Raw genomic sequence first — 144,179 nt, 5'->3', positions numbered from 1 at the left:
TATATAGTCCTCTGCAGGTTAAAGTTAAGGTAAAGTCCAGAGAAGCCATTGAATATTGTGAAATTAGCATAGAAGCCTATGGGAAGTGGAATTAGTGGTTTTTAGCCTTAAATGACCATAGGAGAAGTTGCAGGGTTTGGAAAAGAATACCCATATCTTCCACTCAATCCTTCTTAACGCGTATATACTGTACAAACAGAACACATCAGACAATATTCAGTTGTCTAAGTTCATAAAATCTGTAACTGAAAGTTTAGCTTTCGGTCTTCTAGAAGCCAGACAAAAATGAATTGCAAAAAAGTATAAGTGAATTTCATATGTTAATTAAACGGACAGTTTAATGTCCTCATAGGAAACGTAGACATCGTCGTCGGGCACCAACCGAATGTTCACGGTACCGAAAAGGACTACACGATAAATACAGGATGAGGCATGAATATTAAAGATATTTCAATTGCTAAAAACTGTTTTTTTTTACTTCCATCAAGTTTTATTATTTGATATACATTGTACATGTATCGTAAATAAAACACATGTATGTTAAAAAAAAACTCATATTATTAACAAAAACAAATATTAAAATGATTGCCCCATAAGGTAGCTACCGCCAATGATTTTGAGATCAAAATACTACAGACCCTCTGAGTCAGCCTCATATCTTGACCTGCACTAAGAGATCGATACAATTGACTAAACAATACGAAAAACGCGATGACTTTTCATTGGGGACTTTCCTTTTATTTGCGGCAAACTCCCTTCAGCACCTTCTTATGGAGATTTCATATCACAACTCAAACGTTATGCCAGAGCTTGCCAGAACTTTTTGTACTGCGCTAGACTTCTTAAATTAGGCTTCTGGAACAGGGTTTTTTTTGCTACAATATTGAAGTCATTACAACAGACGTTTCATGGTCGTCATCAAGAACTCGTGGATCGGTACGATGTATTCGTCTGCAACATGAGAAGCGAATCGTTCAATGCGTCATAGAGATTTCCTTTCCTCTTTCGTCTACCCGATATCGACTTTTAAAGAGCAACTCGGCATGCGTTTTTTGAAAAGCAGAGGACGCTTACCTTACTGGTACACCTGGTCTATGCTCCCAGTTTTTAGTGGAGTCCAAGTTGCTCATGAACTTTTGTTTTTTAAGTATTATTTTGGTTATTTTATGTTCTTTGTTGTGTGCGTCTATTTTCCTGGTCTAATCTTTGTCCCTGGATTGCATTTTTTTAATTTCCGCTAGAACCTTGGTTATTTTTCCAACCCATTTTCAATTATTGTAAACATATTACATTTTGTGGGTTTGAGGATATAACGTACCAGGGATAGCAAGGCGATATAGTTGGATTGATTTTGTTACTTCTTCTGCAAGGTTCTCCATCCATCGACTTAAATCACTAATTACTCTATCACCTAATTTGCTCACATCGAGGCATTCTTCGATTCCCTGAAAAAAATTAAAACTGAAGAATAAATATGGCAGAAGTAGAAAGATGAAGTATTTTCTTAGTTTTTTTTTCAGAGTAGAAAAGCTTGCTGTTCAATAGATATAGTGTTAAAATCTTACAAATTGTAAGTACCTACCGTACATCTTTTCACATAGAATAGATGAATAGGCAGCAGCGAAAAGCCACAGTCCATTTCCTCTGGGTGAGGAGGGGCCTTGAATTTTTTGTTTATGTGAGAAAATTCCTGTTTGAAACAGGCGTTGGAGTGCTCAATAAGGAGATAGGATCGCATATTCAAGAGGATTTTGATCTTAACAAACGGTTCCTGTTTCTTTTTCTGTTCTATCTTTTTTAGCTCTCATATTCATAACATTTTTAATTTATTTGCCCTTCGTCTCAGCGAATGACTATATAATTAAGCGTCCTACTCTGAATTTGATTTGGAGCCCGTCTGCACCGAGTTGATTTATGCCATAGAGTAGAGTTAGAAGCTATTTATGAGGATTTTAAATATTTTTAAATAGAGTATACAGACAGTTTAACGGAGTTTTACTTATCTCATTTTAGAAATGTTCTGAGTTTCAGAATTTTTTCTTGATCCTTCTGTAACGAGTTGTCTGAAATCAACAATATAATGTTGAAGTAGGAACCCTGCTATTTTGCGTGACCCTAACCCCTTCACCGACTATCTCCATCAACAAAACAAAAACAATGTCAAAATACTCTTTTTTAAGATTTGGTGTATTTAAATATGTTAACAAAGCAAATTAATAGATTAGTTTCAGACATGAGGTGATTCATTCATGTTAAAATCCACCAAATTAACTTTTATTTCATATTCATAAACGGTAACTGTCTTTGTGACCCATCTTGGCTTTTCATTGGGCCTTTGCACTTTCGAGATAAAATCATATACATGTATGAACATGTATTAGATTGTACATGAAATTGATCCTTTTCAAGAGTTATCGTTTTTGGTTTGGTGGATTCCAGTAGAACATGAATGTATGGTTTTCTCAAAATACAGATCTGTATGCCGAAAGAATACAGGAAATTTGTTCGGTGAGTTTTTCTACACATGTATCATCTGTATTCCGTTATTAAACTAAATTTCATAAACTTTCGGTTGGTAAGCTTAAAGCTCATATTCAATTTCTGAGTGTCTTCTCTTTTTTAGTATGTAACATTTCAACATCGTGATAACGAATTGGAATTGAAGGTAAACTATTTCATAATTTTTGGTGAAAATATGAATAATCATATGTACAAAATTTGTTTTTAAAATGCCATAATCATCTCTGATTCCACAAACTCAATCAAAAAAGGGATATTTTCATAAATTTATCAATTTCTGTTTTGTAAACAGACCGTTATTTACCAAAAGTCAACCATCGAACAATAAAACTTCTACATGTCACCACACGGTCTTCAATTATGGGCGGACTACATGTAGCAAGTTGTGAAAGTACCCCCCCCCCCCAAACACACAAAACAAAGAACAAAACAAAACAAAACAAAAAGCAAAAAAAAAAAAAAAAAAAAAATGAAGTGAAACCATTCATAAAAGACGAAAATGTCGCTTGGCCTAGGTGTTAAAAACCAATAAAGATTCAGAACAATGACTGATTACAACAGCCACATCGCGAAATATTCCAACCTCGAAAAAGTATAAGTGTTTGTAAGAATCAGGCATAATGCATGTCAAAACCCCACCGATCTGACAATGTAATTTCACTCAAGGATACTTTCTCTATTTGAAAAGACCATTATTTGACCTCTACATCACTTGCTTTGCACAGAAATTTTTCAACAGAATCTTAGAAAAATGAAGTTTTTGACAGGGTTATCTGCCCTTGAAATGTTCATTTTCAATGCATTGCAATATTGTAACTCAATGATCCACCATAATATGGAAAATCTTGAATGTCTGTTTTCCTTGATTCTATTGATGCGAATAGTCAAACAACACTATCAAAATGATGGGGTTTTTCTTACCATTTTTCACCGACTGCCTGCTTCGTACTGGGACTCCCACTTAAGCAAAAAGGGAAACAACTTTTGTCTCTATCAAATGAGATTTCAAAACTCAGCTCGGAATGTATTATTGAGGAGCTTGTCATTTGATATACCATGCTTTACTTCTACTACATGAAGTTTAAGCAAATTCGTTTTGGTAATCATCACGAATTGTCAACAGATTTACATGCACGCTTGATGTGTTTATCACAACTCGAAGAAAATTGATTTCGTTCCTCGTTTTGTATAATATCATATCTTGTTGGAGTTTTTCTTTTTTTAATAGGAAATATCGGCAATAATACTAAAGCATTAAATCTGACTCTATTGGTTTTTTTAAAGTTTTTTTTTGTGTGTGTGTCATCAGTTTCTGTGTTCTGGAACACGAGTTTGTCCACGTATCTTTCCTCTTGATGTGCCCCCTTTTTATTTGGCACTTCAGTATTGTAGCTTGCTTTTCCTTAAACCCTGCAAATTCTTCGAATTTAACTTAAACAGCTATATACAAAATCTCATTGGCGTTCAATGCCTCTATATACAATGATATTGTGTCCTAATATGACTTCAAAACATGTCAACATCTCAACTTATACGAAAAAAAATACGAGATTAACAACCATTGACCTACATATAATATACAAACAAAACACAAATAAAAAATGTCAACAGTATTCAGGAAACTCAAAACTTTTGCACTTATTAACCGCGAAAAAAGGAACTGCAAAATATAATTGCTATTTGCATATATTCATTTAAATATCACTCAAGATATATGTTTTACGCCTCAAATAAATAATTAATATAAATGTAGTTACCTCAGCTAAACTACTATTATATCAACACATTTGTATGATACAAAAGAATCACAAGGAATTAAAAAAATAAATATGTCGGCGCATATTAGCATTAACTTATTTAGGATTGCTTTATGCAATATGTCGAAGAAAAGAGAGGTCAGTAGAATGATGGATTACTTGCATAGTTTGGTCAAGTCGATGTTAACATATATATGATTTTCTGCTTCCAATGATTTTTTTCTGGTTTTGCAAAATTTAATTATTAGTTTGAATCACCTGACGGTTATTTAAGGCCACACCGAACTATGAAACAAAATACATTCTTCAAATACCATTTGTATAAATATACATTAGCAAATATTGCTTGCATGAAATATATGCGAATCGACATTTACGTGAATATTGGTGCAGATGGTTTCTGCAGACGGTGTACGTCGAATGCACCGTGGTAATTCAGGGGTTCAATCGTTTCAGTTCCGGTAACACCGTTTTTTTTATTTGGTGGCATTCGGGGTAGGGGTAAAAAATTCAAGATGTCGGTAAAGTAGTATGTCACAGCAAAGGGCAACTTTACAATGCATCTTATTCCTTAAGGCCCTCAAATATATGCAACATATGGTCTCTAAGCAGTGCAGAAGATCATTTTGCCCTATAACACTGAATTTTAAACTTAGACTTTATTTTAAATATTAGACTTACGCCGATACGGTCGTTTCTAAGGCGCGTTCGGTTTATACCGTTCACGCGGTCGGTCGGTGAATACCAATCGGAAAAGAAACGATTCGACCTATTGACAAAATTACCGAAGCATCTAACCATGTTGATATGACATTTACTTAAAAAGTTGATATGAAATTCCCGTGAACTCTTCTAAATTGTATTTACTTAGTCTAGGTGAAAGACGTGTGAGTTATCGCGAAAATCAGTGAAATAATTTTGCCTGCATATATGCTGACCCAATTTATAAAACTACTTTGAATTTTATACGTTTATACGTTTATGATTTTATGATACATTTATAGAAAGACGGTTAATTAAAAAAAAAGGATTTTCAGTTATATTTCCACTATATTTTTTTCATTGTCTTCTATATATTTATACATTGTGATAAATGTTAAATAAAATATCCGAAAAACCTTTCTACCACAGTTGAAAATTTAGTTCTCTTGATCTCTAACGTTTGACTACGTGTATAGATATTCACATAATATTCACAATGTTGAGCACAAATCTTTCCACTAATAATGTAAAAATGGCTCTTTGAAAAAATACTTTAAAATATGAATCAATAAAGGAGGTGAAATTTTCCCGACCTACCTTATAGGAAAGGACGTTCCAGATAACAAGCTGTAACACAAAAAACACGACGACATTGCCGAGTATTTACACCTCAAACTGTGGAAACAATTTCCATATTTCAAACTATACATGTCCTTTTGGTTTATATATTTATGGCCAACGATATCGACTGCCTATGCTATATCAGACAGCTCGAGATAGAGTCTACGAGCTATCGAATTGTTCGTCTATATATATATATATATTGTAAACAATCTCACATTATAACTACCAACCGCCCTTTGACCTGATATTCACGCATGCCTACTGCATAACTGCCGTAAGACTGGGCCAGAGAGCAAAAATCTCAACATAGCATCAATTTGGATACCGACACCCATGCTATACATTCGCTTGGTACATACACTGCGTACGTACAGGGTACACATTGAAAACTGAACCCTTACAAGATATTCTAATATGCGGTCTGTATTGTGGAAAAGAAGTGAAAATTAGTTTCACGCGATTCAGAAGGCTTTGGGTCGGGCCACAAGTAAGTTATGATTCAGTACTTTATGTAACTTAATTCTCATAAACGATAATTTCTCGATATTTCGACGGGAACTGATTATAAATGCAAACTGTTAATTTTTACTTGTTTTGTTTTAAAGGGGTATGTTTAGAAACTAGCTTTTATGGCCCTGTCATATACGAAAAATAAAGTTTGAAAACAATGCATTTTTTCTGTTTATATAGCTGGATAAATACCCCGCCCCTTTACGAATCGGGCAATTTCAGATTCTATGTTAGCATGTAATGGTAAAATAATAACAGTCAAAGCCGGGTTTTGACAAAAATAGTAGTTTCCGGGTTAATTGTTAACCTATTTCCCTAGAATTACCTCCCGCGCACAACCTCGCCAGAATTTTTCCGCTGAAATATGTTTGTAAATATTAAAGTAAATTATTACAGCTTTGATTTCCGTTGGCGAAGGGGTGAGCGGGTACGAAATAGTAAAAAACAAATGAAATTTCCTTAAGAAGATGTTTAGAAAATGCTGGAATTTTTAATCGACAACAAATTTGTCCAGTGTGGTGGACGTGTTTTCAACAAACGGTCGGCATTCCAATGGGAACAAATCGTGCTCCTTTACTTGCTGACCCTTTCCTTCACTCTTATGAGGCTGACTTTATAGCTGATCTGATCCGAAAGAAAGAATATCGTTTGGCTAGATCCTTTAATCTCAGTTTCCGCTGTATAGATGACGTATTATCTTCAAACAATCCTAAAACCGGGGATTTGATACATCACATCTACCCTAAAGAACTTGAGCTAAAGGATACTACAGACACTGTGAAGTCAGCCTCATATCTTGACCTACACATAGAAATCCATGGTAAAGGAAAACTATTGACCAAACTTTACGACAAACGTGATGACTTTTCATTCAAAATTGTCAACTTTCCTTTCTTCTGTGGCAACATCCCTTCAGCACCTGTGTATGGAGTGTTCATATCACAACTTAAACGTTATGCCAGAGCTTGCCGAAACTACAGACTTTTTGTGTCGCGCTAGAACTCTAACAAAAAGGCATCTGGAACAGGGTTATGTTGCTACAAGATTAAAGTCATCACTACAGAAGTTTTATGGTGGTCATCATGAACTCGTGGGTCGTTATGGTGTATCCATATGCACCATGAAAACTGATTTATTCAACAGGTCATAGTTTTCTTTTCCTATTTTGTCTACCCCGGACTTGACTTTTTATGAGCAACTCGGCGGGTGTTTCTAGAAAAGCAGAGGACGCTTACTCTACCGGTGCACCTGGTCCATGCTCCCAGTTTTTAGTGGAGTCCGAGTTGCTCATTTGCTTTTGTTACTTTGTATGTATGATTTTAGTTACTTTATGTTCCTTGTTGTGTATGTCTGTTTTCCATGTCTGGTCTTTATCCCTGGATAACATTCTTTTGATTACCGCTATAACCTTGATTCCCTTGATTACTCTTGAAGTATGAACATGCACATAGAACAGTTTAAGAGTTGAATTATCGTGTATCACATGATTTCTATTGACTAATGTTGATTTTTATGCTCATATTAATGTCCTTACGTGCGTAGAAATGGTTTAAAATCGAAATATCGAAATAATTTGGATTTTAAGACCGGTGTCGGTTTCAACATTGCTGACTTTACTACCTCAACCCTACTGAAAGAGAAATAAACATCACATTTTTGGTCAACAGACCGAACGTTTTCAATACAGGTCAAAACCACTATTGTTTATCTTTTTTTTTAATAGTAAATCTGCAATAGAAATAAAGAAATCGCAGCATAATGAGTTAATATGATATCAATTCTACGATTGAAACTGTCGTCTGCTGGCATTATGTGCAGATGTGTCAGCTGTTAGATGAAAACTAATCAATCCATTTTAATTTTTAATTGCTGTTTTTTATTAAAAAAAAATGTCAAACCATAAAGCCATGCTTACGTGGATTATCATTTGTTGTCACAAGCAGACGGGGATCAAATGAATAAAATCATATTTCAGCCTTAAAAAGAGGGGGGACCTTAGGATCAATCCTTGGGCAACATTTACTAAAAGTGAAAAGGATTCATTTTCAAATAGAATGATTATCAAAAATCCTTCAAACAACCAACTTCTGAATGATGAATGCAGTATATTAATCATTTCACTAATGCAGTCATGGTACATATAAGTTGAATCAGTACCTGTATAGCCTAGAAGTTAGCCAGGGGCTGTATTCTGCATGAAACATAAAGACTAACCTCAAATCAGACTTCAAACAATAAGAATTTTCATTGTACGTTCTCCTTTCCATCCAAATAAAGTTTTGTCTGCCATCTAGTATATCGTACATACCATACAGGTTTGCCCCCCCCCCAAAAAAAAAAAATAAAAATAAAATAAAAATAAAATAAAGGGTTTTTTTCAGAAGATGTGAAATGGTGCATTCTAAACAGGAAGAAGTTGGCAGAAACTGAACAGATATGTTGATGTATGGTGAAAAATATTCCGATAAAAAAAATTAACTGATGCACATTCGTGGCGCATTCCTTTCTATATTGATACCCTCTTACGTGATCAGTTACTTAGCAGGTATTTGGTCTATAATAATTTGTGTCAATAGTATTTAACCCTTAGAAAACTAAAAGCATTTGCGAACATTCGGCCATTTAAAAGGAGTTATTTCGAATTTCGCTGAGTAGTTACTAATAAATGTACGAAAATCTCAACCGATAGTTTGTTTCTCCACCCCCTCTCTTTCTTCTCGAACAACAACAACCCCCTATACTCGGCGTCACATGAATAAGATGCTGTTAAAATTTGAATAAAAATATTTTCTACGACTTTATTGACACCTACCGTCGTTTAAAGTCTTACATGACTTGCTCATTCGTTTAGCCAAACAGCTTCTCCCTTAACATTGAATCGTTAAATTCAGGAGAGATTTTAATTCTCCCAATATTTACATTGTCAAAAGTCGGCAATGTTTACAGTGATCGGGTTGCTAGGAGATGTAGTTTACGTTTAAATGGTTTGTCAAAAAAAAAGAACCCAGAATGCATTTCGGCGTTAGTTCGGGTATTTCGGATTTATTCTATGTCAACAAAGTACAATACCGAGAAGTTTATCAAGCAGACGAATGTCACCGGACTTGACTTTTTATGAGCAACTCGGCGGGTGTTTCTAGAAAAGCAGAGGACGCTTACTCTACCGGTGCAACTCGGCGGGTGTTTCTAGAAAAGCAGAGGACGCTTACTCTACCGGTGCACCTGGTCCATGCTCCCAGTTTTTAGTGGAGTCCAAGTTGCTCATTTGCTTTTGTTACTTTGTATGTATGATTTTAGTTACTTTATGTTCTTTGTTGTGTATGTCTGTTTTCCATGTCTGGTCTTTATCCCTGGATAACATTCTTTTGATTACCGCTATAACCTTGATTCCCTTGATTACTCTTTCGACGGGAATTTACGGACTTCGTTTGTAAACAAATCGTTCCGTAGAAACCAATATGACGGATATTAGTATTGGATTTTCCGGAAGGATTTGTTACGCACAATTTAAGCCAATAAGCAACTCGTTGGTACTAACACGTCATACATCTATACGAACTAAATCAGAATAAATAAAAGAGAGACAACTCTAGCGGTAAGTCCCGACAGTTTAAAAAATAGAGCTTCAATTCGAAAATGTGCTGTATGCGACGCCGAGTATAGATACAAATGTCCGACAATTATGTGCTGAAAAGAGGGCAGCTAATGATGATGACTAATCAATATTTAATTTGAGTGTAAAACAGGTCTACCATGGTTATATATTCCACTTTGTTTTTAATTTTAATAATTTAAACAGTAACTTAGTTGAGTTAAAGTAAAAGAAAACAAATTTATTTTGTGGATATCACATCTTTTAAATATGTCACATTATAAAGAAATGGAAATACTCGTGTCCAAAGAAAAGGGTAGTGAGATGGCGGGTGTTTCTAGAAAAGCAGAGGACGCTTACCCTACCGGTGCACCTGGTCCATGCTCCCAGTTTTTAGTGGAGTCCGAGTTGCTCATTTGCTTTTGTTACTTTGTATGTATGATTTTAGTTACTTTATTTCCTTTGTTGTGTCTGTTTTCCATGTCTGGTCTTTGTCCCTGGATTGCATTCTTTTGATTACCGCTATAACCTTGGTTCCCTTGATTACTCTTTGACATAGGTTCTCCATTCTAATATACGTTTGAAGACTTCCCCAAGTATTCTGTTTACATTGCAGATGCTATTGATTGGAACCTGGTGATTATACGAAGCATGTTTCTCTATTATTTGCTTTGAAATCTGTTAATCAATGAAGAAAACATAGTTTGAGGATATTTTTGAAAATTCATGATTGCTCATTTGATGAGGAATTCCATAAAACCGGAAAATATCATGTACCTAATGGTAAATCTTGATTTTTTTTGCTGATAACTATAAAAAAATATGGTAAAAACTTTTAATAAAGGAGTTGAGTTACATTTACATGTATACTTCTACGAATCAGTCATGCTGAATCGGAAAACATAATTTTATCGTTAAAATTTATCTCAAATGACTGAAGACATATGTAATGTTATACCATAATATATTTGTATGTATTATATTTTGTCATTTAAGATTATTGTTAGAAGAAATAATCATTTTGGCAACATGACAAAGAAATTAAATTGCTTCGTTGAAAAATTTTAAAATCTGAAAATTGCCTATTTTTCAGGTTTTGTGGCCCCAAATACCTTTTTTAAAAGGAATTAAACATTTTTGTTCTTCAAACTTTGTGTTAGACCGAATCAAAATCAAACATTTTTGGTCACTTTTAGCATCTTAGCCAAGTAAATCAAACTGTTTGGTCTCTAATGGGCAATCTTTAAGAGGGTGAGTGAAATTTGGAATATTTTTTCCATTTTTCAAAAGATGAGCATCTTTTTACTCTCGTATTGAAGAAGAATGCCTTAGCTTTCTTTAGATGCCATCTGTATATGCAAAACAGTATTTGTTTACTAGAAAAGAGGCAAAATGTTTCAAAGTCGAATTCCTAATAATGACCTCTTGGCCTACATTTAAACCCTGGTTTCCATGACAATGACAACCTTTTTTTGGCTAACAGGCAGATTTATGTTTCTAATTTTAGTTATAGTTACTTGTTTTAAATCGTTCACTTTGAGGCTTTATCCTTGTATTGCACATTGTAGAACTTCTCGGTGATGGATTTGGCATCCTATTTCGATAGTTTGGGTTTTGAGTACTTCTTTATAGGTTCTATAATTTGTCCTACCTTTAGAATTTTATTTAGATATTTATAACTTTTTTTTATAGTTAACCACTTTTAAGCAGTTTTTTTTTTCAATTTTACAAACATGTTAGCTAAATGCATTATATCTGATTTTTTTATTTGTTGCAGCTATAAACGGAAGAGAACATTTTACACTCAATTATATTCTGACTAGTTCCAGTGGCGCATTCGCAGCCTTTTTTTCCTGAGCAGTTACCGTAAGTTCCTTCATGAGGTAAATGCATCACTTACCTATAAAAATTCTAACTGTGTTCAACAAAACTGTTTTAGGGAAAAGTTGTATATATTTTTTTGGAAATACTGAGTGTTGAGTGGTGATGCTAAAGAAATAGCACAAATAGATCTATCTTATGTCCCATATGCCTATAGAAGGCTTAAAAAATCCTTTATTTGTAACAGTGATTAAAAAAACACATCACCTAACCATCAGAACCTAAAATCTTTACAGTTATTAAATCAAATGGGTCCGACTCATCTCCTGACGATTCAATCTCCTTATCTATATCTTGAATTTCAAGAGCTGTGTCTGATTCTGCTTGATTTTGATCCGACTTTTCAAAGAGTAATCAAGGGAACCAAGGTTATAACGGTAATCAAAAGAATGTAATCCAGGGACAAAGACCAGACATGGAAAACAGACATACACAACAAAGAACATGAAGTAACTAAAATCATACATACAAAGTATTAAGTTTTGGAATTTAATTTTTATTGTAAGAATTCTTTAACATCTCAACTGCTTCTGCTTAAAAAATCAGAACCAGAGAGTTTTTGAATAACTTGTGAGATTCATTTGGTTAATTAAAATGTGTCTTTTAGTGTTTACTTACCTTATCTTTATTAAATGAAACATTTGAGAACTTTTGAATCTTCAAGCATATCCTACATATCATGTGTGTCAAAGGTAAGTGTTATGCATGTTTAATATAGGGGGTCACATTTTTTTAATGTTTTTAAGGGAGGCATAAAAAAATAGTGAAATATCATTGGGGATCAAGAAAATTTTATATGTTTGATTTCAAAATGACCAGTTCACCCCCTTCCCAGGTAAATAATGATAAGTCCCTCATAGCGTCAATTGCCTTGTGATATTTCATTTGCTGAAGCATGCTTACTTTTGTGGTTAAAGAAAATAATACAAAAGTTTGTTGAACAATTAAATGTTGAAAAAGTATGGAAGGGCAAATGATATACCTTTTGGCTAAGATTTCTTGTCAAGCCTACTATTTTTACATTGAATTTCATGTTTTGCACATTTTTTATACAAAACAAAACCGCTGCTATATTAGATATATTCTTTTGATTGGTTGTATTTTGATAAAAATCACTAATATTAATCTTTCTCTATATCTGGGGATTCACCCACATAATTATGCGTCATCATTTCATAAATCAAATTCATAAATCATTACCAAACATAACAATATCGATCCGCATTCAAGATTTTCATCTCGATATACTATATATACTTACATATACTTACCAAAGCAATTCTTATAGAAATTATATAAGGTTACAAAGACTATATAGGTTTTGGTCATTATTTTATAATTTTATTTTGGTCTTTCCAACGTAATGAACAGATGGCGTAGTTTATTAATACAATAAACCTAAGTGTACCAGGTGTTTTTTATGATGTCCTCATGACTAAAGAAGTTTTGAACGGGTTTTAATTCGAATTGAAAAACGGTAATTCTTTGTTTTTCTAAAGAAAACTATTCTGTTTTATTTTGAATGAATGTCATCATTCTTGATGAATACGGGAATGTGATTTTACTACTTTTGTTGTCGACGTCTTTCAGAGCTTACTCAAAAGTGTGTTTATACATGTTGAAGACCTTTGGGTGATCTCTGAAAGTATTTGCTCGTGTATATTAATGTTAAACGCTAGTTCCTAGTTCAGTTGCTGCGTCATATCCGTTCTTTTTTCTAACGTTTAAGCGTGTGGTTTAATAAGGCTGTAGAAGGTATGTGCACCGATAGGGTAAGTGTACTCTGCTTTTCTACAAAGACCCACTGTGTTGCGCTTAAAATATCACGTTCGGGGTTTACGAAAGTGGAGAGGGAACATACAAGAAACAACTGCCCATTCAACCAATATCAAATAACGAATGAGCATTTTGGTTTTAATCTAGAAATATGACATTCAAAACCAAAACAAAAACAAAAACAAAAAAAAAAACGGTAAAAGTACAGACATATTGAGGTATATATACAAGTATATGTAACTGGTGCTATCAAAATATAAAGCCTATTAATCATAATGTTTTAAATTTAAGTGTGAAATAGTTCAGGTTACAACATGGGATAGAGTTGGTATTACCTTGATTAAGTGACTTGTCAGACCATTACCTGATGAAATAACTTGGGTAGTTTACTGAACTATCGAAAAAGATGTGTTCATGTTTTTCCACCATTTCTTATATACACTTAAACAGCATTCAAATTAGGTTAGGAATTGTGAGGCCCTCAAGGGGATTGATTTCACGAACCACCTCTGTGATGGACCTCTCGATGCTCGCCAGTAACTGAACGTAGTTAGTCTGAAGTGCAAAAAAAAGAGCTGTTGGACAAATGTGAATAAACCTTGATGAGAAGATTTAAACATTATGTTGCTCCACATATGATAAGGAGATTTAAACATTCTGTTACTCCACATGTGTTTAAATCTATGCCTAATAGAAAGTTGAAATCTCCTTGTCAATTGGTCAATCAACTACATAAGGCAGGTTGCCAAAACTAAATTTCTTTGTCAATTGGTCAGTCAACTGCATAAGACAAGTTACCAGGATTAAATTTTCCTGACAATTGGTCAGGATATTTTCATTAAATAAAGAGACGACCAACTCTTTCCCCTGAAGTTAACTATTTTACTTGCTGTAACAAAAGGACAAACATGAAACCTCAAATAAAACAAGGTCATAAATAATAGTGACTGTATACAATACAGATGTTCATGGTTTGTCAGTTGATAAAATTAAATGTAACTCATGTTCTTTGTTGTGTTTGTCTGTTTTCCATGTTTGGTCTTTGTCCCTGGATTACATCCTTTTGATTCCCGCGAGAATCTTGGTACCCTTGATTACTCTTGCAGTAATGCAGACTAGGTCAATTCACAATTTACTTAGTCATTGCTTTTATGTTGCATATAGGGGTTAGAGTGATGGATAGTCAAAAGTTTTTTGTCACGTAAATGACGTATTTGTATAATTTGCATATGTATTCTAATTGGTCAAGATTCACTAAATATTTGTTTGATTCTGGTTTTACGTCCTAAGGCAGATATTTCATGCATTTTAGGACGACAGCGTTTCACTAAAGGAAAAGATCCTGCTTTTAAATAGATCTAGTCGTTTTAGTAATGTGCCAGTTCATAATTATTAAACTCAAGACACACTCTGACTTCAAGCCAACTATCCGTCACTAAATCGTCAATGATTCGTACTTGTTGGAAAAACAAAGACTTTAATTTGTAAGTCTTTGGTATTACCCAACCGATTGTCGAACGCACCACCTCACAAACAGTTATAGAATAGTTGCATTATTTACCATTCGTTTGGCGTATGATTTAAAGATTTATTTGTAAGATTTGAAGGTACAATGTATCAATTATTTATATCACTCTATAAAGAAACTGATTAAACAAGACATGACAACAAGAATAAGAAGATTATCGTGATAAAATTTGCTGTAATAATTTTTTTAATAGACCTTAATCAAATAGTTGCCCCTTAAACTATATATAACGTCTACTGGTAGGCATGGTAACTATATATAAAATACAAAACTAAAAACGACTACAAAAAGTAACAACGTAAATATCTAAAATAAAAATACTGTGCATGATATTTATGTCGTTAAATCATGTATGACTATCTATAATTATGATGGAAAAAATGTTGTACCTGAAAAAAAAAAGCGAATGTCACGATGTACACACTTAAACCGTCGTATTATTAAATTAATCATTACTTGTCTTTGTAAATATGTCTTTATCTATCAAGCCAATGTGTATCCATTTGACTTCGATTCATTGTGTCCGACCACGAGGTCGGGTATTATTTGACTGAGAGTTATGACCGAGTCATCATGTCGAGGGCGGTTTATCTGAAGACATGGTGTACTGTCCTTTTCGGGGGTAAACGAAGGGTTAATAGTTCCATTGTTAAATGTACTTTTGCTATTTGAATTGGAATCCTTTCTTGCTTTATGTGACATCGCATATATAAGGCGATCTGTAAAAATGGAATCGTCTTTGCGAATATAAGTGAAAGTCTTAAGACAACGTTTCAAATCGGAGGGCAGCTCCTCCTCTGGAATATGTTCCATTAACACAACAATCATGTGACGTTTACGTTCTATTATGCTTTGTTGGAACGCTTCGTGAAACTCATACATACAGTAATGGCTTTGTAGAAAGTGCTTTGATAGTATGATCACTGTGTGCCTACTTGATTCAACGCTGTCAATTACATTGTCAAAAATAGTTTTCCCGGGGATAAAATCCCGATGATGGAGACAAAACCTGAACTGGTGAAAGTTATCTGAACTTGTCGATGATTCTAAATCTTTGAATGTTTTAGAAACCCATTCTTCGTCGTGGTTGCTGTAGGAAACAAAAGCGTCATATTTCTTGTTGTCTGTAATGTCTGCTGGTTGGCATGGTAAAATGATATGAAATCTTGTGTATGTAAGAATAAAAATTTCTTTTCTGAACTTGGTTAATACTATGATAATAATAATCAATATCACAATAAACCCGCTTAATATTATGATAGGAACAACCGATGAAGCCTCAAAAATAGGACATAATAAATCAGATTCGTCGATTTCTATGAGTTGCTTTCCTTTTAAATCATTTGGCGTCGCGCAGGTCATTTCTCTGATGTAATCATACCGTTGAAGTCCCATCGCTTCCCATTTCTCGTCGTCTTTTATTATTTCTAAAGCACCTTGCATCCGTCTTGAGCAAACACAGTTGATAGGGTTTTTGTGTATATCAACAAATACATTAGGAATACTTGCAATAAGTTCTAAATCAGCAGGGCTCAATACTGTTATACTATTGTTCGTTAAATTTATAGTCATTCTATAATTTTCCCATACATTTGCTGTGGGGTCTAAATCGATTGCAGATATAAAGTTATTAGATAAATCCAATGTCTCGAGTTTGGGGAAGAACCTCCACCATGTTTTGAATTCTTTAGCGATGTCTGTCATTCCTGTGTTCGACAAGTTAAATGTTTGAAGTTTTGGGAAGGAAGAAAGTTCAGTCTGAATTGATAAGAAATATCTAGATTTAGTTTTACTTAGGCTCTGGTCCATTAGTTCAAGATTACCAAACTTGCATCTGTGGTCAATTGCTCGCGTGTTTGCTATCATATTATTTCCAGAAGATAACACCTCATCTTCAGTTACATCCATACCTTCAAATATATATGTTATATTTTTTAAAACAAGCCGTTTTAATGTTGTGTCGCTCCCACAGTTGTATTCTTCAGTAATATTCATAAAGTCGGACATAATTGACAAAACATCCGTGATCCTAGTCAACACAATTGAGTTTTTAATTTCCAAAACTTCCAGGTAATCCGGAATTTTGTCGATCATTTTGTTCCCATAATCTAAGAAAAATCCCCCAACAGTGCATTCTTGAACTGTAACGTGTTTAATGTTTCTGGCTTTGACTGGCCATCGTAAACCTATTTCAGCATCTTCCAAACATCTGATATCAAATAAATAGTCGAAATGTGATAATTCTATCCATCTGCGTATTTTGTCAAAATCCCAAAACTTTGAATGATTTGTGTCAATAATACAATCAAAATGGTATGTCTTAGTAGTTTCGACCAATATTTTACACGAATCGTTTAGGTTTGGGGGCAATAAACTGTTTCCATCCACAACAAAAGTTTCTGTTGTTTGTTCCAACGTTTCATTTTTCAGAAGTTCCAACAAAAGCGAAGGGTCAAACTCAGGCAATACATCAGTGTCCGAATTCTGTTGCGCGTGTACAATATTGAATATGCACAAAACAAAAGAAAGAAACAGAATCTCACCTTTAGTCGTCATTTTCTACTGTCTATTTCGGGACAAAGTTATGCTAGTAATAATTTGTAATACTAATGAAAACACAAATTACTATTATTCACAAGAAAATGAAATTTTCAAATATGATTCATTCCATAAATCAAAATTAATTTCACGTTCACTTATTCTTGAATATATTTGTTTATCTCCATTGAAGTATAGATCCCGTAAAATCTGGAAGTGAACCATGATATTCCAAGAGCGAGGTTTCAATATCTAAAACAATATAAAAACTATAACGTCGGCAGTGTTAAAATACATTCACATTCTTTCTCCTTAGATATGGCGACTGTTTACAAAATAGGAGACAATTATTTTCTTGTGTCGTCACGTATTAAATGTTTTACCGTATTTTGGTCTTTTGAGTGACAATGTTGTAATACACAATCTTGCCTCAGGTGATATATGTCATGTATCATGTTCTAAAATGTACTATGACAAATGATTGTCTTACGTGGGATTACAAATCAGGTTTTTAGTTTTCCCTGTTTGAAAGTAAAAGTCGGAAAAACATTCAAACGGATACAATATATTTAATCCAAAGCCAGAATTAAGAAGAGATCATTTCAATCAATCTGTACTTATGTTTTGGAATTAAAAGAATTCTTCTATTAAACGAAATAACAAAGTTTTGAAATATAAACGTTGTTTAGGGCACAAAATAATACATACAAAGAAACAAAAGTAAATAAGCAACATGGACTCCACTAAGAACATGGACCAGGTGCGCCGGTAGGGACTATTACATGTATTTGATTGGTAGGTAAACATATTTTTTATTCCCGAATTCCATCTAAATGGAATCAATTGTTTAAAGTGCTTTTAATGTGGAAATTCAGGTTATGAACATACTTAAAACATGATTTTATTGTACTTTTGGTTTAGATGGAATATGAATGTACCGGCTTCATTTAACAAACTAACATGGAAAACTTGTCGAATAACGGACTTTTGGGTCTCTGAACTTAATGATTGATAGCAATGCCTCAGGTTTATGTTCAAGACATGTTGTTGCATTTTTAACACGATTAGGTCGAATGTCGTTAACTGTTAACACTAAAAAATGGTTAACCATGATAATGTTTTTGTACATATGTTTATATTTAACTTCGTCATCTTTTTGTTATTAAACACCGACCGATGCATCTGAACGTTTATTTTCTGTTGAAAACGTACATGTTATTTAGATTTTTAGAGTGGAATTCATGCTAAGCTATTGCGATCTTACGACCACCTTATGGGCTAAGCACGGATTGCAACAGAAAATTAAGAAGATGAAAGCAAAGCTTTTTGTCCAAATACGAAGTAAAAATATTTTTTTAAAAATTGAAAATAAAACGAAAAAGTATTTTTTTTACATTGCTGGCGACTAATTCTTTTTCTCATCAATATTTGGAAACAACTTTAAAAAAAAAATAATGCCCCCCTTTCCGAAAATTTAATGGTTGCCGCCGTCCATGTACACTTTAAGGTGTGATTTGTGACACATACTTTGCACACGTGATACTAATATTCCAAAAGGGATAAAACATCTAATTTGAAAGTCAAATATAGGTTTTGATAATATATAAGACTTAACTATCCACAAAAGGTACGGAATTATTTGCTACATGAAAAGGAAAGAAGCTAACAAATGAAATATGAAAAGTGTCTATTTCATCTTATAAAATGAAAAATATGTATCTTGCTCTTGAACTACTTATTCAGTAATTCGTTTGAAATATTTACATTTGTACATAATTAGTTTTCCCCTCATAAAATATTCTTATGTTAAGAGAAGACATCAAGCATGCAGCTTTTTGCTATTTATCAAACGATGAAAATAACATTAACACAGTGAGGGTGTTTAAATTTTAATAAATACTACAACTGTTCTTTTTGGGCAACTAAAATGCATTTGGCAGTGTATCAATTGTCTCTGCAAAAAATACCGACGCGTCAGCACTTTGATAATTCAAATACATCAAAATTCTAAAACATGAGCTGCACGTGAACACAGGAAACAAAGAAGATCTACATATACATGAAGCAAACAGAATAAAAAACGTCATATGTTACAACCTTAATACATATGGCATGATTTTTACAAGCATACATATATTGACTTTCGTCATCTATTAACTGTATGTTAAAAAGAGTACAATGAATATCAAGCATTGTCAAGGATTAGTAAACCATTGCTAGCCTTTTTATTTGTGGTTTGAAATTCGTTCATATGACACTGCTACTTCTTACGAAGAAAGATAACTCCATTTATTATCTTATGCAGATAGAAATATGTATCTTGCTTTTTAGTACATTTTCTGTCATTTGCTGGGAGTATTCATGTTTATTCTTAATTTCTTTTTTTTATGCCATAGCTTGCCGTAACCAGTTTTTTTTTCGTTATGCCAGAGCTTGTCGTAACTAGTTTTTTCCGTCATGCCAGAGCTTGTCGTAACTAGTTTTTTCGTTATGCCAGAGCTTGCCGAAATTACAAAGACTTTTTGTATCGCTAGACTTCTTACAATTAGGATTCTGGAACAGGGCTATGTTGCTACAGGATTAAAGTCATCACTACAGAAATTTTATGGTCGTCATCATGAACTCGAGGATCGTTACCGTGTATCCATCTGCACCATGAAAACTGATTTATTCAACGGGTCATAATTTTCCTTTCCTCGTTTGTCTACCCCGGACTTGACTTTTTATGGGCAACTCGGCGGGTGTTTCTAGAAAAGCAGAGGACGCTTACCCTACCGGTGCACCTGGTCCATGCTCCCAGTTTTTAGTGGCGTCCGAGTTGCTCATTTGCTTTTGTTACTTTGTATGTATGATTTTAGTTGCTGTATTTCTTTGTTGTGTATGTCTGTTTTCCATGTCTGGTCTTTGTCCCTGGATTACATTCTTTTGATTACCGATATAACCTTGGTTCCCTTGATTACTCTTTCAAACGAAATGGTGGGTTAAATCTTGGTTTTTCAGCGCGATAAACCTCCCTCTTCCATTGCGGCCTGATTATACCAGTGGTGATTAAAAAGAATTTGCATGCTATTGTCATAAATGGTAAATCAGGATTTATAAGGTTTTACGCGTATTCTTGCTGTATTCGAAACATCAAACCTTGAGAGAATTGAATTTCGTGGTTTGTTATTTCTTTTTTGCTTCTTCATTCTTATTCATTTCGTGTTTATCTATTCTTATTTTTTTTTCACTTTTGGTTGAAACGTTTTAACAACTGTTTAAATATTCTAAAGGATATGTAAGGTATAGAAAGAGTGACAGCCCGCTTTGACTGTTAGACGGTACCAAACTGTTATTTGTTTCTGTAAAGCATTGTATAGATAACATGTAGATATCTTATGGACATTTCATCTTGATCATCCCATAATAGACATTCAACCATGAACATCCGGACTTACATCTTCCCAAATACCAATTATGCGTGGTAACTTTTTTTAGTAGCTTTGTCTATCGGTGCACCTGGTCCATGTTCCCAGTTTTAGTGGAATCCGAGTTACTCATTAACTTTTTATACTTTGTATGTATTATTTTGGATATTTTGATATATTCCTTTGTTGTGTGTGCCTGTTTTCCGGTTCCGGCTTTTGTCCCTGGATTACATTTTTTTTATTTCCGCTAGAATCTAGGTTCCCTCGAATACTCTTAACAGTGGTTGAAGTAGCTTCATTATTTATTTTTAAAATGGTCGTGAAGGTTCATTTGAATAATTTAAAGTATACATACTATTTGTAAAAAAAAAACGAAACTGGTTTTGCAATGCATTCAAAATAATTTATTGGTATGGCCAGTCGAACAATATGGAAATAACTAAATTTTATAAAAACAACATATTGATCGAACAAGTATGTCTAGATAGAACGTTTACCAAAGTACGCATGCACAATGATATTGAATCCATCAGTTAATGACAGCTTCATCGACTATTGAATTTACTTATTGAATGAGGCCAGGATTTGCCTGCTCATTTGGACTTCCATCCATTTATTACAATGTACGTTTACCTATATCAAATGTATTTCTGTTATTTACAGTTTGTTGTACTATTTGCACTCGTTCGTTTTATTGCTTGTGCTTATGTTTATCCGATCTGAGGCCAGGATTTGCCTGCTCAGTGACCTTTCAAGTTTGGATTCATTTATTCACTTTCATGTAAATATAGCACATCTTATTGCCTTAACAGATAGGAGGTCAGGATTTGCCTGTTCCTTATATGATTTTAACATTATATGTACATTGTGCACGTATGTTATTGTTTTTCATGTGACATGGCATTAAAGCACATTGATAGATATGGTTGTATGTACATATAATTCCCTCCTGTTAACAAGTGGGTACATGTCTTGGGACAGATTTGATTGCTTAGTTGTAACTATGTTTAGTATGGGTGACAAAGTTGTCACCAGCCCTAGCTGATGGCTCATGTTTCATTTCCGACATAATATTTCTTGTACCATATATACATGTAGGTATCTGTTAAATTGTATGTACTGTTGGTCAGCATGTGGCTGCTTCAGTAAATGTACTATTTATTTATATTATTTGCCTCATCTCTGACAGTGACGCTCCAATTTAATGTACATATGTTACTTATTTTTACTGTTTGATTTTCGTCATTTAATAAATGACATTTATGGGATATTTTTTTTATTAATGTCCTTACCAAAAAAACTTAGTGGAGTAGCTTGCACAGTTGTTGTCCTCTTTTTCTCTAAAGGAATAACTTGGGAATTGGTGCAATGTAAAATAACATTTTATTGAAAATAAAATGATTTATGTGGCCAAATTCCCCCCTTTTTGACCTTCACTCTGTTATCTAATGTAGCCAATATCACCAGCTGCATTTAATTTATGCATACCAATGCAGATCATCCAATCAAATTAGCGCGATTGATCACATGTTCACTCTTTAAACTTGATCAAGAAAGCTTGTTGTGATTTTTTTAGTTGATTACCCACCCCCTCCCCTTACTACTTCCGATATCGTTTTCAATATTGGCTTTGGCCGTTTTTTTTTAGGCCATACCTTTTTTGTTGTAAGAAATTTTGTATACTTTTAAGGAGTGTCAACTGTATTATCAATTTTGTATTACTTGCCTCATCTGTGACAGTGACGCTCCAATTTAATGTACATATGTTACTTATTTTTACTGTTTGATTTTCGTCATTTGATAAATGACATTTATGGGATATTTTGTTTTATTTATGTCCTTACCAAAAAACTTAGTGGAGTAGCTTGCACAGTTGTTGTCCTCTTTTTCTCTGAAGGAAAAACTTGGGAATTGGTGCAATATAAACGACAGTTTCATCTACTACGTACATTTTAGTTTTATTTTGATGGACTAAAGAAAAAAAAGAATTACTACCCATGGTTGGTATCTAGTAGATAAGCTGCAACATTCTTCCCACGTTTAAACTGCTTAATTAAAACACTATGTAAAGATCAATATGCGTCATGGAATATTTCAATCAGAAGAGTTATCCTCTTTTATTTCACTTTCACCATCCCAACTAATAAAATCTCACTTCAGATTATCCCTACGTATGCCATGCGACACTGTGTTAAACCTTTTTCTTGTTATATTTATTCAATGTACTTTAAACTAGAAACAGCATTTGAAGTATTCGAATACACATATATTTTTATCATTTCGTTGGTAAATACATTTTAAGGAGACGACTTTATGAAAATAGCATCAAATTAAGCACGTATGGGTCTAAAAATGCTGTCTATAAATAGCCAATACTATCATAAAAAAACTCATGTTATAATACTACAGTTCATCAACACATTAATCAACAAATCATTTTATATTGTTGCAATTTATATTTTTAATTTAATAACTGTTCACAGTAATTTAAATAATGGCTTTCTAATTAATAAACAGTATTCTCGTTGACGGTAAAGATTAAGACGGGTTGGACTATCTTTACTAATGACTTTTAGAATGAGTATTAATACCGCAATTAAAAAAGTCAAAGCTTTAAACTGCCGAACAAAAAACTCTAAATTTGTTTAAATATACAATGTACATGTAGAATCGTGACAGTGACTAGAAATAATTATTAACATCAATATGTGCAACTATTTTGCTGTGCCTGTGTATAATGTTGTTTTAGGACCATTTGCAGTCTGTCCTGTAGCGTAAGGGTTTCCCCATCGTTCATTGAAGACCAATTGACGTTGATCGAGGACATTATTGTATCGGTAGTATGTATGATTGCAATGGGTTACTTCGATTTATATTTTATCTAATAAGCCAATTTGATTTTATTCGACTAAGATTCTTTCCATTAAGTGACGTTTACGTCCGATAATGCTTTGCTTGAATGTTTCGTGAAACACATTGCATTGTAGAAAGTGCATTGACAGTGTGCACACGTTGGGTCAACTTGATTCAGTGCTATCAATAATGTTGTCAAAAAAAGTATAATCCCGATGATGGAGACAAACCTGAACTGTAATCTGAACTTGTCGAAAATTATAAATCTTTGAATGTTTCATAAACTTATTTTTCGTCGTAGCTGCTATAGGAAACAAAAGCATCATATTTCTTTCAGTGTATAACTTCTGTTGGTTGGCATGGTAACATGGCGTGGAATCTAGTGTACGTAAGAATACAAATTTCCAACTTGAATTTGGTTAATACTACGATAATTACAATCAATATTACTATAAAACCGTTTAATATTATATAAGGGACAATAGATGAAGCCTCGAAAATAGGGCACAGTAAGTCCGATTCGTTGATTTCTATGAGTTGCTTCCCTTCAAAAGCATAAGGCGTTGTGCACGTCATTTCTCTAATGTAATCGTACCGATGAGGCCCCATCGCCTTCCATTTCTTGTCGTTTTTTTATAATTTCTAGGACATCTCGCATCTGTCTTGAGCAAATACAGTTGATAGGATTGTTCTTGATGTCAACAAAAACATTAGGAATTCTGGCTAGAAGTTCTAAATCAACAGAACTTAAAGCTGTAATAGTATTGTTCGTTAGATTTATTGCCATTCTATCATTCTGCCACAGATTTGTAGTGGGGTCTAGATCGATTGAGGATATAAAGTTATTAGATAAATCCAATGTCTCGAGTTTGGCGATGTCTGTCATTCCTGTGTTCGACAAGTTAAATGTTTGTAGTTTTGGAAAAGACGAAATTTCAGTCTGAATAGATAAGAAATATCTAGATTTAGTTTTCCTGACACTGTGATCCATAAGTTCAAGATTGTTAAACTTGCATCGGTGGCCAATTTCTTTTATGTTTGTTATCATATTATTTTCAGAAGACAACATCTCATTTTCTTTAGCATTCATATTTTAAAATTTATATGTTATATTTTTTAAAACAAGCCTTTTTAATGTAGTGTCGCTCCCACAGTTGTATTCTTCAGTAATTTTCATAAAGTCGGACATAATTGACAAAACATTGGGGATCCTAATCAACACAATTACTTCCAAGTAATCCGGAATTTCGTCGAAAATTTTGTTCCCATAATCTAAGAAAAATCCACCAACAGTGCATTGTTGAACTGTAACGTGTTTAATGTTTCTAGCCTTGACTGGCCATCGTAAACCTATTTCAGCATCTTCCAAACATATGATATCAAATAAAAAGTTGAAATGTGATAATTCTATCCATCTGCGTATTTTGTCAAAATTCCAAAACTTTGAATGATTGGCGTCCATCACACAGTCAAAGTGGTACGTGCTATTGGTCTGAATCAGTAATTCACACGACTTAATTGTTCAGATTTGGGGGTAATACACTGTTATCTTTCAAAATGAAGGTCTCACTTGTTTGTGCCATTACTTGATTTTGAAAGAATGTGAACAAATCGGAGACAAAAAGACTTCTGTTCGAGCTCAGATGCGCGTGTGCATTTTGAAATATACGCACTCCGAAAATAAGCAACACGATAAAATAAATAAGTGCCATTTTGAATTTTATCTTCGTCTAGCAAATACGAATATAATTCACTGTTAAATAATCATGCAAAAACTACAACGATACAAATTGACCAATGCAAATTAACAACGTTCACGATTTTTTAAATAAAGCGGAAGAGTTGAAAAATATGAAATAAAAAAGTGTTAAGATAGTCCACATACACTTCCGATGAACAATTTTGTTTAAAACAAAATATTAACATAAAAACCAGGAAAAGTCGACAAGTATAAGAAGCAGCTCACGAGAGCGACGTTATTAAATAAATCCTCAACAGTTCTAAAATTAAAACAACAGCTTTAACAATATTAAAAGATTTCAACATTTTACCCCTTATATATGTTGACTGCTTAATACAAGTTTGTAGAAACATTTTTAATTGTGGTTCTTCATATATACTAAATTGTTCACCTTGTATGTCATGTAAAGCAAAAACACTTAAAGTAACTTACTATGTATCATAATCAGGTCGAAAAGTGTATACATAGAAAAAAGAACGGGTATGGTGAAACGCATCAAATGCACCACAAAATAACCTAAAGACAAAATAGTATATACCGGTACTTTCAAAGAAGGTCTTCTTCAACAAATGTAAAAACACGCATTAGTAAGCTCATAAAGTCTCGACGACAAAAGTAATAAAATCCACTGTAACAGAACGTTGCTCGTCTGGAGTCATGCACCGAACGTAGTTTGGGAAGAACTTGCCGGATTGTGCACCCTACAGTCCTGTAGTCAATGGCGGATTTAACGAGGGAGCTAAAGGGGCTTTAGCACCCTCCCCCTACACACACACACACACCCTGCATCTATTAAAAATAATTATCATCACTATAAAACTTAGCTGCAAGTGTCATATTACTAAGGTATATCTTGTACAACTGTGGGTGAAACCATTTAATACCCAGCATGCAATATGTACCAGTTGATTTATTCGCGTCATATGTTACATCCCCTATTATTTGGAAAACAGAAGGACGTGTTTCAATAAGTTTTTTTGTAAAGGATTATTGAAAAACTAACGGCACTATATAGCGACTCATAAGTTATGTAACTTAATATCAGCAGAATTATCATGTATATAAAATGACAATAGCTTGGACCAGAATGTGAACTGGAAAATGAAGCACCGCTTTTACATCAAGCCTATTAATTTCTACGAAACCCAAGACTTATGGTTCAACTAGACGCTCTGAGTTTTGACGTCGGCGCGTACTTGATTTGCATAGTTTAATTCACAAGATCAGTTCCATCTCCTAACTATATAAGTTGCCCCTTTAAAATATCCTTTCGGGTCTGGCATGCACGGACATCGTGTTTTAAATTAAGCAGTTGAAGATTCAGAAGGGGCGGAGATGACGTTCTCACCCCGTTTTATTGGAAAAATGGATATTTTAGCACAAAATCTTGATTTTCCATATAGCTAGTTCACCCAAAAAAAAAACCTTAACATCGCTCCACTCGGCAATTACTTTTAGGCTCCGTGACCTGAATTATTTGCTCTCCCCTTGTTGAAAGGTAAAAAAAGTTCAGAAAAAAATCTTAAATTTGGTCATCTCCCCTAGCTGACCAAGGTTTGGGTTCGCCACTGTGTAGTTTATGAGTAAGCCTGTCAGAAATATTAACCCAGTAGTTCGTAATAGAAATTGTCTGCTTGTCCATCTAATGGAGTTGCGTAGTTGGTGCTTCTGAACATTTAACTTTTAAATGCAATGAGATTCTGAAAAAAAAAATGTGGAAAATTACCAACTTTTAAGCATATTTTTAAAACTCTAACATTTTGAAATTCAACCTAATTCACAATGTTTTCTAAACTTATGAGAAGTTCAATATATTGTATGTATAAAATTAGTGTCGACTAAGGGATTTTCCCTCCTAAAAAGTTAAGTAATTTATAAGCAAATCTTGTGTTAGGTAGTCCCAGATTCAAACCCGGATTTTCCTTGTCATGAGAAGAATGATAAAGTAGTTATAAAAAATCATAAAATAAGTAAAAAGATGGTATAGTTTAAACTTACCTGAATATTTAGGCGTATGGATTACCCGGGATAGTCCGTGTGTCGCTGTAATTTATGATCAAGGTCTGTGTCAGGTCAGAAATGTGAAACTGGCACATAGCAATCTCGTGAATTTGAATCAGTTCCATGCAAGTGTCGATATTATTTTTCAAAGACAGGTATTTATAACCATGGTACACCACTGGAATTGCAGGGATAGATTAAAATTAACCTACTGCATATAGAGCTTTTCTATATCATTTTAGATCATTTGCAGTATCCTTTGCAAAAAAAAATGGCTTGTGTAGCTTCGTTGATTGTTTTTTTTTATGTTTGTCTTTTTGGTTTTTTTTTGTTTTTTGTTGTTTTGTTTTTGTTTGTTTGTTTTGTTTTGTTTTTGTTTTTGTTTGTTTTTTTTTTGTTTGCTTTGTTTTTTGTTGTTTTTTTTTTGACAATTTGGGTATTTTAGTATCTACCCTTGGTGCATTTGCATTAATTTAATCTAGATTTTTCGGTGATGCATCAGGTACGAAGCGGTCTTACATCTTGTCAGATATAACAATTTATAACTTCATACAATGTAGGTGCACTTATTATTCTTTGCTATATATGTGCATTATTGTGGAAATCAGAATTATGATTTGCAACCTTTTTTATTTTACCATCCAATAATTAAGAAAACTATCGTTACAGGGTTACTGATATTCATAAAAACATAATTTTTGTACTCTGAAACAGGTTGGGAGATACTCTCGGGAAGAAGAAACCGTAGAAAACTGCATTTATTTTATAACATCGTCAATAAAAATGCAGACAACTATCTCAATTACCTTGTACCCCTTGATGTTCGAAGTTTAACTTCGTATCCCTTGCGAAACGGCAAGGATTTAATACATCCATTTTGTAGGCTGTCTTTAACATCCTAATCATATATTCATTTTGTAATTAAAGCATGGAACAAAGTCAACCCATCCGTTCGCGATCTAGGCTCTCTTTCAAAATTCAAGGCAGCACTAAAAAATAAATCTTCAAAAACAACTGCGCGCTCATATTATTCTTATGACCCACGACAACTTAACATAATACTCTCGCAACTCCGTTGTTCGGCTTCGTTTCTTAATGGAGATCTTGCTAAAACTAATATGGTTTTCTAGTTCAGCGTGTAATTGTGGTACTAAAACGGAGGATGTAAATCATCTCTTCATGTAGGTCCTTTTTACAATGTTATCCGAAATGACCTTATTCATTAACTGAATCGGCGACCCACAGAAATAGAAAGTAGTATTCTCTTAAGAGGGCATCTAGATCTTATAAACGAAATGAATGTAGCAATCACAGAAGAAGTGCGAACATTTATCAAGAAATCGAAGCGTTTCCTCGTCGTTAAAAATACTTGGAGGCGTCGGGTCCACATGCAAACTATATGTATTTATTTAGTCTCTGTTTTGTTATTTCATTCACTTAATTGGTATTAGTTGTGTTTTTTTTATTTTTTTATTTTTATTTTTTTTTTTCATGTCATTACGGTATAGCCTTGTATAGTATGCTTTGTGTTATGTTGTAAAAAATGTTATTCGTGGGAGAAGACTTCAAAAGTTTGACTAACTTGTGTCCTATCCCATTTGTTCTAGTTGAGCAAATAAAATTGTTATAAACTATATGTCATTGCCATATATGTTACCAAAACCATGTATAAATTATTTACTCTATTGATCAAACTGATACTGTTCACTGGTGAAAGATCTAAACTGTCAATGTCTGTTTATTATATAATATTCGCTATTGTATTTTGCAGTGTGTACTTTTATTTAAAATTGTAATTGTATTGGCTTTGTCCCTCGAGGGCCCTAATTTGGTCTAATGAATATTGTATTCTATTCTGTTCTTCAATTCGCTCCTATGATTATTCATTTACAAATATGCTCAAATAAAATTGCTCTGGGAGAATCAATTTAGTTTTTTCAAACACCTTAAATTTCCTCATCTCAAAATGAAATGGTGACATGTCCACTAATTGAAGAATTAGCTTTATTATCTATCAATATTCTAACATATCTTTCTTTTTTTCATATTTTATTTATAAGTCGGTTGTCTTCCTATTTCAAATTTTATTCGTTCGGTATTAAACCAAATCAGAAATTCTTGTACTAAACGCACCTTCAGTATAGAAAGTTCATAGATGCGGAAGAGTTTTAGTTGATTTAAACAAGGAGTTAAATAAATTTAACTCTTTGATGTAAATTTATGGCAATTCCCCAGTCTTCTGTACATAATTTTGAAATAACAGAGCCAACAGTCTTAGTCGGGAATCTATCTGGTCATTTGAAGTGCCCTGTGTGCGAGAAATTGTATTCAGAACCTGTTATAAGTGTTAAGTGTGGTCATACGTTTTGTAAAAGGTGTGCGTACACGATAACAACTTGCCCTGTTGATGGTAATCAATGTGACACCACGCAACTTGTTGTCAATAGGTTAGTATTGCATTTTTTTTTCTTTTAGCATATTATTAGTAGTTCTTTGCCTTGCTTTGGAGTATTGACATAATTTTGGACGTGTTGTCTGTTGAAGCAGGAGTTCGAGAAAAAGACGACTTCCAAATTCTCAACTTCTCCATCTACATCAACTGTATACTTCAAAACAACAATATGTTGATGAAACTAGAAGACGCATGTCAGGGCCAAGGAATTTGAATTTTAACATATAATATATACACAAATGTTACATTTTTATACATATGTATGTTTTTATATATAGGATAAAAACGGACTATCATTTACATTGCCACCTGATATGGTAGGGAATTCCAAACCTTTATTGAACAGGGGAAAATTAGTTTGAATGGTTATTTGTGGGAGAGAATGGCTGTAAAAAAATTATATTCTCGTGTTGGTACTAAATAGTTTGGTGGTACCATGTCCATGATATTTACAAATTGGTGTGTGATTTTATAAATCATGATGACAGATGTTAGGTCACATCTTTGCTGTAGTGTTAGCCATTTCAGTTGTGTAAGCATGGCACTTACGCTACTTTGATAGTCGTACTGATGTAAAGTGTACCTTGCAGCTCTTCTTTGTATCATTTCTAATTTTTGGGTAAGTTAGTTTTGCCATGGGTTCCAAATAATGCTGCAATATTTAAGTTTTGGTCTTATGTAAGTTTTGTATGCTGTTTCCTTTGTTTTTATGCTGTTAATTCTGATATTAGGTTTAATGAAGCCTAAAGTGGAGTTTGCCTTATTTGAGATTGTGTTAATATGACTGTTCCAAGTGAGATCTTTTTTTAATGTTACACCCAAATATTTTGCTTTTTCAGTTGTTTTTAGGATGTTATTGTGAAGAGTGTAGTTTAAAATGACTGGTTTTTGCTTTCTTGTGATTCTTATAATTTCACATTTGTCTTGCTAAAAAGACATGAGCCATTCATTCTCCCACTGTTCCAGTTTTTGAAGGTTGGACTGGAGGGTATTGCGATCGGCTATGGTTGATATGGTCAGATAAACAATTGTGTTATCTGCAAAGAGGAGTACATTGCTTTTGAGGGTGTCTGGCATGTCATTTATGTAAATTAAAAATAGACAGGGGCCAAGAACAGCGCCTTGTGGTACGCCTGACAGTACCAGACAGCTGTTTTAGGTCTGACCATCAACTACCACTTTCTGTTAGTGGTTTAAAAGCCATGCATGGACCCAGTCAGCCATTTTGTTATTTATTCCCATGCGTTTAAGCTTTAAAGTGAGTCTCTGATGGTCAACCTTATCAAACACTTTGCTGAAGTCCATTTCTGCAACATCTGTTTGTTTGCCATTGGCCATTTCATCAAATATTTGTTGTGTAAATGCAAGGAGTTAGGTTTCACAGCTGACTTTTGATCTAAAACCATGTTGCAGTGGATATAAGAGGCATTTTTGTCAAGGTGTTTCATAATTGATGATACTATTATGTGTTCGAGTACTTTACTTAAGATGCAGGTTGAGGAGATTGGTCAGTAGTTCTCTGGTTTTGATTTTGGTCCTTCCTTAAAGACTGGTGTTACTCGTGCTTCTAGTCAATCGTTTGGTACTTGAAGACTGGTGTTACTAGTGCTTCTAGCCAATCGTTTGGTACTTGAAGACTGGTGTTACTAGTGCTTCTAGCCAGTCGTTTGGTACTTGAAGACTGGTGTTACTAGTGCTTCTAGCCAGTCGTTTGGTACTTGAAGACTGGTGTTACTAGTGCTTCTAGCCAGTCGTTTGGTACTTAAAGACTGGTGTTACTAGTGCTTCTAGCCAGTCGTTTGGTACTTAAAGACCGGTGTTACTAGTGCTTCTAGCCAATCGTTTGGTACTTAAAGACCGGTGTTACAAGTGCTTCTAGCCAATCCTTTGGTACTTGAAGACCGGTGTTACAAGTGCTTCTAGCCAATCCTTTGGTACTTGAAGACCGGTGTTACAAGTTCTTCTAGCCAATCGTGTGGTACTTGAAGACTGGTGTTACTAGTGCTTCTAGCCAATCGTTTGGTACTTGACCTGTGTTAAGAGAAGAGTTGAATAGGTCTGTTATAATTGGTGCGATTTCATTGCATACCTCTTTTAGGAAATGTGGTGATATATTGTCTGGGCCAATGGCTTTTGAGGGATTTAGGTTTTTTAGCAATTTTGATGTACCCTCTGGTGTTATAGTGATCTCATCCATCTCATGTTGGTGTTGGTGTGACCTGAGGTTTTGAAGTTCACAGATGTTGTTTAATTTTAGTGGTTTAGGCATTGTAAATGCAGAATGGAATTGGTGGTTGAGTGCTTCAGCTTGTTCTATTGGTGTTGTTTTTGTTATACCATTTACTTTGAGTGAGGCAACTCCAATATTTTCACTCTTCTGGTTTTTCACAAATGACCAAAACTTTTTTCCTGGTTTTGTGTCTCCTGTTTTGCTATCCTCTGTTCCCAATATGACTGTCTGAGTTTTTGTTGTACTTGGTGTTTGATGGATTTGTATTTTTACTCAAGTACTGTCTTTTTCTCATGTTTGCATGTTTTTTTTAATCTTTTGTGAGTGTGGTCTCTCTTGCATATTAACCTCTTTGTTTCTAAGTTAAGCCATGAAATATCTTACTTTGATCTGAATGTCTTATGTGGAATGTGATTTTTTCATTATGCTTTCTATATTGGTTTTGGTGGTAGTCCATCTGTCCTCAGTAGTTTTTGATGGTATTTGATTTGCAAAATATGTTTCTTTAAATTTTGTTACTTCAGATCTTATTTTTTGCCAGTCTGCTTTTTTGTACTGGTGTATTGTTCATGGTGTTTTGTGCTTTCTTCCTATTGGGATATTGAGCTTTTGGAATACAATATCATGGTCTTATGTTACCAGGCTTGGAAGTTTTTTTTATATTTTGAACCATTGATGACTGGTAAAAAATAAGTTCAGGATGTTTTCTTGTCTAGTTGGAATTTTGACCACTTGTTCTAAGTTATGATCTTTTATAATGTCCAGAAAATTATGATAGGTGTTGACATAGTTACAATTGGGTTTAATTTCTTCCTTATCCCAGTCATATTTGGTGTAGGTTGAAATCACCAAGTAACCAGATGTGGCTATTTGTTGGAATATTCTGTAGCAATTTTCTCAGTTCGTTTATGCTCTCAATGTCATTTTCTTGTGGTTTGTAGTAAGCCCCAATGTAGATGGAGTTCATGCCTTTTATATCAAGTTTTTGACCAGATTATTTCCCAATTTGAGTCCAGAATTTACAGAGAACTTACAAATGTACATGGCTGGTGGAAACTGGGTTTTGGTTTGTCGCTAGACAAAGAAAGGATATCAGATTTGAAGTAGTAATTGTGTGGAAATTTTATTTATGATGTATATTTATTCTTAGTGTGACTGAATGTTGGTTAGGCGAAAGAAACACTTCCAAGTCGTCTAGGGATCTGATATTTTATTACCCAATAATAAAGACACTGAAAATAAAATATTACAATAGTTTTAGAAAAAAAGTATTCTCAGTTCATATCACAGTTACATGTATATACATGTATCGTTAACAATTAAACTGAGTAAAATCTTTGGACTCCTGTTTAAATACAGTAATTAATTGAGTATACTTGATTACATATTGAATAGCTCTATTAATTCATGAATACTCATAAGTAGTACTAGAATTTTCAGAAAACAAACATCTAAAGTGTTACTCTTTATTTATATTTTATGGTTATAATGTAGTATTATTACATATATATATGGAAATAAGATATAAATAACAGAAATAAATCACTGTGCTACATTAGTAGTAATATATTGAAGTTTCTGTTCTGTTGGCACCCAGTGTAATGTCTATCATCTGTTGGCACCCAGTGTAATGTATATCATCTGTTGGCACCCAGTGTAATGTCTATGATCTGTTCTGTTGGCACCCAGTGTAATGTCTATGATCTGTTGGCACCCAGTGTAATGTCTATGATCTATTGACACCCAGTGTAATGTCTATGATCTATTGACACCCAGTGTAATGTCTATGATCTATTGACACCCAGTGTAATGTATATGATCTGTTCTGTTGACACCCAGTGTAATGTCTATGATCTATTGACACCCAGTGTAATGTCTATGATCTATTGACACCCAGTGTAATGTCTATGATCTATTGACACCCAGTGTAATGTCTATGATCTATTGACACCCAGTGTAATGTCTATGATCTGTTCTGTTGACACCCAGTGTAATGTCTATGATCTATTGGCACCCAGTGTAATGTCTATGATCTGTTCTGTTGACACCCAGTGTAATGTCTATGATCTATTGACACCCAGTGTAATGTCTATGATCTATTGACACCCAGTGTAATGTCTATGATCTGTTCTGTTGACACCCAGTGTAATGTCTATGATCTATTGGCACCCAGTGTAATGTCTATGATCTGTTCTGTTGACACCCAGTGTAATGTCTATGATCTATTGACACCCAGTGTAATGTCTATGATCTGTTGACACCCAGTGTAATGTCTATGATCTGTTCTGTTGGCACCCAGTGTAATGTCTATGATCTATTGACACCCAGTGTAATGTCTATGATCTATTGACACCCAGTGTAATGTCTATGATCTATTGACACCCAGTGTAATGTCTATGATCTATTGACACCCAGTGTAATGTCTATGATCTATTGACACCCAGTGTAATGTCTATGATCTATTGACACCCAGTGTAATGTCTATCATCTGTTGGCACCCAGTGTAATGTCTATGATCTGTTGACACCCAGTGTAATGTCTATGATCTATTGACACCCAGTGTAATGTCTATGATCTATTGACACCCAGTGTAATGTCTATGATCTGTTCTGTTGACACCCAGTGTAATGTCTATGATCTATTGACACCCAGTGTAATGTCTATGATCTATTGACACCCAGTGTAATGTCTATGATCTATTGACACCCAGTGTAATGTCTATGATCTATTGACACCCAGTGTAATGTCTATGATCTATTGACACCCAGTGTAATGTCTATGATCTGTTCTGTTGACACCCAGTGTAATGTCTATGATCTATTGACACCCAGTGTAATGTCTATGATCTGTTCTGTTGACACCCAGTGTAATGTCTATGATCTATTGGCACCCAGTGTAATGTCTATGATCTGTTCTGTTGACACCCAGTGTAATGTCTATGATCTATTGACACCCAGTGTAATGTCTATGATCTATTGACACCCAGTGTAATGTCTATGATCTGTTCTGTTGACACCCAGTGTAATGTCTATGATCTATTGGCACCCAGTGTAATGTCTATGATCTGTTCTGTTGACACCCAGTGTAATGTCTATGATCTATTGACACCCAGTGTAATGTCTATGATCTGTTGACACCCAGTGTAATGTCTATGATCTGTTCTGTTGGCACCCAGTGTAATGTCTATGATCTATTGACACCCAGTGTAATGTCTATGATCTATTGACACCCAGTGTAATGTCTATGATCTATTGACACCCAGTGTAATGTCTATGATCTATTGACACCCAGTGTAATGTCTATGATCTATTGACACCCAGTGTAATGTCTATCATCTGTTGGCACCCAGTGTAATGTCTATGATCTGTTGACACCCAGTGTAATGTCTATGATCTATTGACACCCAGTGTAATGTCTATGATCTATTGACACCCAGTGTAATGTCTATGATCTGTTCTGTTGACACCCAGTGTAATGTCTATGATCTATTGACACCCAGTGTAATGTCTATGATCTATTGACACCCAGTGTAATGTCTATGATCTATTGACACCCAGTGTAATGTCTATGATCTATTGACACCCAGTGTAATGTCTATGATCTGTTGACACCCAGTGTAATGTCTATGATCTGTTGGCACCCAGTGTAATGTCTATGATCTATTGACACCCAGTGTAATGTCTATGATCTATTGACACCCAGTGTAATGTCTATGATCTATTGACACCCAGTGTAATGTCTATGATCTATTGACACCCAGTGTAATGTCTATGATCTGTTGACACCCAGTGTAATGTCTATGATCTGTTCTGTTGACACCCAGTGTAATGTCTATGATCTATTGACACCCAGTGTAATGTCTATGATCTGTTGACACCCAGTGTAATGTCTATGATCTGTTGACACCCAGTGTAATGTCTATGATCTGTTGACACCCAGTGTAATGTCTATGATCTGTTCTGTTGGCACCCAGTGTAATGTCTATGATCTATTGACACCCAGTGTAATGTCTATGATCTATTGACACCCAGTGTAATGTCTATGATCTGTTGACACCCAGTGTAATGTCTATGATCTGTTCTGTTGACACCCAGTGTAATGTCTATGATCTATTGACACCCAGTGTAATGTATATCATCTGTTGGCACCCAGTGTAATGTCTATGATCTGTTCTGTTGGCACCCAGTGTAATGTCTATGATCTATTGACACCCAGTGTAATGTCTATGATCTATTGACACCCAGTGTAATGTCTATGATCTGTTGACACCCAGTGTAATGTCTATGATCTGTTGACACCCAGTGTAATGTCTATGATCTGTTGACACCCAGTGTAATGTCTATGATCTATTGACACCCAGTGTAATGTCTATGATCTGTTGACACCCAGTGTAATGTCTATGATCTGTTCTGTTGGCACCCAGTGTAATGTCTATGATCTGTTGACACCCAGTGTAATGTCTATGATCTATTGACACCCAGTGTAATGTCTATGATCTGTTGACACCCAGTGTAATGTCTATGATCTGTTCTGTTGGCACCCAGTGTAATGTCTATGATCTGTTGACACCCAGTGTAATGTCTATGATCTATTGACACCCAGTGTAATGTCTATGATCTGTTGACACCCAGTGTAATGTCTATGATCTATTGACACCCAGTGTAATGTCTATGATCTGTTGACACCCAGTGTAATGTCTATGATCTGTTGACACCCAGTGTAATGTCTATGATCTATTGACACCCAGTGTAATGTCTATGATCTGTTGACACCCAGTGTAATGTCTATGATCTATTGACACCCAGTGTAATGTCTATGATCTGTTGACACCCAGTGTAATGTCTATGATCTGTTGACACCCAGTGTAATGTCTATGATCTATTGACACCCAGTGTAATGTCTATGATCTGTTGACACCCAGTGTAATGTCTATGATCTGTTGACACCCAGTGTAATGTCTATGATCTATTGACACCCAGTGTAATGTCTATGATCTATTAACACCCAGTGTAATGTCTATGATCTGTTGACACCCAGTGTAATGTCTATGATCTATTGACACCCAGTGTAATGTCTATGATCTGTTGACACCCAGTGTAATGTCTATGATCTGTTGACACCCAGTGTAATGTCTATGATCTGTTGACACCCAGTGTAATGTCTATGATCTATTGACACCCAGTGTAATGTCTATGATCTATTGACACCCAGTGTAATGTCTATGATCTGTTGACACCCAGTGTAATGTCTATGATCTGTTCTGTTGACACCCAGTGTAATGTCTATGATCTATTGACACCCAGTGTAATGTATATCATCTGTTGGCACCCAGTGTAATGTCTATGATCTGTTCTGTTGGCACCCAGTGTAATGTCTATGATCTATTGACACCCAGTGTAATGTCTATGATCTATTGACACCCAGTGTAATGTCTATGATCTGTTGACACCCAGTGTAATGTCTATGATCTGTTGACACCCAGTGTAATGTCTATGATCTGTTGACACCCAGTGTAATGTCTATGATCTATTGACACCCAGTGTAATGTCTATGATCTGTTGACACCCAGTGTAATGTCTATGATCTGTTGACCTTCAGTGTAATGTCTATGATCTGTTGACACCCAGTGTAATGTCTATGATCTGTTGACCTTCAGTGTAATGTCTATGATCTGTTGACCTTCAGTGTAATGTCTATGATCTGTTGACACCCAGTGTAATGTCTATGATCTGTTGACCTTGATATGAACTTTTATGGAACAGAATGTTGTCTATTAGCTATAATGATGTTAGAACAAAAAAGAAAATCTCAATTTTTACAAAAATGAAAATAATTTGAAATTGATTTAATTATTTTCACAATAACCTATCACAACTTATTTGTTTTTAAAGATAATTAAATAAAATCTTCAGTTTCCCATTTTTAGGTCTTTAGGGAATCTCGTTATCCACCACATGATAATTTTATCTATAAACTGGGTAATTAACAAGTTTCTTATCTCATTAATTATACAAAATTTATACTCTGATGCACTGTATTTTTCCAGTAAAATAAAGATTAGTAAACCATGATGTGCATACATTAGTTACTTTTCATGTAAATCATATTGATGATTTAATGGATGATTTGATGGGTATACTATTTTGTAGGAGATAACTGATACATGTACATGTAAATAATATAAACATGTATATTACATTTTAACCAGTTCTTAGACCCTTAAGCTTATAATATTACTACATGAATCAACATTACACCTTTACCATTTACCAACATTTATATTTGTGGATGATGCTTTCTCTAACTTATAAAATGTTGTGCAAAGGGGGGTAACTCAATTTATGTTTATATTAGTACTGTAACATGTGATCATGTATTTTAGGAAAGTTGAAGTACATGTATTATACAATGTAATTTTTTTGTACATGTATGTATACTTCACTTGATAACTCATAGCACATTTATTTATAAGTTCAACATGTTATTTACAAACTAAATATAAAATACACATGTTCATATTTTGTTTCAGACTGGTAGTTGGGCAGATAGAAGATTTAACAATCTATTGTCAGTATGGGTTAAGGATCCAGAATGGTGATTATGTTCCTGACCCCAGTGGTTGTCAAGAAAAAATTCAAATAGGCAAGTTATATATATGTACTGTATCATAGTGGGTAATTTTTATATGTGTCCAATATCATGATTTATTCTATGGGGAAACATTTTGTTTCTAATTTAAATAGTCAAAAATCTTCATGCGATGAAACTAAGTAAAATATGTTATCTTCTTTAGTAAAGTACGACTTTGAGCTTTTATCTTTGCCCCTCTGAATATTGCCAAAATTAGAACTTGACAAATATTACACTTGTCACCTGCTATACAGTATATTTATCATAAAAGCCGTATATACATGGTATGCATCTCAAAGATCCTAAAATGTTAAAAAAAAAACAGATGTAGCTACTACTGCAGATTGAAACTTATGATTTCTGAAAAAAAGTACAGTGAAACTTGTCTTAACTAAATCCTGAAAAAATCCCTGTCCATCTGTCCATACCTGTCACTTTAATAAAAATCCTAAAACCTGTCCATCTGTCCATACCTGTCACTTTAATAACAATCCCTGAACCTGTCCATCTGTCCATACCTGTCACTTAAATAAAAATCCCTAAACCTGTCCATCTGTCCATACCTGTCACTTTAACAAAAATCCCAAAACCTATCCATCTGTCCATACCTGTCACTTAAATAAAAATCCCTAAACCTGTCCATCTGTCCATACCTGTCACTTTAATAAAAATCCCTAAACCTGTCCATCTGTCCATACCTGTCACTTTAATAAAAATCCCTAAACCTGTCCATCTGTCCATACCTGTCACTTTAATAAAAATCCCAAAACCTGTCCAACTGTCCATACCTGTCACTTTAACAAAAATCCCAAAACCTGTCCATCTGTCCATACCTGTCACTTTAATAAGTCCTCTTATATCAATTGAAATGTATTTTGATCCTTTGGAAACCCAACACATATCTTAATGGAACCAGTAGTAAAGTCCAAAAAGGATTTGGTTCAGACTGTTTTCACTGTATTAATAAATAGATTAAAGGATGTATCAACAGAAGAAACTTAAGAAATAAATCACAGGAACTCCATTTTATCATTATTTTACTGTGGGCTGACCATTTATGCCACATTATTTAACCCAGATTGATAGTGAGGGGTAAAATATTGGCATAAATGATAAGCCAGTGGTAAAACAATGATAAAATGGAGTTTCCATGCTTTATTTTGATTCTAATAGGACAATTACAGTACTTTTTAACATTTTTGTGACTTATTACGGGAACCTTAGACCAGCCATATTTGTCCATAATTGACTGTACACTTGACGCTATGACAGTTGAAATGGCTGGTAGTAAAACTTTGCTTTGTATTATGATCTATAATAATAGAAAGGGTGAACTAAGTAGAATGATGTTGGATATGGCACAGTTCATGTTTGCATTATAAGGTCACACATGGACAGGTACGACGCCTGGACTGTAATATTTCATTCATTGACAGTTGTTATGGTTTGTTTTCATACATGATGGCACACATGGCGAGTGCTACCATGTACATGTATGTATGTAAGTGTTTTTACAGAATATAAATAATTTTTCTAAATGTCTAATGTCTAATATTTTTATCAAGTATGAAATTAATGTTCATTCACACTACTGAAATGATTGAAAACAGCTGATACTCATCAGAATGTTACATGTGTTTGTTTACATGATTTATGGTGGGCAGTAATTTACACACATAAAAGCCATGCCCAATAAGTCACATGCTTCTCATATAGCAGCTGAAAATCGACACAGTTGTGGTCTCGATGCCTTTTAATGATGTCATATTAGAGTAATTGATATTTTATTTCTGGAAGATTATAATTAACAAGAAGAAGACTTTCTTCGTTAAGTAAATTTAAATACCAATTAAATGTTATGTAACTGAAGTTTTAAGTGGGAAAAAAGAAAACTTGGGTATACAGTTTTCACTTGACCCTTAATGGATTGGGTATACAGTTTTCAAACATTTATTCAAATACATGTAACAGTAAATGATATACATGCATTTGTAGGAAAAAGGAAAGATCATGAGTCTCAGTGTTCATTCGCTCCTATTCCATGCCCCCATAGTGAAGAGAGATGTGGGAAATTCCGGAAAGCTGAATTAGAATCACATTTGGAAGTGTGTGCATATATGTCATGTAACCACAAGTTAAAAGGTATGATAAAGAAAGAAAGAATAGATATGGTGAAACACAACAAATGCTTATAACCTAAATACAAAATAGTAAATACTTTCAGAGATCATCAAAAGGTCTTTAACAAGTGTAAACACACCTTTAAAATAAGCTCTGTAAGACCACAACAACATTAGTAATAAAATTCAAGGTAACAGAACAATGACACTTCTTCAAAATCGAGGTAAAAAGTAAAATAATGACATAAAGATCATTTGAAGCAACTGTTCGATCATAAGTACAATTATCTTTGTAAATGTTTTAAATTCACTTTTTATCATCACTTACAAAACGTACATGCATTTTTTTATATTCAAGCAGAACTTCAAAAAAAAAAAAAATACATCCATCCAGCAAAAAAAATTGTGCACCAAAGACTAGTCAATATTCTAGTTTTGAAAGAAACAGAAAAAATATGAGATATGGTTTAATACCTATTAGACAATGAGAAGATAGCCAAATCTTGAAATGAAGATATCAGCCTGTTATAAATGGGATGAAAATTATTCAAGGTAACCAAGGTTTGAGTGGTAATCAAAAGATAGAGACTAGACATGGAAAACACACATACAACAAAGAACATAAAAGAACCAAAATAACACAGAGAAACAAAAGTAAATGAGCAACTCGTAACCTCACAGTGTATGACCTTATTGGTCCCATGGTAAAAAGAAAACAAGGCTCCTGGCTTCAAGAAATATAATAAATGCACAATATCATTTGGTCATGAAAAAAAATCTCATTCTGTTTTCTTGTTTACATTTGAAACATTATACACAAGTATAAATTTGGACTTGTCATGTTTTTTGTTGTTTCATCTACATGTTTTATAAATACTTATTTAGGATGTGAGTTTGCTGGTACCAAGGACCAAATGATAGAACATTTAGAAATCTGTGGTTACAGAGGTCTACAGAACAGTGTTACTATTCAAGATTTTAATCTCCAGGTATTGATACAAGCTTATTATACATACTGTGTAAAATATTGTTTCCAAGGTATTTTAGTGTTTATGTAAAGCCAAAAAAATAATATTAGTCTTGCTTCCTGCTACAAGTGAAAAAATAGGGTTGATAGATAGGGAAATTATTTTATTTTTCAAAAATTGATTGATTCAATAGGGAAACAATTTAAACTTGACCCGAAAAGGCCATAAAATGTTTTGGGTAGGCACAAAATAATCAGGTAACTAGAGTAGCAGGAAACAGACATATTTGGTGTTTTTATGCCTTTAATCAATTCTTCCAATTGTCTTAAGTCATACATAAATAACAATTGATTTATGAGTTTTTTCAGTTTGTATTTAGTGTCAATCTCTGTAAGAATCAGGCAGTGGGTGAAACATGGTATGAAAAACCCACCACATAAAATGACTATTTGCACCATCAGAATCAAGGAACAGAGACCAGATTTTCCATATCATTTTGGTAAACTGATTTATAATTTCATTGAAATGCACTGAAAATGAAGATTTCAAGGGCAGATAACTGTGTTTAAAACCTCATTTGTTGAACATTGTATTGGAAAATTTCAGAACAAGTCCAGTGATGCAGGGATCAAAAAATGAAACTATCCTTGATTGAAATTATATTCTGTCAGATAGGTGGTTTTTTTACATGAATGTTTCTGATTTTTTCCCATTTTGCCTGATTCTTACAAAGACTTACACTTTAGGTTTGTACTACATTGCTTTTACTTTTTAGTAGCATTAAGAACATAGAAGTTGAATTTAACCACATTGTTAGCAGGGTCTTTTTAAACACCAATTATACATGTATTTACTTTAAATCTGTATCATGTAATAATCTTACTGAAAAAAAAAAAACAATTCAGTGTTATCAATGTACAAAAATGTAGTAATAATGTGATGTTTCCTCATCTTAAACTGTAGCAATGCCTCATATCTTGATGAATACTTGAGGTTGTCAAATAATTGTATGTACGTAATTTTTATGAGATACAAATTTATTTTCTTACGGCAGGACGCACCTTGCCATCGAAGTTCAACAGGCTAACCATTACTACACCTATTTGGGGATGACTAGTTGTATAATGGTTAGCGTGTTGGACTTTTGTGGCTAGAGATGTGGTAAGGAGATGAGTTCATATGTCATAAATATAACATATTATATTTACTGTGAAAAGCTGAAAAAAAAATGAAAAATGTGGTGTATAGCTAATTTACAGTAGAAAATTCCCTGTATAACGATTAATTTTTAAACATTATTATATTATATGAACTATTTTTAGACAAGACTGTTAGAAGAGAACAATAAGGAATTGAAGGATCGTATTGAGTTACTAGAGAACAGAGTAAACAAGTTGGAAGGTGGTAAATCAACACTTCAAAGTCAACTTGATACATGTATTAGGTACAGTTTTGTATGCTGACTATGTATGTTCACTTAATCTGAACCAAATAATACCTAAGCTTGAGAATATTTTTAACTATTTGTGAAGTCATGACATTTGTAATATTTGTATGTTTGCTTTAAAAGTTAACTATTCTGAATTATGCAAGGGCTTAAATGATAGGCCCTCTGCTGGTCCGATGCAATGCTGCAGGAGCACTAAGCTTGTTGTAAAAGACGTTTTAATAGCACACAGAACCCTGTCCACAGAGCAACTGGGTTGCATGCTGGGGTCGTCAGTCCATAATTTGGAAAACCTGACTGCAAACCATATTAGTGCACCATGTTGGGGAAAATGCCATGTTCCTTACACGTAAGAGTACTTCTATTAACAATATAAAAAGCACCCTATTCATTGTTTAGGCAACAAATACTGCCTCCTTCTCTCATTTATTTTATAAAAATTGGCCTGGTAACCAAGAAATAAACTTTGAATGGCCATAAGATGCATGACTTGTCTTGTATTTTTTTTTAGAGAAATGCAGTCCTTACAGTCTAAGTATGATCTTCTACAGTCGACTCTTGAGCAGCTGATGACAAATAGAAACAGAAGATCTTTTGGATCACCAGGGGGCGCTGACAGTTCAGGGATTAGGTCAAGGTCAAATAGCTCAAGCAACTTGAGTAAGTATTCTGTTTGATGAGAATAAGAATTTATTGTGAAGGATATCAACCTACTTACTGTACTAATTAAAATTTCATCATTCAGATTAGAAGGGTTATGTTAAATTTTTTGGAAGTTTTTTATGTGTACCTTATTGATCTTATTTGAAATATAAACCAACTTTGAGTAGAGTGATTACTACCTTGGTGGTCTCCTGCTGGCCTGGATTACAGGTGTTTGAAACCTTTAACTTTCACTGGAGTGTTTACTACCTTGGTGGTCTCCTGCTGGTCTGGATTGCAGGTGTTTGAAACCTTTAACTTTCACTAGAGTGTTTACTACCTTGGTGGTCTCCTGCTGGTCTGGATTACAGGTGTTTGAAACCTTTAACTTTCACTAGAGTGTTTACTACCTTGGTGGTCTCCTGCTGGTCTGGATTGCAGGTGTTTGAAACCTTTAACTTTCACTAGAGTGTTTACTACCTTGGTGGTCTCCTGCTGGTCTGGATTGCAGGTGTTTGAAACCTTTAACTTTCACTGGAGTGTTTACTACCTTGGTGGTCTCCTGCTGGTCTGGATTGCAGGTGTTTGAAACCTTTAACTTTCACTAGAGTGTTTACTACCTTGGTGATCTCCAGCTGACCTGGATTACAGGTGCTTGAAACCTTTAACTTTCACTAGAGTGTTTACTACTTTGATGGTCTCCTGCTAGCCTGGATTACAGGTGTTTGAAACCTTTTAACTTTCACTAGAGTGTTTACTTCCTTGGTGGTCCCTTGCTGGCCTGGATTACAGGTGTTTGAAACCTTTAACTTTGAATAGAGTGTTTACTACCTTGGTGGTCTCCTGCTGGCTGGGATTGCAGGTGTTTGAAACCTTTAACTTTCACTAGAGTGTTAAATACCTTGGTGGTCCCTTGCTGACCTGGATTACAGGTGTTTGAAACCTTTTAACTTTCACTAGAGTGTTAACTACCTTGGTGGTCACCTGCTGACCTGGATTACAGGTGTTTGGAACCTTTTAACTTTCATTAGAGTGTTAAATACCTTGATGGTCTCCTGCTGACCTGGATTACAGGTATTTGAAACCTTTAACTTTCACTAGAGTGTTTACTACCTTGGTGGTCTCCTGGTGACCTGGACTACAGGTATTTGAAACCTTTTAACTTTCACCAGAATGTTTACTACCTTTGTGGTCTCCTGCTGGCCTGGATTACAGGTATTTGAAACCTTTTAACTTTCACTAGAGTGTTTACTACCTTGGTGGTCTCCTGCTGGCCGGGATTACAGGTATTTGAAACCTTTTAACTTTCACTAGAGTGTTTACTACTTTGGTGGTCCCATGTTCGCCTGGATTACAGGTGCTTAAAACCTTTTATCTTTCACTAGAGTGTTAACTACCTTGGTGGTCCCTTGCTGGCCTGGATTACAGGTGTTTATGGGGTTGATCCCAGCCTGATTCACATCAAAGACTTTTAAATTGGTAGTCACTGCTTCTCTATCAACTTTTGCATATAAGGAATAGAATAATTGGCTGGTTTGGAGTCAGAATTATATGTCCAAGTTGAATGACAAACTGTGACATGCCTACATGGGGCCTATTGGCTCTTGTTTCTTTGAGGTAGCACATTAAATATTTAGCTCAGCATGCCCAAATAGTACAAAGTGTGTTTTATTGATTAAACATGTTGGTCCTTAAATACATTATATAACTGCCATTGGACATGAAATTTAAACAATTTAGTAAAATATTGAAGTGTTTAAGTACCTAATTGCTGTCCTGTTTTACTGTAAAACTGATCAGTATTAATGAATGAATTAAGAGTTATTCCCCTTATTTTATGTTCAAAGTGTAATAACTCTGGATCAGCAGAATAGTTTCTAAATTGTACTTAAATTACATACATGTATACTTAGTTATAGATATTGAAGCATAAGTCTGAAAGATTCAGTTATCATTATTTTTTATATCGCCACTTGCTAGAGCTATATAGTAATCATGGTGTCTGTTCGTCTGTTTGTCCATTCATCCATTTGTCCATCCACAATTATCTCTTCAGCTACTTAACACAGCAACTTGAAATTTTTAATGAAGCTTTATATAGGTATGTCATATGGTTGGATTAATATTCAGACAAAAACAACATCATCTTCTTGTTTTACAACTTATATTATAACTCAGATTATATACTGACCATATTATGGTTACTGCATTGGGGAGCATGTTTATTTAATTTCTATATAAAATTGGAGCATATAAGATACATGTTCTTTATCAAAACATTTAGACATTTTGTAATTTTATTTTCAACAGTTAAATATTATGGTAACATATTTAATAAAACATGTTATTTTCTGTACTTTTTTCTTTCATCTTATTCGTAATGAAAATGCAACTTGCAAATTACCAAATATTCTGCCTTATGAGCATTTATACAATTACAATACACTTGTATCTTTTTTAACTGTTCTCTTGTCATCTGCAAGTTGAATCTTTTTTGTATTTTATTTTTTGGATCAGTTTATTTACTAGTCTTTGAAGTCAAAACAAAACATACATAACCACTCAACAAGTGTGTGTTAAAATGTAAATTGTACACGTACCTTGTCCGTCAAATTTTGTCATCATTATCTTAACTCCCAATGAATGGATTGATTTCAAATTTGGTGTATGGCTTAATATATATATGCCGTATGTTGTTAGTGATTTTGGTTGCTGTTTGATTACAACCTCCTGTACAAATAGGGGTATTCCTAGCACAACAACATGTGGAGCTCCATTTTTTATCATGTAATACATTCAGTTGAGGCCAGATCTTCAGGAAAGACGTAACATTTTTATCATGTAATACATTCAGTTGAGGCCAGATCTTCAGGAAAGACGTAACATTTTTATCATGTAATACATTCAGTTGAGGCCAGATCTTCAGGAAAGACGTAACATTTTATCATGTAATACATTCAGTTGAGGCCAGATCTTCAGGAAAGACGTAACATTTTATCATGTAATACATTCAGTTGAGGCCAGATCTTCAGGAAAGACGTAACATTTTATCATGTAATACATTCAGTTGAGGCCAGATCTTCAGGAAAGACGTAACATTTTATCATGTAATATATTCAGTTCAGGCCAGATCTTCAGGAAAGACGTATCATTTTTATCATGTAATACATTCAGTTGAGGCCAGATCTTCAGGAAAGACGTAACATTTTTATCATGTAATACATTCAGTTCAGGCCAGATCTTCAGGAAAGACGTAACATTTTTATCATGTAATACATTCAGTTCAGGCCAGATCTTCAGGAAAGACGTAACATTTTTATCATGTAATACATTCAGTTGAGGCCAGATCTTCAGGAAAGACGTAACATTTTTATCATGTAATACATTCAGTTGAGGCCAGATCTTCAGGAAAGACGTAACATTTTATCATGTAATACATTCAGTTGAGGCCAGATCTTCAGGAAAGACGTAACATTTTATCATGTAATACATTCAGTTGAGGCCAGATCTTCAGGAAAGACGTAACATTTTATCATGTAATATATTCAGTTCAGGCCAGATCTTCAGGAAAGACGTATCATTTTTATCATGTAATACATTCAGTTGAGGCCAGATCTTCAGGAAAGACGTAACATTTTTATCATGTAATACATTCAGTTGAGGCCAGATCTTCAGGAAAGACGTAACATTTTTATCATGTAATACATTCAGTTGAGGCCAGATCTTCAGGAAAGACGTAACATTTTTATCATGTAATACGTTCAGTTGAGGCCAGATCTTCAGGAAAGACGTAACATTTTATCATGTAATACGTTCAGTTGAGGCCAGATCTTCAGGAAAGACGTAACATTTTATCATGTAATACGTTCAGTTGAGGCCAGATCTTCAGGAAAGACGTAACATTTTTATCATGTAATACATTCAGTTGAGGCCAGATCTTCAGGAAAGACGTAACATTTTTATCATGTAATATATTCAGTTGAGGCCAGATCTTCAGGAAAGACGTAACATTTTTATCATGTAATACATTCAGTTGAGGCCAGATCTTCAGGAAAGACGTAACATTTTATCATGTAATACATTCAGTTCAGGCCAGATCTTCAGGAAAGACGTAACATTTTTATCATGTAATACATTCAGTTGAGGCCAGATCTTCAGGAAAGACGTAACATTTTTATCATGTAATACATTCAGTTGAGGCCAGATCTTCAGGAAAGACGTAACATTTTATCATGTAATACATTCAGTTCAGGCCAGATCTTCAGACGTAACATTTTTATCTGAAATCAATATATTCTTCAACTAAGAGGGAAAAATTGTAGCAATTAAGAAGAATTGTGACGTCTGTTTATTTCTATACTGAAACTATTTTGAATATTTGAACTCATTACTTGGGCCTTTTAGGAATTTATGTGCTTTATAATCTATGACTATGGTGCTTTACTTTTAAAATATCTATCAGGAACGCTTAGAAATGATTAAAATAGAAGGGGGATTCTAAACTCAGAAAAGTAAAGCATACTGCTAATGTCATCTCCTTGCTGAACTTTGACCCTGCCTTAGACCTTGATGAACTTTGCCCCTGCCTTAAACTTTGTTGAACTTTGCCCCTGCCTTAAACTTTGTTGCACAGCAAAGGAATTAACTAATTAGAACATGATATTCTGTCCATCTGATAGTTAACAGGCGTATCCCTGGATCTACATGTATATAGGGGATGATGTTGATTAAAACAATTTTTTTTATAAAGAAACATTATTTTAACATGTTAATGCTTATCTTGCTGCTTTCTTGTTTTGAGTTATCCTGTTCTTAACTTAAAATGTGTGTATGTAATGTATTAATACATGTTGTTTCCCCATTTGTATCTCTTAATATGGTACTGAATTATAGGTATCAGTACAAGTCAATCTCAGAATCATGCATATAAAGGAAAGAGCAATAAGTTTGTATACTGTAATAAATTTCAACTCTCTTAATCAATAAGCTACAATCTTTCTGAAAATCGTACATGTATTTGCAGTAAAATATAAATACAATGGAGGAAGTGAAATTTATCAGAACGATTAATTTGGATTCAATTTTTGTTCTAAATTTTATCTATTTTTATCACTTTTATCCAAACTCCTTTTACTTGTTTTGACATCACTAATCTGACATAATGGATACATTTGCACTATTTAGAAAGGCTGAAAGCTGACAAAAAGTAATGGTTTTCTGCCTGATTTTATGTCAGCCTGTAGTTACCGTCCTGGGACTGCAACTATTTTAATGCTGTCCATACACGACCCAAAATTTAACTTATGTAATTATAGTAGCATGGCATGATAACATCTCAAGAATGTACATTTCTCGTAACTATAATATTGAAATATTTATGCCTACAGAATATAAAAGATGTCTATGTAAAGAATTCTTTAAGTACGCTGGTCCAAAATCACTGAAGTACAAGAAGTTCAGAAATGTTCGGAATAAACAAAAATGGAGATGTGACTGACTTTAAATTGCAATAATAAAAACTTTATGACTCTTTAATGCAGAACTTTTTTCTCATTACTGCTGAGTGATTTTTCTCAAATTTGCAAAAATCAACAATTGCATTTTGCGCTAAAATGGCAAAAGGACAATGATAAATGCACTCAACAGTTTCTGAATAAACACTAATTGACTTTGAAAGGTTTATTTTTAAGGTTTCATGTTCTTTTCGATGGTTGAAGTTAATTATTTATGGGCACTCATCTCATCATGGAAACAACTTTTAGATAGACTTTGAAAAGATCTCAGGGTCTCAAGCAGTGCATAGGAAATTCAGTTTTAGTAAATATCAGATTTCAAATCTACATATATGGGTTAATTAACAGTGATACACATGTAAAAAGACAAATATATTATAAATAGTATTTTCACAGATCAAGATTCTCATTTCCGTTTTTATTATTTCAGGTGGTACAAAGAGGAGTCCAACCAGTACGATCAGAGAAGAACACTGGCAGATGCCTTTTGTATTTAAGTGTATAGGTACTCTAAAGTAGGTTCTTGTTTTAAAAAAACTTTAAATTACAGTGAAACTTGTCAAAACCAAACCTTAATTAAACTTAAAACCTGAATAATTCAAAAAAAGCTGTCTTAACCAAATCTTTCTAATACAAACCCCATTTACCCAAAAACCTGTCTAATCCAAACCCTTTCCATTTGCATCATTATCCAAGTACATTTAATTGTTAACCAGTTTAATACCCCATTTATTCAGCCCATCACTGCCCTTTTGAATTTCATTACAGCATGACTCATTGATGGATTGATTTTAAATTTGTTATGTGACTTTATATAGATAGTGCTTAAAAACAACTTTGTTTGATGTCCAATATTAGCCTCCTGTTTTGTTGGACATTACCACTTTCCAATAAATGGAATTGTGAGTAGGTTTTACCTAGCACAATAATGCTAACTACATATTATTTCTGATAGATATTTATTTGAACAGGTACCGGGCAGTGTAAGGTCATTAAGTCATGTGCTTGATAGTCAATTGTATGTTTGGTATAGGTTGTATATCAGTGGCTGACAATTTATCCCTTGCACCTTAGCTTTTACTCTAAACTCATCCAAAGTAAATAATGATGCCGAGGGAAGACTAAAGTTACCATCAGTACAGTACCTGAACCAATCCGTGCAACAAAAATTGTAATCGGTCATCAGTCACTGATCAGTTTCCGGTCAGTCATCGATCCGTCAAACCGGTGATCGCATCACATGACCACAGAGCGGTCACTGTATTTTACAGTTTTTATTGTTTTCTTTGTCAATTTTACACATATTTACATAATGTAATAGATTTAAACATCAAATTCATACTTTTATTTCAAACAGATCTTACGTCATTTTACATAACAAAATTGCGATCAGATCGGTCACCGGTCATTGGTCATCGAGCGATCCATCAGCGATCAATCAGTCAACAGTCATCGATCCGTCAAGTTGTTGCATGGATCAGTTCAGGGACTATAATATGTGTTACTGCATAAAGGGTAATTTAAAAAAATGAATCTTTTAACCAATTAAAATACTAGACATTCTTATTAGAGAATTGCTGTTTATTGACATAGCCTGTGAACTTTATCCAAATAGTTGGATTTGTGGTTAAAGAGTGATAATCCTGATGTATTTCATTGAAAAACAATATATTGTTAGATACCTATGTTTCATTAATTAATGGTAATTCTCTTAACAGACATTAATTTTGTAGAGGTCATAAAGATGTTGTATGGTGTTTGGCTGCCAGGAGATATACAGTGTTCAGTTCAGGATCAGACAGTATGATTAAAGTTTGGGATATGGAGAATCTATCTAAAGGCTGCATCAAAACTATGGACGGTCACACTGGAACGGTAAGTTTGAATCTATCTTAAAGGTGTATCAAAACTCTTGAAGGTCACACTGGAATGGTAAGTTTGACATTGCAAATCTTTCTTAAGGCTGTGTCAATTAAGCTATGTCAAAATTAAACAAGAAGTTGAATATGGAGATCCTGCTCCAAACTATGGAAGGTTATACAAAAATTGTAAATGAGATATGAAAAATCTGTCTAAAGGTTCTATCAACACTATAGAAAGTCATTCTTTGAGAATCTAGTCAGATTTGGTAAGTCAAAGGATGATAAGTTATATTATAGATGAATTGATTTTGAAGTGGATACCAATAAATTAAAAGTGTTCTGTTTTCCCTTTCGGTTTTTAAGGTAAGTGGTATCAGTATAACAAGTAGAGTGGATGAAGCTGTGTTGTGACCATCTTGTGCCTAAAAGCATCATGTAAACTAGCTAATGGTGTATTATAAACACAAATATCATTTAAGAAAAAAAATCAAAGAAACTCCATTTTATCATTGTTTTACCACGGGCTGGCCGTTTATTTGCATTGTTTTACCTCCAAGTGTTAGCAAGGGGTAAATAACAGCAAAAATGGCCAGCCTGTGGTAAACAATGAAAAAATGGAGTTTCTGGGATTTATTTCGTTTCAAATATGACTAGTTTCTTCATATTTTTTAATAGACATTGCCTATATGTTGCCCGAAATGTTGGTCATGTGTTTATCACTTTTTTACCATGGTTGTGGTCTAAAGAGCTTTGAATCATGCCATATTAGAATTGTAGGATGATTGACAGGAGAGTGTGTTTATGTTGTATAATGAACTGTAATATTTATTTATAGATACACACTATGAAACTTCATGAAGATTTTTTATATTCGGCTGGTGATGATAGATCAATAAGAGTTTGGAATTTAAAGACATACACAGAAGAAAAATGTATTGAGGTATTGATAACTATTACTGTATGCTTACCTATTCTATGATGTATCTAGTGTTATTTTTAAAGTTTCTAGTGATATTGTTGATTTTTTGATAGTAACTAACTAAATAACTAAATATATATTGATTCAAAAACAATTACAATAATTGGTCAAAACCCATATGTGCATAATACAATTTACAAAATAAATGTATACATACAAATAATTATACAGTAGTTGTGCATAAACATGTGTTAATGTTAAACTACAATGTAGAACCATTGAGATTGATGTACTATGACAAAATATGAAATTTATAGAAAAAAAAATGGAAAAAACAATAATAAAACAATATCATAGACCAGACCCATTTATATTTATTAACATTTATTTTACCCAGACAATACGTTTATTTCACAATAAAATTGGAAAAATGAAACCAAAGTTGTTGTTTTCGGTTGATAACAACCATTTATGTATGATGCTATTTTATTTGATGTATTTTTTTCAAATGCCCATGATAATATCATTGCTTTCAGTCGAAAACAGCCATTTATTATGATGCTGGTTTATATGATGTATTTTTTTTTTTCAGAATGCCCATGATAATATCATTAGTGCTATGGTTATATCAGAGGAATATATATTTACATCAACGTTCTCATTGATAAAGGTAAAAATAAGGTCAACATTCTCATTGATAATGGTAAAAATAAGGTCAACGTGCTCATTGATAATGGTAAAAATAAGGTCAACGTTCTCATTGATAATGGTAAAAATAAGGTCAACGCTCTAATTGATAATGGTAAAAATGACATTGTTTCTACCATCAAATAAGTACTGTGAAACCAGTTTTACTGAACCCTGGAAACATTTCTCTTTATGTCCAGGTTTTACATCAGTGACTTTGTTACCTTGAATGTAGCTCTGAATACAGGATGTTTCCCCAAGCAGAATTACCTCAGAATAATGCTTAATTCAAAACAAAAAAAAGTCGGGTTGCCACAGCATTTTTTGGTTCCCAAAGGTTTGATATTCTTCCCAAATCCAACGGGAGAGGACATTAATGAAAAAGAGTACAAAAATTGCTGTACAGTGTACATGTACCTATAAAAAAAACAAGATCTTTAATCAGATAGATGTTCTGTATAGTCAGGTTTAACTGTATATTTCAAACTTCAGGGATTGATTTCCCATAAAGTCCTAAATGTAATATTCGTAGTAATTATACCATGGAACTGCTACTTTCTCTTATGAATCATTACTTTCATCAAATTATGAAGGTACACCTTTGTGTGATCTAATACACAAAAATTTTCTTCATGAAATAAATTTTAGACCAATCAATTCTGTAAACTCAGAAATTGCAACTGACTTCAAATTGCAAAAAACTCATTACTGTTATATTTTCATTTATGTCGAATTTTTCTCAAAATGGACAAAATTAAAATCACAGTTTGGACTAAAATGGAAAGATCAAATTATATTATGCTCACAATAATTTCTGAATTTGCAGTATTTTTTTAATTGTATTTAGTCAAATGATTATTTTTATCATTCATATGCATGTTGTAAGCTTAAATTCTACATTATCATCATGAACAAGTAGACATATGTGTATCATATGAAGATAGTATTTGCTAATTAATTCATTCTTATTTTCAGGTCTGGGAGTTAAAATCTCTTACAATGAAGACAGTTATATCAGGATTACACCATTGGGTACGAGCTCTGGCACTCTCCAGTACAAAGGTAAAATAGTTTGAGTTGTTTCAGGGTGACAAAATTGGACACACAAGCTTTTATTCTCTGATACAAAATTATATACAATATATTGACTACAAACTGGTATAATGTATAATATATAAAATCTCTTAAGAAGAAAACTTGAGAAGGAAAAAAGAACTATTCACAGGATGTATGGAGTGATTTTCTAATTGCTAAAAGTGTCTGAATATTAAGCATAATATGAGGCAGGTATGACCTGAAAGAGGACAAAGGTATAAGTTAGGGAGGCAATATAGATAAATATGTCACTTCATAAAGTTGGGTGATGTCCAAGGTCCTTGAAGATTTGGAATGACTTTTCTACATGTTGAGTTGTCCTGTATTTTTACACAATCAGAACTACATGGTGTAAAAAGAAGTAGAAAAAAGAACAGGTATGAGAATATAACAAATGAACCAGCTTGAAGTCTAAATACATTATAGAAAATACTTTTAAAGATCACCAAAAAGTTTTCAACAAGTACAAGCACACTCTGAAACAGTAAAGATAAAGAAATCCACCAAAAACAGAAAGATAAAAAGTAAAATGATGTCCCAAAGACACATTAATGACCAACATCTCCTGATTAAATGACTAAATAACCTTGTGAATATTTTAATCAGCTACATATTTATTTCAGGATAGTTTATATAGTGGATCACATAATACAATAGATATATGGAATACTACAGAGCCATTCAATCTAAAGGGAAAGATTGATCATTCCTTTGGTTCAGTGTACTCTATAGCTCTAACACCCAGATATGTTGTAGCAGGTAGGCATCCAAGACATCTGTTAGAGCCCATTTTTTGCTCACCTGGCTGAAGGTCATGTGAGCTACTGCCATCACTTGGTGTCCGTCGTTGTTGTTGTTAACAATTTTTCAGAACTCCTTTCCTCTGACACTACTCAATCAATTGGAACCAAACTTGGAAGGAATGTTCCTTAGGGTATCCTGCATAGAATTGAAGTGGCAATTTTTTATCCCTGGAAAAACATGGCCACTATTACTAAAAATAGAACACAGGGGTCAGACAGTAGTTTTTCACTTATATCTGCAAAATCATTAGGTTTAGCCAAATTCTTAAAAAGGAAAGGTGTTCAGCTTGATGAGATATATCTGGTCAAATTTTCATTTTAATCTGATAAGCCATGTTAGAGTTATTGCCCTTTTTCAGTGTTTTATCCCTATTTTTAATGTCATTTCTTTCAAAAATCTCCTCTGAAACTTTCAGACAAATATGAACCAAACTTATTATGAGTATTCCTAAGGGTATTCTGCGTAGATCTAATTTGTGGATTTTTTATCTGTGGAAAAAAGTGGCTGATGTTACTAAAAAAAAAGAACAAAGGTGTCACAAGTTTTTTTTTCATATATCTCCGAAACTGTTTAGGTTTAGCCAAATTCTTTCCATTGCTGAAAAGTTTTTTATTACCGTATTCTTCTGTGTATACCACACACTTTCTTTCAACTTTTTCTTTGTTCCAGAAGGGGGATGCGCAGTATACACCAAAACAATGAGTTAATAGATTTTTTTTCTGGAGACAAAATTTTCAAGTCCATAATTACTGGAATCCTTTCATCTCAATGCAGTCTTCTGCTGGCGATTTTTCCTTGCTTCCCAGTGCGTGTTTTACATGGAAACTAACTTTTTTCGTCGATCTACCTTGCCAAGAAGGGGGTGCGTGGAATACACAGAAGAATATGGTATGAGGCCTGCAAAAGTGTCCCGGGATCAAAGTTGTCAGATGACTCTTTGTTAGAGTTATTGCCCTTGAAAGATGAAAAATGATGTTGTTTTTTTTTGTTTTTTGCTAATATCTTGAAAACTGTGATAGATATAAGGAAATTTTCAACCACTGAAATGATCCTTATGATATCATTGAGCAACTCCTTGTTAGAGTTATTGCACTTGAAAGGCAAAATTTATTAAGGTGAGCGATTCAGGCTCCTGGGAGCCTCTTATTTAAATCATAACTATTTGTTTTTATACAACGACAAAAAATTTGTGATCCTATAATGGTATGGTATTGTCTTCCACAAAGTGGCCACTAGGATTCTAGTCAAATTTTCATCCTGTGTCAAATGTCTAATCGCATTCAAACTTCAAACCTGTATCAAGTTTGAATGATGTATCCATACTTGCCCCAACTGTTCAGGGTTTAATCTCTGTAGTTGTATCAAGCTGCCCCCTGTGAAGCATTTTTTTCTATACCTTGACAGTACCAGTACACAGTACATCGTATTCGACATATTCACAAATTATTTTAAAAAGCTTGTGTTACTGCCATGGTTCAATAAGAGAAAACTTTATGAGATTTGAGTTTTATACCAATGTGCCCCTCATACTTGATTTTCTCACCTTTTCCAACAGGGGATGCTGTTGTATTCTGTTTCTTCTTTCTGTAACTCATTTTCATAAAAGAAACAATAAGGTTTTCCTTTGATGGTGGATTTTAGAAGGAAACTTTCCTTAAAAGGCAAAAAACCAATCCATTTTCATGAAAAATTGATTTATTTAGGGCAAAGGTTAGTGAGCATTACTGTTTATTGCTTTTTTGTACACTTTTATCATGTTGAAATATATATTTGTCATTTTTAATTGTTTTTTTAACACAGGAAGATGTTTTTTTTTTTTTTTTAAATGAAATCAATGCTTTGTTAATGACGAAATTTCCATGCATTTGAATGGTAGATCGGGACCCATTCTTATGAAACCACGGATTCATGTGATGAGAATTACATACCTTATTACTAAAGCAATCATAGTTAACTGTTATTATTTTCAGTTGGTAGAGAGGGGCAGCTTAGGTTGATTAAAAGGGAGAGGAGCACCTAGATGAATTAAAATGCCTTCTATTACTTAATTGTGTATGACCTATTTATGTACATGTATTATTTCTCTGAACAGGGACCTACAATAGATTGGTACAAGTATTTGATATATCCACTTATCAGCATGTATCCACACTGAAGGGTCATATTGGTACTGTAATTGATTTGGCCCTTTCTAATTCTGGTCGGTTTCTTATTTCTGGATCAGCTGATTTGAAAGTCATGGTGAGAATAGAGCTTGAGTTGTTATTGTTGTATTGTAAACCAACTTATTTTCACATGGACAGAAAAATATAAAAAATAAAAGCCTCCTTTGGTAGTGTCTTAACTTGGTAATTGACACAGTGACAATTTTTGTTGCTTAAAAATAGGTTGTCATGAATATGTGAATTTTTCAGGAGTGTTATAAACTGATTTTGTACGACAGGTTGGTTTACAATACATTTTGTGTCTAAATGTAGTGTTTTAAGTTAGAAGTTTAAAAAGAACACATTAGGCTGAAATATTTGAAAAGCAAATAATTAGTATAATCAACCTTATAACCCCATCAGGATTATACCTTGTACTATTATTAACTTCTATTTTGTAACATTTGTACAGTTTTTAATTTGTGTTTAACACTGCACAGGATTTATTTCCTTGTAACTGTTTAACAAAATTGACAAAGTCATTATAGTGTGTTCTTTTTAGACTGCTCTTCATTTCTTTTATTTTTTAAATTTATTGATTAGTTGTATTTTTTGGTCTATCTTTAGGCACATATAACCAGAGTATACACATCTTTAGTTGTACAAGTTTCCAGCATGTGCACACTTTGACTGGTCACATGGGAACAATTTACAGTCTAGTTACCTCCCTTAAAGGTCGCTTCCTGTTCTCTGCATCAGGTGATCAGAGTGTTCAGGTGACAACTTATTGTAATTATATATTGTCTGCTTTTATATAATTCATTATTAATTTTCTAAATCTTCACATCAATTTATGTAGTTTTACACAAGTTGAATTTCGAGTTACTGTGAAAGTACTTAAATTCGTGGTTACTAATTTTTGTGGATCAGGGTAGAAACTCAAGCTTGTGGAATCTTGAATTTGTGGCTTTGAAGTTTATTGCATACACATAAATGAGAATCTCTTATTCATTGTAAATCAAATTTCATGGTTTGGTGTTCCCACAAAAACCATGAAAATTGGTACCCCATGATAAATAGTACTTTCACAGTAAGCTTACATGTATATTTTTATGGTGTAAGTTTGACTCAAATTCAAACTCAACTTTTAACTCAAAATGATTTTTTGTTCTGTCTCTGTTGAGTAGAATTCTTACATGTTGATTGAGGTCGAAATATGCACATGCTACATTTGTTCTACCCCTGCTTCAAAGGAGATGGGGGTTTACTGTTTTATCCTTGTAAGTGTGTCCATAACAGTGTTTTCCATTACAGTCGGTTAAAACTTTTAACACATTCTTCCTGTAGGTATATATGTGCCGTATGTAGTGGAACCCATTTTTGGAAAAATTCCACAACCTCTTGTTAACTGAGACATAGTTTGTTTTTGACTATATTTTTTAAAGTAGAAATTTTTGTCTCACTTTTCTCAGAAAAAACTCATCACAGCTGTTTGAAATTTTAAAACATTCTACCTGTTGGTATGCTATATGTAGGGCTGTAGGGCTGTTGGTATGCTATATGTAGGGAGACATATTTGGAAAAATGTGAAGAACAACTTGCAGTTTACTGATGACTTTGTTTATTTTCCTTATATCATGATTGAAAGCAGGGGTATCACTAGTAAGCCATAGCTCACAGATTTCTTGTTTTGCCTTTTATATCAATAATTGTATACAATATGCAAAAGTTTGTACATTTTTGTGTATCCAACACCATTCACCAATGTTTATTTTATCAAGTTTACTTAGGTCTTCATCTATTCTGTCTCAAACTTTAAAGGAATTACTGACATTAGAATGATTAATGCTGTAATTACTGACATTAGAATGATTAATGCTGTAATTACTGATGGCTGGTTTTTTTTTTCAGGAAAAACTACAACATATGTTTTTTTTTGTTTTTTGTGTGTGTATGTGTGTTTAGGCCCACATTAAAAAACATGAAAACCAGATGTTTAGGATTAATAAATTAATTCATGCAAAAAAGAATCAAATTGTATAAAAACATATAACAGACCTAAACATGTGTTACCCTCTGCTTTTAACCATATAAAAACATATATTTCCATGTCAGACCTAAACATGTGTTACCCTCTGCTTTTAACCATATGAAAACATATGTTTCATTTTTTTGTGTGTAGTACATTGAGAGAACTGTGGTTTGTGGATTAGTGATATTCGTGTGTTTCCTGTCTTGACCAAACCACAAATGAGAATCCGAAAGAAAGGTTATCTACATTGAAAAATGATGGACCAATGATCTACTAATGTACATTTTCCTGTATCCTGTCCATGGATTACATTCTTTTGATTATCACTATAACTTTGGTTCCCTTGATTACTCTTTAACAACAATGCAACAGAACAAATATTGTTATTTTGTTAATGTATGTATTCTTTGATTTTTTTTATTACATTGACAACAATCTGGAAGTTTATGCAATATTTCCCTTTGTAGGTTTGGGACCTTGAGAATATGCTCCCTATACAAACATTACAGAGACACGATGGTAGTGTCAATGCTGTAACCGTGGTCGGAGATTTTATGTTGTCAGGATCAGAGGATAAAGAAATCAAGGTATATATCTATGTTAATGTCACTCTTTATAGAGGAGAAGGGGATTGAGTTCTAAGACAATTTTTTTAGCTCAACTGTCCATAGGCAATCACTTGGCATCGTTCATCTTCATTAACTATTTTTCGAACATCTTCTCCTCTGAAACTACTAAATTGATTATAATGAAACTTAGTGTGATTGTTTCGAAGGGTATCCTGCACAAAATGACCTTTTGGATTTTGGATCCATTGAAAAAAAAACATTGCTGCCGTTACTAAATATAGAACATAGTGGTCAGACAGCAGTTTTTCTCATATATCTCCAAAATCCTTAGGTTTAAACAAATTCTGACATAGGTAAAAGTATTCAGCATGATGAGATCTATCTGTGGTCAAATTTTGGTGAAAATCTGTTGACCCATGTTGGTGTTATTGCCCGTTTTGGACGTTTTTTTGCTGCTTTTTATGTTATTACTTTCTGAAGTCTTCTCCTTAGAAACTACTATACAGAATTCAATGAAAGTTAGTCTTGCACAGAATGACTGCTGGGATTTTTATTGTTACTAAAAATAGAACATAGTGATCAAAATACATTTTTTTTTTTTAAATAATTCAAAAACCGTTGAATTTAACAAAATTCTGGTAGAAGGTAATATTGTTTACTGTCAGAAGAATGACACTTATCCTGAAATTTTCAAAATTATTTGTCACTTGATGTAGGAGTTTAGCACCTGAAATAGATTTCTTTGGTGTTTTTTCATGTGTATGTGTATTTTTACTTTTTATTGCTCCAAAAAAGGTGATAATGCTTTTAAAAAATGTTATAAATCCAGTAAAAATCACGGGAGTCTCTTAACTACTGAAGTAGCATTCAAAATGGAAGATGAAGTTATCGTTTTTAAAAAAGATAGTATCGAGAGCTTTTGAAAGATATTGGTAAACCCGAATATTATTTTGGTTTGAACAGATGATCTTTATTGAATGAAACTTAAATTATTTTCAGGTTTACAGATACTTCCAAATGCAGATGGGATTTGCTTTACAGGGTGTGACTTAGTTCCAGTCTCAATTGTCTGTATCAGAGTATAAAAATCTCTCCTAACTAGTGTTACATGCTTGGTCCAGTTACTAAACAGGCTGGTGACTGAAGACCTTGCTGAAGTCTGTGTTACACTATACACATTCTTAAATGTGAACTTGTAGTGGTCCAATGTATTAAAATTTGCTAGCATAATATTGAATAAAGTTTAGTGAGGAACTTTTTGATTTCTAAAGGGTGCTGGCTAGGTTCAAAGTTGATGGACTTATAGAACTAAATCTGAGATGAGTATTTGGTTTTTATAAAGATAATGTTGATAATAGTAAGTCATAGGGAATTTTTAACAAAATAGATATTTATAATAAGTTAAGCTTGATCTTATCCCTCAGAAAATCAAATGGTTCTTCCTTTGCCATTAATTGCCAGTTTACTGCACTGTTATGAACAATACCTTCATGTAAATATTAGCTATGTGAGTTATAGATTATATAGTACTCATTCAAGTGCAATCTTTTTTTTTCTAATCACGTATTAAGATCTTTGAAACTAGTTTTAGGCATTTTCATTTTGTTTTGATAATGTTTTGTCATATACGTTCAATCCAATTAATTCCATTAACTGTTTTAGCTTGCAATTATGATAGTTGAAATATTGCTTCATGCTTTAGAATTATTTTAAGGGCTTAAGCATACCAACTACACAATTGTTTTACTAATCCTTATTCACCGATGAATGGTCCTTGATTATTTAATTGCTATCAGGTTTTTTCACTGAAAAATAATTAACTAGGTGTCAAGGTTCTGTTAGCATAGAAAAAAAGAATTAAAATTAAAGCTGCATTAGGTGTCATTTTCGTAAATTTTTGTTTCTGTTGAAATATGCCTTAACTTCGAATTATTTCTACTAAATTGTACTTTTCCTGTATAATTTCATTCTATATCCACAAATAAAGTGTGTTAAATACATGAAATAGGTGTCTATATATTTATTGTCTTGCAAGACAAAAATCGACCTAGATAAATTTGTATGCATGTGACTTCTGGTGACCTTAATCCACACATGTGCTGTAAGGGTCGCTTTTTTAAAAACAAATCTGATTGCAAAGTGAAAGTGGTTAATCAGTGGCAAGGAAGACTGTCGGACTCAAGCCGTAAAAGAAAAAAGTTGGAATATAATGCAGTGATTGTTTTGAAATTTACATATTGTGATATAATGTGTCACAAATATCGTCCGTAAATGTCATTATTTATTTGAAAGCTAATCAAGAAATAGATGAAATAAAATGAAACAAGCCACATGTTTACCTGTATATCTGCTATTATTATTTTTTTACCAACGTAAAGTATTTTTAACCCAGGTTAATGTCCTGTCGGCAATCTTCGTTAGTAATGGCGAAAAATAATTAGATCTGAGCTATTGATCTTCTTTGGTTGAAAAAACCATGGTTTTCACAATATTCTGTAGGTATTATGGACATTTATTGCTTCCAATTGCATTACTACAAATTTATTTAAATTTTATCGGCAAAATTCAGTAGAATCAATACTGAACAAATTTGACAGCTAATGCAGCTTTAAGTAAAAAAATATTATAGCTTGAGTTATCTCCCTTTTACCTCAGAAACTAAGACAGAACAGTGGGCATCTTTATTTTTGCAATCAGGACATAAATGAAGGATTATTTTAACACAGGTTTCTGTACTAGAAAAAAGAAGTAGTGTATTAATTATGAATACAATTACTAGTATCACCCATTAATAAATAATCATGGACATTGAAATAATATCAAAATTTCATATCGGTTAGAAATATAAGTACAAAAGGTATTTGAATGTTTCTTTTTACCATAGAAAGTACCACATCTTCTTATAAAGGTATAAATACACAGTATTGTTTTTGATATGTTAGAAGAGATTCCTGTATAGTATATTTGTCTTCCTGTTGAAGAGTGATTAAAGGTGCATTTGGGCTTATAAAGGTCTGATTTGACCATTTTTTTATTATTTTTTTAATATATATTTTAAAGAAATTAGTTTGAAAAAAAAGATATATCCACTTTAACTGGTTAATTTTATTAAAGTGTGTAGTTTTGATATTTTGCACATTTCATTGATAGAGATCATTTTTGAAAAAAACATAGTTTTTAAGATTTCTTTTTAAAATGATGGTAAAGAAGTTATGCCTATTCACATTTGCTGTAGTAAGCAAGTTTAAAGTTATAAACAGTCAAAATTTCCTTTACATGGAATGATTTAAAAAGAATAATAGTACATTTACTGGTACTTAATGGTTTGTGTTGGCATTTAAGACCTGTACAAAAGGCTGAGCTTTAAGTAACAAACTTGTTTTAAAGTCAGTATTTTATGAAATCATATTAATGTGGCATATAGTTCATTTTATTATTGTTATGTACAATTTTTATAAATTGTAATTTTTTAAATAAAATATTTTCATAAACATTTGCCTTTCTTATATATACAGTAAAAGTGCAGCACAAAGTATGTCAACAATCCCTCCCAGTGATTTGTTGGCTTAAGTAACTACTACTTTCATAATAATCAGTAGGGTTATACAAATGTATATATTCAGATGGACTAAACATGCCATAATCTGATGAAGTATACCATTCTTTCTTTCAATATTTGCTAAATATTCACTTCTCCTAATTAAAATGCCCCAACATCTTTAATGGCTATTATTTGTCAGCTTGAGTTGTTATTGTTGTATTGTAAACCAACTTATTTTCACATGGACAGAAAAATATAAACAATAAAAGTCTCTTTGGTAGTGTCTTAACTTGGTAATTGACACAGTGTCAATTTTTGTTGCTTAAAAATAGGTTGTCATGAATATGTGAATTTTTCAGGAGTGTTATAAACTGATTTTGTACGACAGGTTGGTTTACAATACGTTTTGTATCTATATGTAGTGTTTTAAGTTAAAGTTTAAAAAGGACACATTAGGCGGAAAGTATGTGATTGAATTTGAAACACTGTCAAAATTTAACATGACCTGAAAGTTGTTTTTAGACCAAACATCTATATCACATTAATGTTATCTGGCTCAAAATTCAATTGACTGTTAAGCAATGAGGATCTTTTTTTTTCGAAGAATTATTGCAAAATTTATTAGTAAATGTTTTCAGCTAAGGTCTATAATTAATTTCTCGACCTATATTATATATACAGTTTCTAACTAGTCATGTTGTTATTGGGTTGTTACAGTTGAATCTGCTACCTGTTATGTATTTCTTTACTTTCATTTTACTTGTCACCTGTAACTTTATCTAGACATGTTAATTGAACGGAAAACCTGACCGCAAACCATAGTGGTGCACCGTGTTGGGAAAGATGCCACGTTCCTCGCACGTTAAAGAACCCTACTGTGGTATTCCCCCTGAGTAGGAACCATAGGGCTCCGCCACAGGAGGCTAAATTGCCCGACCCTACCCACCTCTCCCCATTTCCAGTGGCAATCAAAATTTGTCGACCCCATTGTCCTTGTGTCCCACCCCTTTTTCATTTCATCATTTCATGTTCATTTTATCATCAATTTCATGTTCATCGTCTGAATATAGCTGAAATATTGCTGCCTCGGACGTTAAAACCCAACAAACAAATAAACATCATTAATTGAGCTTTCTTTTTATAAAATAATTTGAATTTAAGTTTGAATTTTTTGTGACGGAGTTGTTTCTAGGCACTGGTTTTAAGTCAAGTTATATGCCATACATACATATTTATTATATACAGATCTGTATATATATATAACGATAACTATATCACATGATGCTCATCCATTCACTTTAACCAGTCATTCCTAACTACTTTCAAGAACTAAAACTTTCACATACTTGCCAGCACATTCCCATACTTCTCAATTTCACTCTCACATTATCAAAACAAACAAGGACATAAAATTTTGGTACTTGGCTAGAGCCAGGGGATTATGAAAACAAGAGCGGTCATAAATAAACTTAACTGTCCGAATCACTTCATTAAGATAAGCATCATGAGACACAACTAATGATAATGAACTTTACAGATAGAGATCAAATAGATAATTAATCAAATTACTAATTTAACACTTTTGACATTTTCTTAACCAGTTTCTCTCTGTTATGAAATAAAATAAAACTCACTTGAATATTAGCGGTCTTTATAAATATTTACACTGCGTTATAAGATATCACTGAAAATCCCTTTATCTCAAACTATCATTTGATAAAGAAAAACATTGTTTCATTCAATCAATCAATCAATCGTCACGGAATTTCAATGATACTTTTAGATGTAGTGTATCTATATTTTTAATACACCTTTAATATATTCAATAAAACAAACATTTTAGGCGTAATAGATTATTCACCTTTTCATTTGACTTGATGTTTATAGAATATTCCTCTTTTCACTTGACTTGATATTAACTTGATGTTAATAGAATATTCCTCTTTTCATTTGACTTCATATTAACTTGATGTTAATAGAATATTCTTTTCATTTGACTTTATATTACTTGGATGTTAATAGAATATTCATATTTTCATTTGACTTGATATTAACTAGATGTTAATAGATTATTCACCTTTAAATTTGACTTGATCTTAACTTGACGTTAATAGAATATTCACCTTTTCATTTGACTTGATGTTTAATCAAAAACGAACATCGTACAGGTATTTTTTTCAAATAGTTCCAGCACTTTAACAATAGAATATACTCTCACTATTTTAACATACATTATCGAAAGATTCTACTTGACCAGCGCTACCGGAATTGGAAAACGACTGGTCTATGTATATACCACATGGCAGAAAATGGTCTTAAAACCAACAGAACCTAATCCATCTTGCTTCATACAGGAATAGTCACGTCTGCAGTACAGCAGCCATTAGTTTGAAAAGGCTTTTCCATATTTTTTTTTGCCCTGATTTTTTTTCTGTTTTGATTAAAAGGTAAAAGATTGAAATAAGACAGCCTCCACCCAGAAAATCAAATCGTTGCTGTAGTGGTGCTTCTACGTATGTCTTAAGAGTCGAGTCCGGTCGACGGAGCGAAATCTGTAATTTAGAATCTTTTTATCAGTTTTAGTAGGGCTTAAATTTAGACTAAATGAATTACGTATATCAATATGAAATATAAGAAATAAATCACGGAAACTCCAGTTTATCATTGTTTTACCACGTGCTGGCCATTTATGTCGCATTGTTTCACCCCGAGCGTTAGCAAATTTTGAAGAACGTCATATTAGAAGCCCCGAATTAACAAAACAAGTATTTCGTCGAAGTGATTAGATAAAGAGTTAATCTTCATTAGATAGACATTCTTTATAAACATAGCAAAGAAAGCAGTCCTACTTTTTATTTTGCTAGTAGTTTATTGCGGCATAAGCACCGCTGATGATAATTCTGAAGACCAAATTTGCCTTGTGAAATACAACGACGGTTTCAGTTATGAGAAGTATGTAGAAAACTTGGCAAATAGTTATTTCTGTCTTCTGTCGGAACCACAACAGTTGAAGTCGCTTTACGACGATGCTCTGAAAGACCGGTCAATTTCGAAACGACGACGGTGAGAAATACGTTTGCTAAGCGAAAATGAACGCCAAAGATTATTTGATGCCGTTAATGCCATAAAAAATGATAAGGTAAAACTTCTTTTGAAATATTTTATAAGGGCTGAATTTAACATTAAAAGGAAACATTGAATTAGTTAACATAGTGTACATGTGGATCATTTTCGATCGAAGCATCTGTTAATGGTGTGGAAAAAATGACGACCTTACCAAATTACCAAACACGAATTTAACGAAAGGTCAGGACAAACATATAAAAGAGGAATAGCCGGGGATCCATAAAACTTTTTACCATTTTTCAACTCGTTAAAACAAATGGTAGGACTTTTTATTATACGATGAACTTGAAATCTTATTTAACTAAAAATGGTCTCAGCCTGGGCACTCCCACTTTCGTCATCATTATTTTCGCATTTTTTCTCATTCCTTATAGTTTTTACTTCAAGGACATAATTATCAGGCTTTGTTCTAGGGAATCTTTTTTTTTATAACGGAACATTTTGGAATAAGTATCAAAGACAAAAAAAAAAAAAAAAGAAAAGAAAAGTAGGATAAATAAAAACGGAAAATCCGGGTGATCTTATTACCTAAAAAGTTCAAAATGTGATCTTATAGAAAATCTCAAGTGGTTGTACACATAACCTTTGTATTTTGTTTACTACTTACAAAGATATGAATCTTAATCACATTAATATGGTAGATGTCTAATACTTTATTTTCTCTGAATCTCAACTGATACTGATCTTCTGTATCATAGATCTATGATGGCAGGGTGACTTCTGTGGTTTAGGCCCCTCTCCTTTGCTGGAAAAAATGTATTGTGTTAAATTGTGAGCAAATAAATATAATAAGCCTTACTACTGGACCCCTCCCTTTTTCAAAATTTCTGGATCAATCCTCAAATGGCTGGACCCAAAGTCTGTTTAAGCTCTCATCCGGTTTAGTTTGATGTTACAGCAGGACTGATTTGCTGCTGCTGTATATATCTTGGTACATACAGCTAAGGATGCTACATGGGTATTGACCTGAAGACAGAGAAAGCACAAAGAGAAGTTTACCTGAACCAATGAAAGCAGTAGAAGTCAAAACCTTGCGATCTTTGTTATATATACCGGAAAATGCATGTCAAAATCTTTATCACATGCGATATCAACCCGGGACCCCATTTATTTCGTCTACTTTTTCTTTTTCAGTCTGTACTTCCAAACAAGTATGATATTCTAGCACTCGTTCACACCAATAGAACTCTTTGTTCTGCCCACAAAGTTTCCAACTTTCTAGATTGGCATAGAGTTTACTTATTGCTGCGAGTATAAATTTAATGTTATATTTTTAAGTGTAGTCACCGAACATAAAGTAAACCGGAGGCACTGAAAAAAAATTATATTGTAATTGTTGTAACTGTGTAAAAGTTGAATCTACTGAATATAATGTCGAAAGTACCCAACATAATTAAAAATGCACTGAATATAAATTTACGAATACCGAACATAATTCAAACACCATTGCATATAACAATGAAACAACTGAACATAATAACCAAAGCAGAGCAAAATGTCAAAACTGCAGAATGCTTAAAACACCAAAAATATTTAACAATCAACATTGGAAGACTGTCATGGCGTTCCATAGGTTAATGTTTCGACAGACAGTATGAAAGCAACTCTGTGACGAAAAACAGCGACTTTGTGCAGTGTCAACTATTTTTTTTTTGTAACATTGTCACTCAACTCATACGCGTTTCTAAAATTTTCGACCGGTTTTCCGGATAGGAATCAGCGAGTTACGGATAAAAAAACTACTGAGGTAAGAACGTGTTGCCCATAGATTAAAAAGTGCAACGGTCGTCACCGTGACCAGGCTGACCGATATATGGAGTGTCCATTTCCTATTTAGAAAAGGACCCGGTGTTCATGCCTGATACCGATTTTCCGTATACAAATTTAAACACAATATTTGGCAATAAAAAATAATGAGAAGACGGGTTTTCAGTCAGTCTGGTTTTGTTTTTGCCATAACTATTTTATAATGACGAGAAAAGTTCATGTAGAGACAGAAATAAAAAAAAAACCCAAAGAACAAAACAAAAAACAAAACAAAACAAAACAAACAAAAAAAAATTTCTTTAATCCCCTATTTTTTTTCTAAAGAAGAAATATAAGGAATTAGTAGAGCAACGGGTTTAGCAAAATGAAATATTTTAAAATGCTGTTTTAACTTTACGAACACATACAAGTAGTTGTATGTAATGGTTCCTCGTTACAGATCGAACCATTGTACCAAATAACACGTAAACATTATGGGAACATCGATGCATTTTTCAAAATTAAAATAACTGTCTTATGGGATAAAGAATAAGAACAGAAATAAGTTGTCGAGTTGTACATCTGCTTCAATACTGTAGACTATATTCCATGTCTTAAATGTAAAATAAAAACGCGTGACATCCTAAGCCTGAAAAGCTGGTTGTCTTATTCTTCACAAAATATGTCAGTTTCTCTCATTAAGTTTAAATTTCAGTCAAATCTTCGAAGACTGTTTTCCAAACAAGTCATATATTTTTCATTATCAAATTGTAGATTTGAAACTGCTTTGCGTCAGAAAGACAGTTCCGTAGTTTTACCATACTGGAATTCAGTTATTGACAACAACAATGTAACTGGTCCCCAAAACACACCAATCTTCACAAACAGTTTCCTTGGAGATGGTCGAAACGTTCTAAACTCTGGACCTTTTGGAACTTGGACTGATTTTAGAGGCTGTCCATTGACACGTGATGTAGGCGGCAGAAACACTACTCCTCTCACCGGAAATTGTCGACATGATAATAAATAATGCAAGTATTCTAACCACAATTGATGTTGCTGATAGAGGGCCTTTCAACATACAGTATACAATCGAAGGTCATCACAATTTGGGACATGACTGGGTAGGTGGCAGCATGGATATTCTAAACATTTCTGTAAACGACCCCGTATTTTTTCTTCATCATACCTTTATCGACTACATATGGGAAAAATTTAGAGAAAAACAGCGAAAATACGGTATTGATTCTCAAAAGGACTATAGTGCCATAGCAAGAGTAGTGACAGGGAATAAACCATATAATCTACGGCCGTTTCACAAACCTAACAGGGCAATGAATTGTTTCTTTTGGTTGAGAAAAATCGATGGATATTGGAACAATTTTACTGACCTATACGAATACGAAGACTCCCCTGAATGTCCCGACTGTGGTAATTCATTATTTTTCACATGTAACAAAAACCTCGGTAGATGTATCTCTAAACACAGTCAAGACAGCCGAGACCGTAAAGAAGGGCCTTCAAGGGGTGTCAAAAGTAATAATTATTTTGATATCGTTAATCGTATTTGTGCTGTTTAGTTTCTTAATTTTTAAAAGTATTCGTCGTTATAGACGTTCATTATACACTAAAGTCTGATTTCCATGATGTCAATATTACAAATAAAGCCATGTTATCAAAGTTCTTATCTTAAAAATACAAAATCTCCAAATGAAATTAGTTGTTACATCTAGTAACTTGATGAAGTAGAAAAGCCACCTTGAGTTGGTTAATTGAAAATCATTGAGTAAAACATATCCCATAAAACAATAATTACTGACATTCCTTTGGGTTTCTCATTGAGTAAAACATATCCCATAAAACAATAATTACTGACATTCCTTTAGGTTTCTCAATGAGTAAAATATATCCCATAAAACAATAATTACTGACATTCCTTGGGGTTTTTCAATTCTCTCGAGTATTTAATTATAAATAAGGGAAACAACAAAATAACCGAACATTAATCTGATCCGGGCATAATTGAAACGATATAATAGTTTACCAGCAAGGTTATTCCAGTTGAGATCGTCAATAGTTGTAGTTGTCAAAACACATTTCAAATATAGTTTTTACTCGGAATATCTAATAGTTACAATATACAACCGGGACACAATGTGTTATAATGAAATCGACATCCCCCCCCCCCCAAAAAAAAAAAAAAAAAAAACAAAAAAAAAACACACAACGCAACACGAATTTGAGCTCGACATCAAAGGTCACCGAACCAAGTATTAGATAGGTCTATCTGAAAACTAAGAAGTTACAGACCGGACACGATTTTGTTACATTTATAGAGAAAAACAAAAAGAAATAAATGAGTTGAAGGTCAAAGATCACCAACCCAGGAACGCATCTCATCATGTAGAAGTTTTTATATCCAAAGGTAAAATATAAAATCAAACTTGATAGAACTGTTACAGCCTGGGCACGACTTCTACAGACAAGACTAATCAGGTGTAGGGTGTCCGTTACTAACCATTGCGGAACCCTTATTAACCTCGCCTGTTAATTTCAGATAAACCCGTCTCACATATCTTCCAAGGGAGAGCAAAACCATGTACAGCTCCATAAAATGCACTACAAAGAAATTTCACGCATTGTCTTTTAAGGCAGATTATTCATGTGTGTCGTTATGATACTAGATTTCCAAAACGGGAACCATTCCCCCGAATTCAGGATTCAACGGTTGATGGCATACAGCGACATGCAAATGACCGCACTCGTAAAATGTAAAAAAATCAACATGGTGCCTTCTCTGGCAAAATAAATCAGGGTGTAATATAAAATCCCTGCAAAAATGAAGTACTTACCGGTTGGCTCAGTCAGAATGTGTCCTAATGGGATAACCTGTCTACCTGTTTATTCTGTAAGAAAGCACATTTAAGATGCAATTCTTTGTCGATCTAGTACGAAGCTGGGTCTGTTCGATTCGACCTGATCAACATGCCTAAAAAAGCTGTCTAGAATGGACATTATAGACTACAATAAATCAATCGTGACGAACTTTAACGTCATCTTCAACGCGGGAGGTGAGATATTTGGGCCCAGCCTAAAATGAAGTGTTTACAAGTAGTTAATAATGAACATCTTAATACTGTAACAAAGTTCTTCACACGAAATTTACTTAACTACTTTGAATTGTTTTATTCAAGCTCACAAAATCCAATTTTTTGCATAAAAAATCGAGGCTCTAGGAAGTCCAACATGAACTCTTAAGTTACAGAAAAAAATTTCAAAAATAATTAGCAAAGACGGACGGCAAGTGATGGCAATAGCTCACATGGGCTAGGTGAACTTAAACCATGAAACCCATTTTAACCAAAATTAATATGCACATGTATATCATTACATTGCAATACATGTATGAACATGTTCAGATCAGCACTATGTTCAACAGTAGTACAAACAGTAATGACGAAGCTATACATCCAATTCAACTCTATTCTATAAGGTTTCCCTAGGATTAGGAGATTCAAAGAACAGCAATACAAAGCAGTCATAAGTGTAAGCAAGCTTCGAACCGCGGCTGACGTTCGAAATTCACTCTAGATGCTGCAGCCAGCCCTCTCAGAAAATGCAAGAATCTTGCAAAATCAGGAAACGTTAATGATTTTACGCAAGGTTTAAATAAAACTTTCAATTGTCAATTGAGGTATGATTTGAAAGAGTAATCAAGGGAACCAAGATTCCAGTGGAAATCAAAGAATGCAACCTGGGACAAAGACCAGACATGGAAAACAGACAATCACAACAAAGATCATAAAGTAACTAAAACAATACATACAAAGTAACAGAGGCAAATGAGCAACTTGGGCTCCACTAAAAATAATGCTGGAGAGTTTCCAAAGGCCTATCTGCAAGTTAGTAAGAGGTCAGGGGAAACGATTGCCTACAGGCAACTATCTTTATAAAAAATGTCTTCCATGGGTCTAATCACAGTCATAATCTGAAAATTAACAATGAAAATCACTGAGGTTATAAAGTTTACAGACATTTACAAAGATTTTATTCCCAATTATAAAATTTTAGTAAAGAGTTACCTCCCATTAGTAAGAGTTATCTTTTATTACAAACTGTAATTAGATTTTTATCACCCTACAAAATTGAACAGCTTGAAAATCTTTTAAAAAAAATCAATTGTTCATCTGAAAAGAGAAGATATTACTTCTTTCAAATGAGAGTTTAAAACTGTACTCATAAAAAGAAGAAAATACATTATTGGCTATCACTCTACAAATTTGAAAATTGTAAAATATCATGAAACAAATTAGTCACATTTTGCTGGTTAAATCATTTGACTAATAACTGAACAAGAAGAAATACAGATAAGAAAAAAAGTACTACAATCAGCCAACCAAAGATTAGTTTGTACATTTTTACTTTAAAGCATTAATCCTGTTGAACAGATAGAAAAACAAAACAAGATGTTTAAAAGTTTAATAGAATACCCCTCTGCAAAAAAAATCCTGAAAACCGGATACATCCTTTTTATCAGATTTGTTATTATCCCTGGAATTCCGAAAATAAACACATAATGTGAATTCACAGCATTGAAGTAATACATACATGTCACAAATATCATAACCAAGATTTAATAAAAAAATTACTAGTTTGCGAAGAAATGAACAATAATGATACATACTCTTCAATGTTTGTTTATTTCTAAGGAGAAACCATTGAACTTCTAGGATTTGAATCGATAACATTGTGCAATACCATTTAATTTTATGAATGGGAGGAAAAAATTGATAAAACAAATACATTTTGAGCAGATTCAGAAAAGGATACCCCTGCTTTCACTTGGATTAAGAAGTTGAGTATCTCCCCATCTAGAAATCAGACAAAATCATCTTACTAACCTCTGCATTTTGTCTCACTTCCATGTAAGTTTCATCCAAATTTGTTGAACAGATCTGGAGAAGTTTGGTCTTCAAGGTACACAGTCAACACTGTGCATTGTCTGTACCAAGACCTGTTAAAGCTACTTTCAACAAAACTATTTTTTTTTGCTGTTTTTATGAAAATCTTCTGCAAAATCATGAATTTTGTGATTTTTAACATACATACACTGAAGAGATTCAATACCCATAGAGAATGACTTGCAGCCAATATTTGTAGAAATTACTGAGAATTTGCAAAGGTTCTGTATACCTTATCTCCCTGAACTAATCTGAATGAAAACAAAATGGTTGCTTCCTGAAGTGTATGACTGAAATATTACAATTGTATTACTGTATCCATACCTTAAAGCTCTATCCATATTATGATAACAAAATGCTGGAAAATAAGAAGAAAAAAATGGGTATCGTCTTCTGAGAAGAAAAACATTTCACAGAAAAAGGACCAAGAGTAGGCAATAAGACACCAGTGGTCCAAACTTACTTCCAAGAAGGACCTAGACATTTCAAAGTTTTGTATTATTAATCAACCAGGGAAAACTTTAAGGCCCCCACAAAGTGACAATGGAAAATGTTGAAGGTCCAGGACCTACATTGTATGTAAATAGAACCTGACAATATCTTTCTATTATTACCCTTTCTATTTAAGGATTGTTTTCAATTATTGATTAGATTATGGGATAAAAACAACTTTGGATCAGTATGCTGAAAAAAAAAAGCCATGAAGTGGTTTATGTAGCAGTGGAAACCGACCCAGTCATTTACATCCCATAATCTAAACAATAATTGAAAATAAATCTAACATTTAATCCAAAAACACCAGAAAACAAAAATTAATAACAATACATGTATATTGCTTTTATGATAGGAAATCAACGTTTTTTTTTAAAGCGAATCATTACTGTCAACTGTCAATCAAGAGCACCATTTGTAATTTAAATGCACATATTTAGTGTACTGGGATACCCCATTGAAGTAATGCCATAGTTAGGGGGCAAGGCTTGAATACCAAATTAGGTTATATGAAATGGACAATGTTGCTCAATAATGCTGTACTACTCAGAATTTCACAAAAATCAAAATATAAAACTTTATAATCAAGCACTAATTGTACAAAGCACATTACACATCCTATAAATCTAAAAACAGACAATCAACAGAATTTTAGGGACTTATAGTAGTACACAATGTACATATACCAGTCTACTTAAAATTAAAACTCAAATATTTTTACTCTCTTCCTCCATCAAAACTGAAATAAATAAGAGAGGCTACATCAAATTAGACTTTAGCTGTACAAGTTTTTATAATTTGCTACGAGACATGCAATGAAAATTTGGCAACATCTGAAGAAACATTTTGAAGCTAATATAAACACATACAAAATATGTAAAACATTAACGAAACTAAAAACAATATATATACTTTAAGTGTCTCTTCCTGACACGATTTACAACATAAATCTGCAATCTGAAGTGTTGAAGTCACTATAAAAACAAGACTTAACGGTAAAATTCTCAATAAAAAAACAACTAATTACAAAACAAGAAATAGCATGTCTGCTACATGCATACAGCAAGCAATAATATAATAATTATAATATACATTATAAATTTTCATCATAACTGATGAGGATGGCTTCTAAAAATCACAAAAATTAAAATTGTCCTTACTACGTTTACAAAATTATAATTAGTAGCACCATTAATACCTGAATTAAAGCACTAGTAATAACTATCTATTTTGATGTTACAAGATAAATGACATCCTAAGTTCATATTTTCGTGATTATGTAACCACCACCTTAAGCAATCATTTTCATCCATATGTAAATCAATATAACATAAGGATGAGATACGAAGGACAAGAAGGAAGTGGTAACAGGCAAAATTTTAAGTAATGATAAAATTGAAGAAAATAAAAGCAGATTCCAGAGAAAATTACATTCCTGACAATTTTGTCTATAAATTGAAACTATCAGTAAACCGATAATTGGAAGTTTACTGCATATAAACATAATTTGAACATCTTTATCAAGATTGTACTTACGAAACAAAATTAAATGCACAAAATTTGGCTAAATACATTTTAAACTACCATGTGACTAATAGTCACCTATGGTGTTGTCAACAAGGGAATAATAATAAAAAAAAAAACCAATAAATCTTCAACACAATCATAAGTGACCAACACACAGACAAAGCTACTAAAAGTTAATACTATAGTTTGATTATAAATTGTCAACACCTAATAATAACAAAGATTTTATACCAAGTTTACCATGAAGTAAAATCATAAACAAAAGAAATTTTATATCAACAACAAAAGTGATTGTCAATACATGTAAATAAGAGGAAAGTTTTAGCCATCAGCACTATATAGTGTGCATTCCCTGTTGACATCATGATGTCAGTCCGACTCTGAATCACTAATGATAATGCAATCATGCTGGGCTGCAAAAAACAAGAACAAATTCATCAATATTAACACAAAAAATTCTGTATTGAATGATTAAAATATGATTAGTATTTTTTGTATTTTATAACCACTGTGTTGATGCCACTGCTGGTGGATCCAAGGTCACCAAGGGTATCCACCAACCCAGTTGTCACACTCCAAATTATATCATTTTATATTCATTAAAAGTTGCAGTTTTACTAAATATCAAAACACCTAAAACACTGAGGCTTCATTTCTTGCATGACACATGGTAGAACATTAAAATTCTAAATCATAAGAACATGTTCTTTTTCTCATTAACAAAGTATTTATCAATATAATCTCCACAAATTAATCAAAGTGCTGTTTTGCATTCGAAGTTTTTGATTCTTAAGAAAAGTGTTGCATGAACAACTTTCAAAGATTACATTATGTAAAATAAAACTATAATTATACAATTGTGTTTTCCATATTATTTAGAACTGTTTTTTTTTTAATAAGCTGAAAACTAAATAAAACTGAATGTCAATCAATACTACAGATCTGAAGTACAAACTGTAATCAATACTTAAAAACGGTATCCAACTTCGCACACATTTACAATTTTTGTTCCATTTCACCTTTTTCCCAAATTTTTAACCTGTCCAAAAGTTAATTTGCATTTACATTAAAAAAAATTTTTACTGAGTATTTATTCGACATTCTAATAATACAAAAAAAAAATAAATTCCATAAATAGACACTTTTGTATCAATTTGAATTTTCCCGCCAATTTTACTTGGTTAATATCCCTCCTTTTCACTTTCTCTTTATCAATTACAAAATATTAATGTTAGGATGAAGATTTTGACTGATACGTGTGTAAAAATGGAGCATGCTTAACACATTTAACGTTACTCGACACATTACTACAAGAACTAAATTCCCTAAATGAATTATATAACTAAATATCTTTCAAGGCTAAAAAGGAGTCCTCAAATCTTCAGTTAATTTAAGACTACATCTTATTTTTATTTTGCAAAAATAATAGAATATTGTTAGGCCAAATAATTTCCAGAAACATACCATATTAACTAGTCATAAAAGAAGTATTAAATTATATAAAAGGGGTTACTATTTGGACTATATTTTCGTGCATAGTTCAGAAATAGTAGGGAAGTTCCAGGTATGGACCAGCGAAATAATTTATTTTGATTCTGAAGGATTGAAAACCTGTCTAAATTAAGATATCCACAATGCTTCACTTATGTCACCTAGCATTTCTGGAGCACTGCAAAATATGGTAACAATAATGAATTTCCTTAAAATCATGATTCATGACTACCAATATTTATTAGAGGGTAGTAGAAGTTACCCTTTCATGGTGAAGGAGAAGTTTGTAATTCTGAAAGTACCTTACTATTTTTAGTATAAGTTTCCTTAACCGTACAATTAATTGAAAATGAGAAATTCTAGAGAACAAATGCAGTATGTTTGTGGTAAATTATAATGGATATCACTTCAGTTTTTGTCAAAATATAAAATGGCTGCAATGTGTGGATGTAGGGGGTAAGTGTAATAGAAATATAATTTAAAACAGATACATCCACAGACCAATAAACACAAGGGCAACACTAAACAAGGGTATAATTGGGTACATGTCTACGCACTGTTATAATCAGGTAGTTTGTAATATGCCTAAAGAATTCAGTGGAACCTCTTTATACATTATTGCTGAAATTATTTCAATACATCTTAAACACTCCTGATATATATTAAAGTGCTAGTATAGCATGGGCAAAGAAATAATTTTTGGTTTTATAGGAAATAAAACTGGAAGGAGAAATTTGCACATCCTCGCTGCCTGATATTTACAAACAATAATACCTACCATCCCTCATCCTCCTCCTCTTTTGCCTTAAGTTTTCCTCAGGTTCCTGTTTTATAGCACCAGGTGTGTCAAGTATCACTGCTGTTGTCACAACATTAGGATTTAATGGTGATGGTCCTGATGTCTGTTTACGCTTTCCTAAATACCAAATCTGGTTATTGCAATCTCTCTGGAAAATATTTCCAGTGCAAGGTATTGATAACCTGGTTGCAGTAATTGGGCGTTGCGTTACTTCAAAATTAGCAATTTGGATATTGCTACTTTGCATTGACAAAGCCTTTGAACACCCAACATTATGACCCAACTGAGCCTTGGTACCTATATTTGAATGCATTTGTGATTTCCAAGGTGAAAATGAGGTGCTGGATTTCTCAGTTAAATCATGGACTTTTTCTGATGAGACAAATCCTTGACTTTTTGGTAAAACAGAGACTACATTGGAATGTTTGTTAGGTGTCTGATTAGATAGTGGCTGACAAGATTGGCCAGCAATTGAATGCCGCATAGCTAAACTGCTTAATGTGGTTATCACCCTTGGTTTCTGTAAAGGTAAACTGCTTAATGTGGTTATCAACCTTGGTTGCTGTAAAGCTATAATAGTTGGTGGAGTTACTGCCCTTTGTAAAGGAATTCTTGGAGAAGTACAGGTCCCTGTTTGCTGTGATAGTTTATATGTAGGTGAAGAATTTTGATATTCTACATTGCCTCCTGGGTTAGTTACTGTCATTTCTTGATGTGATCCTACAAGAACTAACCTAGGAGTTACTGCCCTTGACTGGTTCAAAAGACTTTGTTGATATGCAATGTTGATTTGTGGTTGTGGCACTGGGGTTCTGACTTCTGACTTTCCAGTCAATGCAGCACTTGATTGAAAACCATAAGAACTTTGAATTTGAGATAGCTTTGGTCTGATAGAAGCCTGGGAGACTGCACTGGCAACTAATTTTGGTGGATTTTTAAGAATGCTGACTCCTGCTGCTGAAGAAATCTTAAAAAGATGTGGAGGCACTAGCATGCTATTTTGAACATTTTGGTTAGCCACTGTTACACCCGGCTGAGTCGTCTGGTTAGCCACATGTACAGCAGGCTGAACATTCTGGTTAGCTACAGGTACACCAAATTGAACATTCTGGTTAGCTACAGGTACACCAAGCTGAATATTCTGATTAGCAACAGGTACAACAAGCTGAATATTCTGATTAGCAACAGGTACACCAGGCTGAACATTATTGATAGCCATTGGTATACCAGACTTAACATTCTTGTCTGGAAGTAATGTAACCCCTTTGATTTGATGCACTAATCCTTGTGATTGGACTTGCTGCGATCTTATAAAACTAACTAAATTACTACTTATATTTGGTACTCTTGTAGGGTATGACTGAGTTGATGCCAGATTTTGTGTACAGACAGTCTGGCCTGAAGATGTCTGTTGAGGATAAGCTCCTTGAATATTTGGTTGCATATAAATCTGTGGTATTCTCATAATACCAGAGCCAGTTGTGGTTTCAATAGGAACAAAGCCTGATAGAACTGTAGCTAAAGTGGAAGGTCGTGTATGTGTTGTTAAACTGACATAACCTGGTTGACTTCCTGAAGAAGGTAGACATACATGATAATTCTGAGCTTTGGAGTTAGTAACATTGCTCTGACCAATGGTAGAAACATGGGCAGTCTGATTAGGAAATACTTGTTCTTCAGATCCAGATGCTGATGGAGTTGATTTCTTATTTATTAAGCCTAATGTTTTTTTTCCATGAAACATAGGAGATCTTCCATCCAGAACACACTCTCCATGTCCAGTGCCAGGGCTAGTTACAGTATTTGAAATTCTACGTTTCTTGTTGGCTGAAACTTCGCTTCCTGAACCAATGCCACCATCACAACCTAATACTTCATGCAGATTATCTAAGGTAGTGATTTGACTGTGACACTGGCCTAGGATATTGTTCCCTGATGAGCTTGGAGTGTTGCTTTTATATATATCAGTTGATATAGTCCTGATACCAACTGAGTGACACATTGTTTGCACTTCAACAGCAGCATCAGTAATGGCTGAAAAAAAAAAAAAAAAGATTTTTTTCATACTAGCATCATCAGGTCCTTGGCAAAACCAGATGAGGCATCATCTACATGTAAAACAATCATGGACAATTCTACAGGTAAATAACTGATTTGATGCCTTTTATATGTTTTTATTCACACAATACCACTAAACAAGTCATGTCTTAAGTCACTCTATGTTCCAGGGTTTTTTGTTAGGGAAGTCATTATTCAGAATAGTCAATATAGTAACTTTCCCTGGTATTTTCAAGGTTAGTTCTCTTGTTTGTGTTACAAGAGTCAAGTCCTAGTCTTGATACATAATGGTATCTTCTTATTTCATTTGATACATGAAAAACTTAAATAAACACTCAAAGTTTATTTGTCTTCCAGTTTATTTCAAATCATTTGAATTTTCCGACCAAATATACTACATGTATTATTATAAAATATTAATCATTTCTGGTACCAACACCTTCAAATTCTGTCACTGATTACAGAGTCGAAAAAACTTCCCAGAAAAGCATACAAATAGAAGTACTTAACGTAAAATATTGTTCATGTTCCAAAACGACAATCATTTGTTCATAATAAACATGCGTGAACTAAATGCAATCTTTTGGATCATAAAATACATATGAAAATACAAATCTGGGTTATTGTATTCTGTTAATGATTTCATATTATAATGATAATGATCGCTATTGTTCAGACACTTTATTACAAGCACTAAAATAATGTCAATGAAAAAAGTCATGTTGTCGAACTCTGAGTAAAAATACACTAATTTGTAAGTGAAACTTTCTTAAAATAGAATTCAGGATCTATTCATGATGAATCGGAATGATTTTAGTCCAAAAGAAAATTAACTACAGGCAAATTTTACTTGCCCATGGACAGCTAGCATCTCATTTTAAACTTTCCAGACCCTAAAAAGAACTTATCACCGGCAATGGGAAATGGTAATCCTTGAACACTGATAACTGTCTGTAGGAATCATGCAAAATCTGAACAAGAGGCTCCCAGGAGCCTGAATTGCTCACCTGGTTGAATTTTGTCTTTCAAGGATCATTTCAGCTATTGAAAGAATTTAACTAAACCTAATGGTTTTGGAGATATATGCTAAAAACTACTGTCAGACCCCCATGTTCTATTTTTAGTAACGGCAGCTATGTTTTTCGACAGATCAAAAATCCCCACATCTGTTCTATGCATGATATTCTAAGGAACATTCATACCAAGTTTGGTTTCAATTCGTCAAGTAGTGTAAGAGGACAAGATTTTTGAAAGAAATAACATTAAAAATAGCAAAAATTATTAAAAAAAGGGCAATAACTCCAACATGGCTTAACGGATTAAAACCAAAATTTGACCAGAGATATATCTCATCATGCTGAACACTTTAACCAATGTCAGAATTCAGCTAAATCTAAGGGTTTAGGAGATATATGTGAAAAACTACTGTCTGACCTTTATGTTCTATTTTCAGTAATGGCAGCCATGTTTTTCGACGAATCAAAAATACCTATGTCAGTTCTATGCAGTATACCCCAAGGAACATTCATACCAAGTTTGGTTTCAATTGGTCAAGTAGTGTCAGAGGACAAGATTTTTGAAAGAAATAACATTAGCAAAAATTGTTAAAAAGGGGCAATAACTCCAACATGGCTTAACGGATTAAAACCAAAATTTGACCAGAGATATATCTCATCATGCTGAACACTTTAACCAATGTCAGAATTCAGCTAAACCTAAGGGTTTAGGAGATATATGTGAAAAACTACTGTCTGACCCTTATGTTCTATTTTTAGTAATGGGGCCACGTTTTTTGACGAATCAAAAATCCCCACGTCAATTCTATGCAGGATACCCCAAGGGACATTCATACCAAGTTTGGTTTCAATTGGTCAAGTAGTGTCAGAAGTGAACATTTTTGAAAGAAATAACATTAAAAATAGCAAAAATTGTTGAAAAAAGGGCAATAACTCCAACATCGCTTAACGGATTAAAACCAAAATTTGACTGCAGACAGATCTCATCATGTCAAAATTTGGCTAAACCTAACCATTTTGGAGATATATGCAAAAAACTACTGTCTGTCCCCTATGTTCTATTTTTTGTAATGGCGGCCATGTTTTTTGACGGATCAAAAATCCCCACACCAGTTCTATGCAGGATACCCCAAGGAACATTCATACCAAGTTTGGTATGTATATTACACATGTGAAAAACCAGTTGCACTTTGTTTAAAACCACAACAGTGAAAAGACTTACAAAAGCTTTGATATTTACAAATTTGGATTCAAAAAGATGATGAAACTCAATCAGTTCTAAACATCATCTGTGCAAAAGTTAGTTTGAAGTCAAGGCATTATCGTTTTCATTTCTAACAAAAATAAATATTCCCAAGTCATTTTAAAACTCTTGTTCATAAGCCAATATACATGCATAGAAGAACTAAATCAAGACATTTAGAAAAATTTCATGTGAATTTCATCACCATGAAAGAAATGAACAATGATTTTAGATGTTATAAAATTTTTTTTTTTTATATCAGGCCTCCACATGATTTTATTGTAAAATTATCATAAATTATGTAAAAACACTTTAATAAAATAAAATTTGCTCTCATCCTGGTTCTCCTAGTTAGTGTACAAACATCCTTCACTAAATTACCTATTTCTAAAATAAATGTATCTAACATTTCCAGAATGGTTAATTTCTTACTCTCAAACAAACTGCTTCTCATTTGTTTTGAAGATTCAGTTGTTGTCCATAAAGGTTCAAAAGCAGCCTGCAGGCATTCACATAAATTTGTACAAACTTCTCTGAACTTCTCCACTATTTTATCCTGTAAATACATTCATATTTGATTATCAATTAAACTTCATAGATATCAATAAATGAAACTTAAATTGATCAATTGCCAATACCAGTTTTGATTTGTAAAATGTCAAAAATAAAAAAAAATCAATGATAAATTAGTGTTAACATTTTCCATTATTTGACAGAAGATATTTGCATTGAATTTATGCTCACAGTATTAATACATTGTAAGATTATTTTAATGAAGAAAATTTATTGTCCTAAATTACTGCTCTAAAATGTTTGTGTAATAGAATTTCAACAGTAGTTTCACTATAAAAGTCAGGACTCCATCAAATTTTCAAAAGAATACAATTGTAGGGTTGTATAACAAGAGGCTCACAGGAGCCTGAATCGCTCACCTAGTTCAAGTTTGTCTCTAAAAGACAATAAATTTAACAAGTTGTCCAACAATTTTGACTCAAGGAGACTTTGGTAGGACTATTATCAGGATCATTTCAGCGATTGAAAGTTTCTTTCTATCTATTATACTTTTCAAAATATTGGCTGAAAACTGTAAAAAAACAAAAAAACAAAAAAATGTCATTATTCATCTTAGAAGGGCAATAACTTTTAAAAGGAGTCACCTGACAACTTTGATCCCTGAATACTTTTGAAGGCCTTATAATAAGGGTCATTTCAGGAATTGAAATAATTTTGTTAACCCTAAAAGTTTTGGAGATATACATGAATCAAAGCACCAAAGGTGCTGAAACTCTGAAGTCGCTTGGCGTGCAACCTGCAAGATAGGTTCCCGATGGTTATTTTTTAAGCAATGTGCTAGAGTGCCAGTCATGACATGGACCAAGGTTTGAGACTGTTTTGGTGTTGAACCCATATTTCCCTTGCAACCTGCAGCAAAACAAAACAAAGATGTACACAAATGTCGTGAAAATAAGATCACTGCATTTGTTTATGTTCTTGAGACATTAAACTTGAAAAAACGAAGCTGATGATGTTGAATGCGATGCTTCTTGATAAAATAATTTTGATAATAATACCATCCACAGGGCTTAGTTAAAATCCAACACCAACTAACGAGAGATAACTCCAATAAAATTGTATTGGCTTTCAACTAGACTGGTTCCCAATCGCAATATTCAGTAGTCCCGGGAACCAGGATAGCTTTTAACTATCTTCTTTGAAATTACTACTCGGCCAAGCGGTAAAAAATAGTTCGGTGTCTTGATTTACGAGTTCGACAACATTTAGCTGAAAATTAACACTTAAAAATGTATGAAATATCATTCATTTGTGATATCGGTGAAATATTTAAAGTTTAAATGAGAATCACGCATTAATTTGAAGACAACATTTCCGTCCGTGAAGTTATCTGCCAGAAGCCCTTTTGTCATTTTTATACTTGCAATACTCGAAGCCACTCATGTGACTTCCGGAGTAAAAACTACTGTCTGACCCCTTTGTTCTATTTTTAGTAATGACTGCCATGTTTTTCAACAGATCAAAAATCCCCACATCAGTTCTATGCAGGATACCCCAAGTAACATTCATACCAAGTTTGGTTCCAATTGGTCAAGTAGTGTCAGAGGATAAGAGTTCTGAAAAATTGTTAACCACGATGACGGATGACAACCACGGTCGCCAAGTGATGGCATTAGCTCACATGACCTTCGGTCAAGTGAGCTAAAAAGTAGATATAAAAACATTCAAAATTGAAGAAAACACCTCCAAAACGACCTTGAACAGTGATGCCCCAACTTCTGTAAGTAAGTATTTTTTTTGCGAGCATCTGACAACTGTCTTCATTCATTCTGTTATACCCTTGTTTGTCTGTCTGTCTGTCTGCACATCTATATGTAATGCCCAACCTTCCTATAAAATTTCATAATGATTCCTTGTGTAGTTTAGGTGGACTTTTGCTTACATGTTTTTAACATGTAAATTGGCTAAGTTAGATCATCTCTCTTTGGAACTACATTCCTATAAAATTTCATCAAAATCCCTTCAGCGTATAAGGAGTTTCAGTAACAAGAAATATCGACAAACAAACAGACAGCATGATTCCTACATACCCTCCCCCACTTTGTAGGGGTGTGAAAAAGAAAAAAATTTGCATACCATTAACTGTTTCAGATCAGCCAACAATTTAGAGGATGATGCTTCGAACATAGTATGACGGTGTTTATCAACACCAGTTTCTAACTTGTTCTTCATTCTCGTAAACATTCCGTCTCCTTGGTCATTCAAACAGTCATCATACACAGAGCCTAAATGTTCCTGAAATGATTAATACAGTCATTATACACTAGGCCTAAATGCTCCCCCAAAAAATTACGTCATCATGCACAGGGCCAAATATTCATAAAATAAATTGAAAGTCCTTATACAAAGGGTCTATTAAAATGCTCCTGAAGTAAATCATAAGCCTTCATACAAAGATTCTAAATTTTCCTGAAACAAACGATAAGTCATCATACATGGGGCCTAAATGTTCCTGAAACAAACAATGAGACATCATACATGGGGCCTAAATGTTCCTGAAACAAACAATGAGTCATCATACATGGGGCCTAAATGTTCCTGAAACAAACAATGAGTCATCATACATGGGGCCTAAATGTTCCTGAAACTAGAAAAACTATGATCAATGCTCACTAACTTGATTTGATAACATGCACTATTTGACCTCCATATTGATTCTGATCACAATCTAAAATAGGAGATGCACAATGGGAATATATATAATAAAGCATTCTGTCAAAATTTCAATCAATTCTATTTAGTGGTATAGGAGGAGTAACATATAAGAGATGGGCCCCATTTTCACCATATTCACAAATGACAAAGTCCATGTTTTGCTGTTTGAAACCCCAGATTGATTCAGATCAAAAACCTAAAATAGGAGGTGACCAATGGGAACATGTAATAAAGGTTCAATGAATTCTATTGAGTGGAGTAGGAGGAGTAAAGGATATGCCCAATGTCATAAATGACAAAGTCCATGTTTTGCTATGTAACCCCCCCCCCTCTGAAATAATAAAACTAAAAACTAAAAAATAAAAATGAAAATAATAAAAAAAATTGACTTGGATAAAGATAGTTGCACAATGAGAATATGTAATATAGATTCTGTGAACGTTTCATTACACTCCATCCAATGGCGTAGGAGGAGTAATGGGTATCGGATTGGTTCCCCTCCACCTAATGGATGATAGGTAGGACTGACACCATCATTTACACCATTCTACATACCTTAATAATAGGAGAAAACAACCTGCTTATGTTCTTCTGTTCTTCTCCAACAAATTTTCTCAGGTTCTTCATCATTTCTGACAACTGAAACATGACAGAAATACATATACATAAGAAAAATAAAATCATAAAGAAACAACATGAAAATTTTTATAGTGTTTAGTTGTATAATCAATCAACAGTGTTCTAGAAATGCATATGGCAAAAAAAAAACAAAACTGATGGATAAATTTAATGAATGTAGTTTAAGAACAGACCCTGCTTAGTACTAAGACTAAAATTTTAAGCAAAAATTTTATATTTTCTAGCATAGAAGCAGTGACTAAATTTTAGAGTCCTTGGCATGACACAGCCAAAGCTGTTGAAGGATATTATTTCTAGGGTTTTCCATACAGGTGGATAGACAATAGCATTACAAAGTCATCATACAGCTTCCAAAAGGATAAAAGGGTACATTGACTTCTAGTAAAGAACAGAATGTTTTCACATTTACAAAATAAGAATTATATAGAGATTGACAGACAGTATGATCAACAAATACCTCCACAGGGTTGTGTCAATTTACATTGTTTTCTGCTGGGAGTTCAATTGATTTTGGTGTGTCAGGTGCTCGAAGGATATTTTGGTTGTGTCAAGTTATCTTGTTTTCTGCTGTGCACTCAAAGGATTTTTGGTTGTCAAGTAACCCTGTTTTAACTGTGTGGTCAAAAGATGCTTTGGTTGTATCAAGTTACCTTGTTTTCTGCTGTGTGGTCAAAAGATTTTTTGGTTGTATCAAGTTACACTACAGCTAATGACTATTCTGACGATTCCACTTGCCCACAGTGGACAAATCAAGTTGTCCACGCTTTGCCCACCCTTTGTGCCCACAGTGGACAGACGTCCACGTGCTCACCGTGTCAGGTGGACAGTACACGTGTTTATTTAGGAGTTAAGATAATTAGGTTTTTATACGAATTGAAGACAATAAGTCTTGTCTTGTACATGAATTAAAAGGTTTGATATATTTTTTAAAGAAATTCATAAGGCCTTAATTTAAACATTTCCAGTTGCTACATGTATCATGTAATAATATTGTACATCTGACCAGAATGTTACAAATAGTAAAATTACGATGTTCAAGACAATCGTGTATTTGCGATCTCCTTAATTCACTAACAACCTATTTAATGCAGTTGTATTTCCTAAGTGAAAGAACGAGTTTGAAGCAAACGCGTACAACTTTAACTTATAGTCTATAATTAACCATTTTCAGTATTGTGTCATTTCAAGAAAATTTGAAAGTGGGAGGATAATATATGATCCAGAAATATTGAACCACATAGTTCACGAGTTTTCAAATGACAACAGATTTAACCACATATTATCAAAGCACACATTAGTTGAATATAGTGATTGGTGAAAATGTGCTGTTAGTTCTTTAAGATTTAGCGCACAAAAGACAGTTGAACGAATTGTTTCTTCCGTTTTTTTTCCTTCTTTTAGTTCAAGAATTTTGACTACGATTAGTTCTGTTATTATATGAAACAGTAGCATACAAATCGCAATTATGATGTTCAAGAAAATTGAGTATTTGCGTGCGAACTACTTATTTTACTGACAGGTTTCTTACGTAATAATTCTCATGGATCACCTTTATTTACTTTCGTTTTTAAAACCAACAATGACAAAAATGTGTGAAGTGCTTCAATTTCTTATGCAAAGTTGATAAACGCCTTTGTAATATCGTTATCCAATCATTGCTTTTCACGTTTCATCAACAGGTGTGTCCCTGTATTTTGAGCATGGTATGAGGTCAACTGACATTTCGTTGACACGGCAACATTTATCGATCGACGATCAAAGTGCCTTATTTGCATAGATAATAATAAGGAGTAACAATACACGAAAGTATTTAAAATTCTACACCATCATTCAAAAAACATGTAACTTAAGAGATATATCAAAATATAAATATTGATCTTGACCTACACTTTGACATCGATAGTAAGGAAAAGCTATTGACCAAACTTTACGACAAACGTGATGACTTTTCATTCAGAATTGTTAACTTTCCTTTCATCTGTGGCAACATCCCTTCAGCTCCTGCGTATGGAGTGTTCATATCACAATTCATACATTATGCCAGAGCTTGCCGAAACTACGCAGACTTTTTGTATCGCGCTAGAACTCTAACAACAGGAACAGGGTTATGTCGCTACAAGATTGAAGTCATCACTACAGAAGTTTTATGGTCGTCATCATGAACTCATGGATCATTATGGTGTATCCATCAGCACCATGAAAACTGATGTATTCAACAGGTCATAGTTTTCCTTTCCTCGTTTGTCTACCCCGGACTTGACTTTTTATGAGCAACTCGGCGGGTATTTCTAGAAAAGCAGAGGACACTTACCCTACCGGTGCACCTGGTCCATGCTCCCAGTTTTTAGTGGAGTCCGAGTTGCTCATTTACTTTTGTTACTTTGTATGTATGGTTCTAGTTACTTTATGTTCTTTGTTGTGTATGTCTGTTTTCCATGTCTGGTCTTTGTCCCTGGATTACATTCTTTTGATTACCGCTATAACCTTGGTTCCCTTGATTACTCTTTCACACCACTGGGTCGATACCTCTGCTGGTGGATTTTGTCCCAGAGGGTATAATCAATTTTTAAAATTAATGGTTTTAACAAGAGGAATGAAAGAAAAACTGGCTCGGACGTCGCCCAGTATAAAAAGGTCCGAACCTGACAGCAGATCGGACACTCTGTTGTCTTGTAAGTATGTGGTGTCCCCAGACGGGAATCTTAGCACACTCACATCTGGTATGGAAAGTGCCTCGACCAATTCAACTACAAGTAACAAATCACACGTTCAGTCTGCAGACCATCTATTCCAGTACAAAAATTCTGACTATTTTAAAATTATCAAACCATGTTCCATCACTTTAAACAATATATTTGACTACAATGATAACAAACCACATTGTACAATATCAAAATGTGGTATTAAAAATTACAAAACATGCAACATTCTGATAACCGACCCTTACTCCAGTTCCCTTATAAACAAAACCTTCCATACAAGAAGTCACGATGACTTAAGCTGCAAATCAACAAACTTAGTATATGGATTAGAATGCAACTTATGTGGTTTAAAATATGTCGGAGAAACCCAAGAACGATTAAATAAAAGAATGTGCGGTCATCGTTCAAGAATTAACACCACCAAATTCCCGACAATTTATCAACACTTTAATCAACAAGATCATTCAATCCTCTCCATGATTCGTATTTTAGGAAAATATTTACCATCCTGTACAAAACAAGTCTTGACACTCCTGTTTCTGACCCCACATCATCATTATACAGACTTGTTGCCATCATTTTGGGTATTGGTTTCCACAGACTCTTTAAACCAGTTTGTGCGAAAAGTCAAGATGAAGAAAAACGATCATTTCTTCCACTACCGTTTGTCAACAAAGGTATAGATGCAATTAATTTGGCTTACATCCTCCATCACAAAAACATTGCCAACAAAATTCCCCCATTTTTCAAAGACAAATCCATACCAATTATTTCATATTCCTATACTTCACCCATCGTATCCAAAATTTTCAATTATAAAAGGCTATTGCGGAACCTCGAGATTGAGGACTTCCAAGGCTAAACCACCTGACTGTTCTTGCAAAACCTCTCCATTCAAATATGGTCCTTCTGGTCACGTCGTTACGGGAGATTTAACCATTATCAAAAACGAATCTCTGCATAATATCCTTTCTAAAGGTCCCAAGTACCGTGAACCACGCTCCATAAATTGGAATTGTAACTTTAAAGTTCTTATGGATGACGTCGAGGACTATGCAAGAAAACGGATAAAACGAGAACAAGAAGACATTGATTCTCTGTCAGAGTGGTTAAAGGCTGTGAGGTCTTTAATTTTGAAACGAATGAAGGTTTTAAGTAGGTCAATGAGTGCCAAGGCTACATCAGTTTTCAAAGACCCCGATGTAGCAAAAACATTGTCTACTATACATGACAAGTATGTTGTCGTACCAGCAGACAAAGCCCAAAACAACATTGTTTTTGTCTGCAAAACGTTTTATATCCAATGTTTATTATCAGAGGTAGACGAAGAAAATAATAGCAGTGATAGGACCTACACTGCTACCACTCTCTCCAAAGAAGAGATTGTGGAAAACCATAAATCTGTGCTATCGTCTTTTGGTCTCTCTACCAAGGACGTTGATTGTGATTTACCGTCTATGTACTGGATTCCTAAACTTCACAAGAATCCATACAAAATACGATTCATAGCTGGATCTACAAAATGTACCACCAAACCTCTTTCAAAACTTTTAACTTCTACACTCACAACTGTCAAAGAGGGTCTACAGTCCTACCACAACACTTGTTACTCTCGTAGTGGTATTAATTCAATGTGGATCCTGAAAAATTCAAAATATCTTTTGGAGACAATGAGTTCAAGACTATTATCTGAATATAATAGCATTAAAACCTATGATTTTTCAACACTGTATATTACTATTCCCCATACTCAGTTAATATCCCGACTTAAAAACATTATACATCGTTGTTTTTCAAAAAAAGATGGTACACCTAGATACAAATATATGGTTCTTGGTAGAGATTCCTCATACTTTGTAAGAAATAATTCCAAATCATCTTCCAAATATACAGAGGAAGATGTTTACAAAATGCTGGAATTTTTAATCGACAACATATTTGTCCAGTGTGGTGGATGTGTCTTTCAACAAACGGTCGGCATTCCAATGGGAACAAATTGTGCTCCTTTACTTGCTGACCTATTCCTTCAATCTTATGAGGCTGACTTTATAGCTGATCTGATCAGAAAGAAAGAATATCATTTGGCTAGATCCTTCAATCTCAGTTTCCGCTATATAGATGATGTATTATCTTTAAACAATCCTAATTTTGGGGATTTGATACATCACATCTACCCAAAAGAACCTGAGATAAAGGATACTACAGACACTGTGAAGTCAGCCTCATGTCTTGACCTACACTTAGAAATCGATGGTAAAGGAAAACTAGTGACCAAACTTTACAACAAATGTGATGACTTTTCATTCAGAATTGTTAACTTTCCTTTCATCTGTGGCAATATCCCTTCGGCTCCTGCGTATGGAGTGTTCATATCACAACTCATACGTTATGCCAGAGCTTGCCGAAACTACGCAGACTTTTTGTATCATGCTAGAACTCTAACAAATAGGCTTCTGGAACAGGGTTATGTTGCTACAAGATTGAAGTCATCACTACAGAAGTTTTTTATGGTCGTCATCATGAATTCGTGGATCGTTATGGTGTATCCATCAGCACCATGAAAACTGATGTATTCAACTGGTCATAGTTTTCCTTTCCTTGTTTGTCTACCCCGGACTTGACTTTTTATGAGCAACTCGGCGGGTGTTTCTAGAAAAGCAGAGGACGCTTACCCTACCGGTGCACCTGGTCCATGCTCCCAGTTTTTAGTGGAGTCCGAGTTGCTCATTTACTTTTGTTACTTTGTATGTATGATTTTAGTTACTTTATGTTCTTTGTTGTGAATGTCTGTTTTCCATGTCTGGTCTTTGTCCCTGGATTACATTCTTTCGATTACCATTATAACCTTGGTTCCCTTGATTACTCCTTGATAACTGCTGACATTAAATCAAAATTTCAGACCTTTTGATTAGGACTTTTTAATTTTATTTAATTACCGAAAATCTTTGCATATCAAAATGCACTTTCGTAATAGATTTCTATTAAAGTGTTTTATTTTGAAATCACATGATTTTTTTAGAATCTTCTTGAACTTTATTCCAGAAACATTATTATTTTTATTTCCGAAATATTCATTGTTAGTTTATGAATAAACAAACAGGTAAATGACACAAGGGCAATCATATTTTTCTTTTAAATAATAAAATATTCACTGTTCTTGTAAAATCGTGCTCACTACAAGCATTTTTTTCTATTTACAAAACGTAATAATCTTGTAATGCATTTGTGATATTTCATATTATAGTCAACTAGAAATAAAATTAATCAACGTGTTTGAAACGTTAACTAATCTCACTAATTGTACCGGAAATAGTGTGTATTATCTGTGTAATGTCACTACTTAATACCCAAGTGTGTCACACTTACCCAATATACAGGAAGTGGTCGATCAACTGCTAATTAACAAGAAGGAATTGTTTGGTAATATTTAGATTAAAGAAATAAAAGAAACCTAATTTAATTTTCATGATTACTGAAGGGTATTAGGGACATCCAAAGTGTTTTTTTTTAATCAAAATTTCGACATTTAAAACCTCTTTTAAAATAAAAATAGTGTTTGAATCCTCCAGATATGATCTAATTAAAAAAATTCAAATTCTTTTAGCATGAATTTTACAGCTTATTATATATAGAATAAATTCAACTTATTGGTATCTTATAACACTAGTGTGCTGGCCTCAAATGAAGTAAATTTTTTTCTGAAAATCTCCATTATATTTCAATACTAAAATGGGACAAAGTTAAGATTTTGTATGTTTTGTGTTATTTTGTCTTTCAATGTGTAGTTGTTGAAACAGATACATAATAAATTACCATAGTGGAGAGTAACTTTCAAATTTTAGCAAAATTCATAACACCATCCCTCGTTCGCTTCGATTATACACAAACATGTCCTTTCTCGAATTCCATGAAGGTCGCACTCATCGTATATCTTATAATTTATTTTTTATGGTTGTTGAGAAAAAAATAAAAAATTATTACGCCGAAATCTTAGTACACACAAGATTAAATCACCTATATGTATATGTCTTCTCGGGTACATGTACGTGCCATTTTCTTGTAAGCACAGGTTGACTGTCCAGTTTCAGTTCTCAATACTTTAAATCAAACCCTCAATATTCCTATAATTTATTACCTGTCAATCTATGATACTGCGTCTTTACTTAAACCACACCCTCAACATTTTATTTAATTGATTATCTGTCAATCAAAAGTCCAAGAAAGAACACCTGCATCTTTAACCATGTGAGAAATTGATAGCAACATGATGCTGTGCCACAGAAAAATGGGGATGCAGTTGTAAATAGTTGAATCTTTCATCCAATCTTAGCTGATTTTCTGTGGGAATTTTAAATATTATAAGCAAATGAAGGGAGCACTTTATCCATCACATGGCCGTTGAAGTATTTATCTCTGAATTCATCTTACAGGATGAATTGTTTCTAAATTCATATAAGTTCATTTGAACTATTGAGTATTTCTGAATACATTCTAATCCATCAAGTAACACTCGATTAACGTTAAATCAAATGTTCTAATATAATACAATTTACTTGTTTACATGTGCACTCTTTTTTCAAACATGCCAATACCATTAATTGATTAACTGTCAACTAAAGAGATCAAATGGCACCTGTCAAAGGTTACCGCAGATACTTTGTTATAATTCGTTTGTTGGCAAATGATCACGCTTCTCTGCTTTAATCCCTGCCCTACAGGTAGTTGATGACTGTCAATTATAAAGAAGCTCCATTGACACCTGTGAAATGTTTGTTCCTGCAAGATTATACAATTAGATACGCTTTTTATAATACAACAGGATCGTAATATTTATTATGTAAGAAGAAGTTTTAGTTCCAATTTCTGTTAAAACTAAACAAGATTTAAAAGTGACCACCACAATGTGTGGGCAACGTGGACAGAGATCAACCACGTGTCCACAGTGGGCTGACGGGAACGTGTCTAAAGGTGGACACAAATTGTCCACCATTGCCCACGTCCACGTGGGAAAAGGGAATCGTCAAAATAATCGTTAGCCATAGTGTACCTTGTTTTCTGCTGTGTAGGCAAAAGATTTTTTGGTTGTATCAAGTTACCTTGTTTTCTGCCGTGTGCTCAAAAGATTTTTTGGTTGTATCAAGTTGGTTCTTCGGCACATTTGCAGCAAGTAACTTTTTTAATAACTTGTCAACATATTTCTTCAAAGCACATAGTATAAGTCTGCAGGATCTCTCCAAAATAGTCCACAAGTCAACACTACAATAAAATCAGAGTGTGATTAACAGATTTGTTGTCATACAAAGTGTTGATTGAATTCTTAAGGATTACAACGCCATCAGTTTCAAATCTACTCAAGTTTGTCATATCATAATGGAACTGAAATTCAAACTAAAGGGTCCCATGAGCCTGAATTTCTCCTGTGGTTAATTTTTTTTATTAAACAAGAGGCTCCCAGGAGCCTGAATCGCTCACCTGGTTAAAGTTTGTCTTTCAAGGGCAATAAATTTAACAAGGAGTTGTCCAACAATTTGGACTCAACAAGACTTTGGTAGGACTGTCATCAGGATCATTTCAGTGATAGAAAGTTTCTTTCTGTTATAAATTTAAAGATATTGCTGAAAACTGTAAAAAAAAAAAAAAAAAAACAACTCATTTTTCATCTTTCAAGGACAATAACTCTTAAAGGAATCACCTGACAACTTTGATCCCTGATGACTTTTGAAGACCGTATAATAAGGGTCATTTCAGCTATAGAAATAATTTTGCTAAACCTGACAGTTTTGGAGATACTTGTGAAAACTATTGTCTGACCCTATGTTCTATTTTTAGTAACAGGAGCCACGTTTTTTGACACATCAAAAATCCCCACAACAGTTCTATACCCCAAGGAACATTCATACCAAGTTTGGTTCCAATTGGTCAGGTGGTGTCAGAGGAGAAGATTTTTTTAAATAAATAACATTCAAACTAGCAAAAAACATCGAAAAAGAGCAACTTGGCTTAACATATCAAAATGAAAATTTGACCACAGATAGATCTCATCATGCTGAACAGTTTTACCCCACATGTCAGAATTTGGCTGAACCTAACGATTTTGGAGATATATGCGAAAAACTACTGTCTGACCCCTATGTTCTATTTTTAGTAACGGTGGCCATGTTTATCGATGGATAAAAAATCCCCACATCAGTTCCATGCAGGATACCTCAAGGAACATTCATATGAAGTTTGGTTCCAATTGGTCAACTGGTGTCAGAGGAGAAGAGTTCTGAAAAATTGTTAATGATGACGACGGACGCCAAGTGATGGCAATAGCTCACATGGCCTTTGGCCAGGTGAGCTAAAAGGAAAAATATCTCTAACAAGGAGTCATCCTACAACTTCAATCTGTACCGAATTCTGTAGACCTTCTGATCAGGATCATTTCACCAATCAAAGATTTCTTACAATCTATTATAGTTTTCAGGAAACTACCTAAAAAACTTAGACCGACTTGAAAAACCTGTTCCATACCATACTTGTAACAGTATCCATGGAAACGTACCTGAAAAACCTGTTCCATACCATACTGATACCATTACTTATAGGCTTGGTCAAATCCTCATTAAAATTGATTTTATTTTCCATAGTTTTAGATTTGTACTCTCCATGTCTGCAGACTGTAGCTTTGTAAGTTGAGAAATGCAGCCCTCCATTCTTTACCTTAAAGAACAACACACATACTGTAATTCTATTTATTTTCCTGGTGTATTTACTAATTGTTAAGTACCTCTGCATACACATTTTAAGCCTGGTACAATATATGGTCACTTTTACAAAAACATGAACTTTAATACTTGCTTAATTGTTTGACAACCACAAATTGCAAAAAAGTACAACAAGCATTTAGACAGTATTGCATGGTAATACAAACTCCCCTACAGGATGAAAATAGAAAAATCTGTTGAAATTAACAAAATGCAAACTTCATGCGTAATTTGGTAACAAGAAAAGTGTGGAAAACTGAGTCTGCATTAATTTTTTAAAGTCCAAAGACCATAACTCATAAATAAATTTCATAGACCAGAATAAAAATCCACAAAAATAAGTACCCACAAACAATAGTAACTTTACAGTATACAGTAAAAAACAAAAAATAATAACAATAAAATCTGGACTTCGAATTCTGTCTTGAAAATCAAGTCTACATATTGAATATACATACAGGAGCTGCCCATTTTGTTGCAGTAGGTACAGCTGAGCAAACAGCTACTTCAGTTCCTATGTTTAAACGGACAGAAATCTTCTTGTCAACCTCACTGAAGACATCTGTGCATAGTGTCTCTATCAAGGGTAGTAACTCCTGCATCAATTGCGAGGAAAAATCCTCAACTGTAGACTGTACTGCTAACCTGTCATCTTTGCTCTGTGAAGTCAGATGATAACTACATTTGACTGTACATTAAGTATGGCTATTTATACAGGTTTAATTTTTTCAGGGATTTAATTGACAGACAGAAAAACAGACACATCTTTTATCTTTATGCATATACATGTATATATACATGATAATATTGATAAAAAACCATGAAATTTCATTTATTACATAGATAGCAGTGATTTAGCAAATGTTCCCATGTAAAAAAAAAAAAAATTCACACTGTGAAATAAATTTGCACACTTGTTAAATCTAGGCGTTCTTCGGCACTCATGATCATAATTTGGTTATTTACTCTTTCCAATCAATTATCCTATTATTATCTTCCCATAAATTGCTTAATGATTTTTGTAAACTACAATTACACTTGCCCTGAACCTAAGACAAGTTAACAAGCTTAACAAGGAAGTTTTTTCTGTTAGGAGCATCATTATTTTCTTTACAACTACATTTTGACAGTTTTGTTTCATGTGTATCAAACTGGAACTGACCATTGGTACTTTAGTTACAGAGTTATATAAAAAAGATGAGACTGAACCGAAAAAAATTCAGAAATCAGAAAATTTGCCAAATTGTATGGACTATGACAATAATCCTAAAGGTGTTCAATAGCCTTAAAAATTGTGAGCTTTACTACACAATCAAAAGGGTCTCTAAACTAGCTATTTTACCCATCTGGCTGCCTATTCTCCAGCAAAATTTTGGTCATATAGTACTTTGGGCAATTACAACACAAGTGTACCAATACTATAAAGCCAGTAATTTACAAAGGAGATATAAATTCTGCACTTTTTTCTACAAATAATTTATCAATTTTAAGGTCTTCAACATTTCAGTGACCAATCTTGAGGTATTCAAACTTAAATTTTAAAAGTCTTAAAAGTTTTGAAAAGTAATTAATTAAAATACACAAACCGTAAGTCCACTTTCTGTTAAGTAGTTCTGAATATGGAAAATCAGAACAGATAAGTTCTGTATTATCCTTTTAGTGGCTTCATCTTTCTTGGTCTTGCATGTTTCTTGTATGAACTGTCTCAACGCAGGAATCTCTGTGTCATCTAATGTGTCAAACACCTGAAAAAAAAACATCAATAGATCTGTTCACCAAAAAATCCAGCTCCCAGATACTTACTGGCAATGTATCTAACCTGTCTGGTCTTTGTAATTCTAATAACTTGGTAAACCTCCCACATTACCAATACTTAGAATCTCCTATATAAATTGTCAGATTTACGGGAGATTTGGGTTAAAATTACTATATTTATAGTGAAAAATACTTGTTTATTGAATTTTTATGTAAAAATATCCCACATGAAACAGTGCTAAGGTGGAAAGAGGGATGGATAATCTAACACATGATCTATTCAAAAGGTTAACAAATATGTAATTACTTTAAATACAAATCTTTTTATTCAGCAATACTAATAGATTTTGGATGTATGTTTGAATTTCTTTGTTTTTCATCTCATAGACATTATTTTCCATGTGATTGTGGTAATAGTTTTTTCAGCCTATTCTGAATAACCTCAATGCATGGGATACACCAAAGTTCATTAAGGTCATTTCAATATATTGAATTAATATAACCACCATTTGCAATATGTTTTCGAGGATTCTGTCAAGTGAACATATTCTGGGTTTCAATAAATGATAAGCAATATACATTGTATAGTTTTCAAAATCAATTTTGCAGGTATCTTTTTTCCGTGCTTTTCTGTCCTGCCTGAAAATTAGTACACACTGAAAATTAATATATTTACAAATCTGATTAATTATTTACTGTGTAAGCCTTTAAAACTACTGACATTATGTGAAGGCACACATCTCTGTAATAAAGGAAAGCATAAAACTGTAGGTACATGTCAATTCCACTTTTTCCATGGGGGGCGTAACATAGATCTGATACATTGTATAACACAACCAACACAATGTTGCAGGCCATGTTAGAATACCCCTACTAAACCATTTCTGTCTTATCAAGTTGTATAGTAAACAGGAAGTAAATAAATGAGGAACATAGAAAGGGGAGACATGGAATATATCATCATACAAAAGTCTCTAAGCATTCCTTCTTACAGAAGCTGAGATACCTGCTACTAAAATTTCCATTATGGAACACCTAAAAAGATACTAAATCGTATGGTTAACAGTAAGTAGATAAGCCAGGACCTGGAAAGAGGAGACATGCTGTAAATCAAAGTGCAATAGCAATATACCAAATATCTAAGCATTCCCTCCAATAGAAGCAGAGAAAAGTGTAACAGGCTGGTTGACAAGGTGATATCAATTCAGCCCCACTCTATAGAACAAAGAAGCCTAAAATATAGAAAAAAAATTTAATTTTAATTTTGATACTAACAATATCAAATCAAAAGTAACTATTATTCTGTTTATCAGAAACTAATAATTGCATTTCTTTTTGATCATTTTAATGTACTTTTAGTAAAAAAAAGAGTAATGCAACTAGAAACTGCTGGTGAGCAATGTCATTTTCATTCATAGGTCTAAAGAAGGTGTGATGATGTCATAATAGTATTCCGATATCTTGTCATGTATGAGAGATAGAAAAATATTTGTTAACAAAATCATATGAAAAAAGTACAGGTTACAGATAATCGACTATACTGACAGTAACAGAATAATACAGATTTAAAAAGCTGAAAAAAAAATGAAGTTTGGTAAAAAAAGCTTTTTTACCTTGGAACTTCCATCAGTAATCTGTTGGTCTTTAAGCTTTTGGTACTCTGATGAACTGACACAAAAAACATTCAGGCGGTCACATGACTTCATCAGTTCTTCATCTTCCTCATCACTGGCATAGTCACCCTCTTCATATTCGTCAATCTGGTCTTGGGTCATCTCAGCCTTTCTCTTCATCTCCTGAAATGACAACTGACATTTCAATCTTATTTAGCAATTAACAAAGCAGTATTGCTAACCTTTCTGACAGGCCCAGTTTTTACACAAGTCAAATGTTAATTACAAATACAGAAATAATTTCTGAAATCAGTGAAACATTCCTAAATATTTCAAACAAATAGATAAAAACAAGATCTGTATGTTGCTTCTTTATTAGTGTTTAATAAGATCCACAACTTTCACAGAAAATAATATTAGAGCATAAAGGGCCAAATGAAGCTTTCTTTTATACTGAAAAAAAACTTAACAAAACTTAAATCCAGAGTGAACACTACTAACAGCAGAGGATATAAAAGTGAACCAACACCTATCTATGGTTGACATCTGGTATGATAGTTGAAGTAGATAACTAGGGGTATGTGACGGTTGCCTTTCACATAATCAATATAAATAAAGAAGTTGTCCTGAAGACACCACCTCCTGGCATAACTGGTCGACACATTAAAAGATACCACAACTTGAGATAGCTTGAGTGTTGTTGTTTATTTACTACTAACAGCAGTATACAATTAAAAGTTTGTTTTGGCCTACAAAAAACATGTCTCCCTATTCTAAGTTCAAAGGGGTACAACTCCTACAAAATTCTGTGGGTCATAAAAAAATGTGTCTTGGGGACAGAACGCACATGATATATAAGGGTACCACCAACACTTAAAAATTATTATTGAACCCCCACCCCCCAATTAACACATTGTAAATCAACTGTGACATCTTTTTCTGGAATAGCCCTGAAAATATGCACAAATACAATCATGTCCTATCTACCTACAATGAAATAAACTCTGATGAATTAGTTTCCAAGGAGTTTTGCAAACAAAAGTGTCAGACTGACAGGGAGCAAAAACAATTTGTCTCCCCACCAAAGTAGGAGGAGGAGGCATGACGGGTGAGCAGAAAATAATGAGGCATTCAGGAATTCGGTTTAAAGAGGGAATAAAATACAAGGTCAGATATATTCAGAAATTAATGGTTAGAAGGGGCATTGGCTTTTTCAGGAAGACCCCTCAAAAACAACTCAGTAGAAAACACTGGTTTTATCCTACATGTTATCATACATGTACATTAAGTTAAGGAATGTTTTTAAAGCCATGATGACATCACATGGACAGATACATGTACAGAAATAGGAATGGGACATTGAATGATACCCCACCATGTTCTGGTGAAAAAAGAAGAATGGCAAATATTCAAAACGACCCAACTTATAAACTACATTTTGGATTTGCAAAAAAATTACCTTAACTTATTTTATGGTACTAAACAACTGTGCTAAATTAAAAATAAAAAATCATTTATTCTATCGCAAGTTACCATATAGAAATCATCAGTATATGGACAGACAACTTTTTGGTGGGTATCACATAATACCTTGCCAACTTGGTGTAGCAGGATATAATAAATGTCCCTAATCCTAACTGATAGGCCATGAACTTCATTGACTAACCCTGATTCCAGTCTTGTAATCCTTTTTAATCTCTTTTTTAGCATAACTAGCCCTGGCTTTAGCACATATCATCTTTATCTCTTTTCTTTTACACTTGATCTTTGACTTTAGTTTGTAAATCTCTGTTGTTGTAGCAGTAAGTCGTTGATTCTTATATTCCAAGTTCTGCTTCTTTGATGAAAGTTTCTTGTTCTTTCTCTCCAAGTCTGATTTTAAATCATTCAATTCTTTTTCATCCTAGAAAATTATTATTTCTTATAACACATTTAAGTCATGTACCAGTAAAAGACTAGACTAAAGCCAATGTATAACGGCTCCCGTTATTCAAAGACCTGGGAGGGCTTGAGAACCAAGGAATGATTTTTTGGCCTGAATGATGTGGGCTTAAGTATTCAATATAGATCCCATAATACGTGTACTTTTAATATCTTGTTTCATGTGACAAAAATAATGCTTTGGTTTAAAAGTTTGGTATAATACCTAATTTTCTGAATATATATTCAAATATTTTTCAAAAATGGTAGAAATTCCTTACTTCATTTTCGGAACTGAAATTTACTTTTAAAACAGAAAGGCTACTATCATAAAAAGTCGTAATTATGTGATTGGATAATCCACTGACAAATCCATAGCAATGTTTAAAGGTTACAAGGTTTAAACATGTAAACCCTTAATTTGGATTATCTCCCTTGGAGGTCTGCCAACAGTTTTTATATTCCTTCTTGCACACCTACTCAACATTCCTATTTCTTAAAATTCAATGAGTGGTTATGGAGGATTTGTGCTTACAAGGAATGTGGACAGATGGACGGACAAACAGACAGACAGACAGATGGGTTGATTCCTTTATACCCCCAAACTTTGTACACATACTCACCTCGAGATCAATAAGTGAGGCCATATTCTCAATCTCCTTGATCACATGGACCAGTTCATCCAGAGTACCATTTAAACCATCAACCTCTGCTTCCAACTGTGTTATCTCCAACTGAAGACCATTTTTAGATTCTTTTAGTTTATCTATCTTGTTCATCATTGATTTGACCACCATTTCCAAGGGTTCTGTTTCAGGTTTCAACTTCAGTTCACTGTACAAACAAAAAGGAAAGGATAAGTCTAAAGGTCAAAGTAAGTTCAGCACTGTAATAACCAACATTGAAACTATAAAGGTCAAAGTAAGGTCAGTATTGTAATAACCAACATTGAAGCTATAAAGGTCAAAGTAAGGTCAGCACTGTAATAACCAACATTGAAGCTACTTGGATTCCACAGAAGTTATGTTTTATAAAATTACTCTTGTTAAAAACCTGCCTCTCAATATCAGTTTGAGAATAATATTTTTTCCCTTGAACATATCAATGTCATTCACAATTTTTTTGGTTGAAAGCATTGTTTGTTGCAAGTTCCACTTCCTGTATCCAGGATAAGATATAGAGCAACCTTCATTTCCTGTATAGCAGAGATTATAAAGACAGCGACCCCCACTCCCTACATAGAGTAATAAATCAGTATTCTAGAAGTTGAATTAGGGACTGTGGAAGAGTGTAATTGTTAAAATGAAAATTTCTGAAACAAACAATTTGATTATGGAATAGACTTTTTTGCATTTTTGTTCCATAGCCACTGCTCCACAAATTTATCATACATTCTTAGATTTAAATTTAACACTAAGGTGAAAAGTAGTTCAAAATCAAAGATTCAAGTACTATTAAATTAGCTGTCTTAAACGGAGATTTAAAATGAATTTGAAAAAAGACAGTGCTCATGGTATTTCTGCTGGTGGATTTTGTCCCTGAGGGTATTATCAACCCAGTAATACGATTTTTAAAATTAATGGTTTTAAGAAGAGGAATGAAAGAAAAACTGGCTTGGACGTCGCCCAGTTTAAAAAGGTCCAAACCTGACAGCAGATCGGACACTCTGTTGTCCTGTAAAAATGTGGTCCCAAGATGGGAATCTTAGCACACTTATATATGGTATGGAAAGTGCCTCGACCAATTCAACTAATATTACCCAATCACATGTTCAGTCTGCAGACTATCTATTCCAGTACAAAAATTCTGACTATTTCAAAATGATCAAACTATGTTCCATCACTTTAAATGATATAAATAATATTAAAATGATATTTGACTACCACGTTGACGAACCACATGGTACCATATCAAAATATGGTATTAAAAATTGCAAAACATGCAACATTCTAATAACCGACTCTTACTTCTCCAGTTCCCTTACAAACAAAACCTTCCATACAAGAAGTCACGATGACTTCAGTTGCAAATCAACAAACTTAATATATGGATTAGAATGCAACTTCTGTGGTTTAGTATATGTCAGAGAAACGCAAGAATGATTAAACAAAAGAATGTGTGGTCATCGTTCAAGAATTAACACCACCAAATTCCAGACAGTTTATCAACACTTTAATCAACAAGATCATTCAATCCTGTCCATGAAAGTTCGTATTTTAGAAAAGTCAAGATGAAGAAAAGCGAGCATTTCTTCCACTACTGTTTGTCAACAAAGGTATAGATGCAAAACTTTTAACTTCTATACTCACAACTGTCAAAGAGGGTCTGCAGTCTTACCACAACACTTGTTACTCTCGTGGTGGTATTAATTCAATGTGGATCCTGAAAAATTCGAAAGATTTTCTGGATACTTTCAATTCAAGACTATTACCTGAATATAATAGCATTAAAACCTATGATTTTTCAACACTGTATACTTCTATTCCCCATACTCAGTTAAAATCCCGACTTAAAAACATTATACATCGTTGTTTTTCAAAAAAAGATGGTACACCTAGACACCAATATATAGTTCTTGGTAGAGATTTCTCAAACTTTGTAAGAAATAATTCCAAATCATCTTCCAAATATACAGAGGAAGATGTTTACAAAATGCTGGAATTTTTAATCGACAACATATTTGTCCAGTGTGGTGGACGTGTTTTTCAACAAACGGTTGCCATTCCAATGGGAACAAATTGTGCTCTTTTACTTGCTGACCTATTTCTTCACTCTTATTAGGCTGACTTTATTGCTGATCTGATCCAAAAGGAAGAATATCGTTTGGCTAGATCCTTTGATCTCAGTTTCCGCTACATAGATGACGTATTATCTTTAAACAATCCTAATTTCAGGGATTTGATACATCGCATCTACCCCAAAGAACTTGAGATAAAGGATACTTCAGACACTATGAAGTCAGCCTCATATCTTGACATACACTTAGAAATCGATGGTAAAGGAAAACTAGTGACCAAACTTTACAACAAATGTGATGACTTTTCATTCAGAATTTCCTTTCATCTGTGGCAACATCCCTTCATCACCTGCGTATGGAGTGTTCATATCACAACTCATACGTTATGCCAGAGTTTGCTGAAACTACGCAAACTTTTTGTATCGTGCTAGAACTCTAACAAATAGGCTTCTGGAACAGGGTTATGTTGCTACAAGATTGAAGTCATCACTACAGAAGTTTTATGGTCATCATCATGAACTCATGGATTGTTATGGTGTATCCATCTGCACCATGAAAATTGATTTATTCAACGGGTCATAGTTTTCCTTTCCTCGTTTGTCTACCCTGGACTTGACTTTTTATGAGCAACTTGGCAGGTATTTCTAGAAAAACAGAGGACGCTTACCGTACTGGTGCACCTGGTCCATGCTCCAAGTTTTTAGTGGAGTTCAAGTTGCTCATTTGCTTTCATTAATTTGTATGTATGATTTTAGTTACTTTATGTTCTTTGTTGTGTATGTCTGTTTTCCATGTCTGGTCTTTGTCCCTGGATTACATTCTTTAAATTACCGCTATAAGTTTAGTTCCCTTGATTACTCTTTAATAGTGTGTCATTATTGCTCTTTTCATGATGGGGAAAATGGCACAAAAAGTAATACCGGCAAATACAAGTATGTTTAGTTGGTATAACCAGCACATATGACCAAACGTAAAAGTACAGGATTATCTTAGAATCACGCATTTCAATATTTCTGTCAACTTTCTTAACAGGGTTAATGTACCCTGTATGCCCATCTGGGATCTGAGAATGAATAGGAAAAATGAAAGAGGTTGGCCCGAGTTGAGAAATAATGAAAGTTCATAATGTGATCTGATGTATCTAAAAAAAAAGAAAAATAGTTTTTCATAAATATCCATTTAAACTGTTTTGACCCATTTCATTATTTTTTTTTTAACTAAAAAGCAACTCTAAAATGTATGTTTTCAACAGACATAGACAAGACTTTCTGAAAGGTGTTACTGCATATAAATGTAGGTTTAGAGAGTTGACCTAAAAAAAATATATTAATTACCACCTGCATGGTGCTAAGGTGAATCTGTACTTCAGCATATGATATCAAATTTTTTTTTACACAATATTTTAAATTCATGTTTACCTAATGAGCTCGGAAGGCTGGACATCATCATTCTTTGTACAGATGAAGGCCACATTGCCATAGTTACCATCCATTAGTAACTGCCGACGGAAATTTTCTCCCAAAAGTTCTTTTGCTGTTTTTGAGCTGACTGCTCTCTGAACTTCAGTTACTATCAAAATGACTGTACAATTCTTCAGATACTGCAAAAAAAAAATCATTAAAGGCAACAACTCAAATTAACTTTATAAATTCATAAAACTTTTTGAAATTCAAGTCCTGGAAAAGTACATTTTTTTTTATTTTTAATTTTACTTCAAGTAATGACCAAATCATTCAAGCAAATAGAACATTAATACACAACTGAGCCATATTATACATATTACAATTCACATTTTATAATTGTTTCTAAGAGATTTTTCATCAAAAATTAATCAAACCCTTAAAAAGCAACAAAACTATTATGGCAAAAAGGGAGTTGATGTTCATGACACAGATTTCAAGTCATTCTCATTAAGGGTTCTAAAATTTTAAGTGATGAAAAACATCACAGCTCCAAATCATTCCTGATGTTAGGGGCAAAATCAAACTTCCAATTTATTTCTTGGTTTACATGTTATTATAAATGTATTTTAATTTAACCTCCTAGAACTTACTTCCTTAGCAACCTGATCCCTGGCAGCATTGGAGTCCCCGATTCCAGGGAGATCTATCAATGTACAGCCATTACTACAGACATCACACTGTGGGATACGTATTGTAACAGTCTTTATGATTGGCCAGTACTGTCCACCATCTGTCTCGGATCCAACACTCCCAATAAATCTGTTGATCTTATTTCTGAATTCTGCTGGCTGCAAGAGACAGTAAACTGGTCAGACAAAATTTTTACGCGAGAACATCCAAAGTTCAGTGTTTCTTCCTGGAAAAAGTGTACCCAGTTACACCTATGTTTTTATAAAAAATAAATTGAAATACATCTAAAGACACGAAAGTAATTAGAGGTTGTAAAGAGCCTGAATAACTCACCTGGCTTAATTAATCACATTCTAGTTTTTTGTATAAGAGGCCATGGTTATTCTTGGATGAAAATTATGAAAAAAAATTACATCAACTTTTGTGCAGAATACCCTTTTTAATAGAACAATCAATTCAACTTTCATTGACTTCTATCTTGTTGTTTCTTAGAAGATTTCAAAGGTAATATAATCAAAAATAGTAAAAAATGTCCACAAAGGGCAATAACTCCATCAAGGGTCATCAGATTTTCATAATAATTTGGCTACAGATAGATTTTATCATGCTGAACACTTCAACTCCCATATCAGAATTTTGCTAAATCTAACAGTTTTTTTAGATAAATGCAAATAACTGTTGTCAAACCCTTATGACCTATTTTTCAGCGGGTGTGTTTTTGGACGGATCAAAATTCGAAGCATAAACTTTGTGGAAGAATCACATCAACATTCATTGAATTCTGTTCAGTAGTTTCAGAGAAGATATTTGAAGATCAGACAAAAAGGAAAACTGGACATTCAAAAAAAAAAAAAAAAAAAAAAAAAAAAATTGGTGTGATTTACAGATCGAATCAGGATTTCACTGCACTTCACCAGTTTCATAGAGTCCATGAAATAACATGCACAATCAACAGTAAATTACCATAGAAGCAGTGACAGTTTCTGTTTTTCCTAAATGTCTAGTAACGGCTGTTGTTCTACATATATCCTTTAAAGTGTTGAACTTCCCATACACAGCCCTCATCTTTAGAAAAGCCACACCAGCATCAGTTTCAGGGTCAAAGTTCACTTGTATTAATCTACCTTTTTTGGTTGTTACGTCTCCCTTTAACAATTTCACTTCATGCTCCCATTCCTAAAAGAAATACACAGAATGTAAAAAAGTTTTTCCTACAACTACAGGTATTCACTGGTATGCAATAACTTCAATTGTTATTTTCTACAATCTGTAACTGACAGCTTTTACTTTGTCCCTAGAGCTGATACACATGTATTCTTCCTGTTGTAACAGATAGGATACAAATATATTGGTGACAGCAAAAGCTAATATTATGTCAAACTGACACAAATCTCTTTACCTAGGACTTTATTTATATATGTATCTTTCTACTGTTAAATTTCCATGGATTAGGAAAAATACACAAGTTCGTAGATTCTTGAATACGTGGTTTTCAGGTTTTCAGTACACACATCAATGGGAATCTGGTTTTTGTTGGTAACCAAATTTCATGTTCTAGCTCACCCACAAAAACCATGAAAATTTGTACCCCACATACAGAAGTACTTATATGTTTTACCTGTTTTGGCCAGAGCTGTACCTACCTGATAGAGTATTAGACATGGGCAGTAGGTTAAAATTGACAACATTACCTATATATTTACCTGTTCTGACATAAATTCTATCTCAGCCTCAAACTGATCATTCCTATCATTATTTTCTATTCTGACCACTACAGCAGTACAGGCTTGAGTACCAGATGTAGGTAGTATGTTATAATGATCTATAATGGCATTCATCAGACTAGATTTGCCAGCACCTGTACTTCCTACCACGGCTATAGTAACCTGGGGTAAACTGAGACTGGACTGAAGTTGGTCAAGTTCTGATCTACAAACAGTAACACAAAGCTTTTACAGAGTCAGTCTAAACAACAACATATAAGTACAGTGCTGTCAGTCTAAACACCAACATATAAGTGCAGTGCTGTCAGTATAAACAACAACATATAAGTGCAGTGCTGTCAGTATAAACAACAACATATAAGTGCAGTGCTGTCAGTCTAAACAACAACATATAAGTACAGTGCTGTCAGTCTAAACAACAACATATAAGTACAGTGCTGTCAGTCTAAACAACAACATATAAGTACAGTGCTGTCAGTCTAAACAACAACATGTAAGTGCAGAGCTGTCAGTCTAAACAACAACATATAAGTACATTGCTGTCAGTCTAAACAACAAAATGTAAGTGCAGAGCTGTCAGTCTTAACAACAACATATCAGTACAGTGCTGTCAGTCTAAACAACAACATATAAGTACAGTAATGTCAGTCTTAACACCAACATATAAGTACAGTGCTGTCAGTCTAAACAACAACATATAAGTACAGTGCTGTCAGTCTTAACACCAATATACAAGTACAGTGCTGTCAGTCTAAACAACAACATATAAGTACAGTGCTGTCAGTCTTAACACCAATATACAAGTACAGTGCTGTCAGTCTTAACAACAACATATCAGTACAGTGCTGTCAGTCTAAACAACAACATATAAGTACAGTAATGTCAGTCTAAACAACAACATTTAAGTACAGTGCTGTCAGTCTTAACACCAACATACAAGTATAGTGCTTCACCAAACCCAAACAATATGCAATTTTCTTTACCAAAAAGGATTCCAATACACTCTATTGATACATACATAGCCTTGTATAAAAAAGGACTCCAATACACTCTATTGATACATACACAGACTTGTACCAAAAAGGATTCCAATACACTCTACTGATACATACATAGACTTGCACCAAAAAGGATTCCAATACACTCTACTGAAACATGCATAGACTTGTACCAAAAAGGATTCCAATACACTGTATTGATACATACATAGAGGCTTGTACCAAAAAGGATTCCAATACACCCTACTGATACATACATAGAGACTTGTACCTTCAATTTTCAAATAAACAGTGTTCAATTTAGTTTTGTCACAAATTTCAGTTTTCCCTAGTGTGTTAAATGAATAAAATCTGCTGATGCAAAAAAAATATGTCTGTTTCCTGCTACCCTACCTAACTAAATATTTTATGGCCATTTTGGCTCAAGCACTGTTTAAGTCTAAATTGTTTCCCCATTAACTCAATGTAAAATGTTTTTGAAAAATAAAATAATTGCCCTATCTACCAGCCCATTTTTAAAACATCAAGGGAAGTCAATTCTGCATGTTTTCATTTTTTTAACTGCATATTACACAAGATCTAAGATGTTAGTTGTGCTTGTAGTTGCTTATTTACTGAAGTACAAGTTTACTTAAAGCTGCATTACCTGCCAAATTTGTTCAGTTTTGATTCTACTGAATTTTCCTGATTCAATGAAATAAGTTTGTAGTAATGCAATTGAAGCAATAAATGTTGATAATACCTAAAGAATATTGTGAAAACAATGTTTTTAATCAAAGAAGATTGATAGCTCTGTTCTAATTTTTTTCGCCATTACTTCCGAAGATTGCTGACAGGTCATTCACATGAGTTAAAAATACTTTCACCTGGGTAAAAATAATAATAATAGAAGTCACATGCATACAAATTTATGTAGGCCGATTTTTTGTCTTGCAAGACAACAATGTATAGACACCTATTTCATGTATTTAATGCATTTTATTTGAGGACATCAAATTAAATTATACTGGAAAAGTACAACTTATTAGAAAAAATTCAAAGTTAAGTTTCAACAGAAACACAAATTTAAGAAAATGACAGCTAATGCAGCTTTAAGAATCATGGTGAGCGTCAATATTTTTATCATGTTTTTAATATTGTAAATTCATCCAGAGTGTAGCATTAATGATTTGAAAAGAAGATTGAGAAGAAAGAAAAGATTGGAGGAAAGATTAATTGGAATGATTGAATAACCCAAATATGATCAAGACTGTCCTGATTTAATACTAAACAAGAGCCACAATCAAGTTCAATCCTCAACCGTTCTTTGCTTAAGTAATCATATTTTGGCTATTCATGATAACCAATTGATTAACCTTATTATTACTTTAATTTTCTCAACAAGTTATTTTCAACATAATTTTTTAATATGAGTTACGTGGATTGATATTTGTGGTCTAATGTTTTTGCAGTCCAAGAGTTAAATTACCAAAGTTACTTCACATGTGAATTATTGCAATTTATTACACAGCTATCTTTACAATATTATCTGGTTATATGAAATCTGCAGTTAAAGAAATGGTGAGAAATATTTTTCAATATAATTCAGCTTAACTGTTTTGAATAATTACATCACTGGAAATAAAAAAGTTCAGGTTGTCAACAAAGTTGACAAAATTCACTGACTTATTTTTTTTCTTAGCAAGTATTGCATTGCATAGCATTGTGAAGAAATATAACTATTTTAACTTCCAGTTATTGGCAAGAGTTTGATACACGAAGGAAAGTAAATAATTTGTTTCCTCAATCTGACCCAAAAGTGGAAACTATGCAGATCAATCTGGCAACCTAGATAATTGAAAATTAACAATATTTTTTTAAGTAATACCAATGCAATTTTTTAAGTCACATTATTTTTACAGAGTCAGTCATGACTGAGGAAACAATGAGGCCTTAAGGAAATATCCTTACATCCAATCATCAATTCTTCTGTGGTTTCTGATGCCTTTCTCTTTTGACAGGGCTTTAAGCAAATTTTCAATCAACTCTCCACATCTAAGCAAAATAATATAAGCATTAACAGGCAACATACATGTACTTGTATAGCATATAATTGTAAATAGAAGAAAACTGAACATTTTACAACATAAAGAAATCTTTCACACTAAGGCCAAGACAAAAATGTCTGTTTATGGGTATACTTGAAGAAAAAATAGAGTAGGAAGGTAGGTAAAATCATTTTATTTTTTAAAATTATTCTATATTGACAATTATGGAAGGATTACTTAACTTTAATAGTGCTCAACTAAATTAGATAGCTAAGCGCCATTTCATAAAAAAATACCCCAAAAATGTGCTAGAGTAGGTACGATAACCTTAAATAGACATATTTTTTTAGGGACTTATCAAGCTTACAATTAACCAGAAAACTGTGAGCAAAGTTCATTACAGGATACCAAACTTATTGTTTAGTAATCATACAGTAAGTTGATGTTTCACACAGAAAGCACAATATAGCATGCCTTCATTAAACTTCTGTAGACAAGTGATTATGATACATAGTTGCAGAGAATTATACAGTTAAAATTGTCGATGGACTAACAGATGGACACAATGATCACTATATACCTCTTTCAAACAAGAAAGGTGTAGTGAAATGCCCTAGGACCAAAGGACAAGTTTCTTAACAAGAAGCTCCAAGGAGCCTGAATCGCTCACCTGGTAAAATTTTGTCTCTCAAGGGCAATAAATTTAACAAGGAGTTATCCAAAAATTTGGACTCAAGAAGACTTTGGTAGGACTTACCATAGGGATCATTTCAGCAATTGAAAGTTTCTTTCTATCTATAATTTTTTTTCAAGAAATTAGGTGAAAACTGAAAATACCTTTCTCTTTCAAGGGTAATAACTCTTACAAGGCGGAAACCTGACAATCTTGAACCCTGAAGACTTTTGAAGGCCTTATAATAAGGATCATTTCAGCAATTGAAAAAGTTTGGCTAAACCTAAAGGTTTGAGATATATGCAAATAACTACTGTCTGACCCCTATGTTCTATTTTTAGTAATGGTGACCATGTTTTTCAAGAGATCAAAAATCGCCACATCAGTACTATGCAGGAAGAAAAATTCATACCAAGATTGGTTCCAACTGATCATGTAGTGTCAGATGAGAACATTTTTGAAAGAAATAACATTAAAAATAGCAAAAAAAATGTTGAAAAGGGAAAAATAACTCCACCATGGCTTAACAGATTAAAATGAAAATTTGACCACAGCCAGCACTCCACAGTATTGTAGAACTGCCTAATTTTGGTCTTGTAATCTGATGCTTTGTAACATTTATCACTTTAAAAAACTGTCAAGCATCTGTAAATCTATATATCTAGAAATAGCTCAAGCCAAGGCCTTGAGGATGCAGTAAAAATTTTCTGGAAAAAAATTACCCACAGCATATAGGGTTACCATAGAAACCATGCAAAAATATGCGAAAATTTGCAAAAAAGTTCATAAAATCAGGTTTAAAAATATCAAATTTCCCGCAAAATATCTGAAATTTTTATTTCAATCCCTGAAACTGTTCAAACTTTTCCCTTCAAAAACCCCTTCCTCATATGGGCATCGCCGGTTAGATTTTGAGCTATTTCACTTTGTAATCCACTTGTTAAATTTAGCATGGTAAAAAATTGGCTTACTTTCACTTTCACAATGAAGTCAAATTGTCATTGAAAAAAAGCCCCTTCAACATTGAAAATATATAAAACATTGCAAAATACTTTTAAAAGTCCCCTTTTTTCAGAAAATGTTTTATCAACAATAGATTCTTCATTTTTAATCACTATAGCAACCACCGGTTTCCATTTATGTCATTTTTCATCCCTAGCCAAAAGTGCGAAACTAAACTAAACTGTGGAGTGCTGACACAGATAAGTCTCCACACACTGAACACTTTTTAGCCAAAACTTGGTTAAACCTAGTCAAAATTTGGTTAAACCTAACAGTTTTGGAGATACATGCAAAAAACTATTGTCTGACCCCTATGTTCTATTTTTAGTAACAGCAGTAATGTTTTACGATGGATCAAAAATCCCCAAACCAGTTCTATGCAGGATACCCCAAGGAACATTCACCAAGTTTGGTTCCAATTGGTCAAGTAGTGTCAGAGGAGAAAAGTTTTGAAAAATTGCAAATGAGGATGATGATGGACCCCAAATGATAGCAATAGCTCACATGGCCATTGGCCAGGTGAGCTAAAATCATTGATTTCCTAAACAACTGTTCACTGTTTATTTAAAGAAAACAACTATTAGCCAATCAGAACCACTCTGACATTCTCACTCTGTGTAATAAGAAATGTCAAAGCAGTTCCAGAGATTTTCTGATTGTACATTTTGGAAACAAATAAGTTTTTTTATTAACTATGAAAATAGATCACACTGCACAGTGTACACAAGCATGTACATTTGTAAGAAGAGAAAAATCTTTGGGAAGCTTTTTACATTATTCCAAACTAAAAAATTATATTAGGGAGATGATTTTTGGTTTAAATCTAATATGGCAATAAAAAATTGAGGAGAAGAACCTTCAAAAGATACCAGGGTGGGCCTAAGAGCTAACAAATTATTTTCAATTGGCCTTACCTCTTCACTTTCAGTGAATAACAAAGAACAGGTTCAGGGTCTTGAGTTCTTTCTCCTGCTGCAGCCCTGGGTATATCAGGTGATTCAGACTTGGAAATTTCAAACTTTCTCTTCTTTGCTCTCAGTTTTTCAAGAACTGACATGGCTTTAGCCTTGGAGATGGTTTCCTCAGGAGAACTAGCTTCATATTTAATTTTAGTAGAAACATTGGTTGAGGATCCAGATTGACTGCCACATGTAGCACTAGGTATTGTCTGGTCACCTCCTACTAATAAACAATTGTTGACAGTACTGTTGTCAGGGCAACCACTGGCCAGCTGATCTAGTTGTTCACATATGAGCTGATTCTCATCCTCGTCTAATAATGAATCATGATCTTCAGGGGCAGATAACCTACTTCCATCTATGTTGTCACCAGTGGTGTATGGCATGGTTGCATTGGCTTGGTTACCATCTATATTTTCTCCATGAGTATACAGCATGGTTGCATTGGCTTGGTTACCATCTATGTTTTCTCCATGAGTGTACGGCATGGTTGCATTGGCTTGGTTACCATCTATGTTTTCTCCATGAGTGTACTGCATGGTTGCATTGGCTTGGTTACCATCTATGTTTTCTCCATGAGTGTACGGCATGGTTGCAACTGGGGAAAACAACCTAATACCATCTAAGTTGTCTCTGGGAGTGTATGGCACCGTTGCATCAGCTTGTTTATCACCAGTACATATTACAGAATTGTTACTTTGATGATCATGACTATATAAAACAGTTGCTTCAGTTCGTTTTTCATGAGAGTACATGAAAGTATCCCCATCCTGGTTATCACTACTTAAGAACACAGTTGAATCACTTTGGGATACCTTGTCAGCAGCTTGGTTATTGGAGTCGACAGCCATAGATTTTTGCTGGAGCGATTTTTCCTTTACTATTTTCTCCAATGCTTTTAACCTTCTCAGTGCTGCTGCTTCTACCTCTATGGGAGTAGATGTTTCAAATTGACATGCTCTTGCAGTTTCTTGAAACTGGTCATAACTCAATATACTGGTCACAGCAAGTGAGTTAAAGCTTGGGGATGTTACACAAGAGTTATGAGTATAGTTCTCACTTCCAGATTCACCAATGACAGTAGTATGTGCCTGACCAGTGGTCCTTGTGTTATCTGTCCCATAACCAGCTCTGGAAGAACTGGCAACAGGAGTTTCTGGTCCACTAAGGCTTTGGACATGATGTCTCAGGGTTTCATAACCAGATTCATGAAGAACAGTTGCAGATTGGTCAATTGTCTCATCTTTGTTGTGATGTGTAGGGCTTTCACTTCCAGTATGTGACCTACCAATGTTTTGCTTTTGATGTGTAGGGACATTACTGCCATTTAAATGACTAATATTTTGACTTTGCTGTGTAACGGCTTCATTATCATTTGAATGATCAGACCACTGAAGTGATATTACAGTCCCAGCCCTGTCCAACTCAATACCATTTTTATTTCCAAATTCTGTATGTTCATTATCAACAACGTCACCTGACATTTCAGTGTCTCCTATTCTCTCAAACTCTACTAATTTTGCCATTTCATATGATTCACTTTCATTCCGGGAAACCAGGCTTCCTCCGAATGGAACCAATGGCGATAATCCTTCACTCCTCGCAGGACAGGTTGCTGGAGGGTCCAATTCATCTCTTTTTTCCTCACCTGCTTCATCTGACAACTCTTGATTTAAGTCACTATAACAAACAGTCTCATTTTCAAGAAAGTTCACTATGTTTGAAATACTGCTCCCTTCCTCAAATTCATCCATGCTGTCCTCAAAAGTACAACTGTCCATGAAGGAATTCCTCACATATTTCACATCAGTAGTTTTATTTGAACACTGCTTTTGACCATCATGGATATTTTCAATAGTGAAATCAGGCAGATTTAACCTGGGCAATCTGTTTACACAGCTGCCTCCTTCATCATCAGAAACAGAATCTTGTACTACTGTATTACTAGACATTTCTGATACAGCAGGTGATGTTCTATTTTCATAACATTCCATACTTACAGTTTGATCATTTGAAACAACTGCCTTACTTCCACTTTGTTCGGCAATATACCTGACTACATAAGGATGAGCAGCATTACGCATTTTATTTTCAGTTTGTGTAACATGTTGAACTTTCCCCTGAAGAGAACCATTACTCTCCTCACTTTGTATATGTTGAACTTCTCTCTGGAGAGAACCATTACCCTTCTCACTATGTGTATGTTGGACTTCTCCCTGGAGAGAACCATTACTCTCCTCACTTTGTATATGTTGGACTATTCTCTGGACAGAACCATTACTCTCCTCACTTTGTATATGTTGGACTTCTCCCTGGAGAGAACCATTACTCTCCTCACTTTGTATATTGTCAATATCAGAAATACTGTTCTGAGTGGCAGTGACAGTATTCTCACCCTGAAAAAAAATTCAAAATTTTCAGACATTTTCTGTAGAAAAAAAATTTACCATAAATGTGTGTATATTAAAGATGTAAACTGTTACTGGTGGGATTAAGATTTCTTTGGTCATCATTGTGAAGTTGCTATCATTAAGGTGTGGCCATATATACCATGAGAATAGATTTGTTCACAATGTTAAATTCCCTTTTTTAAACCTGAATTTGACATCATAAGAGAAACGCAGCCAGAATTTTTTAGAAAAGCAGAAAGGATGCTTACCCTAAGCATATTCTCCCATTGGGATTCTGAATACTTTTATGGTGTTCTGTCTGTTTTATAGGTTACTGTAAACATATTCCATTGGGATTCTCATTTGTTATATGTTATGGTGTTCTGTCTGTTTTATAGGTTATTGTAAAAAATAGGACCAGAGAAATGGATTTTTCAACACTACATAACGCTGATAATTTTTTGAAACTGTGAAAAATTGATACCCAATGAATATGTTCACTTCAAGGAATCTGAAAAAAATTTGCATCCGTAAAAAATTAAAATATATTTACAGTGCTCTTTGTCAATGGATTATGATATACTGATTTTTGTTCTTTTCTTAGAAAAAGCTCAGATTCAATTTGTATTTAATCTTAAAGGCTAGTTCATGTTTCCTAGTCTGGTGTGGACCTCAATCACACTTACCAAGGATACAAAAATGAAGCTGTCATTATACTATTTTTAAGCTCCTGATTTTACATGCGAAAACAAGATATAGATGCTTTTTCGGCCCATAAGTATGCAGGACCTAGTTGATAATACAGCCATTCACGCTCCCTTTGGAAGTGTATTAACTGTAAATATACAAATGTATCATTTGAGTCATACCTGAGATTCTTGCTTCCCTTGTTCTTCAGTGGTTTGAGACATTTCCTTTACAATCGCATCTGCCAAAAAAACACATAATAATGAAATAACACTTATATTTAATATATATTATGCAACCAGCCCTACTAGCTACATAAACAGATATATTGTTTCTCTAAAAGTGATTGATAAATTTAAGATACCAGTATATCATACATTTAAATAAACCTTTACTTGAAATAGAAATTTTTGTTTCCATTTTCCTAATTGCTGTAAATTCACCATTGTGAAGCCAAGGTACAGAAAATATATAGCTGCCATATACTATTAAAGTACTATTGTTCATGGGGTACCAATTTTCAAGGTTTTCATGGGTAGGCCAAACCACGAAATTTGGTTCCCAATGGAAAGAATAAACCCATTGATGTGTATATTGAAAACCTCAAAACATGAGTTCAAGAATCCACACAAACTTGTGTTTTTTCCAGAATCCATGAAAGTTGGTATTCACGAATTAAAGTACTTTCATACTCACAGTAGTACACAATATGCAAGAGCCCTATATCTGGTGTACTAAACTTTCTTGCCGTAACTTATCCATATATTTGTAACTTTGGCATTCCTATTGTGTACTTTCATTACATTTGATTTCACTTTTAGTTCAGAGCAGGTTAGGTACAAAAATTATTTCTACATAGAAACACAAAAATACAACAGGGTCATCCCTCAACATTCTTATCACCATATTAAAAAAAAACAAAACAAAAACAAACCAGAAAAAATGTGAGCAAAGTTCACTTGGTTATGCCCCTGCTTCCCTTCCCAGATATGATAACCCTTGATTTAAATATTCAGATGGAAAAACAAAATAGGAGGTGCCCAATGGCATTTTGTAATAAAGAATCTGTAAAAGTCTCATCCAATTCCATTCAGTGGCTTCAGAGGAGTTGCAGATAAGAACAGGGATGGATGGACAAATGGACACACACCATGATCACTAAATACCTCAAACTTTAAAAGCAAGGGTTTAAAAAGCACATCTCATAATTTTTTTTGGCTTTGAATACTGTGTAAGTACTATTGTTCCTGGGGTTCCAATTTTTGTAGATTTCAAGGGTTAGGTAAACAAAGAAAGTTGATTCCCAAACGAAAGGAATTTTTACTTTAAGTTGTATGAAAGGATCATCAAAACCACGAATTCAAAAATCCAAGAACTTGTGCTTTTCCCCTAAACCACAAAATTTGATACCCACGAAAATAAGTATGCAAAGCATCCTTATCAATGTCCTCTTTTCCTTGTTTGTTTTCCATCCTCTCTCCCTTGTTTGTTTTCCGTCCTCTCTTCCTTGTTTGTTTTCCATCCTCTCTCCCTTGTTTGTTTTCCGTCCTCTCTTCCTTGTTTGTTTTCCATCCTCTCTCCCTTGCTTTTTTCCATCCTCTCTCCCTTGTTTGTTTTCCGTCCTCTCTTCCTTGTTTGTTTTCCATCCTCTCTCCCTTGTTTGTTTTCCGTCCTCTCTTCCTTGTTTGTTTTCCATCCTCTCTCCCTTGCTTTTTTCCGTCCTCTCTTCCTTGTTTGTTTTCCATCCTCTCTCCCTTGTTTGTTTTCATCAAAAATGACTTAAAAATCAAGAAATTAACTTTAAATGGCCTTACCTAGATCAACAGAACTGGTATCTGTTTCAAGTTCAAAGCTTTTACCACCAATATCATCAATGTCAACTGGTTTTTCTTTTTTCTTCTCCCTCAGCATTACAACCCCTTCATTTTCATCTGATTCTTCATCAGTCAGAATCTCAATCAAATCCTCTATATCTTTTTGCATTCTTTTCTTTTTCAGAAGACCTAATCCTTTTCTGAAATTCTGTGTTGCCCCTAGTGGTGATACAGGCTTCCCTGTTATATTATCTGTTTTGACAGGAGTGAGCCTGGACTTGTCCTTGTGTACTGATTTTTCAGATGTTTCATTGATAACAGACTCCTTATTCCTCAAAGGTTTTCTCTTTCTAAGCATTTGCCGAGCAGGACTGTCACTCAAACCTTTATTTTGCTCATTACCCACAGGTTCAGCTTTAGTTGGAGTCATTTTTATTTTTCTTTCTCCATCTGCTTCAGAAATGGTTTCTTCAGACACAGCTTTCATAGAACTTCCTCTCCATGAGCTCAACTTCAATGAGCTTTTTTTGCCTGTTTCTAACCTAGACTTATTTTTTTCTGGACTATTTTTCCTGAATTTCATTTTTATAGGACTTTTCACGGTTTCTTCTCCTTCCTCCGACTCAGAAGTATCCATTCTATTCTTCCTAAGGCTAGGATCACATTTCTTCTTATATACTTTTTTCTTCCTAGAAGTTTCCTCAGAGGGTGTCACTTTTAACAGCGAAGATTCTCTACATCGTAGATTCTGTTTAGCAGGAGTTTCACACTCTTGAGGAACAAAATCCTTGAGATTCAGTTCACTTGATATATTCAAGACTTCTTTATGTTTATTTTCTTTTACAGTATCTTCAAACTGTTCTACTATGTCACTTGTCAGCACAGAATCAAAATCTGACTCCTTTTTAACAATGACATGCTTAGCAGGACTTTCCCTTAAAAACGCCACCTCAGGAAGGGAATCCGATTCCTCGCCTGTAAAATCATAAAGATCAATGAGGGGAATTTTGGGCTGGACTGGAGTTGCACATCTTTCATTATAAGAGTTGTATGAGCTTCCATCAGACGAGATTTCTATATCAGGAAGTGAGAGGTTATAATGTAGATCAACAGCTGTAGATTCTGATGCATTCTGACATCTCTCTACCTCTGATCTGGATATATCATTAAAATTGAGGATATTAGAAAATGTTTCCTCCTGTTTCTTTATTTCAACAACATCAATGATATCCATATCAACATTCTTATTGTCGCTATTAATACTATCAATAAGATGAGATTGTCTTCTTCTGTTCTCATCCTGCATATCATGAGACATCACACTGCCAACGGAGCAGTTTTCTGTACTTGCACTTTCATTGTAGCATGACTTTTCAAGTAAACTGCTCTCACCCTGAACCTCAAGAGATATGTCACTGCCATGGGTGTCATTTTCTGTACTAGTCCTTTCACTGAATTGCGAAAACCCTTCATAACTGCTCTCATCCTGCACATCAGGAGATATCTCACTGCCAATAAAGTTGTTTTCTGTACTTGCATTTTCAATGTAGCAAGACTTCTCTACAGAACTGCTCTCGTCCTGCACCTTAGGAGATATCTCTCTGCCAGTGAAGTTGTTTTTGGTACTTGTACTTTCATCGTAACAGGACATCCCTCCTGAACTGCTATCATCCTGCACCTCAGAAAATACAAAACTATCCTCTGTAATATCAGTTTCAATGGAATTAGTTTTCCTTAATATTTTGTTCTCTTCAAATTTCTCGGCAATGAATTCTATGTCTAGAATACTCTGTGATTCTTCACTGTGATCTGTTGACATATGGTCTGAGCTTTCTTTCCCATACTCATGGGAGCTTTTTTTCAACAGCTCACATTCCTCAGCGCATGGCAGACTATCCAGAGATTCACCAGTAGAACACACCAACTCACCTAATTTATCATCTTGGTCATTACTACATTCAGTGGAGAAATCTTGTACTTCTGTAGGAACAGTTTCAACAGAATCTCCACTGTCAATTCTTTCATGGGTCCTCTTTGATGCAAAACAAATTTCACCATCATCTAATTCAGCATCTGCTGTAGTTACAGTACATGGTGTTACATCAGAGCTATTTATAAACCTGGAATATATTCCAGTCTTCTGACCATCCTCTGGAGGTTTATAATGGCTTAGTTCATTATTTGCCTTGTCCTGTTTGTGAACCTTTAAGTCTTTGTTCATCTCATTGAAAATAACATCGTCACAATCTCCTTTTTCAACATCAAATCTTGAAATGTTTTTGCCTTCCTCAGTATCAATGGAATTCAAATTTCTATCTAAATCATTTTTGCACAGTTTTCTGATGTTTGCAAAATTCAGTGCCAAAGATACTGGGTCCATACAAAACTGTGGCCCAATTAAAACTTCTTCATACTTGGGGTTGTTCCTTGATTCACTGTCAGTGTGTCTGCTTTCTAAAAGATAATCAGTTCCTTGAGAATTTACATTATCTTCTAGGCTTGATCCTGTCTGGACAATCTGGTCACATTCTAAGTTGATTATAAGCTCCTTCAATTCCTCAGACTCTGTAATCACACCATCATCCTGCTCCTTTCCAACTTTATCAGCTGTTTCATATCCCATTAGTTTTGTACTACTCTCCTCAGTTTCCCTATAACCTTTGGAAAAACTATTCATCATGTCTAATGTTGCAGGGCTTTGGATGGAAAATGGTGCTGGATTGAAGTTACTATTGTTGAAAAAGTTAGCTACATACTTTCCAACAAGTCTCTTCTTTAATGACTTAGAGCTAAGAGGTTTGAATTTAGACATATACTCCTTTATATTGAAGAACTCAGTAACCATTCTTCCAATATCTGCCATCTTCCTTCTCTTTACAGTTTCTTCACCTAAATCACCATCAAAAGATTGTTTCCTTTTTCGTGAACCATTCCTGACTTTAATACTTCTATCAGTATCCTGCTGCAATGAAGTAAAATTTTGAATCTTGTCAATATCTGGTTCATGGTCAGTAACTTGAGACCCTGGTTTTTGGTCTATGAAGTGGTCCCCAACTTTAGACTTTGTTTCCTGGTCTATGAAGTAGTCCCCAACTTTAGATTTAGTTTCCTGGTCTCCTGAGTCATTATCTTCAGACACAGAAGTTCTCTGATTAGTAACATCAGACTCAGGTATGTACACTTCATTACTGTGTGGTTTCATAACTTCATTAGATCCTGGATTAGACGCTTCTTGAAAGGACAGTCTTAGGACTTCAGACTTAGGCTCTGAGGTTCCTTCCGTGGACTTGTCTATTTTCTCAGTAGGTAAGTTTCCAGCTATGTGCAACATTCCTTCAGATTCCTTATTATGAAAAGTATTAATATGCACATTTGGATTTCTTTCATTATCTTCAACAAATGTCATATCCTCAGGTCTTGATGATTTTACTGTATCTGCCTTGAACTTTTTAACAACTTCTTTTATCCTGAAAAATTCATGCACAACGTCGCTTATCATAGTGTGGATGGAAGGCATTTGACATGATAATTCCTTTGAAATACTTTCAGGTTCTGTTGTCGTTAAAGGCTCCACACTTACTAATTCCACATTGTCATCAATTATACAGTTGGGTTGACCTACATCAATTTGAAAATCTGCTGATGCTGGTTTGTCTAATACTTTCCTGGACAGTGTTTCCTTCATATTACCTACAGAATCAAACAAGAAAAGGTTTGTGCCATCAGTATCTTTCTTCAATGATAAATATGTTTTATCCAACTCTACACTGGTGTTTCCACTATGCTTGTCCTCTACTGATAAACCACTATCATGATTCTGGATTCTACTGAGTGTTGTACCCTGTAATTCTGACACAGAACGGTCTCTATCCATATCAATCCGATCAGCAAACTCAGTGCTGGTGTTTTTGGTATTATTTAACAAGCTTGTGGCCAAATCAGATTCTGGGTCACTTTTAGTTCTATCTGTATCAAGTCCTTCAACCATCTTTGTACTGATGTTTTTGGTCAGGTTTGACAAGTCTGAGGCCAGTTCAAATTCCTGGCCATTATCAGTTCTATCTGTAACAGGTCCTTCAGCAAACTCAGTACTGGTATTCTTGATGAGGTTTGACAAGTCTGATGCCAGATCAGATGTTAGGCCACTATTACTTCTATCTGTATCAGGTCCTTCAGAAAACTCTGTGCTGGTGTTCTTGATAAGGTTGGAAAAGTCTGAGGCCAAATCAGATTCCATGCCACCATTAGTTCCATCTGTATAAAGTCCTTTAGCAAATTCTACACTGGTGTTCTTGGTAACATTTGATAAGTCTGAGGCCATATCAGATTCAAGGGCAGCACTAGTTCTATCTATATTAAGTCTGTCAGCCAAGTCAGATTTAAGGCCACTACAAGTTCTATCTGTATCAAGTCCTTCTGACAAGTCTGTACTGATGTTTCTGGTGAAGCTTGACGAGTCCGGGTCCAAATCAGAATCCAGGCCAGCACTAGTTCTATCTGTATTAATTCCTTCTGACAACTCTGCACTGATGTTTCTGGTGAAGTTTGACAAGTCCGGGTCCAAATCAGATTCCAGGCTAGCACTAGTTCTATCTATATCAATTGCTTCTGACACTTCTGCACTGATGTTTCTGGTGAAGTCTGGGTCCAAATCAGATTCCAGGCCAGCACTAGTTCTATCTGTATCAAGTCCTTTGGACAACTCTGCACTGATGTTTCTGGTGAAGTCCGGGTCCAAATCAGATTCCAGGCTAGCACTAGTTCTATCTATATCAATTGCTTCTGACACTTCTGCACTGATGTTTCTGGTGAAGTCTGGGTCCAAATCAGATTCCAGGCCAGCACTAGTTCTATCTGTATCAAGTCCTTTGGACAACTCTGCACTGATGTTTCTGGTAAGGTCCAAATCTGATTCAATGATAGTAGTGGAGGCATCAGTTACCTGAAAAGAATCCTCGACGACAAGGGAAATAGCACCAGAAGATTCTCTTACTGCACAAGTTCCTTCAGACAGGCTTTGGAATGAGTTAAGGTTTTCTAAACTAGCACTTATCCCTTCAGAAAAGGTCTGTGATAAACTGAGTTGTGTTCTTTGACTTGGACTGCCACAGGTCCCATAAGAAAAGGTCTGGGATGAGTTGAGTTGACTGTTGTCTAATGAACTGACACATGTCGATTCTGAAAAGGTCTGGGATAAGTTGAGTTGACTGTTGTCTACCGAACTGGCACAGGTCCCATCAGAAAAGGTCTGGGATGAGTTGAGTTGACTGTTGTCTAATGAACTGACACATGTCGATTCTGAAAAGGTCTGGGATAAGTTGAGTTGACTGTTGTCTACCGAACTGGCACAGGTCCCATCAGAAAAGGTCTGGGATGAGTTTAGTTGAGTTTTGTGCCTTGAACTGGCACAGGCCCCAACAGGAAGGATTAGTGACAGAGAATCTGACAGTGTGATTTCTTCCAACACCTCAGTCATACAGTCACTGGTGGCTGTTTTTTGTTTTTCATTGTTAACATAGTCATTTACATCTGATGTTTTCATGGCACTGTCATCACATTTATTAATGGCTGTTACTGGAGTTTCATGGTAATTACGGTCATTGATGTTTGTTATTTCTGTGGTGTGGTCATTAACGGCTGATTCAAGTATTTCAATGTTGTCATGGCCATTGACAGGTGTTCCTGGTATTCCATGGTCATGGATGGCTGCACCAAGTATTTCATGGCCATCAATGGCTGCTACTGATGTTTCATGGTCATTAATGGCTGCTACTGGAGTTTCATTGTCATTAATGGTTGTTTCTGTTCTTTCTTTGTCATTGATGTCTGCTACTGATGTTTCATGGTCATTAATGGCTACTACTGGTGTTTCATTGTCATTAATGGCTGCTACTGATGTTTCATGGTCATTAATGGCTGCTACTGGAGTTTCATTGTCATTAATGGTTGTTTCTGTTCTTTCTTTGTCATTGATGTCTGCTACTGATGTTTCATGGTCATTAATGGCTACTACCGGAGTTTCATTGTCATTAATGGTTGTTTCTGTTCTTTCTTTGTCCCTGATGTCTGCTACTGATGTTTCATGGTCATCAATGGCTGCTACTGCTGTTTTGCAGTCATTGATGGCTGTTACTAGTGTTACATTGTCATTGATGATTGTTACTGGTGTTTCATCATCATTAATAGTTGCTACTGTCGAATTATTGTCATTGATGGCTGTTGCCAGTGTTTCGCTGTCATTGACAGCTGGTGTTTCATGCACAGCAAATGAGTGTACATCAGAATATCCCATTCTAGGGCTTGCATTTAAATTTTCTTTTTCACCAGTTCTACAACCTATCTGAAGCTGACCTGAGACTAGGGTAGAATTTCGCACAAAGGATTCATTTTCATAAAAAGAGTGAAAAAAATCATCATCCTTTCTGCTAATGTCTTCAATTTCATCACCTGATCCCCCAATCTCTTCCTCAAGGTCATATTCTTCAGTAACATCCACAGTACTGCTGTTATCACTTTTATCTTCCTCATCTTTGACAAGGTTATGATTTACTTGTACAATATCATGGTTGTTACAAGTCATCTTTATTCCTACTTCTTGCTGATAAACACTATCATCTAGATTCTCCACTTCCACTGTAGGATGCTCAGCTTTTTGATGAATACAATTGTTATATGAAATGTGAAGTTGACTTTTGTCATCACACAGCACAGCACTGCAGTCTTCTTCCTCCAGATGAAAACTTTCACCAGTGTCTGTATTTTGTGAGGTATACATATTGTACTGTTTGTCTTCCCATTGTCTGATTTCATCCATATCAATAAAATTCTGATGATTACCAGTTCCAATGAGAAATAATCTAGATCCTGCATCTTTCGCCTGGTGATTTTCTAGATCAAGAAAGTGTTTTTCATCATCTGTTGTACCATTACTTATCTCCCTTGAACTTTCAATCAATTTTTCATCTTGATCATTGCTGTTAGTTACAGATAACACCTTACTGGTTAATGGTATGCCCACAACAACAGACTGAACATCTTTAACTTCATTACTTTTAGGTTGATCTATGATGGTTTCAAAGTTAACATCTGATGGATCATTAGTGATATTGTTTGCAGTTTTTAAATAGTTTTCATCAGTACAATAATTCTTTGGTACCTTATCACTTGTAGTATCAGTAACTTCTGGTTGACCTTCATTAATGTCCACTGAAACTTCTAGTTGATCTTCCACAGTATTCTCTACAATTTCTTGCTGACCTTCACCTTTATCCTCTAGAGTTTCAGGTAGACCATTGTCAATTCCTTCAACCACTTGTTGACCTATATCTATAACCTCATGTTGACCTTTACCAATTTCCTCTAAAACATTTAACTGACCTTCACTGAAATTCTTTACAGATTCTGTTTGACCACCACTAGATATTTCTAATACATCCAGTTGATCTTTACCAACATACTCTACTATATCTGTTAGTTTTCTACCAGTATTCTCAAAAACCTCTGTTTGACCTTCAACAAAGTTCTCTAAAACATCTGGTTGACCTTCAACAAAGTTAACATAAGGTTGTCCTCTACCAATATTCTCTGTAACATCTAGTTGACCTTCATTAGTATCCTTTATAGATTGCGTTTGACTACTACCATTGTTTTCTAAAACCACTGCTTGACCTTCATTATCTGCAAGGAAATCTAGCTGACATGAATTTGTATCCTCTTCAGATTCTATCTGACCTTCATAGGGAACTGCTACAGAATCTGACTGACATTTGCCGGTATCTACTAATTCCTGTTGACATTCTTTAATTCCATCTACAACCTCACAAAGATCTTGACTAGCATCCTCTACAAACTCTAATAGATCTTCATCAGATTCTTCAACAAACTCTTGCTGATTTTCTTGTGTATCCTCTTCAGATTCTGGTTGACATTTGTCATCAGTATCTACAACTTCAAGTTGACATTCTTTAGTTCCTTCTACAACCTCACTTTGACCTTGACTTGTAACCTCTTCAATTTCTAACCAACCTTCATCAATATCATCTAAAACCGCTAAGTGATCATCACCAATATCCTTTACAAATTCTGGTGGATCATTACTTTTAACTGTAACAATACCCGCTAGATGTTCTGTTGGTTTTACATTACCATCCTCTATAACAGCTAGCTGTTCATCAAATGGAACCTCTAAATGACCTTCATGGTCATCTTCTACATCTTCAGATTGCGCTTCCCTGACTTCAGTACCAATGGCAGTCTGTCCTTCCTTGACTTCAGTAACAATTTCTGGCTGTTCTTCCCTGACTTCAGTATCATCTTCTGGCTGTTTTCCCATGACTTCATTATTCACTTCTGGCTGATCCTCCCTGACTTCAGTAACAACTGACTGATCTTCCATGACATCAGTAACTTTTGACTGTTCCTCCCTGACTTCAGCAACTTCTTGCTGTTCTTCCCCGACTTTTGTAACAACTTCTGGTTGTTCTTCAATGTCTTCAGTACGAACTTCTGGCTGATCTGTCACCACTTCAGAAACAACTTTTAGCTGTTCTTCCAGGACTTCAGTATTTACTTCTGGTTGTTTTTCCAGGACTTCAGTATTCACTTCTGGCTCATCTCCCCCCACTTCAGAAACAACTTCTGGCTGATTTTCCAGAACTTCAGTACTCACTTCTGGATGTTCTTTCAGAGCTTCAGTATTCACTTCTGGCTGTTCTTCCAGAACTTCAGAATTCACTTTTGGCTGTTCTTTCAGGGCTTCAGTACAAATCTCTGATTGTTCTTCACTAACTACAGGACAAACTTTTAGTTGATTTTTTACGCCTTCACAACAAATCTCTGACTGTTCACTGACTTCAGTACAAACTTCTTGCTGTTCTTTATCACTTATTTGTGATTGTTTTTCTCTGAGCTCATCATATAACTCTTGTTGTTCTTGATCTTCTTCACCACCATGGTTTCCTTCATCTTTACTGATGAAAGCATTTTCTTCCTCATCAAGATCATTTGACAGTTCCTGAACATCCAACTCATTCTCAACTATATTTCCCTCGCTATGGATACTACTTATACCAGACAGACTATCCCTTCTGTTTCCATGGCAGCTGTAGGAGTCATACTCTTGACTTCCTCTCTCCCGAATATGATGTTTCTTACAGTATGGTAAACAATCTCTGAGAGATTCACTGCTATCATGTGAGGAACATTCTGACCAACTTGACCTTTCAAAGTCCTTGAACTCCATATTTCTTGTGACACAGTCACTGTACTCTGCTGGTTGAATGTTTTCTTCCCTAGAACTGTACTCCATAACATCAGATATTATTCTATTATCAGATTCAAAGTCTCCATCATTTAATTTATCACCCTGTAAATTTGCATTAACTGAATTAATGGTGTCATCTTGTGTCTCTTTATCTCCTTTTCTAGTCATGTCTGTATTTTCATCAGTTTTTCTTTTTATGCTGTAAATATCATCTTTATATGACAGCAATGCCACAACATTCTCATCTGTATTTTTATTTTTAAAATCTAAATCCTCCATGCCAAGACTATGCTCATTAGAACCTTGGCCTCCACCACTGTCTTTTTCTTCAAGACTTTTTTCCTCAGAACTGAAGTCTCGAACACTACCTTCCAAGTCAAAATTAGATCTCTCTGTCTGTGGTTGATGAGTTTTGTCTTCAACTACCAGTAATTTATTGCAGTCTCTTTTTGATTTCACATCAGACCCTTGTGGAATGTCAATGTTGCCATTCTCATCGTCCTTTCTCCTAATATTTACAGCCAAGTTATTTCCATTTGTATCAATGCTTGTACCTGGTTGGACATGGGGAATTAAGTTCACTTGGTCATTGGCTGTATCAGCATTTGTACCTGGTTGGACACGAGGAATTAAGTTCACTTGATCATTGGCTGCATCAGCATTTGTTGGGATGGGCATTGAAGAAAGAGCAGACTGGAACCTGTCAGTATCACTATTATTTGAAACTAATGGCATGCTGGAAAACTTGGTGCGCTCAATACTACTCATACTTGAATAAAAACTGCAGACTGTACTCATTACCATGGTTGGTGGCTCCGAAGTAATGTTATTATTGATGAGTGAGTCCTGTACCCCTTCTACAGACATTTCTGTACATATTGCTGGACGATTACATATGACTACATCATTAGTGGACTGTGGATTTACAGGCTGGGATGTAGAAATGGGTATATTTGGTCTGGTCCAAATAACCTCGGAAGTTGTGGTTTCTCTCTTTAAGCTATCACTTCTTTTTTCAGACTTCTGGATTTCTGATGCAGGTATAATGGTCTAAAAATAAATTTAATGAATTTTATACCAAAAATATAAGGTGAGGATTTTTTTACATTTACAATATAAATGTTGAAATCATGACGTTTTATACTGAAAATGAGGCCTTGTTAATTTTGAATTTTTGCCCATCTAAGAACTTTTGAGTATTAAGATAAATAAGAAAGTGCTTTCATTAAGAGCCGGTGCCCGCAGTTATGGTAGCATCTTATACCAGCAGAATAAAATAGAAGCAAAAAAAAAAAAAATCATGAGGAAAAATCTAGTAAATAGATATCCAAGATCATTCCGTCTGTAGGCTACAGGTATGTCTCCAAAATCGTGATCGTCAGTGTTTATTATTGTTTCTATTGGTGTCTTCTTCGAGGTCCGTGTCAGAATCTAATTGGTAAAGCGCTTTAACCTACAACGATTTAACGTTTAACAAGTGCATTTACAGAAAACATGTGGTGACTTAACAATGTCAAAGCAATCGCCGATTATTTTGTGCTGAACAAAAAGCTAAACAAAGGTGAAGATTCTATGAAAACTTGTAAAAAAATGCCGTTCCTATTTGGAATTGACCCATACCCGTCATTTTTCCCGATATTTTTTCTGATTTGTGCAGACGAGTGCAGAAATTTTTAGTGTTGACGAGTCAACACATGAAACAGACTTTTACAGAATATGATTTAAGGGACGACCATTCGACTTGGCGATGAGGGGAAGTTTTGGTAAATATATTCTGGCAACCCTAAGTTTGAAAAGAATATGTCTGGCCTTTGCTCACAAGAATATAAAAAAAAATATTGGATTCCCAAATAAAAGCCTAAGAACAAAATATGACATTTATCAAAATGTCATATAAAATGGCATAGTATTAAACAGTCAACAAAGTTTATTAGCATTAGTCTAGAAATGGATCTGGTGGGAATCATAGGGAGCTCCTGGATTTCAGGGTTTTGAGACTTAAATCAGTTATGAGTCATAATATATCTTGATTTCAAATTCATATATTTTAAACAAAGCTGAAGCAAATATTTCAGACTTAATCCCATATTTTCAAGTCAAAATTTAAATGTCAAAAAGGCTAACATCCAGGAGCTTCCATGGGGGATTTGCACCCCCCCCCCCCTCACCAAAGCATTGCCCTGGACCCCCTTGCCAAATTTATTTGGTACCCCCTACATCCTGTAAAAATTAATGAAACCCCTGATTATAATATTGTATTATTAAGCAATTTGCATAGTGGTACTTCTAAACTGTGTATTGAGACTGGTAGATATGACAATACTCCTAGATATAATACAATCTGTAAATGCTGTTATATGAATTGCATAGAAGAAGACAATCATATCATTTTGACATGTCCTACTTTTAGGTCACTGAGATGTCATTTTTTACCTAATTATCATAGTTCTAATACTCATAAACTTAAACATTTGTTACAAGCAAGTTTAACAAATCAAAGTGCTGTCAGCACTGCATGTTTTTGAATACTGTGAAAATTGTAGCATGAACAAAAGTTCGAAGATTACATGATGTAAAATAAAATTGTGATCATACATTTGCATTTTTCATATTTGATATCAAGAACTGTTTTTTCCGTAATATGTATAAACCGGATGTTAATCCATACTTCTGATCCAACTTCACACACAAATACAAATTTTGTTCCATTTCACCTTTTTCCTAAATTTTTAAAACTGTCAAAAATTAATTTGCATTTACGTTAAAATACTACAGTAACAGATTATTCATTGTACATTGTACTCAATAAAAACCAATTTCAGCTTAAGAAAAAAATTTCCTTGACAAACATAAGATTTCTAAAAACGAGACATTTTTATCAATTTGAATTTTCCCGCAAATTTTACTTGGTTAAAATCACTGCTCTTGACTTCCTGCCTTTTAATGATAAACTATTAATGAAAGGCTGGAGAATTTGATTGATAAGTGTGTTAAATTGAACATGCTTAACACATTTTATGCTTTACTGCCACATTACTGCAAGAACTAAATTTCTTAAATACAAATTTATTACTAAATATGATATTTCAAGGCCAAAACAGAGTCCCTCAAATCTTCAGTTGACATGAAGACTAGATCTCAATTCTATTTGCAGAAATAATAGAATATTATTGAGCTGAATAATTGCAAGAAACATATTTACTTTTTATGAAAGAGGTATTGAATGATATAAAAGGAATTACCTATGAACTATATTTTTGTGTAGTGTTCAGAAATAGTAGAGAAGTTCCATTGATAGATCTGCCACATAAGGTATTTTGATAAATCAAAAACTTAAAAAAACTATGTCAGTATCTAAATGCGGCTTGGAAACTAAGGGCTCAAATTATATGAAGTTTATTTCATATTTTCACTATATTTAGATATAACTCATTCATATATAATACTACACATTGTTTGTTCTCTGTCATATTTGTCATATAATGTATACTGTGTTATTTGCTACAGCATTGTTATGCTGGTGAAATAAAGTATTCATCCATTCAATGATTGATTGTAATTTAATATCTTTGGCAGGTAAATTATAAATTTTAGGATGTGAACATTTTATCCATCAATGTACCCTTCTTTATACTAGTCCCAAATGCTAAACCAAATTTAGGAGTTACATGTGTAAAGACAGACAGACAGACAGACCCCAAACCTTTTGTCTACAAGGGTATAACAGAAGGAACTATTTTTGAAGAGTGTATGTTGCTGTATATTGACATTTATAACCAAGAAGAATATAGAGCTATAATTAGCATCCAATTAATGCTATTTCATATCTAATAAAACTGTGAGCAATGTTTACAAGGATGGAACTGCTCACTGCCCTCATTAATAACATGTACTTTTTTACCTTCAAATTGATTTGGATCCAAATCTACAAGGAGTTACATAATGGGAATATGATATATACTGTGAAAATTCCATTCAGTGGTGGAGGGGTACCTCTCTGTGGTAATAAATCAACAGATGTGTGGATAGAATGATGTTCATCCCTATTACGTTCAAAGTTTAAAAGCTTTATTTAAAGTCAGTACATATAAAACATTAAATCGCAAGTGCTTATGAGCTTTTAAAGCCGACATAGTCATGCAAGCTGGGATATAAAAAAAAACCAACCCACAAGGTTCAGTAGGCTTCCAGCTTACTAACAAGAGAGCCCAATGGCCTGAAGAGAAGATTCCATAAACCTAACAGAATAAAGGTCAGTACTTACTGAGTCGGTTCCATGGGTTGATGGGGATTTGTGACTGTCACAATTCTCTGAACAATTACATCTTTCAAACTGTAAAAATTAAAAACACCAGTTACAATTGAAAATTCCTGTCTATACAAAAAAATGTGCTACTTTAATATTTGCTAAACTACTGATTTATCAAAACCGACCACATAAATCATAGTGATTTTATTTCATATGACAATATAGATTTGAAAAAAAAAAATCTCAAATTTTACCCCCCTTTCCAATTTTTTAATTTAATTTATGAATTCTACTCCCCCCTCCAAACCTGAAATCCAGGATCAGCTCCTGAATTCTATCAGAAGTTTTGATGCAACAGTTTGTTCTTCTAATGTAACATCACATTTTAGAATATATTTCAATGACCTCTTGTTGTTAAATCAACCAATGGTAATAGTGATTTTCTGCTTTTCCAACGAAGTAATTGAAAAAAATATATAATTGTCTACTTTATATATACAAAAAAGTATTCAAAAATGAACATAAGCTAAATGTGTACCAAGTATATCCCACATACATGTAAGGACTTGATGTATGCAATGTATGTACTTTCCATGTAAAAAAAATGACAAATACTATTAATGAAGTATTGTACTTATGCTAATTTGTGACAAAACAAAGACTACTTTTAGCCATACTTCATGAAAATGAGTAGTAAAATCTTAAACTTAGTGTTACTTAAACATGGATATTATGAAGAGATTCACAATTTGTAGAGCATGATCAGCTGTTATAAATCCAAACTACGCTGAAACCTTAGGGGTAAACAGGGGTTGCTCACAATGAACTGATACTCTGAAGCGGGCTGCCGACATCTTGTCCCCGGGGCAATAGGTTCTCCATTATAGTGACCAAATGTTACTCGATCTCCTTCTTCTAATCTAACACTCCCTGCAACAAGAAATGAAACCGCTTTATTTTAAACACATGAAATTCATACCTTGTAAAAGAAAATTAACAAAACAGACCTAAATGTAAAATCCTGATAAGGATACAATAAATTGCTTGCAACTGGATCAAGATGGCTCATAAAGAGAATACATATGTTCTGCTTCACAATATGAGTTAGCCACAGCCTACAACCCAGTATTACACTTATTCATTTTTTGAACATTTGTTAAGTCCTTGTTGAAAAAAGGGACGAAAGAGGCCAGATAGGAAAGATAAATGTTTGTCCATTTAAAAAAAATAATTTAGCCTACCAGATTAAAATACTGTATGTATGATTTCTATAAATTTTTTTCTCTGTTTAAGAACAGCATATCTTAATTCTAAATTAACTTAAAGGCTAATTTCACTTTAAATTCACCTGACCTATTTCTGTGGATCTACCTTATACCTTTTCCGGTCGGCTGGACATATATCATTAGCTTCGCCTGTGATGTTTGGCATGAAGATGTAAAACTGTTTCATTGGGTTATTTACACATTTACGTTTACAGTTATTAGAGTTCTATTGTAAATTTGAATCCTCAGGCTTTTGACTTAAAATATCTGCTCAGTAACCCACGGTTTAGATTTTGGTAGCCAATATGTATAGTTCTTTACAATCAGAGTAGACATTTTAGTAGCCCACACCAAATTTCAGGGGCATTTTAGGGTGCTTATTTCAAACCCTGGTCCTATAGTCGAAGACTGTTCATGCCTTTTTTTTTAAAGGACAATGCATTCTAAATTAAAATAATAATTAAAGTGATCCATTTGGCTAAAAAAATAATATGTCTGTTTCCTGCTACCCTACCTACCCTAAACATTTCATAGCCATTTTGGGCTAAGCTCTGTTAAAATCTAGATTGTTTCTCCATTAACTCAATGTAAAATGTTTTTGAAAAATAAAATAATCCCCCCTCCTACCTACCCTATTTTTTTCTTGCCAGTAGCAGAAAACAAGGCTATTATTTTGTTTGGCTTTAGACTTACCATTGATTTTAATATTGTTGATGAATACACCATTCCTGCTATCATCGTGTATAACATGTATAGCAATCTCTGTACCAACTTGTCTGACAACTCTAGCATGTATTCGTGAAATATACATCCTTCTTTTTTCATTGGATGAGTCGATTATAAAATCACAGTCCTTTGGACTTCTACCAATGATGCTGACTGTCTTGTAGAACCTTGGCAAAAAGTAAGAATACAATTAATTCACAACCCATCAAACTCAACACTTACCAGTTGTACAAAATTAATTAGTTGAATCGTAATGGAAGCGGGAGGTTTAGTACACTATAAAACCTGGTTTATCCCACCTTTCATTTAGAAATGCCTGTACCAAGTCAGGACCATGACGGTGATTTCCAACTTGCCCTTATATTCCCATTGGTTATACAGACTTTCCTTTTGACTACTGCCTGGATTTTATTAGTTCAGTAATTCTGTTATTACCCTTCATCAATGTCAGGGCTACCTCTTCTAGAAACAGACTGAAACATTTCATTAAGAACCATATACATGTACATACATGCATGTAATGCTCATTAAATATTTAGGCAGAACTTAAATATAGATCTAAACCATATGGACAGATGTACTGACAAGAACACTGCATGTTAATGCCACTAATTCAGTTTGGGGCATGGAAACAAGAAGAAGGCAACTTCATGTGTGATGTTATAAACAAAGAGTAAATGTGTACTCTACTTCAGCTTACTCGACATATAAATTGTCAGGATGAGTTCCTGCAGAATATACTGGACAAAAAAATCAAATCTTGTTAGTACTTTTTCTTTACTTTTTAAAATGAAAAATAAAATCATGTTATAGGAAAGAATGGATGAGCCCATGGCATGTATAAATGGGAGCTGCCCCCCATTCTTTCTCCCTTTCACCAAATATATAAATTCTGGACAATTAGGTAACCAAAAAAAAATATGAAATACTGTTAAATTTTGGAGAGAAAGAAATGTGACTTATTGCTGCAAACTAAAAAAAAATCTAAGAAACAATCATACCCCCCACCCCCCCCCCCCCCCCCCCGAAATTAAATGGTGGTTCCCCTATTTATTAACTTGTTGAATACATTCTGCTTTTTGGTCAAATATTCTATTTGAGTTGTGCATACTAAATTTATAATTCTGAAAATAAAGCTGCAATTAACATAAAATCATGAATGTTTTTTTTTATCTTTTTTAACTGATCAGTTTGCCTTGCTGTACCAAACAATAAAACCTGTATTAATATTTGAAAAATACCCTGCTCAAATACAAAAATAAAAGTAAACATGTAAAAAAAAACAATAAGAAAGCACAATGACCAAGCCTTGACTCCAAAATTTTGGACAGGCACATGAAACACATACAATGTAGTGTGGTCTAATCTAGTTTTACTATATTTGCTGGATCCAAGCCATCCCCCCCAAATATATTTATACTATTTGAAAAGATTTCTTAAAACAATGTTAAAAGGACAAAGCAAAACATGCATAGCAAAGTTAGACTAATGTCCTCAACTCCTGAATTCGAACAGGCACATGTAACATGTAGTGGGGGAAAAACTAGTTTTGCTGGATCAAAATCCTCCCCAAATATATTTATGCAAATTGTAAGCTTTCTTTAAATAATGTTAAAAGGACAAAGCAAGACATGCATATCAAAGTTTAAATTGGGTTTTTGATTAAATATATACATACAAGTTGAACCAACAACAAAAACCCATATTTCTTGATGGTGTCAATAGAAAAATCCACATACAGGATCTAGGTTTGGTTATCAATACAGGCATATAAATAAATCTAATGGAAATACATCATTTTAAGCATTACAAAATGAAAAAGAATCCCCCAAAAAACCCTGGGTGCAAATTTTCAGGGGGATATTTGCAATAGTAAAAAAGTTATGACAGATTTACTGAAAAAAAATGTTGGCCTTAGCCATTTTCTGCCGCGAAATCAAGTCGAAAGGCATAAAAGTCAATTTTTTTGGAACATATTCTGAAGAAATCTGTTCTTTTTTTCTGTAATTAGATTATCAACTAACAACATGCCAGATGTGAAGTATATCATTTTTTAGACAAGCAGAACTGCAATGTTTTGTAAAACTAGTCTCTGAAAAACTGGAAATTGAGATTTTAATGTTGGACTTAGTCATTTTTTTTTCGATTCGGACATGTTTGAAAATATGAAAAACTCAAATTTTGTTTCAGAATGTTGCCTTAACTATCTAGTTCTTATGTCAGCAAATGAAATATGTTACTGACATGTGGCAAAATATGTAATTTATAAAGTTCTTGCCTTCACATATATCTATTTCCTGAGAAATGAGACTGACAAAATATAAGGGACTCATTTTTTCATGCTTTTTTACGCCACTTTGTCCAACAAAATTTCAATATTTTAAACACGTATTTTGTCATAATTTTTTATATTAAGATATTTTGAAAAAGTGTTCTGAGCTCAGTTTTTAAACCCCCTTCTCTAGAAATCAAGGAATTGATATTTCAAGACAGAAAATAAATGTGTACTCTACTTTAACTTACTCAACACAGAAATTGTCAGTTTTGGATTATATATCAAATTAGTTATCTATAGATGCACATGTATGACAATCTAAGTTTGAGGTCCAACTTATATGTATATAAATGTATACATGTACTATTCCTTCATATTCTGTGGCACACTCAACACTTATGATTTTACTCATTAGCAATGGAAGGACAGGACATGCTTAACTTTTCCTGAGCAACAGATGTCACTTCCAGTTTTTAGTGGGAGTTCATATTATAAGTGCTTTAGTATTATATGCATGTCATGTAAATACATGTAACTTTATTTCATTTAGTTATCTTCGTAGATTCTGTTTCCTGTTTTCACGTACTACAATCTAAGTGTCTCTGAATTGTCATTTTTTATGCTTCAGTATTTTATGCCAAAACAAGTACCAGTATTAAGATATATCAGAAATTGGATGAATCTAATACACTGAAACCTGTCAAAACCAAACCTGTTTTGGACTTTTAAATTAGTGTGATTTAAACAGGTGATGAGCCAGCTAGTCCAGACCTGCTGAGCAATTACAAAACTCCATCAAATCACTAAAAATGGTAAACCTTATAAATTTTATTGATAAACTGGCTAATTAACAAGTTTTTTTTATCTCTTTAATTATAGGTCTCTTAGTGTTAAATCTAGGATTAAAAAAGGGCATGGTAATTTTTTTTCTAAAGGGCACTTTTTGTTGCAATGTTTAATTTTTAGGGCACAATGATTTGTTTAAAAATTGTTATACAATTTAAAAAATCAAAGACATCTGAATTTAAATATAAAAATCTTTCTATTTGAACTAAAACTTAATTTGAGCGAGTCACACGTCTGCCAACTTTCGAAAATCTCCATGAGAGTTCAGCAAGTATAATGGGGCCTCAAAAAGTCTAAAGTGGAATATGTGACAGCTTGATATTGTACACTTTCATGTCTGCAGATTACAGGAAACTTGGCCAACTCTTACTTTTCATTTAATGCATACCATGAGGTGCAGTATATGAGGAAATGTAACAAATATTCATATTGATACTGAATTTCCAAAATCATCACTATTTGAAATGAATAGTATTTCTTTTAACCATTGCAAACAAAACTTTTGGGGAAAATACTGCATTGTTGAAATTACTGGAAATAAGAAGATCACAGGGGAGGTAACTCATTTTGTATAAACAATGATAATTTTAAAATTTGCTTACACACCTGTGTCTACAAATTGAAGACCTGTTAAAATGACAGTATTGTCAAATTAATTGTGGAGTAGAATTTAATCTTTAGAAAAAGATTGGTGTTCATAAAATAGTGGAAGATCCAATCAGAATTCATTTTCTAATCGTCAAACCCTGATCAGCTGATTGCTCCTCGGAGATTATTCACATATCATAAAATGTACTCTTACCTGTTTAGATAGCAATTAACACCTTTTGTCAGATTAATGACTCTTTTAATTAAAGAAATGAGACTGAAATGCAAATTAGGGGTTTAATTTAGGAGTTTTTAGGTAATTTTGACAAAATAAGTGTCAACTTTAACCTAAAAATCGTGTTAGGAAAGCAACCAAAATGGCGGCAAAGTTTTGAGCTAAAATTCTTTTAATACTTTGATTTAGTCTATCTCTAAGATTACCAAAGCTCAACATACATTAAAATTGATGTAAAAAGACTTTTTAATAAAAAGTGTCTGATTCTGCTAGGTTTCACTGTATATACACCCAAATATCGTTCACAAAAGAGGTGCAGGAAGTAAATGACCTAGATGTACCTCATATGATTAACAGCAACAGGGGTCGTTGCTTGAGGACCTATTCTCCTTAGGTGACAGTACACAGCAATATCTTCCATATCTATGTCCCTAATGGGTCGCATGCTTTTCTGGAAAAAAAGAAATCAGCATGAATTCTGCTGTCTCAAGAGACAAAAATGACAGCAAATTTTTTTTTAATTAAAATTTCATATCTATTTTTACATAAATGAACATATACTTCAAGTGATTTGTACATTGTATAATTTGACATTTTGCTAAAAAATCAGCTAGCATCAAGTACACACAAGTATATACAGAAGTACAATTGTAGATGCAAAGAAAATTGTCATCAATATTTTAAACTTAAAATCATGTGCAAAGTGATTGCAGAGCAGAAAATGGTGATATATTTGATTTTATTTGAAAAAAAAATTGAGTTGAAGTGAGGAACCCCCCAATCTGAGATCCCTCTTTTCGTTAGTACGAATTTCCGAGTTTCAATCATTTTCCACGAGAGACCCTGTTTTGTTGACATTATGAACCGTCATAGAGAGTTGGTGGAGCTTCTTTCTTTTAGAAGGGAACGGAGCAGAAACAATTTTGTTAAACCTGAATCTAACAGAATATTTCAAAATTCCGCTGAAAAATTACGTGCCCGCTACCCTTCCATTCCAAAAGTAACAAGCTCCGCCTACTCTCTATTACGATTGAGATAAAAATATCAAAACAGGGTCTCTCATGGAAAATGATCGAAACTTCAATAAAAAATTTAATTTTTGTGGCAAATTTGGTATCAGCATATAGCTTAAAAGTCGTTCCAAGCAGTTGAAGGGCGGTACTCCGTGGTACCGCTGAATCTCCAACTTTTTGTGTGGTACATCATTCTGACTCCAACCCAACATATCAATATCCAAATAAAAAAGAGGAGGGTTGCAGGATCAGAGGAAATTCAGACTACCTTTTCATGGTTATATAATATATAGTGGGGTTGCATATTTGAAAGTGGGAGCAAGCCCTTGTGGATCATACCATGGCATGTATATGAAGACAATCCCAAGGCATGTTATGGAACTGTCACACACAGTCACTTGTTTAGAACTTTCAATGGCCAGTTTCTATCAAATAAGAATAGGAGAGTTCGCCAATCTCATTAGTGATGTCATATTCACTAATTTGCATATCATTAAGTGTCAAATTGGTTGGCAAATAAACAATTGACAATTTCATGATTAGAATCCCAATTTTCGAAACATTATAACTTTATATCCAATATTGGTTCTGTAAAATGTTTCATTTTAGATAAAATAATTCATATCATGTATGTGAATTTATAATTGTTTTACTTGAAAAAATAAAATTTGTAGTGATATTTATATGTAAACCTCTATCTTTGTATAAAATTATAATTAAAATCTTATGTACATATAGTCTAATTACACTGACAGAATATTTATTTAAAAATTCCATGGATAAAAAGAATTTTATTTGCAATATTGGGAACCAAAAGATTTGTTCAATTATCTTTAAAAATGAAAAAGTTCTGATGCCCTATGCCACTCAAAGGATTTTTGGCTAACCAAATCCAAATCACAGATAAGTTATGACATCACGAAGAACTCTCCTATAGTAGTTGATTAATGACAATAATGTACCGGCCACTGATAGAAACAAGTGCCTATGCTGTCATGCACAGGCGAAAATATGCCTTTCTTATATCATATGGAAAATGAGTTTAATACCTTGAGCTAACTGTCAGTATATTAATGAATCAACTCATGATCAGCGATTAATATTCGAAATGAAAACGAAAGTAGTCAATTCCCGCCATCTGTCTTCTCGGAAATCTTGTTACGTAATTGGTATGTCTGAAATATGCAACCCGTATCCGTACCCGTACGAATTTTTTTCTCAAAATGTGGAGCACGATCCCGCGTGAAGTAAAACTTATAATTATTGTTTAATGTGGATCCATCAATGAATCTAACTATTGCCTGATAGTGACTCTCTTATACATGCGATAAAATAACAACAACAAAGAATCATATCGTTATAAATTCCAGAACTCATTTGAAATAAGGAAAATATCATTGACATGTAATGTCTCTGAAAATATGAAAATACACATGATATCAGTAAAGCATTAGACTGCAATGCACCTTTCAACAGAATATACAAAGACACACATGATGATATCTTTAAAATCCTTTTGCTAAGACTGCAAACTTCTTAGATATCCAATGTATCCATCAGTCCGACATATCAATATCCAAATAAAAAAGGGAAGGGTTGAAGGGTCTGAGGAAATTCGTACTAGAACTAGGTATGCGCTTGACCTGCAAGATTTCAATCTGAAAGTCTTTAGAAGCGTGTGAAGGGCGGTACTCCGCGGTACCGTTAATTAAATCTCCAACTTTTTGTATGGCACATCGTTCTGACCCCAAACCCCGCGACATATCAATACCCAAATAAAAAGAAGGGATGCAAGGTCAGCGGAAATTCGGACTATGTAGCTAGGAGCACGTTATACTCGTTGGGTGCTGAGATTCTTCGGGAATGAACGGATTTAACCTATGAACGCCGATGGCGTTGAACCTCGGAAGCCATTAGATATTGATAGGTATTTTAAAAACTTTACAATCCGCTGATGGTAATTTGTTCTTTCTGTATTTCCAAAATAGATTAATTTTCTAATATGACGTCTTATATCGTCAAACAGTATATATCGGTACAACCCCACCTTTAGCACCTGCGCACGGTCTCTTTTCTTTCGCTGTCCCTTCGAGACAAATTACTCATTTAAAAACGCGGCGTCTACGCGATGATTTAACGGCTGAGAGGTTATCTAATTGAAATCAATTATATAAACGCACACATTTAACACATGCGACGACAAAAATATACAAATTTATTTTTTAATCCAATCTCCATACGGGGGAGGTTAAACGGAACAGCCGTCATTTTGGCTACGTCTAAGGAAATTTTTGTCACAAAAATTACCGTATTTGTCATATTAGAAAAGAAATAATTAATGGAGGGGTAGATTTGTACTCGCTATCGCTTGGTGTTAAATAATCGAATATAAATGCCGTACACATGTTAAAATGAGTACAAATCTACCCCCTTCATGAATTATTTCTTAAATTTACAAAGGGATCGGCGCTTTCACCACTACTAGAACTACACACCCACAATTTTTAGTGGAGTCCGAGTTGCTCATTTGCTTTTGTTACTTTGTATATATGATTTTAGTTACTTTATGTTCTTTGTTGTGTATGTCTGTTTTCCATGTCTGGTCTTTGTCCCTGGATTACATTCTTTTGATTGCCGCTATAACCTTGGTTCCCCTGTTTACTCTTACACAATACTGTTGATTCAAAATTTAAATTTAAATTGCGTTTTCTTTTCTTTTCTTTTCTTTTCTTTTTTTTTTTTTTTTTTGTTTTGTTTTGTTTTGTTTTTTTTTCTGGTTTCGTTTTCTTTCGTTTTTATTTTGCTTCTCAATGTGTAATCTTGACGGCCTATTTTTAGTTTTAAACGTAGTCAGTCACCTGGAATCCATATATGGATATCAAATGCATTAATAAAATATAGTTCAAACTTCTTTATATATACTTGAATTTTTCTTTGACAATCAGTCATGTAAAAATAAAATTTCAATCGTATACTTTAAAAACGGGCAATGTATTTAAACGAAATAATCAATTTAATACATTATTGTTGTTTATACGTTGTTTAATGTCAGTAGCAGCACCAACATATGCTGTAACTGGACTGCCAAGATATTAAATATATCTGCTTGAGGTAGTGCTTGTCCATTCAGCAGTACTGTTGATGAGTTGGAGTTATTGAGAATCATGGCAGTCGCCAGAGCCTTTAAATTTGTAAACTCTGATAGCATCTGCAATTATCGTAGTACACTATCGCAGGAAAGTAGTCCCATTGGCATACACCATTAAGGTTCAAATGCAGAAAATTAGGTCACATTTGTAGGTATTTCTAATATATCAAATTCAACTCTATGTTATTTACGCCAATAAACAAACCCAATAAACAACTATTGCTGCGAACTAAATATGCTGATTAATTTGGTTTGCATTAACAACGATCCAAATGAAAATGCATTTACCCGAATAAACCAGTCGTTCAATGCCGATAATCAAAGTTGCTTATTCATTTTAAGACGCATAATAAACCTTATAAATGAAACCCTATTAGATTATAAATAGTCATCAATTATAGAATTGAAATATAAAGAGGAATGCTGAGTATCAGTAGGAATAGCTGTCCTCAGATATTTCATGCAGGCCTTGGCGTATAAGAGGAGGTGGTTCTGATCAAAAAACTTATATAAAAAAGGGGTTCAGGGTATGATTTTTCGCTCATATCTTGGAAATTATTTAACAAATGGGTAGTATATACATGTAACACCCGAAACCATCCTCACGTACAGTATCACCCAAGCACTGTATATATCGTGTATTTTTATTACGGTTACCGCATCGTGACATCGGAAGTCCGAAAATGACAAGTATAAATGAAACTTTGCATAGACTATAGCATAGGAATTCCGATAATGCGTTTCCCGGGAATTGTGTCATTTTTGGGGCTGGTGTTATTGCTTTTTTTTCTAAATCTTTTTGTCTATTTTTGGCCATGTGTATGTTATTATTATAAAGCTGTAGGTGCATGGCTAATGTTCCTGTACTAGACACAATTGTTTAAATTATATTCTATGACTTTATAGTTTACGTGTGTGTTAATGTATGTGTCTTTGGAACTTTGAGTCCAGAAATAAGCGCTTTTTCATGACACATAGGTGTTTATGGAATAACTTGTACCACTTGAGCTATAAAACTTACCAAGTGAGATATGTAGCTAGTGAGGGGATCATGTATCTAAGGATATGATTTATTTCAATGTTTGTGGCTTAAGTTTGGATGATTTAACAGACAGTTTCGACCTGGAGGTCGATAAATTCAATTTCGATCTGAAAATTTAAAAACTGAGAATGGCTAACAAGTAGTTTATAGTTCATTTATGCATTATGTCGATGAGTTTTGTATACATTTATCTAGGTGATCCATGTAAACAGATATCGAATCTGAATATTAGTAATATTAGGCAAACTGACGCACTGTTACAATGCATCATGAATTTTGGTGTGTATGTGTTTTTTTTTAATGTCATTTAATATATTCAGAATCAAATGATACTTGGTAAGATTGTTTCTTAGTATCTATTGCACAAACTGATTATTTAAAAGTTTTGAAACGTCGAAAAACATGACAGCTGTTACAAAAAATATAAAATAGGAGTCAAAATACAGTTTTTTGCAAATAACTCAAAAACAATTGAATTTAGCAAAATTCTGATCGAGGGTAGTATTGTTCACCATCAGAAGATAGCCTATGCCAAAATTTTCAAAATGATTCGACGCCTGATGTAGCAGTTATGGCCCCTGAAACAGATTTTTCGTTTTTCACGTGTACAACTTTGAAAATCTTCTTCCCTGAAACCATGCGACAAAATTTAATGAAGGATGGCATGATTGTTTTCAGGGTGTCCTGCACAAATTGATTGTTTAAAATTTTTTCATGTTATTTTTTCTATTTTTTTCTCAACTATAGAAGAACAATGAAAATAAAGGCTACTAATAATACAAACATGATATTCTGAGTTGACTGGCAGTATTGAAATTTATTTTAGGCTGCCATTTTGCGACCATTTTCACCAGTTGCTCGGATTCCATAGATTTTTGGTTTCTTTAGGAAACATGGTATTCTAAGTTGATTGGTGATGACCAAAGTTTGTTCTTGGCGGCCATTTTCTTCCTTGGTGATATTTTTTGCAAATAGATTTGAGTTTAAATGTGATCATAGCTTTTACCAGTTTAATAGTGGTCAATTCTAATATCAACTCCTCACTTCACTCTGACATCTAGTAGGTACCTTCTCCATGTGTTGGCCAATTCGAATATTGTCTCTTAAATTTAGAGAATACCAATTTAATTTATGTATCTCACGATGGGGAAATAATGTGACTCCTATGACCAAGTTGTTTGTAGAGCAGAATTCCACAAGTCTTTCACTGTTTTCATTAATTGTTCCACGTATATACTTTCCCAATGTTCTTTCATATGCAGCATTATCAGAGCCCACTTAATTAAGTATTTTGATCACACATAGTGTTTTTTGATGTCGTGGTAAGGTGTTTTATCGAACACTTGTTGCAGTTGGTCGTACAAAGCGTCTTTTATTTAATTTTTTGCATCATTTGTTGGGACATAATAGTGTTCAGTTAAGACTGGTTTTGGTGTAGTCAGATTCAATCTAGACAGGTTTAGGTGTAGTCGGATTCAATTTAGACAGGTTTTGGTGTAGTGGGGTTCATTTAAGACAGGTTTTGGTGTAGTTGGGTTCAGTTAAGACAGGTTTTGGTGTAGTCGGGTTCAGTGAAGACAGGTTTTGGTGTAGTCGGGTTCAGTTAAGACAGGTTTTGGTGTAATCGGATCAATTTAGAGAGGTTTAGGTGTAGTCGGGTTCAGTTAAGACAGGTTTAGGTGTAGTGGGGTTCAGTTAAGACAGGTTTTGGTGTACTTAGGCTCAGTTAAGACATATTTTGGTGTAGTCGGATTCAATTTAGACAGGTTTCGGTGTGGTTGGGTTCGGTTAAGGCAGGTTTCGGTGTGGTTGGGTTCGGTTAAGGCAGGTTTTGGTGAAGTCGGGTTCAATTAAGACAGGTTTAGGTGTAGTCGGGTTCAGTTAAGACAAGTTTTGGTATAGTCGGGTTCAGTTAAGACAGGTTTTGGTGTAGTCTGGATTCAATTTAGACAGGTTTCGGTGTGGTTGGGTTCGGTTAAGGCAGGTTTTGGTGTGGTTGAGTTCGGTTAAGGCAGGTTTTGGTGAAGTCGGATTCAATTTAGACAGGTTTAGGTGTAGTCGGGTTCAGTTAAGACAAGTTTTGGTATAGTCGGGTTCAGTTAAGACAGGTTTTGGTGTAGTCGGATTCAATTTAGACAGGTTTCGGTGTGGTTGGGTTCGGTTAAGGCAGGTTTTGGTGTAGTCGGGTTCAGTTAAGACAGGTTTTGGTGTAGTCAGGGTTCAGTTAAGACAGGTTTTGGTGTAGTTGGATTCAGTTAAGACAGGTTTTAGTGTAGTCG

General features: G+C 33.9%; 4 protein-coding genes and 1 pseudogene across 9 annotated transcripts; 2 read left to right on the top strand and 3 right to left on the bottom strand.

Moving 5' to 3' along the window:
- Positions 1–15,053: 15,053 nt before the first annotated feature.
- Positions 15,054–17,792, bottom strand: LOC148618063 (uncharacterized). The gene has a single exon (XM_088585915.1). It carries the CDS (start codon positions 17,444–17,446, stop codon positions 15,374–15,376), a length of 2,073 nt encoding a protein of 690 aa, XP_088442041.1. The 5' UTR covers positions 17,447–17,792; the 3' UTR covers positions 15,054–15,373.
- A 5,710-nt stretch (positions 17,793–23,502) lies between these two features.
- On the bottom strand, positions 23,503–24,832 carry LOC148618062 (uncharacterized; annotated as a pseudogene).
- A 4,711-nt stretch (positions 24,833–29,543) lies between these two features.
- Positions 29,544–63,037, top strand: LOC148618061 (E3 ubiquitin-protein ligase TRAF7-like). 5 transcript variants are annotated; one of them, XM_088585913.1, is made up of 15 exons: positions 29,544–29,877; positions 38,642–38,754; positions 40,738–40,884; positions 41,748–41,851; positions 43,153–43,274; positions 43,789–43,937; positions 49,863–49,947; positions 51,166–51,307; positions 52,130–52,234; positions 52,806–52,883; positions 53,876–53,962; positions 54,619–54,754; positions 57,571–57,719; positions 59,443–59,562; positions 60,544–63,037. In XM_088585913.1, the coding sequence occupies exons 1-15, from the start codon at positions 29,651–29,653 to the stop codon at positions 60,595–60,597; spliced, it is 1,818 nt and encodes a 605-aa protein (XP_088442039.1). In that variant the 5' UTR covers positions 29,544–29,650; the 3' UTR covers positions 60,598–63,037. The 5 variants fall into 5 exon arrangements, 2 of the variants coding, with proteins under 2 accessions (XP_088442039.1, XP_088442040.1); XR_015922621.1 differs by having other exon boundaries at positions 29,569–29,877; positions 57,571–57,732; XR_015922619.1 differs by lacking the exon at positions 60,544–63,037 and adding an exon at positions 56,892–57,040 and having other exon boundaries at positions 29,569–29,877.
- A 2,772-nt stretch (positions 63,038–65,809) lies between these two features.
- On the top strand, positions 65,810–68,987 carry LOC148618060 (putative tyrosinase-like protein tyr-3). The gene is made up of 2 exons (XM_088585912.1): positions 65,810–66,224; positions 68,732–68,987. The coding sequence occupies exons 1-2, from the start codon at positions 66,217–66,219 to the stop codon at positions 68,985–68,987; spliced, it is 264 nt and encodes an 87-aa protein (XP_088442038.1). The 5' UTR covers positions 65,810–66,216.
- Positions 68,988–72,421: 3,434 nt separating this feature from the next.
- On the bottom strand, positions 72,422–138,868 carry LOC148618059 (uncharacterized). 2 transcript variants are annotated; one of them, XM_088585910.1, is made up of 25 exons: positions 138,760–138,868; positions 137,039–137,148; positions 132,721–132,920; positions 131,583–131,692; positions 130,778–130,846; positions 117,252–127,563; positions 115,620–115,678; positions 112,316–114,756; positions 109,650–109,733; positions 106,681–106,906; positions 105,941–106,153; positions 104,938–105,135; positions 104,303–104,484; positions 100,771–100,981; positions 99,894–100,130; positions 98,228–98,410; positions 96,446–96,604; positions 95,318–95,518; positions 94,658–94,815; positions 93,210–93,369; positions 85,328–85,411; positions 84,194–84,352; positions 81,977–82,100; positions 77,207–79,261; positions 72,422–75,350 (listed from the first exon to the last, which is right to left on the bottom strand). In XM_088585910.1, exons 2-25 carry the CDS (start codon positions 137,140–137,142, stop codon positions 75,307–75,309), a joined length of 17,973 nt encoding a protein of 5,990 aa, XP_088442036.1. In that variant the 5' UTR covers positions 137,143–137,148; positions 138,760–138,868; the 3' UTR covers positions 72,422–75,306. The 2 variants fall into 2 exon arrangements, with proteins under 2 accessions (XP_088442036.1, XP_088442037.1); XM_088585911.1 differs by lacking the exon at positions 109,650–109,733.
- Between the last annotated feature and the right edge of the window lie 5,311 nt (positions 138,869–144,179).

This window comes from Perna viridis, chromosome 5 (genome assembly GCF_037379345.1).
Source record: "Perna viridis isolate PV_CMFRI_1.1 ecotype Kerala chromosome 5, ASM3737934v1, whole genome shotgun sequence".
Classification (NCBI taxonomy): Eukaryota; Metazoa; Mollusca; class Bivalvia; order Mytilida; family Mytilidae; genus Perna; species Perna viridis.
Note: the sequence above shows the minus strand (reverse complement) of the source record. Positions and strands in the feature narration are given on the sequence as shown.

Coding starts and splice junctions, on each gene's coding strand:
- LOC148618063 (XM_088585915.1), bottom strand. CDS start 17,446: ATGACGACTAAAGGTGAGATTCTGTTTCTTTCTTTTGTTTTGTGCATA.
- LOC148618061 (XM_088585913.1), top strand. CDS start 29,651: ATGGCAATTCCCCAGTCTTCTGTACATAATTTTGAAATAACAGAGCCA. Junction 53,963..54,618: donor TGGCACTCTCCAGTACAAAG/GTAAAATAGTTT, acceptor TATTTATTTCAG/GATAGTTTATATAGTGGATC. Junction 57,720..59,442: donor CAGGTGATCAGAGTGTTCAG/GTGACAACTTAT, acceptor TTCCCTTTGTAG/GTTTGGGACCTTGAGAATAT.
- LOC148618059 (XM_088585910.1), bottom strand. CDS start 137,142: ATGCGACCCATTAGGGACATAGATATGGAAGATATTGCTGTGTACTGT. Junction 115,679..117,251: donor TACCAGTTCTGTTGATCTAG/GTAAGGCCATTT, acceptor TTTTTTTGGCAG/ATGCGATTGTAAAGGAAATG. Junction 104,485..104,937: donor GGGATCAGGTTGCTAAGGAA/GTAAGTTCTAGG, acceptor TTTTTTTTGCAG/TATCTGAAGAATTGTACAGT.